This window comes from Manacus vitellinus, unplaced genomic scaffold, assembly GCF_001715985.3.
Source record: "Manacus vitellinus isolate BGI_N305 unplaced genomic scaffold, ASM171598v3 scaffold_26_pilon, whole genome shotgun sequence".
NCBI lineage: Eukaryota > Metazoa > Chordata > Aves > Passeriformes > Pipridae > Manacus > Manacus vitellinus.
Genome location: NW_021939960.1, coordinates 1,723,300 through 1,867,107, shown reverse-complemented (window position 1 = coordinate 1,867,107; position 143,808 = coordinate 1,723,300). Strand labels below are relative to the sequence as shown.

General features: G+C 43.3%; 3 protein-coding genes and 1 long non-coding RNA gene across 11 annotated transcripts in view; 1 reads left to right on the top strand and 3 right to left on the bottom strand.

Moving 5' to 3' along the window:
- Nucleotides 1-566, bottom strand: part of LOC108639948 — a 25,021-nt gene extending 24,455 nt beyond the window's left edge. For both annotated transcript variants that reach the window (XR_001920846.3, XR_001920847.3), the window contains exon 1: nt 447-566. This is a non-coding gene — a long non-coding RNA (uncharacterized LOC108639948). The remainder of the gene's footprint in view (nt 1-446) is intronic.
- Nucleotides 567-6,228: 5,662 nt separating this feature from the next.
- Nucleotides 6,229-22,213, bottom strand: PARD6B (par-6 family cell polarity regulator beta). The gene is made up of 3 exons (XM_029960441.1): nt 22,129-22,213; nt 17,339-17,561; nt 6,229-10,808 (listed from the first exon to the last, which is right to left on the bottom strand). The coding sequence occupies exons 1-3, from the start codon at nt 22,192-22,194 to the stop codon at nt 9,979-9,981; spliced, it is 1,119 nt and encodes a 372-aa protein (XP_029816301.1). The 5' UTR covers nt 22,195-22,213; the 3' UTR covers nt 6,229-9,978.
- A 7,884-nt stretch (nt 22,214-30,097) lies between these two features.
- RIPOR3 (RIPOR family member 3) lies at nt 30,098-76,122 on the top strand. Of its 6 annotated transcripts, none has more exons than XM_008921838.3 (22): nt 30,098-30,180; nt 50,403-50,531; nt 53,946-54,092; nt 57,198-57,276; nt 57,646-57,669; nt 57,790-57,843; nt 58,573-58,722; nt 59,175-59,238; nt 59,619-59,662; nt 60,336-60,461; nt 62,450-62,595; nt 67,950-68,079; nt 68,518-69,096; nt 69,579-69,718; nt 69,990-70,122; nt 70,595-70,703; nt 71,807-71,968; nt 72,132-72,290; nt 73,330-73,532; nt 73,701-73,784; nt 74,406-74,496; nt 75,120-76,122. In XM_008921838.3, exons 2-22 carry the CDS (start codon nt 50,431-50,433, stop codon nt 75,218-75,220), a joined length of 2,826 nt encoding a protein of 941 aa, XP_008920086.3. In that variant the 5' UTR covers nt 30,098-30,180; nt 50,403-50,430; the 3' UTR covers nt 75,221-76,122. The 6 variants fall into 6 exon arrangements, with proteins under 6 accessions (XP_008920086.3, XP_017929410.2, XP_017929408.2 ...); XM_018073919.2 differs by lacking the exon at nt 30,098-30,180 and adding an exon at nt 30,470-30,489; XM_018073918.2 differs by lacking the exon at nt 30,098-30,180 and adding an exon at nt 31,056-31,114.
- A 2,829-nt stretch (nt 76,123-78,951) lies between these two features.
- Nucleotides 78,952-114,009, bottom strand: PTPN1 (protein tyrosine phosphatase non-receptor type 1). 2 transcript variants are annotated; one of them, XM_018073980.2, is made up of 9 exons: nt 113,957-114,009; nt 87,844-87,934; nt 86,427-86,527; nt 84,964-85,062; nt 83,106-83,243; nt 82,429-82,638; nt 81,607-81,768; nt 80,744-80,979; nt 78,952-79,718 (listed from the first exon to the last, which is right to left on the bottom strand). In XM_018073980.2, exons 3-9 carry the CDS (start codon nt 86,460-86,462, stop codon nt 79,514-79,516), a joined length of 1,086 nt encoding a protein of 361 aa, XP_017929469.1. In that variant the 5' UTR covers nt 86,463-86,527; nt 87,844-87,934; nt 113,957-114,009; the 3' UTR covers nt 78,952-79,513. The 2 variants fall into 2 exon arrangements, with proteins under 2 accessions (XP_017929469.1, XP_008919966.2); XM_008921718.3 differs by lacking the exon at nt 113,957-114,009 and adding an exon at nt 105,429-105,561.
- Nucleotides 114,010-143,808: the final 29,799 nt, after the last annotated feature.

The following is a 143,808-nucleotide window of genomic DNA, read 5'->3' as shown; positions in this document are numbered from 1 at the left end:
CGTCACTGCCCCGCAGCGCTGCCCGCGCCAAGATGGCGCCCCGCGCCCGCCCCGAGGGCCCCGCAGGGCCCGTCCGGCCTCCGCGCTGGGGCCTGAAACAAATCCCGCTGAACACACCGCAGCTGTGGTGAAACTAGGGGGTGACAGGTGTTCCTTAGTCAAACTGTAATTGCACGGACACTAAAGCTGCATAAGCCGGCGCTGGTGATGGAAGCGTTCTGCTCATCCCATCACCGCCCGTGTCCCTCGGCCAGCCCTGCGCATGTGAGGGGACACACAGTGGGATCAACCAGGAAACTCTGATGGGTTGAAAACCGCCCATTAATTCCTTTGCCGCCTCACTTTAGCCCAGCTGAGCTCTTCAGTCCATGGCACAGCCATCTTCATGCCAGCACTGCCCAAGGGGAAGGGATGGGTTCAATCTTCCAGGAGCAGTGATAACTTACCATGAAACTTCAGCCAAAGGCTCAACAGCACCACTTCTACATGGCATTTAATGTTCCAGTGCTGATCCTCCTGTTTATTTAAGCAAAGAAAACAAAACAAAATTAAAACCATTACTTCATTTTGTAACTTGGAGGGGAACAGTCCGCAGCCTGGCTTTGAGGTCAGCTTTCCTTTCATGCTTTGGTTTGAGCACTATATACTGTGCCCATACTCTTTCTCACCACTTCTTCAGATGTCTTTATTTCTCCACAGCAAATCTCCTCCCTCTTTACTCCACACCTGGAATAAGAGAAGTTTTTTTTTACTCCCCACCATCACTCCTTTCATTTTGCCTCAGCATTGTGTTCCCATTCAACCTTATGACAATTTACCTGCTTTTCCCATGGATATTTTTAATATCAAGCTCTCTCCTTGATAAAAATATTTGGGTCAGGTATTTTATATCATCAACTGTTCAGGCCCACCAGACATGAATACGGTGTTCTAACATCACACTTTATGAAGGAACATGAAAAAAGAAAATCCAGCACTAAACCTCTTCTACGAAGTTTTCCAAAAAGCCTTTGTTGGGGTTCACAGTGCTCTCCTAGCAAGTCATTAAGGTGAGAAGGCAGAAAAGTTTAAAAATAGCCAAAGCAGACAAGCACAGAGCTCTGTATAACCCTGGAGACTCCAGCAGGAACACTGAGTATTGCTGCAAATGAGCAGGGCTTCAGTATCATCTGGTCCCATGGCAGCTCCAGAATCCTGAACAAACCCTCCTGAGGACCCATAATCTGGGTCTGAGAGGGAGCAAGGAGTGGAATGCCAGGTGTATTTCCACAGTGAACTAACATCTGTCCCACCTCTTTACAGGATACATTCAGATCAGGCAGAATAATGTCACCCAGGAGAGGCTTGAGAGGCCAAGTCTTCTACTAGACTACACAAATATCTTATTTTGTATTCAGCAGTATTGTAGTCTTTTTTTCTTGGTACAACCACTACACAAACTAAACCTCATAATGAAAATTAGAAGTCATATGCTTGAGGAAATAGTTATTGCTAATTGAAAATTAAAAACTGCAAAATTAAGGCAACTCTCAGTGCAAAGGAATCCAAAAGCTCCATTCTGATTTCCATGGTGCTGAATGACATGCCTGAGGTGAGCTGGCAAGGCCAGGCCCACCCGAAGAGACACTCAAGAAAACGTTGCCACAAAAGCTGTGATTAATTCCCAAGTAGGAAAACACCTCAATGACATGGCTGCTTTGAGCAGGCTACCAATGTAAGTGCAAGGTCCAAGAGAGATCAGTATTAACACACATATTTAATTTCAGCTGAAGAGGCCTGAAGGAAACAGAACGACTTGCAAGGAGCAAAGAACACAAGTTGTTTCTGTACTTCTTGTCAGAACTAACAGGCACCCAGTTACAAAAACACACACTCCTGTACAGCACTGTACAGGAAACTTGTTTATGTCTTCTTTATTTCTTATTTAACTCCAGTATGAGTGGCACTTGATGAATCAATAGACTCCAGCTGACATGAAGTAATACTTAAATGAAGCTTATTCCCTACTAACTAATTCAAACCCCATCTTAATCAAGCTTGAAAATTCATTTTTGTAAATGTTAACAGCATTAACAAGACTTGTGTGTGGCCCACTATGGATGTGTACATGACTAATAAAGTAGATCCTAACCCACAAGTAAGACAGAAGCTGTCAGTGGTTTAACCATATGAAAATGATGGGGTATCCTGGATTAAGTTGTGTCATCACCTTGGAAATGCTGAACACAAAACCAAAACACAGATCCTAAGCTTTGGATGTAAGCGGTCTGACTTCTTGCAAATCACTGACAACCACATATAAAGAAGGAACTGATGGAGAGATGGTTTTGGGGAAGGCACGGGGAAAAAATTTCTCTCAATGGTGAAACTGAACAAGTTTCCCTTTCTTTTTCTTGGCAACAAAAATAAATCACAACAACATTTTACTGTCAAAATGAAGGAAGGGGGCAAGGGAAACTGCTTGAAAAGCTGGTTTAGAAGTATCTTTTATCTTAACAAGGGAAAACTTTAATCTGCCCAAAGAGGTGGGATAAGAGCTTTCTACAAGTCAGAAAGGGGAACACTCCCTAGTGCTCCCCACTTCAGGTTTTGGAGCCTTCCTCTCTTCTTTTGGGGTGGGAGAGCATCTCAGCCTGAAAAGGGCAACTTCAAACCCTCCCTCTTGCCTTCAGGGATCTGAAGTGTCCCCTGTCCATTACCGGGACTGTGACAGTGCAAGACCCCGCTGTCCCAGCATGGACTCACTCGGGGAATTGGCCACTCCTCGGACCCTCAAACCCAGCATTGTTCCGCTCAGTCACAGCGGCGCTCAGAGCCCGCCCTCACTCACACACACCGGCAGGCTTGGCTTCCACAAACCAAATAACAAGCACCAGCCAGAGTAATTAAGAAAAAAAAAACACCAACCAAAACCACGAAAAAACCCTAAAAAACAAAAGCATGGAAATTCTTACTCTGCAGCTCAGCTTTACCGAGCACCGCATCCCAGACGCGGGGGTCCTGCAGACCTGTCCCTGCTCGTCCCGAGGGAACATCAGCACCCCGCGCTGCCCACGGACCCGCCGGGCACGGCGGACGGCTCCTGCGCGCCACCGCAGGGTTCGGGGAGGGGCTCGGGAGCCTCCGCGGCTTGCGGCGAGTCGGGGGGGTCGGTGCCCGGCGGGGCGCGCGGACCAGTGGGGACCAGGCCGGGCAGGGGACTGCAGGGACCCGTACAGCCCCGCCGGATCCCGGCCTTCCCCGGCCGCAGCTGCAGCCTCTTGGTGCCCGCTGACGGACCGGTCCGGGCACCCACCTCCTCCCCGGGGGCTCGGGCAGCTCCGCCGAGCTCCTCAGCCCCCGCCCGGGGCTCCGGGGGCTCCTCCGGCCGCAGCACCCCCTGGTCCCGGCTGGTCCCGGGCCCGGCTCACGGCAGAGCGGGGCGGGCTCTGCGTCCAGTCTCAGTCACCAGGACGTGAAAGGCTGCAGAGGAAAATGCAGCTTTAAGGTGCTCGGAATTTCTCCATCCCTGCTGGTGAGTATTGAAAGGACGTGAGGTCAGAGACGTTCAGCTCTAGATTATGCAGAGAAGAACTGACACACTGCTTGGGTCACAACAAGATCCTGCCCTTATCCCTTCCCTCCATCCTTTTCCCTTTCTCTTCCTTCTGCATTCCCTTCTTCCTTTCCTTCTGCCTTTCTACAGTCTAGAGATCCATTTACTAACCACCTGAAGCATATTTGAAAGATAGTTAATAGCATTTCAATGTTTAATAAAAACACCTAAATTGTCTTTTGCAAGTAGTTTTTTTGCTTTAAGTTTTAGCTCATTTGTTCATGAGTTCGCAAAAAAGTACCTACTTCTCCAGTTTTACAGCACAGGACAGAAAGAGTATGAGAGGCAGGCTCAGTAACAAGGTTATTAGTGGATTTAAGCTATTAGGATGTGATTACAAAAAAAGCCATTATCAGTAACTGGGCGTTGCGGGTGCTCACATGAAAGCATTCTGGAGAAGCCACTGCACCACAGAAGACAAGAATCTTGTGCACCCAAAGTGGAGGCAACAAATATGCTCTTCTAGACGTTCTTAAACATAGCATCACAGAGCCTGAAACCAGCCTTTCACACCGATGAAATGCGAAGTATTTCCTTATACTACCAGGTAATTAAACAGTAGTTCAAGTGGAAAGGAATGTTATCTGGAAGGACAGGATATGATATCTTATTAGCAACACTTCTGAACCCTAAAAACTGCTGGTTCAATAGCACAGCACTTCTTCAATTGCTTTGTGCTTCATAGCTCTAAAGCACTTTTAAAATCAAGCACACAACATGTAGTCCTCAGAGACAAAATTATCTCCTATTTGAGTGGCAAAGTACACAAGTGATCATCGTAGCTGCACGAGGAGTCTGAATTCTTATATCTTGGCTACAATCTTGCCTCTCCAAGAACCAGCCATACCATTTCTTGCATACTTCTACAGCATCCAAGAACAATATTCTAACTGCCCAATACGTTTTTCCTCATGTTAGCATTGGAAGCCATTTATGAAGCTACCTTAAAGCTGATTATTCTTCAACTACCACATGCAACTACAATCCCAGTATCTGAGCACTGATACTTGTGTTGCAAAAGATGTGTGTTTGTCAGAAGTAATTCTGGCAAGTCTGAAACTAGAATGTCACTGCTAGTTTTAAGATAAAAACCTTCAAAGGTGTATTTAGTACTAGTCTAAATCTTTCTCCTGGTGTACCAAGGAGAGGAGGATTTTCACTTTGTTACTCACGAAAATCCAGGGATGTCTTTTTATCTGTAACCATACATGAATTTTCAATTTCATAAAGTAACTCAAGTCCTAACACCTTGTTAAGAGCTTGTCACCTTGAGAGAAGTTAAATACTGCTGGTGTTTAAGGGTTGGATGTTATGGCAGTTAACAGCTGCATTCCTTCCTCCAGGAGGCAGCAGTAGGGAAAGTTAGTCTTCCTTTAAATTAGTTCCTTGGTTTAAGAAAACTACCTGTAGGTATTAGTGATTTCTAGAACTGGCATTGCTGCCCTGCCTGAGTGGGTACTTCAGTCTCAGCCCCTGGAAGTGTCCCAGCCCAGCTCCTGGACTGTGCCTCCTCTGCAGAGCCAGACCTGTCAAGCTCCCTCTATCCTCACAGATCCAGGCATTCCTGAGGACACAGCTCCTGCAATAACCCATCCCCTTGATTCCTAGTAGATTATACCTAGGACAAATTCTCCCCTACACAGAACCTCCAGGAAGACATCAAAACCTTAATGGATACTTATGTTCCAGCTAAGTGGCCTGTGCTCCTGCTGCAAAGAGCATGAGCTGCCTCAGTAGTGACCCCAGAGCCTGTGTCCTGAGCCAAGGAATGCTGGAGAGGGTGCATTTGCAGAGCCCACAGGGGCACACCACAGCACCCCAGGGGCACACCACAGCACCCCAGCATTCCTTCAAAGTGTCCATGCAGAGTCAAGAAAAGTCTTCCAGCTCCAAGACACCGAGGCCCAAGTGGCCAGAGGAGCAGCCTGGGTTCTTTCAGCAGCACACTGAGACACTGCAATGGTGTTCTCAGCCCTTCTGTCCCCTCCCAAAGGCTACATCAGCAAGGATGAAAAGCACTGGCCCACACAAGTGAAACAGGCCTGCAGACACAGAGGGAGGTGCAGAACAGGAGTCCTGTGCTTGGCCTCAGAGCAGCAAAAACAAAAGCCACACACAAAGGGCTGAACACAGCTCGAGTCTCTGGTCACTTGGTAAATGTTTACAGGGGCTGCAAAGGCAAAAGAGATGGGAGAAAACATCTGCAAGTAAAATGGGTGAGTTAAAACAGACAGTTTGTCCAATACTTACAGTGGCAGTGACAACTCCACATCCCCAGCAGCACCTGGCACAGGTGAGGGAGGGTGAGGAACCACCTCCCAGGCCTCAGGACCCAGACTCTGGAGGAGCAGTGCTCAGGCAGGCACTTGTTGCAGGAGTCACCATTTGCAGCTACTGCAGGAACAAGCACAGCACAGATTAGTCAAGAGGACCAAGGACAAGTGTCTGGAAGCCCTGTGACCTCCCACGTGCAGAGCTCTGCCCCAGGGAAGGCACAGGAAGCACGGGGTGAAGACTGGCAGGAGAACACAGCCCGCTGAGCTGCCCAGGAGGAAAACGTGGAACTTGAGAAAAAGAGGATACATTCTTCCCCATTTTTATTTATCTGACAAAGTAATTGAGAAAAAAAAACATTTTATTTCTATATCCGTTTATTTCAGTCTGTAAAAATATAAGACTAATATACAACTACATCTAGCTTGATTTTGTAAAATCAATCTTCATTCAGTGAGATACCAATGTACATTATACATTAAAGTTGTAAGAAAAATACTGATATTTGACATTTTAAACAAGTTCATTCATGTAAAAATCACATTGCAAGTAAAATTTAATTAGAAAATACATAATATTCACAAAAATACACATGTTAAAGACAGCTTGTGAGAACATTGTCCTAAATTTAACTCAGGTGTGGAAAAAAAAAAATATGATTCACAGTTAGGCTTGACTTCTCCAGTACCACAGCAGAACTTCAAAGTAAATGCATCTTAATTCTATTAAGAATTTGTTCTTCCTATTAAGGTGCACTTAGATCTCCCATTGCAAGGGAGGAATGACTTGTCCCCCCACTGTGTATGTACAACATATAACACTAGTCAAAGGAATTGTAGTTTTTCATTCCATTCTGAAATAATTGGGATACTTATAAATTAATTTATAAAATCTGGATTGAAAATACAATTTACATACACAGGATAGTCAATACACAAAGATTACATCAATAGCAGCGTAATATTGTCAATCATGCGCAGCATCCTCACCATCACCTCTAGATTTTCTCCTCTTTTTTTTTTTAGCTAAAGATAAAATCTACATAAAACAGTCAAGCCTTTAAGTATTGTCTTCCAGGGAGAAAACAGTAAAGATGTTAAAAATTTAGGAGGTAGTGAATGAAAGGCTAACAATATCAGCATATTTTAAAAAACCTTATAGTGAACCCCAGTATCATTTATATATAAAATTAAGTTTAGCCACTCATAATCAACTGTTGATCATCCTGAAGTAGCAATTTAAAAATCTTTTGTAATTAACAGTGTATGCATTAGTAAGATATGGAAGAACTTTAGGAACTTTGTGGTAACTGCAGCATTAAGCAATTACATGCTGTGCAGTCTGTCATTGTAGCTGTAAATACACACTTGAAAAAAAAAAGCATTTTTAGGTTTATTCTTTAATGTTTTTATCAAGTCCCAAATGCTTCATTTTACTACATGTTACCAAATGTCTGTAAAACAGAACATGATATATGTCAAAAAGAATATTACCTCACGTTTAGATGAATCAGTTTGCAGGAAAGGTCCTAAGGATGAACTCTCATGCAGTTTAGAGTAGGACCCCAGTTAAATTTCTACAAGTCCTTAATACTGGCATGTATATTCCAACTATTCACACCCCTGCTCCAAGCACAGCCTGGCTGACACACCAGACTCAGGCTGGGAGCTGAGCAGTTCCCTTGCCAGCTGGGCATTCCCAGACTCAGCCCAAGCCATGATCCAAGCTGCAAAACACTCCTGGACATCAGCTCCAGAAGGGATTTCCATGGAATGAAAGCATTACACCTGCATTAAGTGCACTACCAGTTCATTCTCTGTACCTGTGGACCTCATGTCTTCCCATCCAAGTGCCTTTATTCCTTTGATTATTCACAATACATTCAAGTAAACCAAAGGCACAGAAGTGCAAACTAGCAGAATAATGAGCCTCACCCTCCACTGGTGATTTCATACAGGAAGGAAAGTCTTTTGATAAAGGAAAAAAAAAAGATATTTTAAAGTAAACAATCTTCCTTAAAGAAAGGAAGTGTAAAGCAGCACTGAGAGAAAACACGTACAGGTAAAGTCTACTTGTTGCAGAATGAGTATTTCTTTTCCTCATTTCACACTAACTGGGTGTAGTTACTTCATTTTTAATAACTATTAGCAAAATAAGTGAAACACTTCAAAGTTCTTGCTCTTGTAAAAGGTTCCAGGGCCTCTCCTTATACACACTGAAGAAACCATAAATAAGTGTGAGGCCAGAGCACCCTCACCTGTATTTGCAGAGCACCAGTGCCTGCTGTGCCTACTCTCCATAAATCCTAAAGGCCATGGATACCTCTCTTGGCAAGGTTTGAGAACACCCCTGCTCACAAGATACCCATTTCAAATGTGCATTTTTAAACACCAAACAGCAGGGGCTCCTGCAGCAGTGTTTGCATCGTCACAAAAACCTTAAACAAATACAGCTTTAGCCTCTGATAGTCTATGAAGACCTTTACAGATGCCTTAACATTAAACTTACAGTTAGTCTCCTGTTAGTAAAGTTACCAGAGGTAGATGTTTCCTCAAGATAGACTGAGGGGAAAAAAGAAAGGGGTTAGTGTCCCTTCCCACTCATTCTGTCTTCCCAGAGGGTAGAACATGCTCCCAGGCACCTGACTCCTGGCTCTGGTGAGCACAGAACCACAGACAGAACTGGTACTTCCTACTTAGAGCCTATGGGATCCCTGGGGACAAGCTCCAGCCATCCTCCTGCCCAATCCTGTCACTTCCCATCTCACTTTCCTGACACAACTTATGTTCCCAGAGAAGAGTCAGGTTGGGAACTGAGTGCCAAAGCGGTAAAGCAGGAGGTACAAAAAGGGGAAAGGGAAAAACAAGGCTAGAATCCTCCCCTGCAAGAAAGCCAGTGAGTGCAGCTGGTTGCACACACACCTATGTGCTCACAGCATCAGGACTTGTCAGTGTTGCTGCACAGAGCAGCTCTGGAATATCCCAAACACCCAGCCAGGGGCACACAAAGATCTGCATTTACAGTTCAGTTCATTATAATGGGTAAGTTCATATCACATGGCTCAAACAAGTTGTAGTAAAGCCTCCTTCTGATTTAAGACTTTTTTTAATCCAGGGATTTAACTTAAGCTGTTCTAACTTGTTCAGGTTTGAAGAAAGTCACTTTTTACGTTATCCAGACTCACTACAACAAACCTTTGCCAGTAGAAACCCTTACAGCTTCCACTAGGACTGCAATTTTAACAGAGATTATGTTATGCTATTTCCATAGCATTAAGCTTACATTTGATTTCTTTGTAATTTATGGGGATTAGCAACTAAATCCAACGATGTCTGTAAAATATTGCAAACTACAATGAGAACACGTCTTTGATGCACTAGTGTTAAGACTTTTCACATTTGAATTTCAAAATCAGAGTCATTAAAAGTAAGCTTGCCTGGCCATTAGAACCAGGAAAGGTGCATGACTAACGAGCCTGTGGTTGCACATTCACCTACAAAGGAACAGTCACCCTCCAAGCCCCCAGCTCCAAACAACTGTGCTCCCTGTGTCAGCCAGGGAACAGCCCAGCCACCTCCAGCTCTTCCCACCCACCTCCACTTTATCTTCCAGCTTCCTCCTGCAGAGCGCCACAAGCAGCTCTGCAGCCCAGGGCAGGAGTGAGGTGGCTAAAGCAGCTCCATCACACGTAAGCAGCACTTCACATGAACGTGAAACCACAGGACATTAGATAGTCAGCCTCACACATAATTAAGTTTACTTCTATAGAACCAGTAGTATTCGACATTAATAATAAAAAAATCAAGTACCTTTAAAAGAAAGCTCACAGGCATCTCTTAGCTATCCTTCATTTTCAATTTAAATTTTCCTCATCCGATTTCAGCCATTTATCAATTATCTTCCAGCTTTGTGAATTATTTACACTGAAGTGCAGAATTAACGAAGTTAGTTAACTTACATCATTTTGAATTTCTTGTATTTACTTTTTTCCCTCCTCTTAATCTAACTGCAGTGCTTGGTAGATGGAGAGGTATCAAATGTATTACATATTAAGCCCAATTAAAACATGTATGGCATCCTTACTTAATACAAAGTACACCAATGGAATTTCATAGTGTTATTATAGTCCCATCTTCTTCCAACGACTTACGCCCAGGATCTGGTACGTCATATTCCATGCTACTGCTGCCTGCTGAGTGATTGGAGTTCATCTCACTGGAAGGCAGGAATCCATTTTGTGTGGACTCGTGAAGGAGTTCAATTTGTGACAATGATTCTATGCTTTCGCTGGTAGGAGCAGCTTTTGGGATCTGCTGTGGCTCCCCACTATCTTCGATAATAATGTCCTCTTCATCGCTCTCCTCTTCTCCTTGCAAGAGGTTTCCCAGAATATTTGGTGTGCTGCTTGGAAGGCTGGACTCAGTGGACTGGCTGGAGCTGCCCGAAGTCCGACTGTTCCTGACGACATTGTTCCTCTGGTTGGCGGGTCTGACCGTGATGATCAGGTTGCGGCTGTTTGCAATCATCATGTCTGTAACTTGATCGAGGCTTTTGCCCGACACCTCTATGCCATTCACCTCCAGCACCTCATCATTGACAGCCAGTAAGCCTGTGCTCTGAGCCAGCCCTCCAGGGACAAGCCTGGATATGAAAATCCCTGGCACTTTCTCTAAGCCGTGCGGGGTCACCCTGACGCTCGAGCCGTCTCGGATGTAGAAGCCCAGGGGTTTGTCGGTGCCGTACTTGTAGAGCCGCACCCTGCGGTGGGTTTCGGGGAGGATATCCACGTCTATGATGGAGGACACTGGCCTGAAGTCCTGGGGCATGCTAATGACAATGTGGGGCTTCTTCTTGTGGTTGTCCGGCCGGAGCACATTGGACAAGACGTTCTTCTTCCTGGTCATGGTGTCTGTCCCAAAGGCACTGTAGTCTGCATCTTCTGCAAGAGAGCACAGGGGGTTAGAGAGAGCACAAGGGCTTAGAGAGAGCACAAGGGGTTAGATCCTTCAGCTGGGGCTCAGAGCACACTGCTACCGTGGGAGAGGCTGGCTGAGTAAAACACCTCATCTAGAAGGTTTCTGCTTTACTGCAGTAGAAACATTTCTCTTTACTCGCAAAACAAAAGTTTTAATGTTATGAGATTCAAAGTTTGTAATACTTTTGGGTTTCTTCTACCAAAGGAAAGAGGGTACACAAAAAAATTACAGCAAGTTAGCAGCGGCAGACACAAAAAACCACAGCTGCTTGAGAGAAAGGGCAGAATGGAAAGAGTGAGCACATTCCTAGAAACATTTTAATTTTATTCAGAGTAATTCCACTTGCTAGTTTTCTCTGCTCAGGTTTCAGATCATTGGAAAAGGAAGAATGAAAAAGGGAAAGCAGCCAGTGTGCCTATTATTGCCTAGCTGCTGGGAGCCAGCCAAGTGACCTGGATTCAAACTCCAGAAAGCTTATTCCACTCTGCACTCTCCCCTGCCCCCACGCCATGTAGGTAAAATGGCTGTGGAGAGAAACAAAGAGACCTTGCACACAAACACTTGAGGCCAAACTGTTCATGCAGGCAATGCTGTAACTGCCACAATTGGATACAAAATATGCAAATGGCTTAGAACTTCCAAAAAGAAAACACGTTAATCATACAACTACTGAGGGAACAGAACACACGTTCTGATTTCTGAAATGCCTAGTTACCAAAGGTTCCATTTTTCCTTTTAATACACTATAGTTCTCCAAAAAGAATGAACCTAAATACAATCAAGATCTGAATTTCCTTGGACTTAAACTTGTACTTTTGCAAAATTGCATAGATTTTTTTTTTTTCTGAAGTGGATAAAAAAAATAGTCAAGCAGAGCTCTGGGACTCAGAGAAGTTGGGATTCTTTGTATTATCACATTAAGATGCCATTGGTAGAGCCAAGAAAGCAAAAGAATGGCTATACATTTCAATCTGTGAATTGGAATAACCATGGCAAGCTGCCCTGGTGTGGCATTTCAGAGGAGCTGTCAACTGCTGAGGAATCAGTGCAAAGGGAGAGCTGGGTAAGTCAAAGACACTTCTTTTGGAAGCTGAGATACACAGACATATATCAGTTATATTTGGACTCTTCAGATGCTTTAGGCAAAATAGAACAGAGAAAGTATTTCTGGAGCAACAGTTTACCACTACTCCAGCATGGAACACTAACTCCTCCCTGAAAACAAGAACAGCCCTTTGACTGCTCTGCTCAGGCAGCCTTGGACTTGGTATTCTAAAAGAAAAAGGGCAAGAGAAGAAGAAACAAATTTAAATTAGCCCACACAGAAAGTCCCAAAGGGACTTACTATAAACCTACCTTGTGTGTACACAACAGCTCACCAACATGGTTTAGAAAAATGTGTCCTGATGGCCTCATTTACTCTTTTTTTTTGTTTAAAAAAACTAATCACACAGTAAGGGAGGCAAAGTTGTTGTTTAGCTGTTTGCTAAAGACAGAGCATCTTTTGCATTGATGTTCACAGGTAAAGCTGTTAAACAATTTAACTGACAAACAGGAATTATTGCTGAAGGCACCTGATTCAATACAGCCCTACCATACTCTGGAGTGGCTTCTGTGACAATCTCAGTTACTTTGTAATTTAAGGTTAAAATAAAATAACATTAGATCTCAACATCAAACAGGGAGGCTTTAGAAATAGCCTAAAACCTGTTCTTCAGATTCCTAAGAGTGTTCAGTATAACTGACTTGTTGGTTCATTAAAAACCAATCCAACCTCCCAAACCAAAGCATAAAACAGGTGGACTATGTCTGAAGAGTAAAACACCTCCAAAAGTGCAAACTTACCATTTTCTCTGTAAAATGCCCCTTGGGATATCTGACTGACTGAAGATCAGCTGTTTAAACCCCATTATTCCATTGCTGAACTCCACTGTGCTGCCTTTTCAGGTAACACAGAGCAATTCCTTTGTTGTGGGCTTAAAATTTATGATTAAAGAAGAAAGTGTGAGAAGTTTTGCCCTTATCTCTCCTGACAACCCATCCAACCAGTTTCCAGTTAGACATCTGGTGTTTCACTGGAAGGATTTTTGCAATTCAATGAGTTGCAATAGTCTTTTGTTTGTTTGGTTTGGTTTTTTTTTTTTTAGAGTTACAATTGTTTACAAAACAACTTGGTAAGGACAATTGTGAAATCAGATCCCAGACTGGTCTGGCTTTAAATATCTTCTACTGCTAAATACAAAGTAACACAACAACAGCAAGAAAGTGATAATATAGATGGTTTTAGACAAACAGTAGACAGTGGTGACTTGAATATTAGATTTAAGAACAATAATGAGTGCTAAGGTTATTTTTTAGGTCATGGACTCCCCCATGTGCATTGCACAGATATTGAGTTTATGGGGGTTTCTCCTTAAAGGGCACAAACTCAAGAGAATCAGACAGGATCTGGTATTTTACCTGTTCTGTCCTATCAAATGTGTATCACATCAACATTCCCAGCTTGCCACAGTGGCTCTAAGGGCTTCCTCACCTTCATGGCAGGTCACTCCCACCCCAGTCTGGCATGGACTGGATATACAAACATACACACATTTATTACATCCAAACCGTGTCCTGCAAGTGATTAAAGACAGTCTGTGCTCTTTACCCAAGTTAGATCTAGAATGGTTCCCAACTTCCTTCACAAAAGCCACCACCCAGCCTGGCTTCCACAACACCTTGTAAGGCTTAAGATTCTGTCCAACTCAAGATTTTCCATAGTTAGAGGAACACAAAGATCAGTAGCAAAAGGACTGGCTTTGAAAGAAATATTAAGTAAACATGCAAAATAACAGATTTAAAAATGCTTTTAACCCAAAAATGAAGATCAGAAAAATATTTCTTAGAAGAGATAGGAAATTTAAGTCTCTTTCAAAAGACAAATATACAATCAGAAATCTTAACAGAGTTGGGGTTTTTTTTGTTTTTAGAAACTTTAAGTTACAGGACACATTGCTGAAATAAAAGCATCCTAAAATTGTAAGCCAGATGTCAAAACATTTAAGAAACTCTGAAGCACCAGAGGGTAAGTTTTTTGCATTATAACTGCTCTTAGCTGTCTAATAATTCAAAACTAGCATGAACCTTCAGATATACAGTTACAGAGTTTGTGGGGATAAAAGCAGCAAAAGGTTGATAAAAACCCATCTGTCCAAATCTCAGCCAAACAGCACACTCTGGTTAACCTCCCTTCCACTGCTAAACAAATTTTCTAAAGCAATACTCTCAAGTACAAAGGCATCTTTGTTCTGGCACCTCACTAATCAGTTTAAAGCTGTGGCAGAAAATATTTTGGCCTAAAGCCAAAGGACAAGGTGTAAACTCCAGATAGCGTTAAGAAGAACGGCCACACAGTGCAGGGATGATTTTCCCCAGCAGTTTCAAGCTCAAGGTGGCACCAATCTGTACAGACTCACTCAGTGAAGCTGAAAACAAAAGCCCACGAGTGCCAAATCTGTTTTCAATTTAACATTGCTGAAGACAGATTTTTAAAATATTTTCCTGATCTATTTGCAAAGCAATGTAGAGTTACCCCCCAAGAATTCAACTTTCAAAGCCCCCAAACAGTTAGCACATTTGAATATAGATGCAATTTTGCACTTTTTAAATAAGCCCCAACAAATCTTTTCCTAGTCACAAGATACACAAAACATGGTTTTAGGAAACTAACCTGTGTTTTTAGGAAGAGGTCTCAGAATAACTAGGATAGTCCATAAAGAGCTGTTTAAAAAAGCCAACTGCTCTTACTTCTCACCAAAATAAAGCTTCTTGGTGAAAAGAGGTACAAATGGATTAACCAAAGAATGTACTTTTCACTAAATACAGCCACATACATGCAGAACTTGCAGGAGTGGTATATTTAATTTAATATCCTGCAAGTTACTTTTAAGGATATTATAATGAAATACATCTTCTGTTATCTCTATTATACTTGTATTTACAATGCAAAGTTCCCCACATCAAACTGTCCTTCAGTCTGTGTTCCCCCCTTTGTCTCTTCAGTCGGGTTTTTCTCACAGACAGAGTGACTCCCATACATCTGGATTTAATCACAATACATCAGTTTAACCTTTAAATACCAGATGTCAACAGTACCTGTTAATCTGTTAAACTGCAGAACGAAATTCCAGCCAGGAACTGCCTTCCACAAGCTGACAGCCAATCTCCACTTGTGCCACATCAAGCCCCAGTTTGGATTTAGCACAGGAGGAGTTTGAAGTATTTTAAAGGAATTTAGTGAAGTACAGTTAGAGGAGTCTAGGGGGAATGGTGTAATTTTGTACAGGACCACATTAACCAAGGCACAACAATGCTTAGGACAAACTGACAGCTTTCAGAAATGAGGAGTCACAACTGAAGAGGAAAGAGTGATTACTGTGGCTTAACAACATTATCACAACTGTCACTTATGAATAAATGCACAAACATCTTGTTGCTTCCATTTCAGCCCCTTAAGGTGTTCCTTGAATGCAATGTACTAAGAAGTTAATACTATTTACATTAGATTTTATTGCAGTCTGCTCATACCTTATCTTAGCTTTGCACACATTAAATGTAGTTTCTAAACAGGTAAGACAGTGTAATAAAAACTCTGCATATTTTAAGACAGCAGAAACTTCCTCTCTTCCTCACAGTGGCTTTTTGTCTTAAATTCCCAACTACTATAGCTGAAAACACAAAAGAAGGTGAAGTTCCACTACAAAACCCACAGAAATTTTTCAACTGATTTAAGAGAATGCATGAAAGCCACAAGCAGCCTTGTAGGGAGCAAAGTAACTTGTGTCACTTATTATAGTTCCAAACCAGCACAGATCAAAGCAGCTCCACCAATAGCAGGTATTTGTTCACTTATTTTCCATTTCAGAGGTACAGCCAATAAACTTCCCTGCAATCCTATGAATTAACCACAGCTAAATCACACTGCCCAAAATACAACCCATCCCTAACTCCAGCAATTCAGCTTTGGTTACAGGCAAATCATCAGATATAAAACACAGAACCAAGTTACTTCTTTATTTTCCATCAAACAAATATCTGCTCTCTATGGCAAAGATGCCAATGAAGTCAAAGCCTCAATTTAATCAGACATGATCAGCGTGGTCACAATTAACTCACAACAAAGTACAGCACTGGAAGTGCTGGACTAACATTCCAGCCTGGGTTCCCTATTCCCTAAAACTCCATAGCCAGAAGGCTCTCATGTCCAAGGGAAGGCAATGACAACTGATACTTTCCACACAGCTTTTCCTGCCAGTCAGTTCTTGTTCTGATAAACTATAGTGGGTTAATCTTATTTCTACTTCTGTGCATTGTATCAGTTCTCTTACCAACTCTTTGTACCAGAGTAGTAACAACTAATCCACTAGGCTTTAAATGATGATATAAGGTGTTAAAAATGTAACAGGAACAGGCAACATTAGACAGGTAACACTAGTGACAATCTAAAAACATATGGTGTTAAAATATAAACTCAATAATCCCAGCCTGACAAAGTGGCTTATCCGTTCTCGTCATATGGCTACTGTAGGGGATTAAATGGAATCATAGACCTTGTCCACCTCCAGGTTCTATTAAAGCAAATGGTTCATGCCTTTGGCATTTCAGCCCTCACCAGATTATACTATCAACACAAACCAGCCAACCATTTTGCCAGGGCACAGCAGCTGCCAAGCAGCCACACTGGTTGTGAATATTGGGTTAGTGTCAGGCTGTGCTGGAGTTGTTCATTTTTTGGAGTGGGAATGTTGATAAAAGGTTCTGATGCCCAAGTATTTTCCAAGGGAAAGATGCCTGTCTTAGCAACAACCAGAGACAGTGAACATCACAAGAACAAATACAACTTCCCTTCCTGAACAAATGCAGGTATTAGGAACACACAACCAGAGCAGACATGCTACTTCTCAAGGCAGACCAACAACCCAGCAGCACTCACATCTGAGGTTTGCTAACTGAAATAAGCTTGTCAATTCAAAGCTTCAAAATGTTTTATTAGGAAAGTGTGATAAGAGTAGCATATTACTATGTGAGCCTTGAATTTATACTTGTGTATTAAATTTAATACTTCATGTAATAAGACTTCCAATATTCCTTTCCAGCCTCTTTTCTCATCTGATCAAGATTGGAATTTTAAGTGAAAAGTATCCTACATACAGAGCAGAAAGCCCTAGAGGTTTAAAGTTTATTTTCATTTGCCTGCATAAAACCAGAAGGAAGCATTTGCCAGAGATTTAATTTAACTGAACTAGCAAAAAAGCACAAAGTATAAATAGGTTGCCTGAGGAAGTTCTTTCAAGAGAGACAAGTTGTGAATACCTTTCATGATCCACAATTACTACGGAATTCAACATGATGAAATAGGGCTAAAGGGTTTTTTCCTCCATACATCACACTGTTTGCTGACATGTGGGACAACTGGATAAACAGATGATTCACATATTTCAACTGCACTTACCTTTTCTCTGAATGAAAATCCTGAGGAGAGGATTGGCTGTGGAAACTGCTTTATGATAATTGTCATCGTTATTGATAGGCAGCAGGTCCCCATGAATGTCCGTGTATCCCACCAGCACATCAACATTTGGTATCTTGTGCACATGCTGCAACAATCCATAGAATTCCTCAAACTTTCCAGGCTTGGACCTCTCCAGAGAAAACCGTCGAAATTCTGCTCCAAACTACAACAAAATATATCTTAACGTCATTAAGATGGAAATCAAACACCCTCAAGCAACAGAACTATTTGAATGTTAAACCTGAAAAGTTATGGAATTAAAAGTGCACTAGAAATACAACCACTATTTTGAAATGGCATTGAAAAGTCAGTTAAAACAACTGTTTGGGGTTTTTTTTCCCCGAAGTTGTAACTATTTTTGGACTTGATAAAACACAGACTTTTGAGCAGGCAAAGGTTGTCTCATTGTTCCATTTAATGGGAGCTCATTAGCATTAAGGTGACAAACTTAAGGATAATGCAGATTCTCACATGCTGCTGAAACAGCCGCTCTCACTGAGCGCCAGAATTCACAGTCAGCACCGAAGTGGTGACTCAAACAGGACGGTGATTAACCTCCTGTGCTATGTGAATACCTGGAATTTTTCTCAAAGAACTACGAGTGCACTTGAGAACAGAGTGTATGGATTGTGACACAGCCACGGTTCACCTCCACAAGAATGAACAGCCTTCAGACTCCCAATTGTTTGGCCAAGAAATGAAAATGCCTCTGACGTGAAGACTACCAAGAACAAACCACGTGCAGCAAAGCTTTAGTGAGCTGAGCTCAAGCCAATTCTGCTCTTGAGAGAGAGAACAGAGGCAACCAGCCACTACCCCTAAAAGCATTCAGAAGATTCACTTCCATTATCAAGACTCAAATTTTGATTGCACGATCTTTTAAATCATGGTTCTATCCATGGTATATGAAAATACTCAGAAAATATGAACGAAAGCTTAATCACTGACTTATTACTAATTACTTCCAGGGGTAGGATCTGCATTTAGTCAATATAATCATTCAACCCATACCCAGCTCACAAGTCCACTCAAGCTCAGTCTCCTAAGTCATCTGTAAAGCAAACACTCATTAAAACACGAGGCTGCAGTGGGGGCAGGTATAAAACTAAACTGGGTGCCAATAAAAGAATAAGCATTTGATGTAGACTAGACAAATTTAATTTCAGCACACATAACCAATAAAATCTTAGTGTTCTGCCCAGCAAGGGCAAAGCAAACAGAGTACTGGACAAAAATTACTCCAAACCCTCCGTATCAGGCACACACAACATACCAGAGATGCTGAAAGGAATTCAGAGATAGCAGCAGCCAGGTTACAAAAACCAGAACAGCTTGTATATGAGTTAAAAGGGTAATAAGCTAATAAATAAAAAAACTCGGTGGCTTTTTTTTTTCTGGTGAATTATACTGCTGCCCTACAGTGAAAATAAAAACTTTCAATAATTTTTTAGCAAGAGCAGAACACATGGAACAAAACGCCTCAGTATCACATACTCAGGTGTGTGTTACACACAGCAGATGTGAAGGTGCACTTACCACCCTCCAGCCCAACCTTCACCTCACATTTGATTACAATCTTTTGGAGAATACGAGCTTTGGAGTTCTCACATGCAAACAAAGGAATGAAATAAGGAGACAACGAGCCCGTTGTTAGCATGTTAACACCATGCTAACTCAAAACGAGCTACACCTTCACCACCCCCACCTTCCTCCAAAACTTTCAAATAAAGGAATTATCTGGGAACATTCCTCCTCTAGAAATACTCCAATTACAGTACCATTAACTAACAATAAGGCAGAAGGGATGATTCATACCTGCCTACTACAAAAAAAGCCAGGCCCAGCCCACAGGAGGAACTCTCATCACGTCAGGAGCGGCACAATCTTGATATCACTGAGAGACTTTATCCTGTCTCTCAAATCCTTTCTCAGCATGGACACCACAGGAACTGTCCACACATGGCAGCAATGTAAACGTTTGGCTTTCAAAGACTACAGTTTAAACATAATTCAGTAATAAAAGTTTAAAAAGCCAACAACTTCACCCTCAATTTGGAGTAAATTTAAATCTTATCGCGCCAAGTGAAGGGCCAGATTTTCAAACGTGACTTTTATTTTTTCCATGTTATTTTATACAAAGTCGGTGTAAATACCAAGAGACTCATAATAGGGCTCTTATTTCCACAGTTTGCCACGTGCTCAATACCACCATACAGCAGATGAAAGACTAAACTAAAACTGTGCAATTCCATGGTTTATTTTAACCCCTCGAAATGTTTTCATTTCATATCAGATGTTGAACTCCATCCCATTAAATAGGCCTGCACTTTACACTTTGGAGGAGATGAAAGACTGGAAAAGTAACTTAAGCAGAGAAGGCTCCTTGCCACCTGAGCTCTTAAACACGTGCTGTTCTCCTGCTGACTCCCCCGGGAAAAGGCAGGAGAGCCGTGTCAGCACACCAGGAAGTCACCCGAGATTCTCACTTAAGACTCACTTATGAGAGACACTTTTATTCAAGTCCTCTGTTACACAGCATAAAGCTGCTGGACTGCCAGTCTCCAGCACTGACAGAACATAAGCTCCAGTGACCATCTCTGATAAAAAAACCCCCCAATTATTCCAAGCCATAAGGAAGAGAGGAGGGCAAACCTGAATTTTACATCTAGAGAACCAGAAGTTTATTTTCAGGCTCCCATACCATCACCAGGAACTCCAGTTTGGGGGTATAAAATTTTATTTTCTGTGACAAGAAAATGGGCTGACTGGAATTCAAGTGCTAAGGGGAATCCCCAGAGCAAGTTCAGAGCAGTTACCCAAACTGAATAAACTAGACTAACAAAAGGATTGTGCTCATGTAACTGTGGCCACAGCCGGGCTGTGCTGGCCCAGCCCAGTCAGATGGGCACAAGTATTGATTTGGAATATCTAAATAAAGAGCTGTACATCACTGATCAGCCTTCGAAGCCCAGGCCACTCCACAGGAAGGGTTCCCTCCACCTCCCTCCCACACAGGCCTTTCTTCTTTCTCTGTAGAATTGCTCATTTTCATAGAAGGAAGCTGACTCCTCTGCGATATTAAATGGAGGTGCTGTTAAATAATGCATTAGCAACAAGTAGTTCTAGGAATGCCTTGAAACCTGCTCCAAAACATGCACTTAAGGGACAGTCCCTATTCATTAGAGCTACACTTCTCTGTACAAACACCAGGAACATCACATGGGTGATTCCCCAGATGTATTTTAAATCAAAGAAAACACACAGTGGGGAAGGAGAAATCCTAGAGTTTTGGGCTGAGGAAAAAGTGGTTTGGGTTTATAAGCATATCACACTGATTGTTTTCAACTTCATAAAGCATAAACAAAATGAAAGGCTTCACCAACCACAGTACCAGCTGTGCTTTATTAGTGTTTGAAATCAGAGCTACCAGATATTCCTGTGCTTTCTGGTTTTGTCCACATGAAAAGGTGACTTTTTTTTTTATAGTGTTAACATCATTCAAGCTGCAGAGACCAGCCACACATTTCCCTGAAGTTCCAGCACTCGCTGGAATGTTATCCTTACAAATCCACACAGCACAAGCCCTGACTGCTTCACCTCCCCTGCTGCTGTAACACCTGATTAGCAGGAAAGAAGGATACAAAATACAGACCACAGCCTGGTCGCCAGATAAAAAAACCCCAAGAGATCCATGTTCCCACCAGTGGAGAACACATTCCCACGTGGGTGCATTTACAATTTGCCTGGGAAAACGAAAAAGGAGGTTTTAACGTTTATTTAACTAACAGCTTGACACTCCACATCCAACAGTTCTACAATTGTTAACAGTAGAATGACACATCAAGAAATTATTTCGAATATAAAACAAACAAAAAAAAAAATTAACTATTTTCTTTTAGAACAAAGCTTTCTCAGCAAAACTTTGCACAACCAGCAAAGGAAAAACTAAAAATAGAATGGATGTGGATACACACATGGGAGAATTTACAGATTTGTGCAAAGCCCTGACCACAAGACACCGGTGATATATTCTGTGACACACAGGTATACACTCATAAAACACTCATAGGACTCTCTGATTGCCTCTAAAAGGCAACAAACTCCACTTTAGGACAAGTTCACCAGGGCTTACCTCTACCTCTCATGTAAGCTGGAAGAATATGCTCTACCCCACAGACACACACACAAAAAAAAAGGTCCAGAAACGCATAATCACTAAGCGAAAAAAGGGAACCACAGAAACAGTCACCAAGTTAAACAAATATTAAACAAACGCACTCATTGTAATTCGGACGGAGAGCGGCTTTTGGAGCTTATGAATTATGACTCCAAATACCTCTTTTGGCCCAGTTATCCCAAACTTTCCCCGAGCACCTATTTCTCTACACGTTTTTCAGCCTGTGCAGGAACTCAGGGCCAGCTCCCCCGACCTGCACCTTTTATGTTAAACCACTTCTATATTTTCTCCCCGCGGACAGCGCGCCCCATGAACGACACCGGCGCCTTCCCCGGCTCTGCAGCCCCGGGCCGAGGGCTCGGCCGGCGCAGGGACAGGCGGGGCGGGGGCCCGTGAGCGCCCCGGTCGTGCCCGGCGGCCTCGGGCAGGTGAGTCAGCAGCTGTCCTGCCCCTGCCCCTGCCCCTGTCCCTGCCCCTCGCAGCCGCACCGCGGCCCCACGGCCCCGCAGGGCCGGCCCATTCCCCGCGGCCCTCAGGCGGCGGCGGCTCCCACCTTGCTCTTCACCTCCATGGTGCCCAGGCCGCGGCTGCCCGCGGCGCCGCGCTGTGCCCGGTTCATGCCGCGCGCGGTCGGTTCCGCTCCTGTCGCTCGTGGCTTCGCCGCAGCGCTGCGGGGACGGGACAGGCCGGGCAGCGGCGCGGCCCAGCCGAGAGACCCCCCCCAGGAGCGGGAGCCGGAGCCGCGCCGCTCCGCCGCCTCCGCCCTCAGCGCGGCCGGCCGGGGCGGGCCGCGGCGGCGGCACCTGCCGGGGAGCGGGGCGGGGCCGCGCCTGCGCCGCCTCCGCGGGAGCGCGCGGGGCGGGGCCGCGCACCTGCCGCCGCGGCAAGATGGAGGCGGCGGAGGGGCGGCGGAGTGAGGAGAATGAGGAATTGTCGTCGTTGTCTCCCGGCAGCAGGTGCGGGATGTGCCCCGGCAACCTTTGCCCGCGGTGGCCGTGGCTGTGCGCGCACGGGCTGGAGCGCGGCTTGGCTCCGCGTCTTCTCTTCGGGGGCCTCTCGCCTCCTGCGCCCTCACTCACACAGCCCTGAGGAGCCGCCATCCCGCACGTCCCAGTCCTGGGGAGCCGCCATCCCGCACCCCTCACACAGCCCTGAGGAGCCGCCATCCCGCACCCCTCACACAGCCCTGAGGAGCCGCCATCCCGCACCCCTCACACAGCCCTGAGGAGCCGCCATCCCGCACCCCTCACACAGCCCTCAGGAGCCGCCGCCCCGCACCCGCCTTACCCAGAGGAGCCGCCATCCCGAACCTCCCAGTCCTCCCACAGCCCTGGGAAGCTCCACAGCCTCGGGGCCGGGAGACCCTGGGCTGGTGCCCCGAACACACCAAACCCCTCAGACATCTGAGGTTGGGGATGGACGGGATGATCTCCGGAGGTGCCTTCCAACCCTAGTGGTTCTGTGATCCTATGGGTTTAACACACAAACTGCACCAGTGTTAGTTACATAAAATAAGTCTTGATGGGGCTGAAGGTTTAAACTCTTCGTTTCCGGATGTGGCTGTACGCCTGTCCTGGCCATAAAGGTGTTCATGGAGTTTGTTTTCATTTTAGCCACAAATAAGATGGCAGGATCTGGTAACATGTCAGAGGGGTTGTCCTAGGCAACCTTCATTGGTTTAATTCTGAGATTGATAGTTATTTTCATACAGAGGTCGGTTTAGCCACCCTGAGAGAGCTACTGACAAAACCAGTGAGTGGGGGGACCATAAGCACTTTGCTGTCTGAATTAGAATGAGTTTCCACTTGTGTATTGGCAAGAAGAAAGCATGTAGATTAATCAAGGTATGTCAACTAACCTTTGAATTACAGTTCTCTCCCTAATCTGCAAACCTGAACAAAGAGAACTCCATGTGAGGTATCCTCATGTAGATGTTGTGTGGACGGCTGTGAAGGGAGTTCAAACAACTCCTTGCAGTTGAGGCAAGGCATGAGTGTCTAGTCAGTCCTCAAGTCTCAGCTGGTAATCAGTAATTAAATAAAAAACATCCAATGCTGAATCACTTTTAAGTCGGTGCTGGTTTTTATACAGCTCATCTTAATCCCATCATGCCAAAGGCAAAGGAATTGCAGCTATCACTCGAGCCAAGACAAGCTGTAATTAGCACAGAGGATATTGTTAATAGTTAAGTATAGTTTGCTGTCAGACAGTGTCTAGGCTGATTCAAGTCTTTATCCAGTATGTTTTGGTTTTACACTGCAAAAGGATACGTAGAGAATTCAGCCTGTAAATTTAGATAAAATTGGGATCCTGGTGCAACAGAAGACAGACTACAGCTATGTAAGCAGGGCTAGAGTAAAACCTCTTATTCTATCACTTTGTAATTATTAAATTGAAGAGTTTGGACTGCTTTCCCTGTCTGTCTTCTACAGCTCTGCTTAATGAGCTGTAGGAAGCAAGAAGAGTGGGAGTGACAAGGGAACAGCGACTTCTCTGGGTTTTTAAAGCCGCTGGTTTGCTTCTTTTCTCTTGGAGTGAGGGAGGAAGGACCTCCTGAAGATGCTTTCTGCTGGGAGCCGTTGTGCAGTTGACTTTATTGCTATAGATTTATGAGGTATCGCCCGAGATAATTTGTTTTCTATTGTGCATTCCTGGCGTGGCTGGAGTGCCATGCAGTGGGTGTGGGAGCGTGCCTAAGGAGGCAGGGCAAATTCACTTCAAGTCACTGGAACCAACCTAATAAAGTGTATTAATCACTGCCTGGCTTTCATCACAAGGAGCTGACGTATGAGGAAGGAATGTGATAAACAATTTGATTTCAGATAAAGGTAGGGAGAGAGGCAGGCTCTTCGTGCCAGCTCCAACACAAGTTTGTAGAGCTATTTTAGTCACAAGTTCTGTACAACCTGTGATTCAGACCTGATCAAGCTATTCATGGCACGTTCAGTTTCTGTGAGGTTGAAAGACAGGTTGGGTTTCCTAATCCCTGAGCAGTTGGGGAAGTTGATTGGGAGGCCATTTTTTTTCCTTTGTTTGTTTTGGTGTAGAAATTCCATCACTTAAGTCCACCATGAACTATAATGAGATTCTGTCATGGTGCTTCTTTCCCATCTCGACACTTCTGACAGTTTAAGTGGGATGGTATTCCAGACAACCCTCCTGGGGGTTCATAGAATACTTGCAAGAAGAAAGTATAGATAATTTCTGTCAGCATATGTTGACTGTACTGATGACCCACCTAAACTTTTATTGTATAGTTCAGGGCTTATGCTGATTTTATGTTTAACACAAACTATTCTTTGTTTATACTGTCATTGCCAGCTCAGAGGAGTGGTTGTTGGATTCCCTAGATTGTAATCAGATCTTTGATTTGCACTATTTCACACAAAATATTCCCATAAATTAAACATAGTGTGGGGAGGGATGATTGCCAGCAATATACCCAAGTAATTGGGGACACCAAGGTGAGAGAAACCACTGAGTTATTTCTGATTTTCTTACCTCTGCAGACATTTTTACCTTTTATTCTGGATGGGAACGGTGACTTTCATCTGGCTCCAACATCAGACCTTCAAAGGAGGATGTGCTGCAGGTACTTCACAAAATGGGCTGTTTGTCCCAGCTCTGGGGGGGGCTCTGGAACATTCCTGTGATTGTTCTTGGTTTGGGGCTTTAGCTGTGATAACCTTGTGAAGGTTTTTGAAAATACTTTCTTAGCAAGTCAAAAGCTGATACCGATACATTAATTTGTACTCTCTGAGGTTTCTAACTAAAATAATTAAAAGCTTTTAAAGCTTTTTCTTCCCCTTCATCTAGTGATCCATTTCTGTTCAATGACTGTGAATTACTTTGAAATTCCTCCTTATTTAAACAGGGCAGTACTGAGCACAGCTGACACCTCACACTTGCACTGGTGTGCAGAGTTTAATGATTTAACTCTTCTGGCTGAAGTGTTTGGAAGAAGCTACACTGGTGCTGAGCTGTACAGGTCAATAGGTAACACTTCAGTGTTTCTTTCCACAAAGCAATTTGTGAACATTTCTTGTTTGGTTTTCCACTGCTCACTGAGTATTCCTGGGCTAGAATCTGGAAAAAAAATATGGCAAACCAAAGGAATAATTGTTCCAAAATTTCTTTTAAACTTCTCTTGGTACAGATTGGAATTTGAATTTTGTCTTATTCTCAGAGAATTAGACAAAAAGATCTGCCTAATAAACCTTTTGGAGTAAAGACTTTGCTTTTGTGCTTGCCTGGAAGCCATTTTATGACTATTTGTGGGGAAAACTATGCCCTCTGCTAGTGGCTTAACCTGAAATAAGTAAGATATTAGGTGCCATCTGCTGAATAATGAGTACTTGTGCCTTTTGCTACAAAGGAATGTTTTTACACAGAATGGTGGTTGATAGATCTTAACATTATTTGTGACTACGTACAGTATGCTTGGAAAGCAAATTACTAGGCTTTGTTGTTCAAGGTAATTTCCTCTCAAAGAAGGATAACATTTGAGCTTTAAAGTGAACAAACCACTGTGGACTCTAACAGTTTAACCTTTCATAAACACACAGCTCCAGTTGCACAGTCCCTTGCTGCCCAGTGGGATTGGACAGTCTTGTCTGGTGTCCTCTTGTTCCCCAGGTGTGATGTTTGAACACTTAGTGTTATTTTGACATCACTCAATGAGTTTGTAGCTCACTCATAGGCAAATTCCTCCTGCCCCCTACTTTGGCAGGTACTGTTTCAGAAATCTAGCATTTGACTTCCTTTTCCTGAGCTTTTCTATGTGTGCCTTCTGTCAGAGTGCTACAAACAGGTTTGTGCTGTCAAACTGCTCTGACAGAAACACGTGAAGGAAGGTCATGGCAGGGCCTGTTCCCTGGTCTGACTGTGAGACAATGAATTAATTTTGCAAATGATTTAGCATCTAGTTGCAAAAATAACGATACCTTTTCATAGAACAACGAATTATTTCTTACTGAGATTGAGTTATCATTGGATGATCCCCGAGTCAGCCGGGGGTGCTCACACAGGCTCAGAGGCAGTGCTGGAAGCAGCGCGGTGCCTGCGGGGCAGCGCAGCCCGGGCTGCTTTAGATCTCTGCCGGAGGGGGATCCGGCACCCGGGAAGGGAATCCCGTGGGGATCATCCGTTTCCATCGCACATGGGAGGCTGTGTCGCGACTGTCGCGACTGTCGGTCCTTGGTGCTGCGGGAGTGGCTGCCGGCAGAGGGTGCTGTGCCCGCGCTGTCCGCGCCGCTGTGACCGGAGCGACGGCCATTAATGAGAGCCGTTAATTAAGGCAGCGGCCTTAATAACAGCGTTCATAACCTCACCTGGATTTGTAATGGACATATGAAATTAATCTTACTGGGGTTTAGTGTATCATTCACAGAATCACAGAATGGTCTGGGTTGGGAGGGATCCTAAAGATCACCCAGTGCCACCCCCTGCCATGGGCAGGGACACCTTCCACTAGCCCAGGTTGCTCCAAGCCCTGTCCAGCCTGGCCTTGAACAATTCCAGGGATGGGACACACTCATTTGATTTGTTTGATTTGTCATTGACTTCTTGCTGAAATGACTACAGAGTATGAACAGGCAGGCATATATATATATATATTAATGTAATACAGTGCCACTGTTTATTAACCAGATAGTACTGGTGCAGTGGTAATAAGTAAAACTAGAAAAGTACAAGCCAAGGGAACTAGAAAAGCAATTCGATTTTTCTATTTATGTCACATTTGGAAATATTGAATCCAGTGATTTCAGCCACTGTCCCAGTGTGTTCAGCTTTTAGAAGATATTCTTTGCTTCTGTTGGCTCTTCTCTTAGTATGTTTCTGAATTATAATACCATGAACTATAAACTCCAGCACAGATAGATGCACGAAGAAGGAAAAATAATCACGTGCTTGTAACTCTGGATGTGTTTATTTACAGTTTAGGCTCACTCCAACACACCCTCACAAAGTGGGAGCAAATGCTCTGTGCAGGGATGGGTTTGTAACGTGCTCTGAAGTCTGTCGTGTTACAGTAATGAAAATGCCTGGTCAATATATTGGTAGACTGAGAGATAATCCACTTCTATGCAGATTATTTCATATTATTAACATTTAACCAGCGTTCTAAAATTAAAAAATACAAAATAGAAAAGGGTGAGGCGGAGGCACAGGCAAATGTTTGCATACATATTACTTGCATTAGGAGCTGCAAGAAGAATTATGTCTCTCCAAGCCAGCCTGGTGCAAAGGATCACAGTAATAGGCCCAACTACTGAGTTATTAGCTATTGCTTTTATAAACAGAGTTATGGTTTATAGCAGCCTTTCTGAAAGTCAGTTTAGTCTGGATGTTCCTGAGAAGGCTGGTCTGGTCTGCTCACAGGGTTTGCTGCCTGTAAATCGGTCCATTTAGAAAACAAACAAAACCTACTTAATTCAGTACTTAAACAATAAAATAATGATTAATCTGATTATACCAGGACACTGGTGATGCTGAAACACTGAATGTGTAATGCTGTTGCAGCCATCCTGAGTGCTTTGTTGTGGAATGATCTTTGTATATCGTTGGCATATATTGATGGATGTTGAATGGCTGAATTTGTGAAAGGCTTTTGTGAAGTGCTTGGAGATTCTGGAGGAAATGTACTGGCATTTTTTTTTGTGTCCCTTGAGTTCTGAGAGACATCAGAGTGTGTTTTATTTTTTCATTGTAAATATTATAATGGTGCCAGCAATGCAGTATTTACTGCTTTTCATATGCGTGAGAATGCTAAACATATGCATTTCTAAAGGAAATTCCAGAAGAATGTGAAACTAGCTTGTAACAATAATTTGTAGGTTTGTGTCCATTGTTTTCAAGAATATGTAAATTGTTACATTATAGAACTCACTTTGAACCCTTCTACATAATTATCTGCACTGAACATCAGTATTCAATTTGGAAAATCTGTAGCCAAGTGTTTTATTAGAATTTCATGGAAAAGGAGAATGTGAACAAAACCATAGAGCAAATGATCTGAAATACAGTTAAAAATAATGAAAACCAAGCACCAGCCACATAAACACACCAGATGAAGACACAGCAAATGAAGATCATAAAAAATAAACTGGAATAAAACCACATAAAGCCAATCTTTAGCTGAAGTAAATGGGGACATCTGCACTGGGAGTGAGGAAGCCGTGGTCATTTGTGTCAGCTGAGGGTCTGGTCTGTGAATTTGTTACAAGTCTCATGTTCAGGAGGAAATGAGAGTAACAGTAAAGGCTTTTTGGTCAACTGGTTGCATGGGGCTCCTGCAGAGATTTGGTGTTCTGACAAATGTCCTCCTGCAAATCCAGTTAAGTTGATTTAAACTAGTCCCAGAGTGCCTCACCCTGCTGTGGGGCTGGCACATGGAGACAGGGAAGTGCTGCAGCTCCCAGCCTGTGTTCAGTGCAGTGCTGTGCTGCAGGAGCTGCTCTGACACTGCCCAGTTGGGGCTGAGCACACACCCATTGCTGACTATCTTATGGGGCTGGAAAACCTGAGCAGAGTGGCAGGACAGGTAGCTGCTGCAGTTATAATTGCCAGGGGATCTTCAAGCAGGGATTCTTCAAGCAGTCAGTGTGACTGATCCTAAAAACCCCAAATACTGGGAAAATCAAGATAAGAGTTAGTAGAGTTACAATTATTAGAGTATCTCATTTGTTTTCCTAGGTACACCAGCTCTCGTGTCCACGGTGGATCACCACTGCCATTTCCAGTGCTCCAGGCCCCAGCCAGTTTCAAGATGAGGTATGAAACCCACTGTTACTGCATCTCAGCACAGTTCTTTCTAATATATATAAAACCCAAAGCGTCTGAGTTGTTGACTCAGCCAACTCCATCAGCCCATCTGTTTTTGTCTCTTATTGCTCTCCCTTTCATCTGTGTTGGTTCCCTCATGCATCTCCTTAAAAACACGTTCAGCTGTGCAAAAGATCTCCCCTTGCCTCTTTCAAGACTTTCCTTTAAGCATGTGCACAGAAAAATATAAATCCTGATCAACTTCATAAAGTACCGCAAAACAAAGTGGGAGCTCTGCCCTAACAGGTTCTTGGATGGGTTCTCTGGTCAACTGGTGCTTTGAGAACTTCAGTTTTGTGTTTTATCCTCCTGAAACAGGATGGGAGAGTCTGCTGTGTGTCCTGGGTGTTGCAGAGCATGGTCAAAGGGGGAGCAAACACTATTAGTAATAAGTTGTCGTAAGGGCATGTCTGAATTCCACACAGTCAGCTCATTTTCCCCGTGGGGAGTGTCTGGCTTCCTGTGCTGTCAGTCAGTCAGCATGGGGAAGTGGTGCTAAAAGCCGGGGGAAGATGGAAATGGATGAGCCACAGTGTAACCCGGGGTGCTCTGCCCAGGGCAGGGACGTGTTTGTGTGAGGTGTTCTGACAAAGTACTGTTCAGGAGAGAGGTGTGAATGTGGGGGTGCCTGTGGGGAGGTGAGGAACGGGGAGATTCCAGCCTGCTTTCTATATCACAACTTTACCTCTTTTTGCCAGGACTGCCTGGAGGGTGTCTAGAAAGCCAGCAGAAGGCAGCCCATTCCCGAGGAACAGTACCTGCCTGCAGAAGCGAGAAGGAGGTCAGTAGTGGGTGCAGCAGGAAGGACTCAGAGCAGGCTTTGGTCAACAGAAAATAAGAGAGCAAATTACATCTCTTCAGTCCTAGAAAACCTCTGGGAGGGTAGGATGGTGAGAGGGAGGAGGCAGAAGGAAAACGAGAGATGATGATTAGGGTTGTATGACTGACGGCTGTAAGGGGAGGGAACCTTTAAAGGGATAGTGAAGAGGGAGCGTGGGGTAAGGGCAGAGGAGGAGTGAGCAATGGATGGGGAAGATGGGAAAGGCGGGAATCTGGGCACGGGAGAAAAGGCCTGAGAAGAAGTGAAGGCGTAAGAGTTGGGGGGCAGGGGAATGGAGGAATAAACGGCGGGGGGACAGGGACGGGTGTCCCCGCGTGTGATGCCGGTTTGTTGTTGCCCTGCGGCGCTGTGGGGCCCGGAGTGGAACAGCTGGAGCGAGCGGGAGGGCGCCTGGGATGCTCCTGATTAATAGCAGAGGGTCCGGGCCGTGACCGCCGGCTCGGCATGTGCTGGAGCCGCGCGGCGCGTTCCCAGCCCCCCTGCCAGGATGAGGGGGGTCGGAGGGAGGAGGGAGGGAGGGAGGGAAGGAGGAAGGAAGGAGGAAGGCAGAGGCAGCGAGCGGGACGGGGCCATCGGCACCAGCGGCAAACAAGCGCTCCGAAGCCGCGGCTTCCTGGAAGCGGAAGCCCAGCTGGGCGACAGGCGGCGGGGCGATAAGCGGCGGTATCGGGCCGTCCCGGCGGGCCCGGCCACTCCGCGACAGCCGCGGAGCCGAGCCGCGCTCCGCACCCCCCGGCAGCGCAGGTAGGACGCACCTGGCGAGGGGGGCACCGGGAACGGGGCAGGGCACGGGCGGGAGCGCCGTCCGGGCACCCGGCACCGGGACGCGGGTCCGGGACGTGCAGGGCAGCGCGGGGACACCGGCACGGTCTCGGTAGGTAAGAGCTGCGGGGCACCGAGAGGGGACAGGGCAGGCACCTCTGGGGGGGCATGGCGGTCAGCTGTGGGGAGGATACAGTCACCTATGGAGGGGCATGCCAGTCACCTATGGGGGGGATGCGCAGTCACCTATAGGAGGACATGTCTTCTGTCACCTGGGGGGGGATGCAACCACCTTTTGGGCAGGTGGTCTCCTGAGGAGTCTGCAGGCATCTGTAAGTGGACAAGCTGCAAAGGATGCCGATATTCCTACAGAGACTGCACCGGCACGAAGAAGTTTGGTAGCTTTTTATCCAGGGTAAAGCTGTTCACACCAGGAAACAACCGGGGAGCACCTGGCTGGAACAGGTGGAACAGTGAGAGCAGCAGGACAATGCCATCCTGTAGGGTTTGTGTTTTGGAGGTGTCATTGCATGGGCTGGTTGTATTTTAGTTAACTCTTTTTGTCTGTGCGGAGATTGCATTTTATTTGCTCATAAATACGAATTGAGGGTTTGGGTCACAGCCCAGTTACATTTTGATTCACACAGAGTTTAATTTCCCCTTTTAAAAAGTGTTTTAAATAAGTTGGGCCATATGGAAATAGAGTTGTTCGTCGACCAAAGAAACTTGAAGGAATTCGAAAAATAAGGTTACATATTTCTTGAGCCATTTCTTTAGTGTTGAACCAGCACCAGCACTCAGACTCCTGATTCAGTCATTTCCTTTGTTGGGATTAAGACCTAATCCATCTATACCTGTGTTTTCACAGCTGTAAAATGGGAGCTACACCTATTGATGAGGTGCAGTGCATATACTCGAGTGGAGAGGTACATCTGAGAGAGATGCAGTGGCTAAAGGAACGTGTATATGCGAAACTCCTTCTGTCTTGTGTTCCTTTGTAGTGCAGTTGACCCCTTCCATGCTTCTTCTCTGAATGCTGCAGAGTGAGTGACATAAGCACCACATGTATTAGTGCAGGAAGAGCTGCACAAAACCTGCCAAAATGGGCTGGAGCTGCCATTGAGTGGCAGGTCCAGCCTCTTTATGCCCCATGTCTGGAGAGAGACATGTGAGATCCAACACGTGTGATCTGGTAGTGAACAACTAGCTTGGTAAAATTTTCTTGCAGTTAGAGTCTGGATACTCTTCAGAGGAATGAAAGGGCTTCCTTGAGGTGGCAGCTCCTGCATCCCAATCTGGTGCTCCACTGGAGTCAGTCAGGAGCTGCAGGGGAGCAGTGGTGTGTCTGTTAAGAGCACAGAGCCAGAACCATGGAGATATGGGCCAAACAGTGAGTTATGTAATGGCATTCCCCAAAGGGCAGTGTAAAGATGAGATGATTTCCTTCTGTCAGGACAAAGAGCAGCTGTACAATCCCTCTACAATGTTCTCTCTAGCCCTAGGTTTCTTAGGAGCAATCCAGGCAGGGAGTTGGGACCCTGTAATATCACATCTACCAACAGCACTTTATTGCCTTCCACAGCTAATTCCTTCACAAATATTCCTTTGCAATATCCTCATAAAGAGCCTCAGAAGTGGAATAGAACCACTATGACCAGAAAGGGAAACCAGACTGTGGGGAGGGGAAAGTTATGATCTTACTGTGTGTCTTTCTCAGGGGTTTGGGGAGTGATAATGTGGAGTTACAGAGCACCAGGACAAAACAGAGGTTCTGGCTATAGCTATAGGAGGTTATACAAGACAAATCAAGGGAGGGAGAACTGTCTCAGAAGGCTTATTAATTTGTTTCATTTGGATGAAATAAATAGACTGGAAGTGAAGGAGATATTTTATGTATAATAGTAGGTTTAATATTAGTTAAATCTGCACTCTTGATCTTAGCCAAAAGGCTGAGAAAGAGGGAACAGACAGAGCTGAGTTATCCAGACTGTTATTGCCCAGAACTGGATTTTTGGAAGGTGATTGGCTGGTGACAATCCAAAATTATACAGACAGCAAGTCGTGCAAGGGCCATCAGCCAGCCTTTAATGGCTACAGGTGCTCAGGCCCTGGCTTCGATTCCCATCCTCAGATGCTGCCTCCGGAAGCACCAAAGGGACATACATATTTATGAAATACCAGGTTTTATCCACTTTTTTCAACTTTTCCATTTCTGTTGCCAGTTTATTCTCCCTGAGGACAGACTGCTTTAAACCAGTATGTCTTCAAAGACAGAGTGGCTGAAAACCATAATTTTTATTCAATTCAACTTTTTAGGGCAAAACTTGGTTTTCAGCCAATCAAGGCATTTAATCATTAGTAATTTAGAAGGTCAGAACACCAAGATGATGTTGTGTTCTTTGTCACTAATACAGAAATACTTTAAGTGCAGTTAGCAAACAGATTTATATGTAACTGCTCTAGATTTGAATTTAGCTGTTTCAAATTAAATAATAAAAATTGTTTTATGGAGACCTTAAAGTGCAATTATTATTGGAAAAGTAACTGTGTCAGTGATACTTTGTTATTCATCAGATATGTTCTTTCCATGAATTCATCTGCTTGATGAAGTAGCAAAAATCCACTTCCATTATTTTTTTAACTCTTGTTGCTACAGGCTGAGTTCAGGGAATGCTGCAGCCCTTGGAAATTGCCCTGGCCCTTGGATTATGAATTATGTCCATGACAGAGTTTATATTTTGAGATGTCAGTCTCAGTTGCATGGTAAAATAGCCATAATAACTTGCATTGGATTATAGTCATACAGTGTGATTTAAGAGTTGAGACTGACTTTTCAGAATTATTAGGGATTAAAAACCTGTTCATTTGTTGACTTAGCAAGCTGAATTGGGGCTGTAAGCTTTTATTCTTGTTTTTCTTTCCTGTCTCTGCAACTAAGTTGTTCAGATGACACATCCTGAGATTGCTGATGTGCTCAAGCTGGGATGTCCAAGACTTACATCAAGCATCCATAGGTTCCTATAATTTGAAGTAAGACCAGTAAAATCTGTTGGTCCTCAAGTGCTTTCAGAGCCCAGGGCTGCATATTTTGGGAAGAATTTCTCCATGGAAAAGGTGTCCAGGCATTGGAAGGGGCTGCCCAGGGAGGTGGTGGAGTCCCCATCCCTGGAGGTGTTCAAGGATGTGGCCCTCAGTGCTCTGGGCTGGGTGACAAGGTGGGGATCGGGCACAGCTTGGACTCCATGGTCTGGGAAGGCTTTTCCAGCCTCAGTGATTCCATGATTCTGGGAGGGGTGACTCCCCACAGGGGCAGCTGAGTTTACCAGACACTCCAGGTGTTCTGTGCTCCTGAAATACCGTCTGGAAAATGGTGATAATCCAACAGTGTTTACGTAGTGCTGGGGGATGATAAGAAATCAGCATCAATCTTTCTCCATTCCATAGGGAGAGTTATGTTTATGATTAGGGAATGAACCTTGGTCCTCTCAGCTGAATATTTCCCTCACTTATCTCACATGGTAGGAACAGCAGTAGCAGAGCACTCATCATTTTATTGAAAAAACCCCTGGCTTATAGACAGCGTGTTTGCCATGAGAGTTTTCTCTAACCCTTGTTGAAATGTTTTAGAACTTGTAATTTTAAGCTATGCATAAATGTCTGTAGCTGATATTCTGTGAGCCTGTGGAGGCAACAAGGGTGACCTGATTACGTGTGTTCACAGATCTCTCTCTGCTTCACGTTCCTGCAGACCAGAACAACAACATAACTTTCTTCTTTCAGGATAGTTAATGGTCTGGCCCAGAATTACAGCACCAGATGTGTTGCCACAGAAACAATTTAAAGGGAGAAGGAATTGTGAGCAAATTGTCTTTCTCGTGGAAAATGTTTAAGAGCCTCCCATTGGTTTCCATGTGTCTGTCTATGTGTGTGCACAGCAGAGAATAAGGGACAGTTTTGCTTCTTATTTCATACATCTGTTAGTGGTTTAAAATGCTGTATACAGGGCTGAAAATTGAAAAATATTCTATTATGGGCATGACTTACGTACCTCAGAGACATTTTTTATTAAATCCTGACTCATTTCTAGAAACTTTTTCCTTGAAAAATGTGCAGTGTGCTATCTGATTTACTTACCTCCACTTGCAACATGCTTTGGAAAATATTTCCAGTAATAGTTGTTTCTGTGAAAGTAAGGAAACATTTGACTTTATAAAGTTATCCCAGATTTTGATGCTGGGAATTAGTATCACATTTTACTTACTACAATTGACATGCTGATGAAAAGAGGGAATGTTTACAGGAAATATTTTGATTTAATCTTGCCTAGGAAGCCTTAAAGTAGCCAAAGCCCTGGATTTTAGCTGGCATTTCTTTTTCTCAAAATAGTGGATACTCTATTAAACATATTCCTTTCTCAACTATTGTGAAAATATTTGTCTGAACAAAATGCAACGTGAATTACCTTAATATGTCTTTTTGACTCTTTTGACCACATCTTTATCCTACAGTTTTGCATTTTGTTTGGGGACAATAATGAGAAAAACACCCAGGAAGGCCCCAGCCCTGGGAAAATTTAAAAAAGACCAACATTCACACGTAAGAGATTTGTTTCCACAGTTCCTTGCCATTCGTGCACTTGGGAGGTCTTTCTCCCTGCAGATTTTGAAATGCTGCTGGTTGTGGAGTTGAAGGAGACATAGTTGATTTATCTTATCAAAAGCCAGGGTGAAGTTTGTGTCTCTCTGGAGTGATGAAAAGATTTTGCCATAAGCATCTGTATGTACAAGATGCCCTGTGATTTGGGAGGGCAATGGACACAAAATGTTATGCTGAGAAAGCTTCTCTTCCTATTTGTTTGTTCAGTATTTCCCATTGTGGTATTTATGGTTATTAAATCTTTTCCCATATAGCCATCCTTTTAAATGCCCATCATTTTGGAAATACACAATTTATTGCCTTTGTTACTCATTTTTATCCAAATCTGGGATCTTCACTTTTCCATTGATGAAAGTTGTTTCTAACAGAAGTATCAGAGTATACCCAGGTATCCTGGAGTTAGGAGCAGTTACTTATGGAAATAGTTCTACTTTATTTCAAGTGTCCTAGAGAGTAGAGTAGTGGTTTGCAGTCTCTCAGCTCTGGAGCTCGGCTGGGTGCCATGTCCCACATTTGAGTTCTGGCAGGTTCACAGGCATGTACATCACCAAACAAGATCTGCCAGGCCGATAAGGAATTCATTTCTCTCTTGCATTCCTTATTCAGGCAGAACTCCAACCCTGGGCGTGGAAGGAATGCAGAGCTGGGCCTAAAGCTTGTGTCTGCACAGGTTAGAAATGAACTTCCAGTGTAAAATGGGGATTGGAATCTGCATCCATGTTTTGCTCCAAGACCGCAGACATTTGCATCCAGGTTTCTGCTTTGGGTGCTCTTTGGGGCGTCCTTATGTTTACAAGCTGATCCAAATGTCCCCTTAATTAGTTCCCATCTCTTCTGTTTGATCCCATGAGAAGGTAGGCTGGTCTTTCCTTGGGCGGTAGAGCTTTCCCAGACAGACATTGTAAACTGGAAATATAGGTACTTGTAATTGTCTTAAAAACCTCCTTTGGGCTGAAACGTCTTGGGCTTGGTTTCAATCCAGTATTGAATAAGACTGGAAAGTCTGAATAACGTCAGTTCAGCTGTATTGGAGTTATTCAAATGCATTTTGAAACTATGTACTTTCTACTTACGTTTTTCCATAATTCTCTGCGCTTATATAACCTGTGTTTTATTATTTAAATTACCAAAGACTTGAAGAGGGAAATATAATTTTCCAGTACTGGGCCCGAACAGATAAACAGAGAGGCAATTCAAAGGCCTCAGTGTGCTTTAAAATCTGAATGTTTACTGCTTTAGTGTTGGCATGAATAGGTTTGTATTTCTACTAGTGCAGAAAAAACCCGGTGTCAATAACCTTCAGTTCACCCAGGCACTGAATTTCTGCAATTCTTCCATTACATAATTGAGATTTTATGAAAAGGGTTTACATTTCTCCAGAATATGAGCAAGGATTTTGTTTGATGAGATCTGTAAAGTTAAAATAGTAGGCCAGGGGTTTTCCAAAAGAACTGACACCCAGAGATATTCCAAAAGCACGTGCAGCTGTTTGAGCAACATTACACTGCAGCGTGTGCATGTGGCTGAGACTTGATCTCTGCAGAAAGTTCCGAGGCTTTTCTAAAGTTCTGAAGGAAGCTGATTTGTAGGAAGTTGGTTACCTGGTTTTTACAGTGGAAGGCAAGAAAGAGCAGGTCAAATGGCTGGCTCATGTCTGAAAATGCCTGGTTTGATTCCCTGTGTAACACCACAGCCTTGGGTACATTTGTTGTATCGATACGTGTAACCACACCTTTGTGTGTGCCTTTACAGTGCTTTCAGTGCAGCAGCAGATCCCAGACTGTATGGAAATCTGTCACTAGGCCTTTGTTACTCATTGTCTGAACTGGAACCCACACAGTGATCCCGAAGGTAATGCCACCTTTGAAGAGTCCTGGCATGTAGAAAGCTGACGGGAACTACTCCTTCAATTAACCACAACTGCCATGAGACAATAGAGCTGGCCTTTGTGTAACTCTGCTGAACTCACTGGAGCTTGTTCCCAATTCCACTGAGGCCCAGTTGTGCCTCTCCCTTTTTCTGAAGGGTTCACATGCCAATGTGTTGTGCAACCAGTGTAATTTGTTAACAAATAGAGAATTTAAATAACCTTAGAAAATCACAGGCATCCCTGCTGCCTGCAAACAAACAGCAGAAGTGCAAAACATTTAGTTAGCAGTGCAAAGTATCTCAAAATTACCTGAGCTTGGGTTCTTGAAGAACAAACCAACAACTGTAAGGAGTTCATGCTCTGCAGGGAAAGGCTTAGGATGAGAACATATACTGTGTGTTCTGGTGAGACCTCCAGTCCAGACATAATTTCTGTGTCTGTTTTCTTCAGAGCTGTGGGAAACATGAAGAATCTTTCCTCATTTGTGTATGAGTTTGACTGCTTTTAGATTCATATAAAGCAATAAGTGAGTATACTTTGACCTGTAATTGTCAAATTATCTTTACACTACAGTAAAACTGTGTCTCACTGTAAATATCTCTCGAGTGAGCCAAGTCATATGGAGCAAAACACCATTTTTCTATTAGAACACTGAATGCACTGAGTGCCATTGCTGCTGTAATTGTGTCAGAATCTGGATTTAATTCTGGACCTGAATTAGTGTATTGTTGGAATCACTTGTCAACATGTTTTTGTATCTGAATGGCCATTTCTGAATTTTGAAGATCACCCAAGAGTGACTTTCTGCCAGAAGTTCTCTGGCCTGTGTATTCTCAATGGCAGTTCTGTGGAGGATCACAAATGTGAGTTCATGAGATCAATGGTCCATGTGCTGATGGTTGGAGGGTCAGATTGCAAATGTGGGAAAGCTGCCAGGGGACAGAGAACATCCCAGGGACATCCTGTTCTACCTCCTGCCTCTCCAGCCAGCCATGGTTCCTGGTTAATGGGCAGGCTGGCCACTGCTCACAGCAGCTTTCAGCATTTCAGACACTGCTGCCATTGGTTCAGCCCCATCTGGCAGGATGCTGAGGATTATCTCTTTCACAAATCAGGCCTCTCTGGTGCCAGAAAGGCAGATCAGTAACACATAATGCCTTTGATATCACTGGAGTCATCACAATACTGAGATTTAGCTGGTTTGCCTGTGTGTTGTCCTGAATTTAATGTTCTTCACTGGTGTTCTCATCCATTACCAGGACTCCTTAAATTATCAATCAAGGAGGAGTTGGACTTGATGATCCTTGAGGGTCCCTTCCAACTCAGGATATTCTCTGACTCTGTGATTAAGCAGTGTGAGTGTGGACAAGGCATTTGACCATCCATTTCTGTGTTCCATCTCTGCAGCTCCAAGAACTGTAACAATGCAAAGCTGTCACTTCCCTCCACACCACGTTCTGAAGGTGGCTGTTGTTTGTCCTCATTCTGTTGGGGCAGTAGGAGCTGCTACACTAAGGATCAGTATGTTCAGTGAACTGGTTGATCCTTTGAGTCTTGGGTGAGAGTCTTCACACCCTTGAGTCAGTGTGTGCATTAGGATTACAATTCACTCCTGCCATGCTGGAAGGAAACTAGGAGAACTTTCTTAAGGGTTTTGTCCAGAGGCACAACCCTACTCTGCAGGAGTGGCCTCTGATAACTGGCTCATGGGTAAGTAATAGGGTTCAGGTAATATAGACTAAGTCAATTTACATCACAGAAATAAGTCCTGTTTTATGAGGCAGGGAGGACTTACACACAGATTTTTCTTAAGAACTGGGAACTGTAGTTCTACACTTGCCATGCAGCCACACTAACCTTTGTTCTGCACTGCTTAAATGTAGTACTGCTGTAAGTTTGTCTCAGTTGAGGGTTTTTAATGATGTGGACAGATGGCATGGAAAGCTTCTGCAGCTACATTGGCATGGCAGTGTTGCAGGCTCATACAACATACCCTTCCCCTGATGCTTCACAGCAGCACATCTGCACCAGCCAAGTCCTTGTAGTGTCTGAGCCACCAGTAACAGGCCCCTCTCTCCAGCTGTCTCCATGACAGATTCCTGCCCTCAGCTGATTTGGGTAAGGATTGTGAAAAATGGATTCTTTTACTATTGAGCCTGCATTAGCAAATGGTACATGTGTAGAAATACATACAGTCACCTACAGTTATAGTGCACAGCAAACTTCTGCATGTGTTAGTCCTCCTTGGTTTAGGTCTGAGGGACAGTTCTAACTGTGCTGATAGAAAGCAGTCTTGCCAGGTTGCTACATTCATTCTAGGGGAAGTTTTGCAGTCAACACCAGCAATATTTGGATAGCAGTGAGGTGCTGGTAGTACAGAATGACAGTGTTCACAGTGCAGGATTTTTCATGATCTGCAGGCTGTTAATACCTTTCAGACTGTAGTAACTGTTTTAAACCAACAAAGCTTTCTTGTGTAATTGTGTAGATCTGTGTTTCAAAGTTTCTGGCATGGCTGTGAGCACTAAGAGGAATGTGAAATAATGAAACCCATACAGATACAGCTATGCTGGCTAAACACCCCTATAAGAATACTCCTTTTGCCAGGATTGCCTGTGTCTTTAGGGGAGAGAGGTAGAAACAAACTGGTAGGAGACCTCAGTTCTTTCTTCTGTTGGAGTTTTTTTTTGGTACTTACACATAGATGCTGAGTAAACCAGCCCAAGGTCTAAGAAAAACTCCTTGTGATGCTGAAAAGTAGGAAACACTAAGCAGATGTGTTAGTTGCAGTAAAAGCTTTGAATCCTCAGGGAACAAACAATTGGGTTCACAGTCTTTGAAGGAGTCTGAGACAGAGCTGATTGATTTTTTTGTGCACAGAGCTGAAATGCATTTTCATGAGTGACTCTTGCCATGTTTGTCAATGATATTCACAACATTTCAAGGGACCTTAAAACTACATTAACTTTTGGCCTAAATGTTGAAGTGGTTTGATCTTGACTGATCCTGCTGAGCAGCTCCTACTTAGCACTTCCAGTTGTCTGCATTTTTTTTCCAGTGAGTAGCTCTCCTGTGCTTGGGCTGGGTGTTGTAGGGGGCCTGGCACTTCTAGGAATCTGTTATCTCTGGCAGAAGTCTTGTTACTGTCAGTTATTGATAAGTGGGAAGGTAAACATGTAGCTGATTAGACAGTGCCCCTTCAATGGCTGAGCACCAGTCTGATTTCACTGCACACAGTGATCCTCCAGAGAAAAATTCTTCTACCGCTAATTAATATTTAAAATTATTTTTACCGTATGATTTTGATTATAACTTACCTACTTCTTGGTAGCTTCTGATGTAGAGGGGTTGTTTTTTCTTGTTTACAAATTTCAGTATATTAGAGATATCATTTCCTGGTCTTGCTAGAAATACTTCTGAAATAAGTATGGCAACTATTTAACCTTTAAAGAATATGAAGAGGGAGTTCTCACATGACCAAAGAGATTCCTTCTATTTGCTGACTGTGAAATATTCGAATTAAATAACAATAACAAAAACACAGGGCTGAAGAAAGGAGGTTTACAAAGGCCAAGGCAGATCTGCAGTTAGTTATTCTGATGGAAGGCACCACCACTCTCCTTGGGAGATGTGTTGTCAGAACTGGCTTTGTGAACTCTCCCTACTCAACTTGCAAGAAAATAACTGCTTTAGAAAAACCACTTGAAACAGTTGTCTTTGCTAAGATGCCTTCTTTAGGCTGGAATAGATTTAAGGGGCACTCCATGAAGTTATGAGCACTGTTGATTATGTAGTGTTTCCTGGGCAAATGATGTCCAGAAGTCAGTACACAAGTTTGGCTCTTCTGATTTTATAATTTTCAGAGACTCTTGCTGTAATTCTTTTTAGGCTTGAAACAATCCAAAGCTGTCTCCTAGGCAGGACCAGACTGACAAAACTTGACTATCTGGTTTAAAAGTAAATGTGGTCCAGTTTAAACTGCATTTTGCTTAACTGCTCACTTCACCATTTGTATCCCAGCACACATTAGTCTTTCAGCTGTTTCCAAAGCCATCTCCTTTTGAGTGTTTAATATCTAAGAACCAATTAGTTCCATTTTGTTTTCTTTGGATAGTTTGCAATTAAACATTCTTTCAAGTTGGCTTTATTTAGCTAATTCTGTCACAAAAATAAGCTCTGAGGGAATGAAGAGAAGTTCAAGCTAGCCAATGTTTATTTTTATTATTAATAATTTATATTATGGTAGTCCCCAGGGGAACTAGGGCCCCACTAAACCCAGTTTCCTCTGCATGTAATGACTGTGTCTCACAAGCCTCTTTTTTGCTGCTGTGGCTCAGTGCAAGGAACCCCCTCTATGCCACAAGGAACCTACTGATGAAGAGCACAGAAAGACAAATCAAGAATAATTTTTTTTTTAAAGAAGCTTAAGATAGGAACCAGAGGGAGACTTTGATGCATCTTTTCTCTAGAAAGCCACACTAATGCATTTTTCCAGTTGGAGTGCCAAATGATGACCTCAAAGGTCTTGTTCATCATGTCATGGCAATGCTCCCAGTGACTTTGCTGGGAGCAAGATTGGGCAGAGAAACGATGGTCCTAAAAACCTTTCTGAACTAGCAGCAGGAGACACTTTGTATTTTAAAAACACACTGAAGGGCAAAGTTAGTTTAAAAATGTTCATGTTCAGTCAGATTTCTATTAGAAGTTATGCTTTTCACAGCATCTGATCCTCAATAATTAGTCTACTTTATGTTTTGCAGAAGTCTTGAAAGAAGCAGAGTCCTTTCACGCCTGCCAAATGCAAAGGTGACACAGAGCCAAACCCTGGGCTTCTGTACATAGACTGGTTTGAACAGAGTTGCACAGTTCACGTCCCCTGAGGCTCTGCCTGCTCTCTGTGGGACTCTTGTGTGAGTTAAAGGGTAGAACTGACACTGGGATGAACAGGCCTTTGGGGTGGAAGTGCCTTCAAGCCAGTGCAGAAGTGCAAACTTTCCTCATCGGTGGAATCTCCGTCCTCCTCCCCTTCCTTTATGTGGAAGCATGGAGTCTTTACAGTACTCTTTCCACAATTCCAAAGTCAAAACCTAGACAGAAGTTTTCCTGACCAGATTCCTGTCCTCATTAGTTCAGTTGAAAGGGGATCAGACATCTGGTTCCAAGTACAGCTCTGTGGTGAGTATGTAGGGCTTTTTCTTTCCAGAGAAAAAATCCCTAAATCTGGCCATTTAAGACACAAATTTTATAGGAGCTAAAGTTGGGCTGTGCAAAGTTCACCTCATTAAAAACAAGCCCAAACCAAATAAAAGCAGGGAATAACAGCATAAAAAATGTGGGCCCTGAATGTCAGAGCATGTGTGTTAGGAACTGGTAAGAAGTGAAGGGGAAAGTACAGATATATCCACATGTATTCAAAGTCCTTGTTTTTTTCCACAAGTAAGTTTACATGCTTGTGGAGTGTCTAGAGAAAGGGAACATCAGTGCAGAACACAGTGTTAGGATTGCTATGACAGCTACCCTAATTTGTTAGAAAATATAATGACTTCAAGCCTGTGTTAGAAGATACTGAATAAATTCAGTCTAGATAAAATGTTCCAACACACCAAGTCATTTTTTGACTCTGCAGTTGTTAGCTGGCCAATGAGAGACATTCTAAATTGTCTTGAGTTTGATATCTCCTTCTAAAAAATACACCTTTTTTCATTATCTTAAGATAAGTACCAAGATTCACTAGCCAGATCTGGAAATACTGACTCTGAAAGGAACTAACTCTATGTCTACTCAGCACTTAAGAAATTATTTGGCTTTAAAGCATAATCCTTTTGTCTCATCTGTTTCCCTCTTTTATGACATTTGGTATACTCTTCCTCTTTTTCCAGTGTTCTTTGGGATACTAATCCTAGCTTAACAACTTCATTATTTCTGTGGCACAAGATTGTCTTGGTAACATTTATGGGAATAAACCAAGGTTACCATAGGGAGTGGACTTAATGGTTTAATTCTTAATAAAGGGACAGTTTTCCTGGTCAGACAGGTAAACTACAGAGTTTGTCCCACTTCAGAAGCACTGGGATATTGTGATTCACAGGGTTCAGTTTTTGAAGATAGCAAATTACATCCCACATACTGCTGAAGATCAGATTTCACTATTACTGGAAGTGAGTTGTCTGATTTGGTTAATATATTCTTCTCAGTGTAGTAATCAAAACATTTATCTCTCCATGGTGGTGCTTTCTGTTGAAGCTTAGCCTTGGGACTCTCCACAGCCCTAAGGCTGAGATAAAGGACCTTCCTTATTTCATAATTAACCCGGCAATGGGCTCCTGCATTAGAAGGATGGATGGATGGAGACATGATCACACCTGATAAGTCTGTTTGTAACACTCATTCAGGCACAGATTGGGGAAAACAAGGAGAATGAGGTGTGTATTACAGAAGAGTGATCCTTGGGGCTCATAATTAAGAAGAAGGAACCTCCCAAGGCCAACACTGGTGGGACTCAGTGCATAGACAAGTTTTCTTTTGTCAGAAATGGAAGAGCCTGTTCATCACTTGTAAACTGCTCTCCCTCAGTGCCATCTGCTTCTTCCCATCAGGAATTTGGATTTCAGGATTCATCACAGTGCAGCCAACTGCAGACTCAGATTCTGCCAACGCTGGGAAAGCTGCAAGTCAGGCCAGCCTGTGGAGCCTGCCACATTCCTGAGTCCCTGATTCAGGCTTGCAAGTTTGTCATCAAGTTGGAAATTGAAACCAGAGGAGTTAGCAGCAGGGCCTGTGCTCCTAAGTCAGCTGGTAATGGGTGGATTGTCCTATGCCTTCCCCAGGAGGAAAGCCAAACTCCCTACAGGAGCCTCCCAGCACCTGGAAGAGCTGTGACACAGGCATGGAAATGCAGTGTGGCCCTGGGGATATGCCTCGGGCTGGCAAAGGGGGGAAAACAGGATTTGCTTAGATACAATCACTGCTTCTTTTCTTATCACTGCACTGCCAAATGCCACGGTGGGATTTACAGCCAACTGTGGTTCCAAGTGACAGACTTCCATGAGGGAAAGGGCCAAGTCCCTGGGGATGCTCCGTGCCGAGGTCCCCTCTGTGCTTTGGGTGCTGCTGCTGGTGGGAGGCACAAAGTGAACCCCGACATCAGGCCTTGAAAAATAGTTTTCAGGTCATTAACTGAGTCAGGCCAGCTTCTACTGCTGGATTCTGCTGGGAATCTGGAATAAATGGCTGATGAATTTCCTCTGGATGTGCACACTGTCACTGAGAATAGAACTTGGAGCTGTGTGCTAAGGTGGAAAGAGATTATAAATACAGTAACATTTTGAATCACAGGCTTGAATAGTAGCTCATCCTGGGCTTGGAAGTTGAGTCCTGTGTTCAGAGCACCACCCTAGAAATGGGTCCATCAGAGACACAACCTCCAGCACAGGAGAACTGTCTGAGAGCAGCTGATGATATTTAAATGTATTGCTGCCTAGGAAACCTGGGCTCCAGGACTTCATTTCCAGAAGGGCCTAATGACTAAAGCAATAACTTGGATCAAAGCCGTTTATCTGATTTTCTTTTAATGGCTTGAGTTTGGCCAGGAGGAAAGTATGGCAGATATGCAGTATTTAAATATATATTCAAAAGTCAAATCTGCCTGGATAAAATCTACAGAAGTGCCAAGGTGAGTTACACACTGAAGACTCATCTTTCTAAAGAATGTGTGCTCTGAGTGTAATTCTTATTAAAAATCAATTAACCGGCTCCTAAGAGCCTAAAGTACCTCTGAGAATGGGATTATATTCCTGAATCATTTGAGATTTTCAAAATACGACCTGACAGATGTAAGTTTGGTGCAAAATAAAGGGCCTATCTAATAATCTGAGTTAAACAGGTTTGGGTCAAGATGTTCTGTGGAAGAAGAGCAATAAAATTTACCTCTTAGTACCTCAGAGATGGATGATAATAGTACTGAGGGAGAAATTTCCAAAAGCTCATCACAGGCAGCTCTTTGTCTCCCTTACCTCCAGTTTCACAAATCTGTTTTACCAGAGAAAAGCTAAATATCAAACATCCATTTTCTGTATCTGTATCTGCAGTGGCTCTTCCCCTGCCTGTGTGGTGCAGCTTATATGTGTTGGTGTGAGACAGCAGTTGTACAGAAATGATCCCTGCAGTCAGAATTCCTGTGTTCAAGTGAAGCACATAAAACCTTTCAGGCTGTGCTCTGAATCTTTGTGCTGTGACTTCTTTCCACAGACAGGGTTTGTTTGAAGAAAGGATCCCTATTTGCATGTAATGTTGTGTTAAAATGGCTATTTTGAGATGTATTTTGAGGGCAAGGGCACTGTCTCCCTAATTCGAATGATTTTTCTTCTCTAGAAAAATAACCAGTTCTGCCAATAAGTGTATAAATAGAATGTTTGCCCAACAGTTGTACAAAAATGCTTAACATTTAAGGGGTTTCAATGATAAATTTGGAATGTTTATCCAGCACAGTAGACATTGCTACTGAGGTCAGCGGGTTTTTGGAGGAATGCTCGAGAGCAAAGATTAAATACAGTGTGTATGTTCCCAGTGGATTCAACACTGCTGTGCCCAGAGGTCACTTCACTCCTCGTTCAGTCAGCTCACTACACCTACCTTTGGAGTGATGGGGCTGAGTCAGGATGTTATCACATCTCAGCAGTTTCATTCATTTAATGGTCTGGATTCTTTAGATGTCCAACTGCTGCAGAGGAAGTGCCAAGGTCCAGGCACTTCCAGCTTGTTCAACAGCACGTTGAAAGCACAAAAAGCTTCAGTGGTTCAAGCCCAGAGCAGCCCTGAGACTTTGCTCCAGATGTTTGGCAGTACTGAAGACACTGTGGCAATCTGATTTTTCTTTTATCAGTGGCAGGAAAGACAAATGCCATTGTCTGCTGCCTGTGTTTGGGTACCACCCATCAGCAGCATTCAGAAGTTAATTCCATCATTCCTAACCATTCAAATAAACAACAAGAAGAAAAATAATTTTGATTACATCAGTGTAATGGGAGACAAATGTAGCCTGGTTTGCAAAATCAGTCTTAAATTTGACTTATGGTAGAAATTTTCTGGTGTAATTACTGTTAGTGTTGTCTTTCCACCCATTAAATCTTTGCAGCATATATTTCTATCAGCTAAAACCCCGATGCCAATGCAATTGTAGCAGCAAAACAGTTATTCTGGTAGATTTTATCAGAACTTCAGGGAAGTGGGATGAAAAACTCCAGCACCTTTGACTGAAGTTTTTTTTGAAACAACAGATGATTAGTTGGAAACACAGCTCATTTCTAAGGCCCAGAGAATGTCTCTAAAGGCCCTAAATTTTCATCTGCTTAATCACTGCTGATTTTGGTCACATACAGAGAAAACTGAGTTTCAGTGGAGATGGTATAGACCCCGTACACATTATTGGTGAGTTTGTTTGGCTGTCATGAAGTGAATTTTATAAAACCACGCTATGAAAGATGTAGATTCTATGTGGCAACTCTGCAATAAACCCATGTCCTCTGCTGTGCAGAAACCCACTAAGAGGAGTTATTAACAACTGATAGCTTCTCTGTGGTTGTGTTTATTTTCTATAGTGACTAATAGTTTACTTGAGCAGTGAGCAGCAGGTACTGCCCCACTGGGGAGATCTGGCTGTCCAGGCTGTCAGCTCCCTGTGTGCCCACAATGAGCTGAGGGAAACAGAAATCTGCAAACACAACCAGGAGAAAGTGTGTGTCTCCAACCCAAGTGCTCATTCACAGTTGGAGCACTACAGACTTGAAGGAAACACAAATTCTTTACTGAAGCAGCAGTTCACCAAGTTCAAGTGAACCTCTTGGACATACTGACACAAAAACATGGCTACTAATTTAAAGCACAAAACACAAGAAGAAATATTTTGCAAGAAGCCAGTGAGTCATATTTTCCTCATAAAATTGTTGAAACCATTGTGCCCAGAAACAATTAAAGATGTGACTAGGGCTGGAAAAGTTTAGCCATAAACACAAACAGACCCCAGTTTTTTGTTTGTAAAGGATGAAGGTCATTTGGCTTGAGGAATATCCTAAAACTAACAGAGACAGAGCAGAACACGCAGTTTGTGTGTCCTCATTGCTCCACAGGAGCCCCAGTGTTTGGCCCTACATGCCTGAATACTTGGTGACACCAAAAGTTAAATGCCAATAGTCTGTTATGGCAAATCATCGTAACAGGGGCAAACAAACCTACTCCTTTAATTTGAAAAAAACCCCTGTTTTTATTTATATTAAAAATGCCCCTCTGAGACCTGAAGGCTCAGTCATACAAAACTGATACTAAAACATTTGAGTGGATGAGTCCCTGGCAGCTGAGATGTGTGGTCAAGACTCACCAGCTTTATAGGAATTTTTCAAGACTCCATGGTTTTTCTAGTATTTTGGTGTTTCATTGCCCCTGGCAATAGACTCCTTCATTTTGGCCTGATATTTTTGTACTCTGCATATGCCAGCCCCTGCCCAGCTACTGTCCTTGCATTCTGTGCTTTTGGGAGGAGTAAAAGGGAGGAAGTTCCTCTGCTCCCTAGGGCATAACCCCTGTATTAATGAGATTTGGAGACACTGGCCTGCACAGCAGAGCTTACAGGTTAGGAGGCAGATTTGAACTGAGCTTTGTTGGGGGTCCTTATCTGATTTATTTCTACCCTAAAGGCGGGTAGAACTTGAGATGTGTCCAGATGCTTTTTCTCAGGGGCACTTGTAACACAGCTCAGCACTTCATTCAGTCACTCCAGCTAGAAAACCCCTCTGTTTAAACAACTGCATTTATAAGTCTTTCTTATAAATACAATGTTGTCTTGACATCCAACTTATGGTCTTCTGCTCAGAAGTGTGAAGGGAGCTGTCAGATTTCTAGGTCACTACGAAAAATATATGTATTAGGTGAGTGCCAAGAGGTATTTGACTTTGTGGACATTATTTCAGAGCAAGAAAGATAACCTCTCTAATGGTGCTTTCCTAACATGATTGAAATTCCCTTCGCTCTTGGGGAACTGGGAAAATGTGCTTGGGGAGTAGCTGTGTTAGAGCAGAAGGTGACACAGTCAGTGGCCTCGGGGACTGAGCTCTGTGCAGTCTCAAAAACAAATGACCCTGAGGAGCTTAAATGCTTTTGGCCATGTCCAAGTGAGGCCCAAGTCATCTCTCACTCCTACTGATTTGCCACAGTACATCTTTTTAAGTCCAGAATTACATTTGATTTATAACCACACATGTGGCAGCAGAATCAAGTCTGGGCAATTTAAACAATTTATTTCTTTCCCCAGCTGAGTTTGGGGGTCTGTACATTTCCAACATAATCCTTCACATCTAAACTTCAGTGCACAGGATTTTCTTCAGGAGTCTTCTCATCATTTTCCACTTTCTTTTCCCTGCCAAGGGCCTGCCTGGTTTTGTTTGTTCCATATCTAGGTGCTCCAAAGGCTGTCAGTCCATGCAGGCATTAGGGCTCCTATAAAATTAGACAAGCTGCTCCTGCATTTTCTTACTCCCTTTTAGCCATGAACTAAGTTTCCCAGGTTAAGAGCTAACAAATAGATCCTGGGAATCTGGCTTAGCCTTGCTGAGGGATGTGGTCAATAACCATGAGGCTATTCCTTTTATTTCTTCCTTTAGCAGCTTGTTATGCAATTACATTTTTCAGTAAGTTGCATGTTTTTTCAGGCTAATGATCCTTTTGATGGGGTGACAGTTCACAGACTTACAAACATCTGAAAACTAGAGGAAAGAATGGAAAATATTTTGAAACTTCAGCTGTGATATGATGCAAGTACAAAGTGATTAAGGGTGTTAAGGAGGATCTTCTCACGGGCACTCTGGAAGAGCAGTGAGGAGGTTGCTTTCCAGGTTAGTGGCAGAGCCAGGGAAAAAGCCTTATGTTGACATTTCTGGCCTTCTGTGTGACTAATGGTAACCATGCTAGAGGGAGCATCCACTGGTGGATTCAGAGCTCACTGTTCTTCAGAGCACACTGTGATGTGGGACAAACATCTGCATGGCCATGGAGAGCACTTTCTTGGAGTTTGTACTTCTCCCAACAAATACATACTCCAGCTTTTTGTTTGACTCAGTTTTACTCAGTTGTGGTGTTTACATTACACCAGCTTGAGGGGGGAAGGAAGGGAATTTTTCTGTATATGAACTGTCCGGGTGATTTTCTACAGCTGCTTTGAAGGATATGTCTGTTACTTATATTGTGACTTGGATTCTATAGACACATGGCAGAGAACACAGTTCTCCAGAAAGCCAAAGAGTTTGACTGATGGAAAACAAGAGAGCAATCCAAGAGAAACCCTGCCAGAGGAGGAGCATGAACCTGAAATTTACTGTTGAAACCAGACTTCTGCCTTGGGCCTAAGCACCACACTCAGCCAGTCCTACCATTGACTGCAGTGTGGCTCTGCACACATGCAAGGAACTGCTTTTTGGACCTCACTAAGTCTGGAGCTTAAGTATTGTTCTGGCATCCATACTGATTTGGAAATACACTGGTTGGCCTGGACTCCTGAAGCAGTGGGACAATTACAGGGTTTTTAAAAAAATCACAAATGTGGAGAGCCTGTGAATTGAGGCTGTTCTGGCTTTTGCATAGTGAGTTTGTAAAATCAATCAGAAATTGAAGAGGGCATGAGAGATTTCATTTTAGACTGTTCAATCCCTCATTAATTGTATAGTGGATGGCAACAGAGGAAACAGGATTTGCAGACAAGTCCTTTTTTCAGGTTATTCTCCTGTCTGTTGTTTTGACTTTCCGCTTCCACGCAGCTCAACTCTTGCAGCAGCACAAGCCTGAACTGCCAAGAAGGTTTTGACTCATCTGTTTTTGTATTTTATTTCAGAAGCCAACAGACTCCCTGACTGGGAACCATGTCGGTCAAACTCACCTTTGTGTCCCCTGGTGATGGGGGTGGGATCAGCAGGAGCTGCTCCTTCACTGGGTTCAGCACTGTGCAAAGCAGAAAACTGGCGTAAGTAACATCCACCTGAGCCTTTGGGCAGCAGGCTGGGAGTGGAGTTCTTAACCTAAGGCAGCTATGAGGAGATGTCATTCCTTAATTTTCATCTTAAAACTGCTGAGTGTTGTCATGGTTCACTGATGAACAGCTGTACTTCACCCCAGACTGTCTTACTACTCTGCACACTGCACTGCAGGGATGGTTGGATTACAGAGGTGAGGGATCAGACTCTTAAGAGTGTCCATTTCTTCTGAAAAAATGGAGGGCTGCAACCCTTCCTGCTAGCAGCCAAATAGTGACTGATGTATTCTGACTAAAGCCTTCTCAGTAGTTATGGTAATCAAAAGTCTCCCAGACCTTTAAAAAGATGGGGATGCTAATGGTGAATCCTGGCAATATCTGTCACTGGAGCTGGCTCAGGTCCTGCTGAGTTACTGAAGCAGAGCAGCATTTCATGAGAGGAAGGGCTGTGTTCTGGCAGTGCCACAAGGGAGAGGAAGGGAGAATCAAACAGGCCAGGAGGCCACTGCAAACCCACTGCTCTCAGTAACAGTCCATAATCCAGCCAAGGCTGAGCCCAGCCTTCAGCTGGGCTCTGTAATTGCTAAACCATCCTGCACTGATCTTCTCATTTTGCTTTTCACAAGCTGTTGGGCAGCATTGCTCTGTGTAGGTAACTGCAGCTTTTCCACTAGAAGTGCTTTTTCTGAATTCAGCAATCCTGTAAAGCCTGTTGAGTGCTTTTAGCAGATATGATACATAAATGTAAAATTAATATGACTGCCAGTGCATGCTAAAATAATACCAAAGGGAATCATTTAGCAGTATCATACAGAAGTGTTGGGAAATATGCCCCTAGGAATATTGTGCTCAGAAAAATCCTGTTGTGTATCAGGAAAATACCTGACTCATGTAATGAAATATCTTACCAAAGAACCAAATGACTGAATCAAAGTTTTAGTTAAACACAGCATGGTAAAGTAGGAGCAAAAAATGGAATCCCAGCATGATTGTGATGCCATCAAGAATTCTTCAATTTGAATTAACTGATTTGTTGTGGAAACTGAAAATTAATATTACCTCAAGCAAAGATCAGACATCTAAAATCACACCAATCACTAAGATCTGGAGAAAAACTCTGTCAAATGATATAAACAGACTTGAGCTTAGAGTGGGAGTTCTACCAGGAGCAGTGTTGAACAGCTGTGTCTGCAGCAGGGGTATGAGTGCTCCAGACAGAAGAGTTCATCTGTCCCTTCAGGTTATCCTGTTACTTCTTGCTGCAAAGGTTTTCTAACCAAATGCCTCTCTTTATGCATTTTTAAGATGTTGCTTTTCATTATGTAAGTGTTTAGACAGACAGTTTTGCTCAGGAATCACTGCAATAAGGAAGATTTGTGTACTAGACACTCAGTCACAGCCCAGTGAACATGAGAGCTTTCCCCAGCATTTTTTAATCACCCTTTCCTAACTTATCTCTCCCTCAGGCACTGTTGCAAAACACAGCAGGAGCTTGCAGGGGCCCTGTGCAAGGTCTGTCCAAAGGATGACACACAAATCAGGTCCACATGGACATTCTTAAGCAGATGCTAAATATACTTTTGCTTTCCTTTAGCAACTTCCTTTTGAGCCTCTCAGTCAGACACACGACTTCGTGTTTCTCCACAATGGGTTCCACAGGAAGTAAATATTATTACTGTTATCCATAAAGTGGGAAATCTGATACTGAAATTATGAAGTTCACAAGGGAAAGCAGCAACACAGCATCCAGCTTTTAGCTACTGGGCCCTGCAGGCCCACATCAGCCACTGAGCTGTTGTATGAAATGTGTGAAAATGAGATTCTTACATCAGTGCTCCTATGGGCTACAGTAGTCAGTGGGAGATGCTGTGGAAAAGGGGGAGTTTGAAATCCCAACCTCTCTGGATGCAGTACTTAGATGCTGTACTTCCAACTGAAGGGAAATGATTTCCTGAATTTAGGATCCGCACTCCCAAAATCTGAAGGTAAATTTCAAAGTCCTTTACTTTCCAAAATGAAACAAAACCCAGGAGTAATTTGGTCTGTTTAATTTCAAATTACAGAAATTATCTGTTCTATATAGTATCTTGCTAATGAGAGTACTCTAACTCATGGAATGAGATGCTATTTCTTATTAGCATGAAAAGATTTTAAGTGATGAGCCTTCTAGAAGACTCTTTCAACTGCTGTTCTTGGCTAGACTGTCCCTTCCAGTGTTATTCCTGCTGGAACCCTCTCACTTTGCATGGAATACTCAAAGATTCATTATCTTAATAAAGAAAACTAATATTAATGTAAGTTTCTAATTTAAGAGTTGTGTTCCTTGTTATAGGTAACCTGAGCTCCAAATGGTTTGGTTAATTAACACTTTACATTAAGCCATCATAAAAAATTAAGATAGTCATTGTAGTGAAGAAATCAAATATCCAGTAAAGTTTGGCAACACCTAATTTATCAGATTTTTTGCAGAACATATGTTAAAAAATGGAGTCAAGTGGATGAGGATAATTAAAGTAGTTACTCAAGTGTTTCTATAATAGGAGCAGGGACAGCTCTCAGGTGTGTTGGGTTTGGGCTTTAATCACCAAGCTCAATAATCTCCCTAGGCCTCCAGTCACATGCCTGGAACTTAAACCAGCCAGTGGTTAAGTGTTAAGCCTTTTAAAGTTGGTAATTTCTCCAGGTGAGCTGAATTTAGGATAGAGATTGGAGAGAAGGAAGAAAGCTTCTCTGAGAGCCACCAGTTGGTTTGGTTTGCTTTGGTAGACTGGGGAAGTTTGACTTACAGGCATTATTAACAAAACTATATAAAAATAGCCAAGACTTAGAGGAGCATATAGATAGAGGTAAACCAGGCAGGAATCATCTGCAGAGAGCTCCTTTTCTGGTTTAAATGATGTAAATATATATATAAGTAATGGCTCAGAGTGTTCTCACTCTGTAGCTTGGCACAAAAAATCCTGTATGGGACTTCTCTTAGAAACAATATTTCATTTTGGTTTTGTAGTTCCTTTTCAAAGTAATTAAGTGAAGTGTTAGATGCTGAAAATACACCTTGATGAATCTATCTTGTATGCAATCTAGGCTGGGTAGTTTGCTTTTTAAAACCGTGGTGGGGCTCTGAGCCATGGTTTAAATGGATGGAGTGCAGGCAGAGGAATGGCTGTTGCTAAGGGTTTTTATGTGAGCTTGATCAGTCAGACCTTGAGCAGTTGCCAGCAGTGGGAAGTTTCTGATGTCACCTGTGAAAGTATTCCTTGTGTGCCCAAAGGCTTTGTTCTTTGAGTAAATGTCTATGGAGTTGCACATACAAGTTGCAGCCTGGAAGCTTTGTGGGTTAGGCATCTCCCTTCTCCCAGGTGATGGGGTTTGCATCTTCCCTATATTTCTTTTCTCTTTCTACAGCAAGTCTCTCAGCAGAAGCTCAGTGAGATCAAGGATGTCTCTGAAACCCCCCAAGGCTTATAATTCCCTGCAGAAGGGGGCACTGATCTGGGATCCAAAGCCACTGCAGGTGAAGAAAATTTTTGAAGCTTTGAAGAAAGGACTTAAGTAAGGACTTTTTAAATATTGCAATTTGCCTCACCTTGTCATGCTGCTTAAGTCTGTCTGTCACTGTGCTCTGTCTCCATCTGGCATCTCTAAACATGTGTGGTGGCTTCCCCAGACACTGACTGGGAACCTTGTAAAACAAGTTTTATTCACTCTCAGTCTACTTGCAAGCGAAGTGCTCTGATGTTTTTGTTTTCCCCAGGGGCAGGTAGAACTCAGTGGGGAGATTGTCCATCCCCTGGGGAGCAGCTGAGCTCCTGTGAGGAAGGGAGGCTTTCAGAGCATGCAGGGTGGTAGGGCAGGGATGGGACAGCCAGGCCTGGGTACTGCTTGGCAGAAAGTTTCTGGAGAGGGAAGTGTGTGGAGTTTGCTTTGACTCAGAAAGCTGGATTAAAATCGAGTGCAAGTGAGGGTGTGCCCTACAAGGACACAGTGGGGAGGCTGGTTCCTCAACCATTTCTATTGTCCCTATACTAATAAGGGAGCACTTGCACAATTAGCTATTCTAGGAGGGGTGGAGGTGTCAGGGTGGCTTTTTGTTTCTTTTTTTCACCCTCTTTAATGGAATTATAGTCTGAAGTTCAAAAGTCATCTCTGGGTGTCTTGGAAGGGAAGTCTAAGCAGGTACACCTGAAAATTTCAGCTGTGTCAAGGTGATGAAGCAGAGCTGTAGTACAGCTCCATCTCCTTATGGAAATGTAAATAACATTACTTTGCTGTAAATGTGGTATTATTTCAGAGCCTTTATTAGAGTGGACTGCACAGCCACTGCTGCATCAGGGCAGACTGGAGTGTAAAGGCAAGAGAGCAGTCATGCTCATTGGCTCTGGCTGGCTGGTGTGGGGTGTTTGCAGCAGACAATGGGGACCAAAGGGTGGGCTGGGAGCCTGAATTCAGGGTCCTGTGGCTTTGGGGAAGGTGGCAGTTACCTCAGAGAACACTGATATTATTCAGTGCTGAATGGGCAAACAGGCCATGGGTGAGCAGAGACAGCCCACAAGGGCTGTGCCCCCCTGGGTGACCAACACTGCTCTGCCTTCAGCGGAGTCCCCAGGTCTTGTAACACAAAAATGCACATCTTAAAGCATTACAGTTGATGTTGAAGGGTCCATCTGTTATCACAGAGCTTCAATTACACCCTGCAGCTCCTATCAGAAGATAAAATACCTTTTCTTGGATGTGTAAACCCTGTAGCTCTTTCTGCTGGCATCCTACTAACAGTTCCTTCACGTGTGTTGCTGCTGTCCCCAAAATTTTGCTACTGTATTAATTTTGGTCAGAGTTTGTTTTCTTAAGCTAAGAACGTAAAATGCACTGTAATAATACATTGTAAAGTCAGATGTGTCACATTTTTAGTCCAGTAAAAGACTATGAAGTCTTAGCCCTAAAAATATCCACCAACGTCTTATTAGAGGATTTAGATTTAAAAGAAACTATGAAACCAAATGTTTTTGCAGAGTTTGAATTTATCAGAGCTTAGGGAGGAGAAACCATAAAGTGGATCAGAATTTGTTCCCAGTTTTGCAGTGAATACCATAGGATCAGCCTCCTGCCAAAACTGAGTAGCAACTAATTGACTGAAGTAACCTACAGAAAACAACTGTATCAAATAGCAATGCAAAGTCCAAATTTTAAGTAGATGCAGACAAAGTCCACTTGATGCTGGAGTGACTTGGATTTTTAGTGCAGAACATGTTTTTACATGCCTGCTTCTTTATAGCTATAGAAAATAACTCTTTATTCTGTTAACCATCTGGGTGCCATTCCATCAGGCTGGTAATTCCAACATACTTAAATCTAAAAGTGATGAAGCTTTTCTGAAAGGTAAGTGAACACTTTTCTGTCACCAGCCCTGGTTACTTCTGCACTGAGCTGTCAGTGGGCAAGTGTTAAGGGCAGGCAGCTGAATGCTGGAGACATGGGGTGTCTTGGGGGAACTGGTTTTGAAACAGTAAGAAAATGAAATGCATCAAAGCAAATGTGAGTAAGTGCAGCTGTCTAAAATGGGGTTATTTTGACTGCTCAGAGCCTGTGTCTAATAATGTAGCCTTTACTGGGTGACTCTTGCTCCCTCTTAAACGTAAGAGGAAAAAGTTACCTAAGTCTGCTCTGTATTAAAAGCAAAGTTGGAAGACGATGGTCTCAGCAGAAAAAGTTTAAGGCCCTGTGGAAACTCCTAAGGCACAACCCATGTGTGCAAGCAACTCTGTAGAAGCCAACTGGCACCAAGTGCTTCACACCTTGCAAAATAGGTCTTGTTCTGGAAAAAGTAATGGTTGCATCAAGGAATTGTCTCAATGTGGTATTGAGCTGTGTTTGCTAAAACACTGATGGCATCTGCCTTTCCTTACCTGGGCAGCACTTCTGTGAGATTAGGTTTGTAGGGCAAGTGTTCCATATTGCAATTCTCTGTAAGATGGGGTTGGTTCTTTCTCCTCAGTAACTGCAGAAGAGACTTTCTCAACAAATGAACTGACAGGAAAGGTTCAGGTAGGAATAGTCAGAGAAATCTGAAAAGATCTGTGAGTTGGTTTATGTGTTAGAACTTGCTATTCTCCTAATCCCTCCTTTCTTCTTGCCTTTAGTAGTACTACCAGCTCTACTGTCTGTTTTGTTTTGCCTCAAGTTCTAGAATAAAGCCCATCTTTCATTTGAATGATTTATTTTAAATGAAGGGAAACAAGAACCTGTGAAGGTTTAAGTGCAGTGTGTGTGTGTATATGCCATGTACACTCATGCAGCAACGCTGGCCTTGCATTGCACTGCAGCATTCCACAGCTTGTCAGAGGAAAAAGGAGTCAGGAGGATTCCTAATGTAAAACATCTTTAAATTTTGGGTGACAGTAACCATCTTCTGGTACCTGTGGGGTACAAATGTTCCTCTAGGGTCAGCTTGGCATTCAGAACAAGTATTTGTCTATGGAAACCAGCCTTTGTCATCTCTTGACCCATGTCCCTGTAGCCATTCACATCTCAAGAGAGTAAAACAAGGGAAGTCTTCTGGAGAAGGAAGTTGCTTCATAACATTCTGCTGAAAACACTTACCCAAAGAATTTCTAATGAATGTACCAGAGGAATCTAACAGCGGGTTTTCTTTCTCTCCAGTGAATACCTGGAAGCACATCAGGCTGAATTAGATTATCTCTCTGGTCGACACAAAGATACAAAAAGGAACTCCAGATTGGTAAGATTTTTTTTAATGTCAAATACTTAAATAAAGTCACAAAAGTAGATTCTCCCACCTGGGACTCCCAGGAGTTTTCCAGTTAAAATGCTGAGGTGGGATCCAGTGAGGCATCACAATCAGCAATTTCCCAAGGAAGGTAGCCCTAGATGTGAGAATTTAACTGGAGATTTCTCACTTTCGACATCCAGCAGTGTTTTTCAGATCCTGTTTCTTTACTGGGATGTTATCTCGTTGTTGTGTCTGCTCAGTGGTCAATGTTTGTAATCTCAATTTAGTGCAATTTAAGATAGTGAGTCTTGCAGTACATATGAAATTATCATTAATAGGTACAGATACACTCTTCAGCCTCTGCCATTTCTCTTTCAGGCTTTCTACTATGACTTGGACAAGGTGAGCCTGTGGGGGATGAAATGCTGCAAATAGAGAAAAATGTCTGCTGTGTGACTTGCAGATATGTTTAGGAAATAATTTCTCAAGTCCCCTTCTCTCTCTGTCTCCCCTCTTCAAAAGCAAATCCGCTCTGTGGAGAGATACATCAGAAAGCTGGAATTTCACATAAGCAAGGTAAGGGGGCTCATATCTTGTACCTGTCAGGCTCACACTGCTTTGTAAGTGACTTAGCTAAATGGAAACCACTTTAATTATAAGTCATCTGAAGGGGAATGATGCTGGGGACTCTCTGAAAGCTGTAGCCACTCTTTGTACCGAAGGAGGGGATTTTTATTTATTTATTTTCCTGAATGGTTCTATTCAGGCTGAATGTTGGGCGCGACCCAACCTGAGTTTTCCTGTGAAACCAGTTTGGACACTCTGCCAGTTTATTCAGAAAATGTTGCTCTGGGAACACTGACATGTTCTTCCCTCCCCTTCTCACAAGGGGCCAAAGGGGCAGTTCTGTGGAGTTTGTGTCTGCTGTCTGCCAGCTGCTTCCAAAGGACTGGAACCTCCCCTCTGGCATAGCTAATGGTGGAGGGGGCTTAGTCTGTATTGAAGGAATTGGTTTCCTGCTCTGCAAGTAAACTTTTCATGAGAAAAGTGTTACTCCACTCCTTGTCTTCTACTTTGGTAATAGCAGAGCTAATTGGATTCCTGAAAAAAGCATGGGATATTGAAAAGCAAACTGTAGCACTCTGTAAAATGCAGGAGTTGCAGCACCCTGCAATGCTCTGACAGAGGGATTTGGTTGGGGTTTTTTTTTTGCCAGGAAAGATACTGATGTTCCTTTCCAAAACTTCTTAAAATTATGCCAAGGTAATTTTGGTTCCTTCTTTCCCCATCTTCCAAATCCTAAAGGTAGAAGAACTCTATGAAGCTTATTGTATCCAGTGCAGGCTGCGAGATGGGGCCACGAACATGAAACATGCCTTTTCCCTGTCCCCTTCCACCAAAGCCTCCAGAGAGAGTCTAGTGGAGCTTTACAAGAACTTCCAAGAGTGCACAGAGGTAGGAAATACCACATACTTGTAATGAAGACCTGACTTCTTAGCAAAAAATGTACTAGGACTTGCTAGTGGCTTTTTTTTGTTAATGGTGTGGGTTAAAAACCGTGTATAAAATACATAACATAAAAAATCTGTAATACTGAGGTCCATTATGACTTCCACTGGAAGCATGGGATGAGAATTGAAGGAGGAATAAGCTTTGCTATTTTCACAAAACAAGGAATGGAACATAACTGAGAGTGGTCAGCTGATGCAGTTCCACTCTTCTGTGGAAGATTAGTCTGTCTTAAAAGTAGTATGAATGGACTCTGTATCTGCCTCCACTAGTGAAAATGTTGGTGTGTCCTTTAAAATAATAAAAGGGCCAAAGTCCTCTAAAGAAAATGGCCCATGTGGGAAGGTGCTACTCTGCACTGCTTTGCAGCTGTGATGACTGTGCAGCCTTTCTTGTAGGACATGTGCTTCATAGAGGGGGCCTTGGAGGTCCACTTGGGAGAGTTCCACGTGAAGATGAAAGGTAAGTTCCTTTCCTCTTTCCTTCAAGACTCATCAGTTGATTTTGTGGTCTAGGTAGCAATCTGATCCACTGAGAGTCCAGCTATTCAGTGCCAGTTGCTTCCACTGGCTTGCTGGATGATACCCTGAACAGAGTTCTGGCAAACTCCTGTTTGCTTCAGTGCTGTAAAACAGTTCTGCAGTGGTACTGTCTATCTGAATACAAAAGCTGACAAGCTTTCTTTCCTCAGCTCAATTAAATTTTGTCCTTTCAAGAGTGTCTGTGCTTGTGGTATAGCTTCTGCACAGAGCTGAGGAAAGGGAGGGTGTTGGCCAGAGAGCCACTTGATTTATTGCAATCTGAAACTCTACAGGTATTAAGAGTTTTCCTTCTCTTTTCAGGGCTGGTGGGCTTTGCACGTCTCTGCCCGGGGGACCAGTATGAGGTGCAGTATAAAGCAATTAATTGTCCTTTACTTTCCTGGTGTGAGTTTGCAATAGAGGAACAGGAGAGCAAGGGTGGAACATGTAGGATGAGAGCAGTGGGTGATTAAAAACACCTACTGCTGTGATGGGAACAGTGCTTCAGCACATTCAGGAGTTACTGTGCCCTCTGGGCTGGGGAGGGAAAGGTGTGATTTGGGTGTTATGGGAGGGTTTAAAAGATGGCAATGATTGTCTGTGAAACCCAACCTGTCAGGGCTTTGTCTTCAGAGTTACCCTGGAATCATGTAGCAGTGGCTGCCTGTTTCTTGGAAGGCTGCCCTTGGCGTCATTTGAATGCACCTTAGTGTCTTACTGGGTGCTCTCCTACCTGTGACAGTTCCCAATGAATTCCAGTGTTGCCTTGTATTCCAGTACCCCCACACTTGGAATGCAGTGTAGTTCTGCAGCTCTTCTAGAATGGGTGGGACGTGGCATTTGGCACTGCTTCAGGTGTTAAAACCTGCATCCTGAATTCCTGTCTCCAATCTTCCAGCTTTATCCAAGTTCCCAAGTGCATGGTGATCAAGGGGATGGCTTCACTCCTGCCAGACTGGAACAGTGAGAGGCCTAGGGACTGAAGGGAATGTTCTGGGATACGTTGACCCGACATCCTTTGCTCTTTGTGGTTTCCAGGTGTTCGTGCGACTGGGGCGCCAGAAATGGAGGTTGAAAGGCAAGATCGAGACCGATGACAGCCAGACATGGGATGAGGAGGAGAAGATTTTTATACCCAATCTCCACGAGAAGTTTGAAATTAAGGTGTGGTGTATAATGGTTGGATTGGAATCAGTGGGTTAACACGTCTTCTGCCACTTACCTCTTAAGTTACCAAGTGTTTCTGAAAGTTCTTAAATAGTTTTCTTTTTCTAGCCATGTAAAAATGGCAGTTAATCCGTGTTCTGTCTAGTGAAGGGACATGTACTTCTGGTTTTCCTTTGCTTCTGGCACTTTTAACTGTATTAGTGCATCTGCTTTCCCCTATTCTGGAGTCTGGTAGACGTGGCTGTGGTTTGGGCTTTTTGTTTGGTTGGGTTTTTTTAAAAAAATGTCCAAGATCAATATCTGGGATTTTCTAGGGTGAAGTCTAGATATGGAGACCCAGATGTATATGTAGTACCAATAGTTCTGTTCTCTACTGAAAGAGAGAAATTAATGTATAGAAAACATACCATTGCACCTGTGTGTGTTTGGAGTGTGGGGTTCAAACCTCCCTTTATCCGGGTGCAGTGCAGCTACTTTTGTTGTGTTTTACTGCAGAGATGCTCCATATCTGTGAAGAACCAGTGGCATTTATGTGCTGCTGCAAACTGTACTTTAAATCTTTGTTTAGAGTTCTGACACTCTTTTAGAAGTGCCTTGGAACAGGTCACATCTTTGGCAGTAAGGGACCAGTGCAGTGGCCTGTGAGCCGTAGGTGACACTGAGGGGAGTGTTCAGAGCCCCACGTGCAGCTGCCCCTGCACTGGTTCTGACACCTCCCTTGCAGGGGGAATTAATCCTTAAGCAGCATTTGCACTGTAACCTGGCATCTCTAGTGGGCTGGACCCTGCAGTGTGACTCCTGTCAGCCTGAAGGGAGCTGAGATTGAAGGCTGTGCTGGATTCTGTCCTACTGGGAAACTGTGCCAGTGCAGGGTTTGGGGTTTTGGCAGTTGTGTTAAAGCAGCTATTGCAGTGTTCTCCTCCTATCTGGCAGCAAGAACTGGGTTACACAGGAGACATTCTTTGGCATCTTGCCAGCACTGCCTTTGGAAATGTGCTTATAACATGCTTTTTTACTGTCACTGCACAATGAAGATCAGGTGAGAAGCTAATTCAGATCCCTGTTTTCCCATAATAGTTGTTAAAACCTGTATTACTTTGTGTGACAATGACAGTTTTACTCTTTTTGTCAGCTTATGAAAGTCTACTGATGAATGTCCTCCACAGCCTCCTGCTCTTTCCACTTTGTGCTTAATGATCTCTACCCAGTGCAAATATATAGCAGGTTTAAAAAAACAGAGAGGAAAATTGATGAGTGCCAAAGAGTGTTCCAAGAGGAGCCCAGCAGCACGACTTCAGCTCTTAAAAGAGATGTAGGCATGGAACTAATTCCAAAGTGGACTTCAGGCACTTGTGCTAAAATTCTGTGCTGAGTCTGATGCTTCATGCACTTCTAGAACAATGTGATCTTCAGTTGGAAGTATGTTTTTGTAGCAAATACTCAAGTTAGGTTGTTTTTTTTTTTTTTTTAAAGTAGATGAATAAGACAAGTGCCAGCCTGGGAAAAACACAGTCCTGTGACTGCATTGGTAACAAACCTGGAGCCACCTGCAGAGCTGGAGGAAAGAATGACCCAAGTTCTGATTTTGATCCTGCTGAGCTCAGGACAGTTAGAGAGGTCACAGAGGATGCAGAGAGTTGTGTCTCCAGATCCTTTAGGCAACTGAGAGCTAAAATAGTCTGGTACTGAAATAGTTCCAGTACTAGAGCAAGAATTACAGACTAATTTTTCTTGAAATCATAGTCCCCCAAGTTCCCTTGTCTGAAGTGCTGTGCAGCTCTGGGTGTCCCCTTTGCCAGCCCCCTGGGAGCTGTTCCCTGGGGGGATATCAGCTCACAGCTGTTTAGGAGCCTAGAACTGAGTATCAGTATTTTGTTTGTTATAGGCCTCAGAGCAGAGCTGAGCCTGGGGTGTTCTCCTTTCTGTGCAGGTGACTGAGGATTGTCTGGTAGGATGAAGCTGGATGTGTTTGTCTGTCTCTGCAGGTGACAGAGCTGCGAGGACTGGCCACTATTCTGGTTGGTGTCGTGACATGTGACAGCATCAACTTCTTTACAACCAAGCCTCAGGCCATCATTGTGGACATCACTGAACTGGGCACCATCAAGCTGCAGCTGGAGGTCCTCTGGAAGTAAGTAGAGCTTCCAATGGGAAAAGCTAGAAAACACTGGAAATGATCAAAGGCTCCTAAGTATGTCAGTGAGCAGCATTCACCCCCACAGTCCTCTCTCCATTCAAGGTGCAGGACAGATGACAGCCTTGTGCTTCCTCACAGCCATCCCGGCTGCTGGGCCTGATCTCTGTTGGACCAGTCCTCAGGAGGGCAGGGGAAAGGACACAAGCTCTTTCTATGACCTATCAGATCTTCCTTTGCTCTTACCAAAGCCATGGATAGCCATGGGAGCTGACTTAGCCTGACTTAGTGAGCCTTACTTAGCTCACCCCTCTTCACAGTGAGCATTCAGTCCAGCTCCAAGCAATTTATGTCCATCTATAAAATATGAAAAATAACTGAAGATGATGAAATGAAACTGGAAGTAGCAGCTTGTAGGCACAATGAAAAAAATACATAGCTGAAATTTTAGAACAATCACTCTGACCAGATCACAGTTTGTTATAAATGAAGCTTTCCCAAAAACTTGACACCTTCATATTTGCACTGTGAGTAGTTATGGATACGAGGCCTGTTTGTGCACTACAGGGAAGCTTGGTTACAGATGTGCTTTTAAAATAGCTGAGCATTGTCATGGTGCCTGTGATTTATTAAATTGTTTTATAATTTAAATCTGTAAGTTGATTATTGTAGTGGATTACTGATGTTATTAAAAGCAAATTCTCACTGTTGTGGATGCTGCAGTGGAACTTATTCCTCACTCCAGACTCACCAAGGTTTTTGAGGTAGTACTGTTGTTTCTGCTTTATGGGACTGTTGTTCCACACTGAAAGGCCCATCTACAACAAATCAAGACTTTTTAACCTGTTTCCATTTACTATTGTCCAGGGATTAAATGCAGCCCCTTAGTGAAGTGCCCAGTTAAACAGTGGGCACTGTTCTCTTGTACCTCTGTGTGTGGCTCACTGCAGTCCTTGATTCTTCCCAGCCCTCCATGGCCAAGAGGCCTTTGAACACACCTCTGTTATAAGGACTCTCTTGAAAGGCCACTTTGACCTGGGATCCAGGCTCTCTCCAGGAAAAGCAGAAACAGCTTTCAGGTTCCATTTCTGGGGCCGGGGAAAGAAAAGCTTTATTGATCAACACAGTTTTCTGAATGTCTCTTGTGCATGCTGTGGTTCTTGACATTTACTGCTGACTTGTACCTGCAACTGGGCTGAAAAATGTGTCTTGCCCACAGCACCTGAAAATGATTTTCCAACACACAGATTGCTCAGTCAGTGAGAAATAAACTCACCCAGCAGAGTTTGGCTGCACCCATTTATGGTGCTTCTTCCTCTCGAGATCTGACAGTGGGCATCAGGATGTGGTGTGTTTTGGTGAGGTGCTCAGAAGAAATCACTTCTACTCTCTTGTTATTAACCCACACCAATGGCATCTGACAGTCCCTTCCCTTACTGCTGCTGGATCTGCTCACTTCCTTTCCTCTCTGTCAGTAGCTTCCATAATGAATTATGCACATAAGCTGTTCTTACAAAAGGACTGTATGAGGAAAGCCCTTCCCCATTCTGGGATATTGCATAGTTCCTCATAATAGCCTGAATCTCCACAGCCAATTACATTTGTGGCAGAACTTTCTGGAAAAGTCCAGTCCCGACGCTGTTGACCCTCGATGGCTGTGGTGTCTGATAGCTCCGAGTGCAGCTCTGGGCTGGCAATAGCAGCAGGTCTGTGGTATTTGGGACAACCATCACAGCCTTTGGAGCTGGCAACAGTTGAGCTGGGAGCAGGGTTTGTCGTGACTCATTTTCTTTGGAGTTAATCCCCTCTTGGAATTTTTCAGCGTGTGAGAAAACCCCGGCTGTGTCTCTGCTGGGTTTAAGTTTTGCGAAATGCGTTGGTGTCCCACCAAGTGGATTCTCCAGAGCACTTCTGTGCAGAGCTGGCCTCTCCCCTGGCAGCCTGCTTGCTGGAGTTCTTTACAGAAAAGAGAAGTTTTGTGGTGATAACTCAGGGTGTTTCTGTTTGCAAAGATAGAGCACTCAAAACAACAGCTGCTTTTCTCTTTGATTTGAGAATAACTAAACAAATCCATCTGATTTGCCCAAACTTCTCTGAGGCACAAGCTTTCAGTCTAGACCTGCTTTGTGAGGAATCCAAATGCAGATCTCTCTCTTCCGCTTCTCAATGTATATTTTCTTTTAAATAGGTCTCCAGTCTTCTGGGCTCAAACAAAAGTGCCTTCAGCTCCTTTATAGATCATGCCATGAGGAGTGTGAATGAACTTGGGGCCGTTGCAGAACAGCTTTGTTGGCCAGTTTGGCAAAAGGCTTTGGGTTTTTTGCCAACCTAAACAGCAGTCTGAATTCTGTGTCTCACATGCAGGACAAAGAGAAAGCTGTATTCTCCTTTCAGAACTTCAGCAGCACCCTGTGCTGGGATCCAAGGGCACCATCCAGCCAGAACTGCTCTGGTGACTCTGCCTGCTTTGGGCTGTGCTGGCCTGGCTTACAGGGCTTCCTGGAGTGAGAGAAAACCTGAAGGGAGAATAAAAAAGGAAAGTCTGGTTTCTATTTTTGGATGCTGCCAGTCCTGATCTTATAGGTGAAAACTTAGGTGAACATGTAGGTACTCCTGCAGTATCTTCAGGCAGTATCCATCAGTGCATCCCTGTGCACTCATAGCCTGGGGCTGTGACAAGCTGTACTAACCTGGAAAATGTGCTTGCTGTGCTTTAAGGGGTAGGTGAAACACCTACTAACAACCTTCTCACTGTTAAATTGCATGGGCATGTTCACCTGGGTTTGATGGTGGCAAGAGAAATCTCATGATTAATAGTGAGTCCAGTCAGTTGACTAGAATTGGCTTTTTTTTTTTGTATTAATGTAAGTCTGGATTCACAGGCTGAACACTGGGATTCAGGCAGGTCTATCCACCAAGAGCATTTCTGGTCTGGTGGTATTTAATCCATGGACAGAAAGGGAGTGCTTAGGGCACAGTGGGAGAAAGCAAGGCAGATCCTCTTGGGCTGAAGGCTGGACTGAGTTCTGCTCTTAAGCTCTCTCTCATCACTTCTGCTCCTCTGAGAGCATAAGCCAGGCAGTGTCCTCCTTACTCACCCAACAGAAAGTGCAGCAGGGGGAGGTAAATTATAGAAATCTCAAGTATTCCATCACTCCACAGGTTTGGTGGGTGTGACAAAGTAACATCTCCCTGGGAATTCAGGGCTGGCAGAGCTCAGGTGGGCCACTTTGATTTTTTTTTTTCTAATAGAATTTTTAAGCCTTGAGAAGGTGCCTATGGATAATCCTGTGCAGGCACATCAGTGTGGACAGGATATGATTAGCCACAGACACCCCTCACCCCCTACAGCAAGTACTTGCTCCACAATTTAAAGTTAAATAATGACATTTCTGCACACTTTTTACCTACACAGAGGTTTTGTGTCAATGATTTCAGGAAAGCCACTAGACAAACTAAGGAAAAACCAGTGACAATTAAAGGCAATAATCTGTTTGCAAAGTCTGGTGCATGACAGATCTCAGCCATGGATTGCCTCAAACCTGGGCATGTGTCTGGGGAAAGCCCACTCTATTTGACTCATTTCCTGTGTTTTCCCCTGGAATATCCCCTACTGGATTCTGTCAGTGTCAAAATGCTGGGAGAGATGGATTCATAGATCTGTCCCAGTCTGATGGTTTGTTTGCTGTAGAAATGTGGAAGGAGATGATGGATCATGCCCAAAGAGCTTAGAGCCAAGAGATAATAGAAGCTTTAGAGCAGAGTCCATTCTTTCTTTCCCCTCTGCTCTCAGCTGTTCCTTGGAGGGACTGGGAGTGTGTCCTTGTCTGGAGGCAGCTGAAGAGCTGCATTTTGCTGGAGGGTTCCAGGAATTGTCAAAGGGGCAAAACAGATTCAGTTTGTTGTTGTTGATCCTTTCCCAGAAGTGTCATTTTGCATTACTGCAGTGCTGTATTAAAAACTAAAAGTGAAAAATGTGAGGAATGGATCCCTGTGACTTTTTCTAAGAAATACCATGGGTAGGAGTAATTTGCTTTCATCAACAAACACAGCAGGCTTTGGGGAAAAGGCTCTGGCTGTCAGAAACCCGATTTATTTCTGTCCAGTGAGTCAATGCAGGTGGTGGTGGTTGGGACTCCGTGGAACTGGGCTGTGTGATGGACCCCAGCTGGGTGACATTGGTTAATTCAGCCAATTAACCTGTGCTAGGGGAGCTCAGAGTGTCACCTCTGTGCTGAGGAGCTGCACTGCAGGGTGCTAGGGAGAACTGTCCCTGTGCAACACGAGCAGCTGGAGAGACTTGGAGCTCTGCTTTTCAACTTCTGCCAGAGAGCAGAAGTTCTTTTCCCTGCAGTTTATTAGTCCTCGTTCCCTTTTGGATCTCCTGCAAGGTACAGCTGAATGCAGCTGACTTTATCCTGCTGTTTGGTCCTCATGTTCCTATCACTGAGGTTACAGATTCGTGGTGAACAGTTCACTTTTTTCCAAATGCCAGTCCTTAAGTGGAAAAACAAACTTTCTTTTGGTGCCACAAGGCATATCAGTGGGGAACAAAAGTAACACATAGGAAAAACAAACTCGCTTTGCTGAACTTGAAATATGTTTTCCCTCTCCTGGGTGGCTGAGTTGCATTTGGGGAGACAGTTTGTCCGAGTTTCCTTAAACTGGTTTGCAAAGGAGTTGGGAAATTAATGGCTGGGATGCAGAAGGTAATTGGGAACTCTTCAGAGCAGGATTTGTCAAGGTCTTGCAACCCACAGCCAGCACCCTCTGGGGCTGTAAGTGGCTTCATCCGTGCCTGTGTGACCCACAGAACTGCCCTGTAGCCCTGCACAGCTTCCTCTGCCAGCCAGTCATTTATTAGTAAGTGAAGGATAATGAGGGGGTTTTATTGGCTTTTCCAGGTGCTGTGTGCTCTGCAGGAGGGAAATTGGCAGTTTTCCTTTATTACATGTGCTCTGTTTCCTTCCTGCCTGGAGTGGTGCCTGTCCCACTGTGCCCAGTGCCTGTCACACACAGGCTGTGCTGGATGGGCAGCACCAGGGCCTGTGCAGGCTCTGCAGGAGGACAGGGAGCACTTCAGCCTCTTGGAACACTGGACTCTTCCAAAAACTCTGGCACAGGTCTCTGCCTAAAGGGTGTTGAGAATTCTGGGTAAAATACCTTCTTGCCTACCTCTTTCTCTGCTGGAGCAGTCAAAGATACTGGTCAGAGGGGCAGTTTCTGTTTCCTTTTATTCCCTGTGGCGTTGACTGAATGTCACAGTTCAAATCCTCCTAGCTGTTCCTGCAGCTGAACACCTCTGTGCTCTCTGCTCTCACTGACACTTTGGCCTTTGTTTTCTGCTGCAGCCCCTTTGACACAGAGAACCTGTTTTTGTCACCTGGAAGCACTGCCAAGTTTTCTGTGGGTAGCAGGAAGAGCTCGTTATACAACTGGACCCCCCCAAACACCCCCAGCTTCAGAGAGAAATACTACCTGGTGAGTACCTGAGGAAAGCAAGATGCAAAGCACAGACCAAGGGCTTGATTTTGGGTTAGATTAGACTGTTCAGGAGCACACTCAGAAGTGTGAAAGCATAGCACTCTGGGCCTTTGCAGTTTGGGGCTTTGTTATGTTTTCTTTTAACCCCCATTCATTTAACCCAGAAACAGGTTTTCAACTGCCTTAGTAACTCTCACCAGAACGATCAACCACGCAGTTACTGCTGCTCCTCTGTTCATCCAGGGGCTCTTAGAAATTGGTTTCAGTAGTTTTTTGTCCAATCCATGCTGGCCTGGCCCCACGTGCAGAAGAGCCCTGTGCTTTGATGGATTTGGGTGCATGTTTCCAACAACAGGAATCAGAGTTGTATCTCTTGGGTGGGATCTCAGGCTTCCCAGTTGTGTCCGTGCTCATTTATGGATCTCTTTGCTGCAGTCTCTTTTGCAGCTGAGGCAGAACCAGGGGGATGTAAGTGATGAAGCCCAGCCCCCCAGCATTCTGAGCTACTTGGCTGCCTGTGATTTTGATGACCATGGGAGGAGCAAAGCTCACAATCCTGCTGAGACCAGCGAGGGAGACTCATTCAGCTCTGAGGACCAGAAAGGGGCAGAATCCCGAAGTACAACTCCAGCTCTGGACCACAGGCCATTGGTGATTATTCAAGAAACTGGTGCAGAAGAGCACCAGCACCCTCTCCCAGATCACACAACTCTGGATATCCTGAAGAAGACTCCATGTGGGGATGGATTTCCAAGTAACCCCTCCAGTCTTCCGAATGGCCACAAGGGCAGGAGGGATTCTGTGAGCCAGCCCAGGACTCGGCGCCTGGCAGAGCAGGAGGAGAGCAGCCAGAGAAGCTGGAATGCTGCAAGTGACCCGAGACTGGATGGACATACAAAGTCTGTTGACAAGACTCTTCAAGAAGTGTTGAATTTGCTGAAATCACACGATGTGGGGCAAGCCCAGCTGGAGAAATTGGAATACCAGGTTTCGTCTCTGAGGGATAAATTAAAGGTAAGGGAATGTTTTACCCTTGGGATATGATGCAGCTTCCTCTGTTACCCCTAAATCTGAAGACATTCTGTGACCCTGAGGCTGATTTCATTTAATGATGCAGCAATGGCACGTTCCCAAAAGGAGTTTGGCCACCAGAGGTCAGGCAGGACTCGGGAAAGGCAGCTCCCAGTGCTGGGCACAGAGCAACGGCTGGGAAAGGAATAACCAATGCAGTCCAAGTGGAAACTAGTCTGGGCTAAGCTGAGCCTGAACTATGTCAGAGCCTCAGCATTTAGGTTTGCTTCTAATCTTTCTTGACATTTTTAAAATTTGGTATAGCTCGAGGTGACTGCCTCAGTTCATCAAGCCAATATGCTAAGAATGAAATCAGAAAAGCAAATTAATTTATTATTAAGAATGATTTCAAAACCAGCAAAGACCTCCTGCAAAATGGCTTGATACTACAAATAACAGCATTTTTCCTTCCACCCCATCAACAGCAAAAGACACTTCATCACAAACACTCATCTATGGAGAGTTTAATGGTGGAGACAGTCCTGGAAAGCTTTGACTTCCTAAATGCTGACTGCAGTGCTGATGAGCTCTCACTGTTTGGGAGCATCAGGACAGCCAGTGTCAGGTATGTGCTGTGGGGACAGGGACAGGGCTGAGGGGGAACACCTGGCTGAGTAACAGCTGTGCAGAGCTGCTGCTGCTGTGAACACCCAGCACAGAAACGTGTCCTCATGTTTTTAAGAAGGTTATAAATGCAATTTAAAAAACTGGTGTTGTGTTTGGTGCCACCTGGTTTGTAGTTTGGCGACTTTCTTGAAGGCTCCTGTTGAGACTGCACATCTTCAGTTTTATTTAGTGATGAGAGTTCTAACTCCTTTTTCCCCTCATCTCAACAGCACATACAATGACAACACACTGAAGTCCCTGAGCTGTGACACGAGACCAGAAACTCAAGATGTCACTACTGGTGATGACAACTTAGACACGCTGTTGATAACTCACCTGAAGCTGTGCAAAGGTCTTCTGCAGGTACAGAACAGCCTGGGGGTTCCCAGGGCACTGGATGGCATTGTTGATTCTGATTATGGACAGAAGAGATTATGTAGCTGTTTTATAAAAGCAGAAAGACTCAAAATGGAAATGAAGTCCAAAAATTGCAGCATCTTTGTGTATCTACACAGAACATGTCATATAAAACTCTGCTGCCTTTCTTCAGCCTCTGGGGTTTGCTGGAGCTCTAATTAGTACTTTGTGCCCTAAGCAGGCTGTAAATGCAATCAGACAGGTTTGGCTCTAAGTGTGCAAGGGGTGATCAATTTTTGAATGAATGAAAAACTGATACTACCAGTAGTATATGCTGTGATGGCAGAGGGACCTTCTCAGAGCAGCTGATGTTTTCTCACTGCTCTTAGAAGTTTGATTCCAAGAAACAAATCCTGGTTTACCTTGAGCTTTATACTGCCCTTGTTTCAGCTGCTGAGATACATATGTTGCATTTCAGAAACTGAGGTCACCAGACTTAGCCCAGGTTGTCCAGGAGAGCATTTTGGAAGAAGTATCTGAGCAGACTCGAGTGCTGGGGGATGTCCTGGATATGTCTGTTGAAGAAAGTGAGTAGCTGCATTATTTCCAAGGCATGCCAGAGATGGGAGAGGTGCACCCCTGATGTGCCTGCTCCAGCTTCCCCAGACACATCAGTGTTTCTTTCTAAATTCCTTGCAAACAGTCACATAATTAAACCAGCTCTTATATCTGGATTCTTAGAGAAAACAGGGCTCATGGTTTGCTTTGGATTTTTCTGCAAGGAAGGAAAAGATTTGGAGAAATTTGTCTCGAAGAGTAGCTGAACTGGTATGTTTTAAACAGGGATGTTGTAGATGATGGAGTTTGCAGTCAAAGAACAGCAGAGCAGCCATAGTAAAATCCTCTTTTACCTGTCCTTTTACTTGGTAAGCAAACAGCCCAAATTCTGTGCCCATCTGCAAGAAGAGTTGGGCAATTCTTCCCACCTCAGGCCTTCCCAATACTAAACTCCTCTATACACTGTTGACAAAATGATGAAGCACTATGGGAGGCTTGGAAGGCTTTTGTTCTCATCTTGGTAAATACAGCATCAAGAATGCAAATTTTAGTTGGAAGCATTTGCTGACAGATTTTATCCTGGAGGATGTGAGAATAACCTGTTCCCCAGAGCAGAGCTCCAAAGGGCCTTTGGTACAGTGTGACAGGGAAGTGTGGGAGTGTGAAATGCAGGAGTTCAATCCCTCTGTAGGGAAGAGCAAGGCATGAAGGGTCCAGAGGGTAGTGAGAAACCACAGGTTCACTTCAAGTGAAGTGTTTGATAAGAGAGAGCCCTGAGGAAGGAACATGGGGCAGGATCTCTAAAACCTGGCAGTGGCACATCTTTGGCTGATAGAAGGGCAGCCAGTTAAACTCACAGAAAGTTCTTCTGGAGCTGGACTCACATGCCAGGACAAAATGAACAATAAGGGGCAGAAGAGCTGCTGATGACAGTTTAGGAGCTCAGCCTAAGCTTGGTGAGATCAGTGCTTGCAGGTTTTAGCATTTTGGCAGGAAATGCCCCATTTTGAACAAAACCATCTCCAACACAAATACAAGTTAACGCTGACCCATGTCTAGATAATCCATCCATTCTCATGTAAAATCCAAAATCTGCTGGAGCTCACGGACTTCTTCAAATGTGGGGTTTCAGTTATTCAGAAGACTAAGAAGAAGAAGCACTATCTGAAGATGTGGAGTGACCTTGCAGAGCCTGGCAGCATCTTGTTGGCTTCAGCAGAAAGGTTCCGTCATGCCCTGAAATACACGATGATGCTCAGAGTGAAGGAGAAGTACCCCAGGCAGCTGGAAGCAGGTACCACTGGAGCACAAGGCCACTCAGACTGCCTTTGGCTGCAGTGCTAAAGATGGTCCCTGTGCATTTAAAAAACCCCTAAACCTCTTGCTTGTTCTCAGCAGCTTCCCACAAACTAACCTGCTGTTTTCTCGTTTGTCCTTGTCCGTGTTCCTTCTTCCAGTGCTGCAGAGGCTGCTGGAGCAGATCCTCACCTGTGATGGGTTGCTCCCCACTCCGAACCTCCAAACAGAACCAGTTACTTTATTCCAGTTTTACAGCTACTTGGACAAGCACCACATTGCCAGCCTGGAGAAACACTTGGGAAAACTTGCCAAGGAAGGTAATGGCAGTGCTTGGCTCCTCCTTTAGGGCTACCCTCCAGGTTCCCACTCAAGATACAATTCCAGAGCAGGAAACACCCCAACCAGTGCACTGACAACTTGCTTCCATTTTAATTGCCCTTATGACCATGTAATTTTAATCAGAACAGGAAAGATGTGCTTGACTCCCATATCTGGCCATGTACAAACAAACCAGGTGTGAAGGATGGGTTTATCTTAAGTGCCCTGAAAAGCAGGTTCTGGGATATTCTGAAGTTAAAGCAGAAGCAAAGTCAAGAGGAATCTACAGTTGGATCCAAGGACTGAGTAAAGTCTGGGGCTTTGGGTGTCTATTGCAGCTGGAATCAGACACAGAAAATAGCAATAAAATTGCAGAGGTTACTAACGTGCATTTTCTAGCCTGAGGTAGCCAGAGCCTCACTGGAGTCTTGTCCAACATGTGAAAGTACTTGAAAACCTACTCTGTGTTAGAAAAGAATTATTTTAAAAATAGTCTTTATATTGGCTGCATCTTTAGGCTTATGTTGATGCAGATGACTCATCTGGAGGGGGGCTAAAACTTGAGCATTCCTAGTCAGTGAAAAAGACCTGGAATATTCTTCAAATTGAAAGGGTAAATCCAGTGCCTGATTTCTTAGTTTTTAAAAGAGAGAGGGGTTTTTTTGTCCTGTACAGTGAGATCTTCTAGGGCTGTTTACTGGTATTTTGCTTGATCCTGTTCCTTGTTGTGGGCTGGGCTCTTGTCCCGATGCCCAGGGCTGTGGGACCTGCTCTGGGTGTTGTCCTGGATGCACCCGGGGCTGGCACAGATCGGCTGCTCTGCCGTCCCAGCCTGGGCACGGGAGGAAGTGGAACAATGGCAGGGAGAGAAGACAGGATGGGCAAAGGGGCAGCTGTCCCGGTTTGCTTCCTGCCACGCTTGGCTTCCTCGCCGGCCCTGGGAATAACTGCTTGTGGCTAAAGGGGACCGGGCCAGGGAGGAGCTCCTTGCAAATATCTTGGTTTGCGGGTGAGTGAAGCCGAGCACTTCCCTGGCAGTGATGCTGATCGAGGAGCTGCAGTGCCCCGGGAGGCTGAAGACGCTGAAGAAGCTGAAGGGGAAGCGGCTGAACAAGCTGCAGCCGCTCCCGCAGACGCTGCGGCTGCTCGGGGAGCTGCAGCTGGACGAGAACCACCGAGTGAGCAAAGCGGCCACGTCCTGCCTGTGCCGCGCCGCCGCCAGCAGGAGCCTCAGGGCCAAGGTAAGCGCTGCAGCTCCCCGGGCCTTGCCCCTAAACCACACCAGTGCTCGGGTGATTTGTCTCTGTCCTGTTTTTGACTTTCAGATGGGCAGAGCTGCTCCTGTCAGTCTGCTTTGGTTGGTTGATTAACACTCAAGGTGTTCCTTTTACTTTCCTTTTTCCATTCAGGCTGTGTTGTTTTACACTGAAGCTTTATCTGACTGTGATGCAAGACTTCAGCAAGCTGCATGTTTGGCTCTTAAGAACCTCAGGGTAAGTGTTCACAGCTCTGCTGGGCACATCTGGCCACAGTCATGGATGCAGAAGTGTGTCTGGCCGGGATTTTAAAGCTGGTAGGGTCACTTTAGCAGCTTTCTGCTGTTTGGAATTCCCAAATTCCTTGGCTGCCAAAGTTCCAAACCATTAATGCCGTTGTTCCAAAGGCAGCAGGAGAGGGAGCTGTGGGCATCTTGTTTGATGTGCCAGGCACAGCACAAGGACACAGGGGATGTGTTTGAACTCCTGTGATATCCAGTCACACAACAAGAAATCAGAGTCTTATTCTTAAATTCAATTTGCAAAGCAACAACTGGGATTAACCCTTTCAGGGACGTCCTGGTGGGTGATGCTGATTTAATGGTCCTGCAGCAGGGACCTGTACCCTGGGACTTTTACACTTTCTAAGGCCCTAAGACAGGAGAGAAGGAGGTGACAGAGGTGAGAATATGTCAGGAAATGTAACTGCAAGATGATGTGCTGGGGGAGAAGAGAAAGGTCCTGGTAGAATTCAGGTTCAAGAAGAGATGGGAGTTTGTGTGTCTGTGTTTGCCTTGTGAAAAACATCCACCAAACTACTGAGGAGCTGCTGAGGCCAATGTTTCCTTTCTCCCACAGGCTGTGGAGAGCATTGAGCAGGTTGCCCACCTGTGCCAGTCTGAGACAGAGGAAGTCAGGAATGCAGCCAGGGAAACCACGCTGTCCTTTGGTAAGGCTTTCAAACAGTCTGAAAAAGTGATGTGAAATAGTGCAGGACCAGGAGAGGCCTCAGGTGCAGCCTGAACACATCCAAGACAGTGGTAATCCCTCATGAACAGCTGTTTCATACCATGGAGACAAACTATATCACAGGTACCAACCAAGGGCCCTCCTGTTGAGGTTTATAGAACCAGACCAAGGAAATTCTCCAGGATAAAGTGCTTTAGGAACCACTGAACCTTTTGAAAAGGTGGCAGATAAGAACCAAAGATGCTGGAAGTGATGCTGGAGAACTGTTTCCCTATTCTATTCTTCCAAAACCCCCTTTGATCCATGTTTAGTCCTGGGGATCTCCAGACTTGCTTCCCAGAAACACTCAGGCTCACGTGCATGGCAAGTTTTCCAGCTGTGATGCTCCAAACTGTTACTCACATGGAAGCATTGCCAGGAGGCCTGATTTTCCATGGTGGCTTCCAGGAGGTTTTGGAAAACTGTTCCCTTAGGGACGTGTTTGCCACTCTTGGGAGTCCTTGTTAGTTCCAAACAAGGTCACAATGGAAGTGTTTCCAGAGGATCCCATTTCTCAGACATTTGTGTCTCTCCCTCAGCACAGGCTGTTTCCTTTCTCCACAGGGGAAAAGGGCCGCCAAGCCTTCGAGAAAATGGACAGGATCTGCTGTGAGCTGAGGGAAACTGCCCAGCACGAGGCCGAGATTGAAATCACAGTGTTTTAGGGGTGCAACGGGAGGAGCTGCATCCCACTGTCCTCACAGCCACATGGGACCTGAGGGATGGCTTTGGTTGTCCCTGCTCTGTCCGTGCTGCATCCTGCCCCAGGACAGCCTCATTTCCAAAGGGCAGAGTTTGCAGTCTCCACAATTCGGGCTGGAACACATTTTCTCACCATCTCTCAGCAGGTGATCAAATACCAAGTGCCTGGATGAATGAAAGCTGGGATCTCTTGGAATGTGGCACCAGGTTGTCACTGGAGTTAAAATCTCCATCTTGCTGGAATTTGCTGCCCCTGCTCAAACTGTAAATCCAATATGATTTATTTTCCAATATGATTTATTTTATCAATTTGGCATTTCCCAAGGGAGAAATGATCACTCTCCAACAGTCCCTCTGGAAGGCAGCAGACAACAGCCTTTTACACCAACAGATCCAGCAGCGTTGCTCAGTGGGTTCTTTTGCCTGGATAATTTAGTTGCAGAAGGAAAACTTGTTACTTCCAAAGTCTTCAGCCTGGTTGCAGCTTAGGCCACGTTCCAGCAGGGACAGACAGCGTGTGGGAGGAGTGTGTGTGCTCAGCAGGAGGGTCTGTGTTGGGTTTGCCAGGTGCAGGTCTGACTGAGGGAGGGGACAGGTTTGGGTTGGTTTTAAATTTTGAGTTTAGTCATAGATCAAGACTTCTCATAATCATCCACCTGGTGTCAGGCCCTTCCTCAGCCCCTGGCTGGCAGGGCAGGGTGGCCGTGGAGAGAAGCCTGGCCTCAGGTACAATACTTGAAAGGGTTGGGCTTGTGTGTACATATTTTTATATATATATATATATGTGTATAAAACGTTTCTATTCAGTATTTATTTGTTGGATTTCATACTGTTTTCTGAAGTTCTAATAAACCATTGAGACAAATTCCTGTGAGTGTTTTGTGGTGCTGTGCTGGCAGGCCTGGGGACAGGTACAGGGCACTGGGCTTGATCCCTGTCCTGCCTGGGACAGGTCAGGCTGGGATCCCTGGGGTTCAAATTGACCTGATTCATGTGCAAGACTAGAGCAGGGAGCTGGAGGGGTCAGGGAGAGATGCAGGCACCTCATCTCTTTTACTCTGCCTACAGGAAGTTCTTACAATAACATTTAAATCACTTTACAACCCCCCAACGTTCCCCTCCTGCCCCCCTGTGCATGTGGGTCAACCAGGAGCCTGTGGCTCCAGCCCCAAAGCAATAAGAGACCCATTGAAGTTCTTTAAAAAAAGAATTTTATTGTTACAACTAAAATGAGAACTGAAAACTTGTATGGGAGATTGAAAAACTGTACAGTTGTACTCTAACCTGGGAGGCCCAGCAGCGGCTTACACAAAAGACAAGATACCTGAAACTGTATTATACCAAAACATTCAGCTTTTTTGTTGAGTTTTTAAAGTTTTTTTTTATAAAAGTTTATTCTATGGCAATCTGTAAAAAAAGAAAGACCTGATGAGTAAATATTTGCTTAAGGCAGATAGCAGAGCAGCTCACTAACGTCCTACCGAGTCTAACATGGATGTTTGTCCATTTCCAAGAACAGGTTACCCAACACCCCCACGGTATTTACACCCCCCAACTACCACAGACAGTACAGGACAGCAAAACAAAATGGGAACAGTTCAGTATTCCAAGCCTTATCCACACCTCAGGGGCCTGGGGAGCAGTCACTTTGTGTCCTGGGACAGGGGAAGAGCTGGACCTGGAACAGAGGGAAGGAACAGGTGGAAAGGGGGATGCTCAGAGCTTCTCTATGACCTGCAGGAACTCTCTCTTGGTAGAATCATTTGCAATTGAATTAATCTGGAATCAAAGGAAGGAGGCTTTGTTTTCCTGCCATACCAAAAACTTAAAATATTCTCTCTTGGGAACATGTGCAGAGGGGGGGGGTTTGGTTCCTGTCTTTCTAAAGGTGCCCCTGCTGCCCCCAGGCCAGGGGAGGTGTGGATAGGGCTGACTAAACTCTGGAATGTCTGTACTACACTCACTCAGCTGAAAGGAACATGCTACCACCGGGCACACGGGATCCCACGGGAAGTCATGCCAAGGATTAGGCGAGTACATATTATCTGATAAACACCCAACAGGCCATCGCTGAACGAGGAGACTTTCAGCAACACCCTCTGAACCACAGCCACTAAGGATCAGGTCATGCAAATATCATTTGGGCACATCAGGAAGCAGAAATATAAGTTCTTTCACCTTTCAAGCACGTGGTGTTTCATCGGGACACCGCAGACTTCACATGCAGTTTAATACAAAGGGGTACAAATGGGGCCTCAGGGCAGGACCTGCCCGTGCTGGAGAGAACAGTGGGGACAAAGCAATCACATAATGTATCTTAAATACACAGATGAGCCATTATATATTACCATTTTTCTATACTCATTTTTCCTGTTTCCAATAATATAACTAAATATTGACTGATTACAACATTCCTCCTTTCAAGTACTGGTCTGACCAACAGTCTCACAGGTAAAAGGATTGATTCCCAGTACTACCTGAGGATTTATTATTGTACTCTTGAGAAGCCCTTGATGCAAGCTTAACAAAACACAAAATAGAAATAACTCCAACCCCCCCTGACCCCCTTCACCTACTCACCCACTGAAGGAAGAGCTACACCCACAGCCAGCTTGGCAAAAATAAATACTGAGTGGAGAGAGCTCCCCTGGGCTCCTCCACAGCGAGGCCTGCACTGAGGGGGTGCTTAAGTGCTCTAAATCTACAGAGACTTGAGAAATGAAAAGAGCAGATCAGTAACAGTGCTGCAGACCAGCTGTCCTGGGGCAGTTCAGTCTCGACAGCTCTCAGCAGTGAGTTTGCTCCTGGCCTCTGCTCCACGACACAAGCAAAGAAATCTTTGCTATTATTGTTTAAACTATTAATCATTTGGTACTACCGAGAGGAACAGCATTGGCTGCCTAGTGCAATGCTGCCTTCCAGTCCCAGTCCTACCCACACCCCCAAATCCTTATTTACAAGCACTTTACACCCTGGAGCCCTGGGCCAGGCCCACAGCAGGGCCAGTGCTGGGCCCAGCCTGGCTGCAGGACCCCCACCTAGAGCCAGGACTTTAATCTTGGCTTTACACAAAGCAGAACACACGAACACTTGCATCATAAACCGACATGTTCACAGACCAACCCGGCTCCTGGTGAACTGTCTGTGTCTCAAGGAAGCTGCCACAGCCTGGATTGCTCTGGATTTACCAAATGCTCTCCTGCCCAGTGCCTGCAGCACCCCCAGGGCCTCTCCCCTGGCTGGAAGCAACAGCTGGTCCTGACGGAGCACACGGAGAGTGAAACTGCATTTTACATTCCAAATGATGAGGTTTAAGAACTGGTCCTTCCATGGCAGAGTGCTGGTGGACGTGGTTTGGTTGAATTTCCCTTCCTGTTTCTCTCTCTCCCCCTCAATCTCTCCTAACCCAGAATATAAAACTAAAAACAGCTTTAGAAAGGATGGTGCAATGTAAAGAGCCGTATGTGCAAGTAGAGTGCAACAAAAGTCAATGAGGAGATACACTTAGTAAAGGAAAAAAAAAAAGGAAAAAATCCAAGAGCTGGACGTGTTGGGATACCCTGAGCAAATGCAGAAGCCTGGTTCTATCAACACAAGTAAAACAATCAGCTCTTTAAGAACAGTTATGCCAAGATTAAATATATCAATACCACAGGCACTGCCCACAACTCAGTCTTTAATGATGAAGCAAGTTTTTAAAAAAAAAAAAAAAAAAGAAAAAAACCAACCACAAACACCCCTCCCCTTCCAAAGGTTTACATTCTTCAGGTATGTGGGTTTCTTTTTCTTTTTTGGGAACTCGTCAATGTAAGTCATGTATTTGGTTACAACACTTGGAGAGTACAAGCAAGTTTCACTTGTGCCTACTTTTTCTGAAACAAAAGAAAATGAACTGGCTTTTTAAAAAAGGCTAAAAACAACAATGTGTTGTAATTCTATTATTTAGTTTAAAAAAAAAATCAAAACAAAAAAAAAAACAACCAAAAAAGGAAACCAACTATTTGGCATTTTCTCTGCTTACTCCTGAATATTTTAAGGCCCTGAGATTAGAATATTATGTTCTTGGGACCACAGGGCTGGATAAAACCCTAGTGCATCAATTCTCTCTTTAAGCCCTACCCAAAGTTCTGGCCTTTCACACTAAATCTACCTGCTCTGAGACAAGGCTCCCCTGCCTGGACTGCTCCCTCTCACAGGAGCTCCCACAAACCCCGACCGGGCGTGTTCCCCGCGGGTCCATCCTGCTGGAACAGCCATCAGTGGAAACACACCCTGTAGCAGAGATAAGCTCCTGCTGTGAGGAAAGTGAACATGCAGATGTTCACTAGAAATGGCTTCCACGTTGTCACCATGTTCTCATCCTCCTCGTCCGAGTTCTCCGACTTGGACTCCTCTTTGTGGGGTGAGAGACGCGGATTTTCACCAACAGTTCTCCTCCGAATTTCAGTGTCTTGACTAGTGCTTAAGGACAAAGAAATCAATATTCAGTACTGGATGGACACAGATATTCCTCACTGGATTGGCCATGGAGCCCTCCTGAACCCTGGCACAGTGTAGGACTGGACTCCAGCAAGGGGAAAGTCAGATGTCCAGTCCAAGCACCTCCAACCAACGAAGACAGGCAGTTCCAGAGGAGGATTCAGCTCCATCCTCAGACAAGGGACTACACTAAATAAAATCAATCTGACCTCTGAGCTCTCTGGAGCTGGACATGTCTGATGTTCATTTACACTAAACTGCCTAAATAATAATTTCTAAGAAATTATTTATTCACTGAGAAATTCAGATTTATCTCACTAATGAGAAGACACGAGACACCAGTTTTAAATCCATACCTTCAGTGGGTGTGGAAATCATCACCAGGCATCTCACACTGCAGGCAAATGTTCTGCTAACAGAACTATACTGTCACCAAAGAAAGAAAGAGGGAGATGCTACCAGTGCAACACTTCCTTCTTTCACTGCTTAGCCTCCACTTGTGTGTGTTCTTGTTTCCAAGACTTGCTTTCTTTTTAGCAAATATTGTTCGGAATTTGAGTATTTTTCCTTTCAGAATCTCCCCAATGAATTAAGAAAAATCCAGATCAAAACATTGTTTCTTTTGGGCAGGGAAACACTTCCATTTTATCTCCTTGCCTGCAGCAGAACTTGGAGGGAGACACCATGTTCAGCTCCTGGCTGCAGCCTCCCAGCTCTGTGAATTTAAGACTATGGGAACCTCTCACTGATCTCCAGCTCCCAGAGCCACACACCCATCACCTGCCACTTCTTAACAGGGTGCCAGAAGAGGCCCCAGCCCACGGGGAAGTTAAATGAACACGAGTGTGAGACCTCGACTGAGAGACTTTTGGCTTGGAACTACTATTCCTACTCTTACACTGCCTCCATCTGCTCAGGCCCTTCTGTAGGAAATGCTGTTTTATGTGCCAATGTCCTCCACACAAACACCCCGTGGACAGAGATCCCGGGACACAGCCCTGAATTACCTGTCTGTGCTCAGCGGTGCGGGTGAGCGAGCTCTGCCGTCTGGGACCGTCTCCTCCCCGCTGCTCACCGAGCGGGTGATCTCCTCCTCTGCTCCTGGGGCTTTGGGAAAGGACTCCGTGTGTTCGTGCATCCTCCCGTTGTGCATCTCCGAGGTTCGCTTGGGTGGCCGGGGAGGTGGGGGGGTGTGCTCAGGTGGGGGGTCCAGGTCCTCGTTGGACAGCTCTTTCCACTGCTCCTTCAGGGAAGGACAAGCCCTGGTAAGCTCTTCTCTCCTCTCTGTAAGCTACTCTGAACTTTACCATGGCAGAATCTTTATACTCTCCCTTTTAATGAATTCTTAAAGTGGCTCTTCATTTGCATCGAGGGAAAAAAAAGAGAAACCAGACACAAGAACTCCAAACCCAAGCTACATCCACTACACACAGAACACATCAGATACAAATGCAAGAGATTCCAGTCTACTTCTCGAAAACTTAAATAGCACAAAATAGGATCTGTTTCGCTGGAGTTTTGCTTATCACAAAAAACCTGATGAATTTAATCATAATACTTTAGACTTCTGCTATATTAGAAAACTTTTATTATCTAAAATGCCAGCAGCTACACCCTGGTCACTGTGCTGGAAAGCACACAAGGCACCTGTTAACTCACAGGTACTCTCTGGAAGGTTCTTAAATACAACACTTCAGGTTGTGACAGATTGTAAAGCACTGTGTTGAAGAACCCCATAATATAAAAATGTATTGGAGCTGAAACAAGCACCAAGCTTGAAGCTTCTTTTTCTCCTCCCCATCCCACACACTTGCTACAGTTCCCATGGAGCTGCAGCTCCTCCTTTGGCTGAGCTGCCCACAGCACTCACTTGCACTGAAGCATCTCCCATGATGAATTTTGCCCCTTCAATAACAGCCAAGTAGGAGAAGCGGAGCTGGTCTGCGGTCTGGATGAGTCCCATCCTGTACTTCCTCATTTCCAGGAGAACCTGCTTGACATCCACAGAGGAAGGATCTTTCCGTTTGTCCATCTGAAAAATATGACACGTGCTTTAATGTTCTGGTGATGTTCACTACAAGGACTCATCTTGTGGCAGGGCCTTCACACTGCCCTTCCCATTACACAGTTAATGAACTCACATCAAACTGGTATGAGCAGCTTTTTACTGGGCTTCCAAAAAGACTGAGGGGAAACCAACGGGACTCCAAAATGTTGTCCCTTTCCCCCTTTTTTCTTTTTAGTGACATTTTAGCCTAGGCCTGACTTGGCTTTCTGTAGGTCTCACGCAGTGAGAGAATAAAGCCAAGAGAATTCCAGTCTTATGTTGAAGTCAGGACAATTTCCTCCTGCCCACAACAGGTGCAGGTGACTCTGTAAAAGCAAACTCATCAGATGGGCTTTGCATTGTTTCAGGACAGACATCTAAGTCTGGTTAGTGTGGTTTTCTCTTAACCATGAAGGCAAAGCCTGTCTTTGTGAATCACTCTGAAAACTAGAGAGTTGTCTTCCCCAGACCCCAAATGGCCACTCAGCAATGAGACCTGCCTTGGAAAACACTCCCAAAACAGCACGAGTGAAATAACGGAAATCACGGCAACGACACTTCCCAGGCCCTGCCACAGCTCTTGTAAGGCTCAAACCACTCCCAAAAATACCTCTGCAGAACCAGCCCACGAGAAGGAAGCCTCACCAGGAGCAGACAGGTGTCCACCAGGCAGAAGGTGCCGGACCTGCCGATGCCGGCGCTGCAGTGAACCACGACGGGGCCGTGCTCGGGGCTCAGCGAGCCCGACTCCCGCACCTTGAAGAGGAAATTGAGGAACGAGGCCGGGGACTCGGGGACACCAAAGTCAGGCCACGTGGTATAGTGAAAGTGCAGAATCTCCCGAGTTTCCTGGGTCTGGAAAAACAGCATTTGGGAAGCTTTTTAGAGCAGATACACGAGTCAGGAGTGTTGGGAACTGCTGACTGAAAGTCCCACCAGGCTGAGGGAGCTTTTGAAGCTGCACAGCCAAGAAACTACAAATAATTAGCTCTTGTTGTGAAGGTCTCTTATTTGGGGCACAGGAAATTGGAAAAGTAAATGCACTTCTTTACAAGATGGTTTTCAGTACAGCTCAAAAGCTTCTATTGCTCAGTGTACAGCTGAGACACAGAAAAGCCTCGAGTTTCCTCATGTATGTTAAATAAATATCTGAGAGTTTCCTGTCCACAGCACACAGACTGAGACTGAGGAATAATCTCATGCAGAATCACCAAATTCAGTGCAATTCCTGACCATCTTTTCCAAGTCCCTGCTGCTCTCAGGAGGTCAGTCTCCCCCTGGGAGAGGGCCAGGGATGGGACTGGATGAGATCCTGTACTTACGGTCGGGTTTTCCAACTCCAGCTGTCGTACTGTGTAATAGGATTTTATATCTTCAGATATCAACGTGAGTTTCAAGTTTGTGTCTTCAAAAAACATTTCTTTCTCCTCCTTCCGTGGCCAGTACTGTGCACACTTTATCTAAAAACAAACACACAAATGTCATTTATGTCTGAGTAAAAGGTAAGGAAGAAACATCCTTAAATACAACCTTTTCTTACGAGACAATTTCTTCATCTGCTTCTATTATAAGGACCAGAAATTACAGTGTGAAGACTATCAGTCTTCCTTTATGTTGCAGAACCACATCTCCACTTTTGTATGAGTCAAATTATTTTGACCTTGACTAAACTCATGAAAACACCTAAGGACTGAGGGTAGGTACCTGAAAGCTGAAAGAGTGTGAAGCTGTGAAATCTGATAAAAATCTCCAAAGTCGTTATTTATTTTATATTGTGTCAAACAAACAAACAAAAATCTAATAACTAAGTACAAAAGCTCTCATAACAGCCTGCCAAAATCTGAATTTTAAGCCTACTCTGCATTTTATTACTGTCACATCAAAGACTTAAGCTTCAAAAGAAGAGACAGATATTAACAAGAGCAGAATACACTGTGAAAAGTATTATGAATTCTATGAATAAGCTACATATAGGAAATGATCACATTGCTAATTTCAAGGGTAACATCAGATGAAATTTTGGGTTACTCCATCTACACACCACAGAAATAAAAATAGCAGTGAGATCATTTTGATTTTACATGGCACAGTTTAAAGGTGAAGTGCCAAACAAAAAACCCCTGTGTTCAGCAAACATTCCCATTACCTACTTCTGACTGAATTTCAATTTTCTTATCAAAAGTCTTCCAGAAAGATTAGTTTTGCAAAGACTGCTGCATGCCAGGGCCTTAAGTGAGCCAAGCAAAAAGAAGGGTAGCACTGTGTTTATTGGGGTGTAGAATGCACTTATAATTCTCTGCACTTTTGTTTGGTTTTGCAATAAAGACACACCAATTGGCTTTGGGTCTGATTTCTCCACAAATGTGTCTGCAAACAGTATTTTGTTGTCCACTGTGAGGCTCCCAGTGCTGTTTGCTGAGCAGTGCAAGCAGCCTAAGGGATCACAGGCACTCATTTTGTTCAAAACTGAGAATGTGCTGAGAAAGAACAGGAATGCTTGGAAAGGAAGAAAATATTGAAAAATACGGTTACTGCATCTCTTCTGAGGATTAAATGTCACCTGCACTACAAAAACCAGCAAAACACTTAAAAATTAAGACAGCAGTTTATTGAAACACAACACAAGAATTTTCCTGATTATTAGGAGTTTTTTCCCAATGATGCAAAAGCATGTACCACCCAGTTATCACTGGTGGATACCCAACATCCTCACTACCCCTCCTCCAAAGGTCTTTATACTGACTACACTGCAGCATTCAACTTTTAACTGGGCATTTCTATCACTCTTTAAAGCTGCTTTTGTCCCAGATTTGCAGAGCTGACAGGCCTCTTTAGGGATGACAGCTGTGGAACCAGCACTGAGGCAGAGCTCTGAGCCAGGGAGGAAATCCAAGCCTGATGGTTCCATCTTCTCCACCATCACAAAGGCCAAGGCATTTCCTCTCAAGGCAGCAGCTTCTCCACGTGCCAGAGGAACCCAAACTTTCTACTTATCTGGTGGTAAATTATTTAAAATAACCCCAATTCGCCCAAGTATTCAATTCTAGGCATAATTTCTTAGATAAAATTACTGAACAGTCACCTGGCCCTGTTCTCTGGGTTGGTTTTAGTTGGGTTTTTCATTAAACAAAAACCTTAAAGATGTGCTGAGCACAGAGCTAGACCTGGGTAAGTACTTACGGATCCCTTTTCCATCACTCTGTTCAACATGACAACACCACGGCTTTTCTGTTCCCAAACCATCTCCCAAAAGTGACCACAAGTATTTGGCAAAGGTCCCTGCAGAGACAGAATCCCCAGAAATAAGCATTATTTTCTTTGATTGTCAGTGCACTGTTCCCCAGTTACAGTTACTGTGCTGGGCAATAGATTTAGACAAGTAACAAGCAACTTCTCATTTAAAACTGTAAAAAAATGCAGTGAGACAGCTCTAAGTTCCATGTTATGAATTTTCCCATGAAAGCATGGTTCATCTTTTCCCCCCCACACATAAGAGGAAGAGAGATTGAGTCTCATTTGCGAGAACAGAACTGGGAGTGAAAAATACCCCATTTTCTTAGGAAAGGTATACAAAGGTCATGGGGAAATAAAACCCCTCTGTCTAACTAAGAGCAGAATTAACTACTCTGCAATACATCAGCCTTATTCAGGATACTTGAAAATTACCTGACTAAATGGATAAACACTCAAAACACTGAAATGATGCCAGATCAGCAACAAATTACAGGGTTTTCCAGAATCTTCATGGATCTGCTCTGGGACTGAATGAAGTGATAACTCCTTTTAAAGACTACTATCTATTTCACAAAGCAGATTTCCCTCTAACTTCCTGTTTGTCTTGTGCTTCTTCGCTATTTTCCACTCCAAAGCTCCTGTTCTGAATTTTGGGCAGCACAAACCAGCGTTATTGTGCCCTGTATTTGCTGTCCATCCCTCTACTCAAACAGAACAGCAAGGCAGGGTCCTCAGAAGGAATGGCCAGATTTAAATAAAGCCATTCAAAGCCAACAAATTCTGGATCAGAATAGAGAACCTGTACCAGTCAGCTGCACATTCAACTATCCCACATCCCAGTTCAACCCTGTGATCAGCCTCCCCTGTCCTGATCAGGGCAATAAGAGCTGTGTGCAAAGAACCATTTCCACACTGGATCTGTACTGTCCATTTCTTCTTTAGGAGATTTATCTTTACTCTCTACAAACAGGAAGGAAGAGCTGTCACTTGAAAAATATTAATCCCAGTCTACCTTAATCTAAAGTGTGGGAGGAAGGGATAAAAAAAAAAAAGTCAAGATCAGAGATCAGAACAGTCTCCATGGAATATTTAGGACAAACAAGAATCCTGGCACAGTTGCTGGCTCTCAGAATAAAACAACAGGGTATCCGGGTATTTTTAATTTTTTTGTATAGATAGGGGTGGAATTCACAGATTCAGGGAAAAGCAGTCACTGCCCTCCTGCCCCCCACATTCCCATCACTAAAGTCTGTATTTCATGGCTTTCCTCTCTCACATTCTCTGCATATGTTTATGCACACACAGATGTGTATATGCACTTAACTGGCTTTACAATAAAGAAAATAAACAAAACCCATGAAAAAACTCCAACCACCACATGATTTTTATTAACCACTGCCAGCAATTACCTGTGTGAGAATGTAGCTCCTTTGGGCCTCTTCCATTTTTATCAAACTAGCATTGATATAGTCATTGTCACCTTGGTTTAGCTTAATTCGACTGTGATCAACTGCAGCATAATTAGAAAACACTGGTTAAATATGTATATGCAACACAGCAGAATCCATGCACAAGCCCATAAGGTGTCAGGGTCAAAAAAGCTGAAAAGGGCTTAATAACCCCAGGTAGTTCAGGTGTTCCCTGGGCTTGTAACTCTGGAAATACAATGTAGGTACTGCAAGAACAGCACCACAGCAGAGGAGTGAACACAGGCTGCTCCTCACCTTCCAAGAACACACTACAAGAATGAAGCATTTGCATCTGAAATAATCCCCACAGTAATCTGCAAACCAGACCACACTGACCTATTTGTACAGTTACCGAGTTACTGGTTTTAAATAAATAGAATTACACAACTGCTTATCTCTTGCAGCTTAAACATTCAAACCCAGCTTGCTCAAGGATTCCCACATTTTGCAAGAAAGCCAGGCTGGAAGCAGTTTTATCTAAAGGCAAAAAGGGAACCATTTCTTACTCACAACCCCAGATATTAGAATTGCTTAGTAAAACAAACAGTGTGAACATTACTGTTCTGGTCAACTGCCCCAAAGGCTTCAGGAACTTTTAAGCACCAAGTACAGAAGTTCTCTGCCACACAGGAACACTGTGGCCAAGGACAGAGGATGGAGATTTGCCCCATGACAAGGCCAGTCTAACACTGCTGCTGCAGCAGCCCAAGCTCCCAGGATGCCAGGCCTGGGCAAGGCTGGGTGGTACTGCCTCTGTTCCTGGGGCCATGGAAGGAAAAACAGGCTGCAACCCCCAACTGAGCCGTGCCTTGTCCAGGCCACACTTGCTCAAAGATGCACTTCCCACTGGAACATGAGACCATAATCATTTCAAAAATACAGGTCTCATCCTTGTAGCATCTCCTTTGCCAATGTCCCCTCCTCTGTTCCAATTAGCTCAGATTTCTCTCTAGCAGTCATGTTTTATGCTGCCCACCTCCCACAAGGGGCACTGCTGCCACCTGTGCTGACCAGCAGGATGCCCTGGGGAGTGAACACACTGCAGCACAAACCACCCCTGCAACTGCAGCAGTGCTGCTTCAGCCACCCTTCCTCTCTAGCAGAATTCAAAAGCAAGTTTCTTTTGTCAGCTTTCTGCCCATAAATACAGACTCTACAGTATGTTGCTCTAGTATAATCCTATGGATATAATGGCATCCTGTGACATCTATCTCACAAATAAATACATTAACACAGAGAATTGTCTTGGATGCTTATCCACCTAACAGAATCTTGTCCTTAAAAAGAACATTTAAGTGTTAGAAGTCATTAGAGGTCAACAGTCTGTTACAAACAATGGAAATGAAAGTGTACTTACAGGGGCTGACATCTCTGTACCTATTTCTATTTTTGTTTCTGGGATGTTTGGCCACTTTACATGGAAAATCACTGGCTTCATGCCTGATGTCCTGAAACAAAAAAATAAAGTGTTAGATCTGAATCCATCAAATTTCATACCACCAGCTATTTTAAGACAAATACCCGTGTGACTTCACATCTTCATGTGTGGGAGTTCTGGCCAGAAAACACTTCGGGCTTCAAATTAAGAATCGAGTTTAAATGTATCAGAATACAACAGTAACATTATTTCTGTATTAAAATACTATTAGTTTGCATAATAATGAAGGAGAACATTTAACAGACATTATGCCTTTACGCTCCTGATGGAGCAGGGTCCGTGTCCCAAAGCACTTTCACATAAACTGCTTTAAGCACTTGTTTGCAGCCTCAGTCAAAATATCAACTGTGCTTCTGACTCAGCAGCAACGAAAACATTCACTGTGATTAAAAAAAAAAATCTTGTCTGCCCCCCTTGGCATCAAACACAGGATGGTGATTTGTCTAAGATCACTTACATCTTTACCTGGGGGTTTTTAGTAAGATGTCACAAAGCTGCAAATGGCCAAAGTTATTTGTATCCAACTCACATGGTCAGCTAAAACACACCTATCATCTCAACCACAGAACTGGGATTCTTTCAGTTGGGGTTTTTCAGATGCATATGATAGCTCAGCTATCTGAGACAATTTCAGAAGTTAAAAAGAATTCTGCCATCCTTGGACGTTAATCCCAATTTGTTGAAACAGAACTTCACATTGTAAATAAACACTGTGTACATGCAGTTCTGCCTAAAGAATCATGTACAATGCCAAAGATTATTTTAAAATGGGTTATCTGCTGGAGCACATTACCTGCTTATCTATTCTGCTGCATTACTCAGGTTATGTATCAATTTACACTGAATGCTCCATGTTGAGAGGAGTTCTAATTTACATAAACCTACCCAAAATTAGTACAGTATTCCAAAACAGCTCCTCACTGAAATAAGCCCTGACATCAGCTGCCAGCTTTTTATAACTTAACACATGGCTGCCAGTATTTCTGCTTGTGAGGAATGCAGTCTGGAGAATATGATCTGCACTGCCACAGTCTAATATCTCAAACATGAGGCAGCTAAAATAGGTGTTTTCATAAATGTGTCTCTGACACCAGGTTGGTGACTTTGTATTTTACAGGGGCTTATTCTTCTGTAATGACTGTACAGGATTAACAAGAGACAAGACCAGGGAAATAGGAAAAATGGTTTTCTAGATCTCTGACCACATTTCCCACAGAGCCTACACGCGTTATTTTTTTAAGTGTTAAAAAAAAAACAACCCAACACCAAACCAACACAACTACCCCACCACTTAGGATTCATATTATAAAATCAGCAAAATGCAAACCAAACCAAAATCCCTTAGGCATTTTTCTGTAAATACTGGGCTAAATTAGCAGCAGCCCTGATGTACACTGTTTCCTTTCACAGCATTAACAAATTTAAAAAGAACTGTCCCCTCTTTTAAAAAACAGAAAAGGAACAAATGTTTCCTTACCGAAATGGAATTATAAAAAGACATTCTAATATAAAAACATTTTATTTAGGCATACACATGTATGTGCACATAGAATCCCCTGCCAGTCTCTGAGAGTTCCACAGATTCAAACATCTACATCAAAGTATTTAAGGAATTGATGCTGTAATTTATTGTCCAGGGAATAGAGAGCTGGCTGTTACCTCACCAGTAAATATTAGATCTTTTTCAAGATGCAACAATGCCTAAAGGTCTTGAAAGAATAAGGGAGTTCTAGGAGATGCATAACTCCCACAGGCACGGAGAAAATGAAAAGAAAGAAGTTACTCGTGCTTTCAAGAGACAATTTAAAAAGGGCAATATATTTCTGGAGCATGCTTCAACAAACAGGAAAAAACACGAGGTGGGGGTGGGATGGGAATAAAATGAGAGACCCAGATATGGCAACAGGCAAGCTGCTGCCTTCTGTGAAAATCCAACCAGCACAGAGCACTTCATTTCTGAGTGTAATGAACACGGTAAAACAGAATATCCTGGAGGGCATGTATTCCTGGAGCTCAGTGCTCAAATCCATGCTGAAAGCATGGGGCATACTCTGCTCAGCAACATGGGATAAAAGTGGTTGGGGGTTTTGGTTGTTGGTTTTTTTTCCTTTTTTTTTTTTGGCTACAGCAGTTGCTAGAACATCTGAAGCGATCAAAAGAATTTATCATCCCAGATCACTTCCAGGATCCAGAGCTGACTTCAGTGAAAATCAGATGGCCTTCAACAGAGAAAATTACTGGGGAGAAACAACCTCGTGCAAGTTACTACAATGTCCTGTGGCCATGTTAAAGGCTTTCTTGCCAAAAACTTCTGGTCCTGGGTACTGCTGGAGTCACATAACTACTGCTACTCACTGGGGTTGAGGCAGGCTCAGAATATGTCCCTAACAGCACCCCAGGATTTCTGTGCTGGAGGAAGCAGAGTCATACACAGCATGGAATTATTATGGTATGAGGAATTACTATGCTATGAGGAACTATTATGCTATGAGAAATTATTATACTATGAGGAATTATTATACTCTGAGGAACTTGGAGCCAGCGATGCCATAAGAACTGAAGGCAGTGGATGAAGGCAGGAATTGATAAAGTTACGAATCCTGAATCACACCAAGTCACACTGCAGAGATCCTGTCTGTTAAAAAGGAAGCTCGACATTTCATTTAAAAGGTCATGAAACATAAAACTTTAAAGAGGAAGGGCTAGAACTGAAGTCACAGTTTTCCCAAGTCAAATGCTTCGGGTTTGGAGCGTGAGTCACTCCACACCACTCATCTCCTGGCTTTAGGTCCTGTACCCCGTGCAAGTGCCCCAAACACTTCAGGGGTGAAAGAGGAAGTCTGCTGCAGCCTGGTTCTTCAAATGGGAAGTTCCTGTAGCTGTTAATTTGCAACAGTGACTGGAATAAGAAGTCCTTCAGCGATATCCAGAAGGTTGCTCCCAGTTGCACCAATGGGTTCCACTTGGCCCATCACATCACAAGTCCTGCAGCACAGAAAGGACCCGGAATGCAAGGGCAGCCACTCACACACTGCAAGGTTGTGTGGATCTGCATATCAGTATTTCCAGAAGAGGAACTAAAGGTGCAGTCTCAAGGCCTTCAGCTTCATCAGTAAGACTCCCTGGGAGCCTTGCAGCAGGGCTCAATTTGATCACACTATTTAATTGCACCATAAACTCTGGAGCAGCTCAGACTAAGAGATAACAATATATTGTCATTTTAACAGTTCTGTTCCTTCAGGAAGCAGCAATTGCCAAGATCTTATCAGAGGCCACAGAAGTGCACCCAATCCATCTACTTGAGGCAGTCACACTAAGGAAAGCAATTCACAAGTACAAAAAGACTTAAATAAAAAAGTAATTTTAGCTTAAAAGCTTAAAAAAAAAAAGGTTTCCTCTTAAAGTTGGCGCTGAAAAAAAATGATGAGGCTTCTGTAAAAAAAATGATGAGGCTTCTGTAAAAGGTGGAGGAGTAAAAACAAGTTACAATAAAATCAAGTGAAAGGTGCTCTTTGCTGAGGTGTCACTACTGACTGATTTCAGAATGGAAATACCTCAACGATTCAATGAGGTGGCAAAGACCTGCCGAGAAGACCACAAGAAAAAACAAGTAGTACCAAGGGATCCACCATAAACACCTGCAGATGGGAACAGGTCTTCAGATTCAGCATGTAAAGGAGCAAACTGAGTCCCTGAAAAGCAGTGAACTGAGTCCCCAACAAGGGAGCCTTGCTAAGATATAAAGCACACAAAGATCAACTGCTCATGTAACCTGCTTTGACAAGGAAGATTTGATTTCTTATCCTACATTAAGCTTTACATCAGGATATTTGGGCAAGAACAAGAAATGAGGATGTAACCTGTAGGTAAGAAGAAGATAATCTGAAGATCAGATAAATGAACAGACAGCTGCATCACCCAACATTAATCTTAAGCAGCTGCAGAATTTTAGCCACGTAAGTGAAATAAATGTGGATTTTAATACTCCTTGGAAGCATTTTATTTAGTCTCCTAGTTTTGCTCTCAAGTAAAATACATTTTTTTGTTTATTAATCTCCCTGAAAAATAAGAAACCAGTTGCCTGGCATGCCAAGCTTCTTCCTGAAGTCAAACAGCACAGAGAGAGGAAGGGACAGGCTTGTTTAAAGTTCAACAGCACCATTACACCAGGTTCGAGTAAATAATTAAATAAACAAACAAGCCACACTTGCACCATCGTTTTCCTAGAAAGCCCCTTGCTAATTCAGCACTCCAGGGGCAACCTGAACAGGCTGCAGCAATGTGGCTATGCAGAGTTTGTGACACCAGTCAGCTGGTTGGAAGCACGGAAATAACCCCCCAGGAGAATGTAAACTGGGCATGACTGCGATACTAAATCATATCCACACGTGGCACAGTGGATTCATTTCTCCTAGGCCCACATCTATCCCAGCTAGCAGACTGTCTCTCACCACTGACTAGTTTCAACATGCCCAACTGGAGAGACTTTTGAAAGTAAACCCTGCAGTACTTTATTGTACCCACTTTATGGTGGGAGATAACTGAACGCTGCAAATGCTCAATTAAACACCTGCACCTGAACCTACTTACACCCTGGGCATGTACTTCCAGAAGGGGGAGAGACACAGACTTGTGTCATTTCCAAATTTTAACAGCACATTTATTTTGCATGTTACCAGAAGGAAGACAATGCTGAATAAAGCTCTGCAGTCCTGCACAGCTCAGCTGCTCAGATTCTTGTATTGCTCCAACGTCACCTGCAACGAGTGAAAACTGATTTCTCAATTCTGATTTTTCTGAGGGTTGCAGCAGAGCCAGGGAAACTCTAGTATCAGGTTAAAGAATTACATGAGACTTCTCAAATATCAGTAAGTTCAAAATACAGTTTGTCCTTGAAATTTATGACCCATAACAGAAGAAGTTCAGAGCTGCTGGCAGGAACACTCAACTTCTGCTGTTTTGTAGCCATGTACTTACTGCCAAAACAGGAAACAACTGAATGGAGCATCAGCATAAGAAAACAACCCAAGTTCCCTTCTTCTTCACATCCATCCCTATTCTTCCTCCCAGATACTCAGTCTGCTCCAGGAGTGCATCTTGGACATTACTGGAAGGATGGACTTTTGAGAAGACAAAATAGCTTTTTTCTTGACAGCTGTTGTGCAAAAGAAAAGCTTTGCTATCTGTATCATCAAACAAAGTCAGTGCCAGGAAATAAACCACACTCTCATTAAAGTGTCAAGAGGTTCTAACTCAGTTACTCTTCTTCTCTAAGAAGAAAAATAACCACGGAGATGAGATCCAGATCTTGATTTGCCCAAACATTACAGGTTTCTACATAAAGAGTTTTGGTTTAACCTCATCTCAAACAGACTGGTGTATCTGACAGCCCAGATATCCACATAACTCCTAGAGGAATTCAGTCTGCTTAGCAAATTCAGACCTTAATTTGTTTGCAGCATAGGTTTTGTGTGAGTTTAAAAATGTGTCATTCTTGGCCTGTAGGGTATTCCAGGCTTCCCAGACTGACAACTGTGGTTATAAACAGAGTCCTGCTTTCCTAGCTACCTAATATTTTCATTCTGACATCTCACAAGCCATCTAAAGGGATTATAGCTTTTACAGAGCTACCACCACCAAAAAAAACCCCAACAAACCACAAGGCTTTGCAGGCTTCAGGGAGGACAAAAAGACACAAAAACTGTAAATAGCAGAAGGTAAGGGAGGAATGAGAAAAGCTTCTTCTCACACCTTTCCATAGCAAAATCAGATCACTGTGCTGCATAACCAAGGTATTTTCTAGAGTTTAGACAAGCTGCAAATGACATGTTTCAAACTGGAAAGGACAAGGGATGCACTTGAAAACACTGCAGATGAAATGGAACCATGGAATAATTTTATTTATACTCAGTCTCCTCTACTCTCTTTCAGAGATACAGTGTTAATAACCTCAGTTAATGCTAAGAAAGCAAGACTACTAATGCCATAAATTCTTGCATAATCCATTACCACAGTTTAATCTTAAGATAAATGAAATATTTTGACTAATAAATAAGATAATCAAATATAAGACTTGTTTCCTCACCAGGCAGCAGACTCAAGGTCTTACCAGTTAAAAGATGGATGGACCTTTACAGATGCTTTTTCCTTTTCTCCCATTTTTTACCCCAATGCATGTGTCTGCTCTAAGGCTTTTGGTTCTGAACACATCCTGCTCTTCCACTTGCCTGGGCATGCAACTCAAAGAATACAAATTTTCAGAATATCTGGTGTTATTATTCCTGCAGTTAACAAGAAATTTGAAAAGCTACTAAAGAACTAGGTATTGTACAGACAGAGAAGGACATTATCATCTTCTGCCTACAGAGATTCCAGGCAGCTGTTTGGTGTTGGATCTACTGTCACAGTTTAAGGCCCTTTAAATCAGTTGGGAAGACTATTAACAGGCTCATGTAATGAACTGTACAGAACTACTGCAATTGCCAAGAGCATTCAAGCACAGAGCAAGTCCTGTGGGTTTGAGGAATAACCTCAGAAATGAATTTGAAAGCAACCAGCCCTGTGCATTTGAGGAGCTGAAGTTTGACTTTTCCTACTAAGCCTCCAGGAAGTTTTTTAAAAAGACACTTCACTTCAGATTAAGACACACACACTTCACATGCACTGAGCTGCAACCGAAACTTCTCTGTGGTGTTTGTGTCCTTTCACCTTTTCCTGGAAAGTATGTTGACTAAAAACCAGACAAACAGCACAGCACTTTAGCAGCTTAGCAGACAAACACCGCAGTCATTTCGCTCAGGACAAACATTTTAGAGAAACAAAATAAAATTACAAATGTTAGATTTATTTTTTAAAAAAGAGAGGCCAACGTTTCAGCAGCTGTTTTACCAGCAGTTTAAACTCAAACAATTGCAGAGCTACCATAGCATTATTTTTAATCCTTTTGCAGATGACATGAGTTAAACACATCTAGATTACTAACTGTATTTTAGCAATCTTGGTCACATTAACAAGACCAGTATTCCCTATGTACAGTGACACCTGCTCATCAATAACAGGCAGGACTTGTTAAAACACCAGAATTGTCAAAGAGACAAGGGTAGGCTGCAATTCCCCAGTGATCTTCATTTTGTCAAGGTCATTTTCAAATTAAGGTACCATATGTGAGATAGAGATCAAGTTGCCTAGCACATACCAAAACCAGCAGGTACCAGAGAAAACCAAATTCAGCAGGAGAACACCGTTCCAGCAAGGCCCTGCTCTAAGGGGACACATGCAGCTCCACACAACATGGCCCATCCAAGCTCCCACAGCCACTTTCCTGTTGTGTTATGAAATTATCCCTGAAAGCCTATCACAAACCAGAGCTTCCAAACAAAGGGTGATTCCCCAGACACTCCAACTGCTATGATACACAGATCATGTTCCTTCCCCAGGGTAAGCCACAGTGCAGGGGTTGCCAGCACAGAGCACCAGCCCACTGCTAAACCAGAGGCTTGTCCTGGGAAAGGAGCTGAAGGTGGTTTAAAGTACTCCCAAAACACCAACCACAAATACACACACAACCTCACCAACTAATTAGCTTTCCCTTCTGTCCCTAATTGAAACTAATTAGGGAGCATCCATGGAGCATCAGGGATTTTAGTCAGGAGTAAGGCCAGGATGCAGCCCCAGGGACAGGTACAGTACCTACAAAATACACAAGACCTGAGCAATACCTGTGATGTGGGATAAACTGCCAGCTACTACAGAGTCATCATCTCTCTGAAATCCATCATTTTGCTTATCCAACAAGATAAAAAAAAATTATTTGTCAAGCTCTGAGGAGCTTTCTAGTTCTAATCCTCGAGGCAATCCTAACAGGTCAGAGAAAGAAAAGATTTCTTAAACAGTCTCCTAATGGTGAGGTTGGATTTGTTTTTCAGAGTTTGATTTTATACCCATACATTTAGCAGCAGGACAATTCCCTGAATAAGATCACAAGGATTTTTAACCCTGGCTTTAGCAAACAGGACAATGCTTCTTACACTTTCCAGCCTGTTCTGCAGCATTACTTTCTGTCACAGAGAGATGAGGTTCCAACAGAAGAAACCAGACACCTCTCCTGAATGGTGCCATTGTGCACATTAAAGTGGTTACCACTAATGAAGACCAAGGAAGTTTACATTCCTACTTGAAAATAGGAAATTGTACGACCTCAGAAATTTTGGTGGGTGCTGAAAATGAATGTTACAGAGTAGGTGGAATGACAGGTGGCTACATAGAGACAATCTGACCAAAGTAAAAACTTCACCCATGTCAGAGGCCTTACAGCACTAAATGTGCCTGAAAACACAAAATCTGTCGTGAGAGCTCCAGACTTCTTGTATTTACTTATCAAGCTCTTTACAAATTCAACAACTTGACTTGGCACCTCTTAACACCTCCTAAAACCACAGTCAATGCAATGAGTAATAGGGAAAGCAGGAGACACTCTGAGATTTATCATCAATTCATTTTTGTTATGCTATTAACACATCAGCATTTGCATGCAAAGGGAAAAGATGGGCTGAATGTGAGAATGTGCACACACATAACCCCTGGCTCATTAGAGACTCAGAGCTGCAAAAATATACTTTTAGGGCTTACAAAGGAGAATACCGCACATTTTTCACATCACTGTTATTGTCCTCTGAATACACGAATGTCAAGCTGGTTGTTGTTGTTGGCATTATATTCCAAAATAAACATTCACATCTGCTTGAACTGCTAAAACATTCAAGGGTTTCAATGAGAAGGAGACAGACCAGCGACTTCGATCTGCTCTCTTTCTGAACAGCCACTGGTGTCCTCCCTCAGGAGTGGTGCAAACTGCCCCAGCTAAGAAGTCCCCCCTGGAGACAGGCAGAAGACACCTCTTGGTTGCTGTACTGATGCTACTTGTGCTCTCCAAGCAGATTAGTTTTCATCTGGGATGCTCCAACTCATTAGGTTTCTAACTTAGGAGCCAATGTTCCTCACTCCCATTTCAGGAATCCAACCCCCTCACTGCAACCCCGGCAGCTGTGTTGGAACAACTATGGATTTCTCCTTGTGGAAGGGAGGTCATTTCTCTGAGCCATTTTTTTAGGCTCTGGTAGGAATGCTTTTGTCTCCCCCGGTCCCTCAAGGCAAGGGAAGAAAGCTTTAGACAGCTCCCCTACCCCATCATTAGCACTACAGAAAAAAGAACTGTCACTGGAAGGGGACAGGGAGCCAGGCCTGGGAATCCTGCATTCCCCTGGTGGTTTTGGTGAGAAACCTCCTACATACAAAGGCACTTCTACATAATTGTCAATGGCCTATTTTCCATGATGACATAAAACCAGAAACAAAAGGATTCTTACTTAGGAATTAGAACTTCTGGAGTTTGCCTCATTTTTATTTTCTTGATTTGAGTTGGTCTGAAAGTCTCTCACCATTGTGAAAACAGGATTTTATGAATACAGAGCAAATCTGCAAGCCTCATTTTCTACCTCCACCACTGACTAAAACTAAACTCAAATCTTATCTAATGTTAGATGATAGAATAATCAGGTGTTCACAGAAGAAAACAGGAATTAAAATAGTTTTTCTAAGACTTAATTCTTATCTGGAGTTAAAGAAGTTATATATGCCTTTAGAAAGTAGTCAGTTCAAGCAGTTTTAGACACCAGCTTGCCATATGCTATGGTAAAATAAAACTGATTTTTTTTTTAAAAGCAACAAATTTATGCATGAAATAGGTCTATTCAGTACACACAGATTTTGAGGAATGGTTTTGTTCATCCAATAATCTTTATTACTAATTATAATTTAATCTCCAATAATCTAAAAGCTAAATCAAATTTGTCTCTGTATTTGACAAGGTCACCTCATGACTTCAATGGGGCACATGTTCAGACCACATCAGTATTATTTTGTATTTAGAATACTATGGGGGAGGCAACAGCCATATTTCCAACTTTTTACTAATTCCACCAAAATTCTGCAAGTTATGAGCTTGTATGTAAAGGAAGTACTAAAACACACAAGAAAGGAAGTGGCAGGAATTGTTTAATAGGAAGTTGTGAACTCCACATTACCTATTAAAAAAAAAAGGTATCTACATCTTATTCAGTGGTGAACTTCATTTCCTTGAAGACATTTGTACTGTACTTTGCTTTACTGGCTTTCTTGAGATCCAGTTTTCAAGTCAGGAGTGTGAGAGGGAAAACTGTATTTATTTAGTATCAAGAACCCCTGTTCATTCAAAATGATGAACTGTATGTTACAACAGGTACCAGCTCCCTCCCAGGGAAATGAGGCTCCTTCCTGCATTCTGTTCCCTACAAATTAGGGTAAAATATGAAATTCCAGCAAGTTCTAATCTGTGGCAAAAGGATATTTCCCCATGTTGGCCACTAGTAAGTACACAAGCAAGTAAGTACTACAGCTTCATTCTGCCAAAGCGTGCCCATTACACTGTTACCAAAAGCTTTTTATCATTTCTAACCTAACGAGATGCCAAGAGTTTAAAGAGAATGTACAATTAACAGGATTGCACAATCCTTGTTCATGCCTCTACATGCAGGGAAAGGTCAAACTCAAGCTCTGCTCCTACAGCAGAACCAGGGAACAGTCATGCTTTTAGCAGCTTTGTTTTTCAGCAGACTGCCCAAATCCCTATTTGGGAACTTTAAGTAGCTCTAACTGCTTAACTACCATTCTCAGAAAGAAGTTATAAGTATCTTTTCTTAAGAAAGACGTTTGGACTGAAATTTGAAGAAACTCTCTGGATTACAGATTTGCATAAGCAGCTTGTTTCAGTTGGGATCTGTTTAACATGGCAGTTGCTGTTATAATCACAGATGCCCAATTCCTTGTACTTAGAATATTCAAATTTGGAAAGGAAAATTGTAGTGATGATTAAAAGCACACTGAATTCATTGAATGGTGCAACCTACAGGTTGCCAAGCTACTGCAATGCACACAAAAACCTGCTTAGAACAAACAGTACTGCTGAAAACAGATGTTAGATAAAGCAGAATTGGGATACTCCTGGTTTTTCCACATGACTGTCTAATATGTGTTTAGGAAAGCAAGCTAGGTTAATATTAAATCTTACAGTGTTCTGAACCTGAGATGTTCAGCTCACAATCTGTGGCCCAAATCCAGTTTGGGGGGAAAGTCAAACACTGATGCCATTTCCTCCCCCACAAACACAAGCCTACACATGTGTTACCTGACTTATGTGACTGTCACGTCATGTAAGGGCTGCAGAGGCCACGCTGGCTGATGAGAGGGGCAGAACAGACTGTCCAGCCCCACATGCTCCAGGACAGAATGGTTGGACACCTCTGTTCTACACCAAGCTTTAAAAGAAGAAGTTGCTCTTAAGAGCAGAATGTTTACGCAACTACTTCCAGAGTAGTAAACTGTTCTAAGGATAAGAGAGAAAAGTCAATATTTTTTTGGAAAGAGAAACTTAACCCTTAAATATTTACAGCAGAGATGTACTGTTTACTGACATCCAGACGAATTAAGCTACTCAGTTCTGAGGTCAGTTCCTGAGCACTTCACTTTATTGACAGCCCTCCACACAGTAAAATAAAAATGCACATTAAGTCTTCAGTTGCAGTGGATACTGATACTGCATTTTACTTATCATAAGCACAGTTTCTCACACAGGAAAGGTGAACAGAAATATGTCTTCAGAAAAGACAATGTGTGAGAAAATCCACCTCATGCCAACAAGCCTGAGAGCTTCCAGCAGACAGACACAATCCCTCCCTTAACCCAAACCAGCCAGACCTTCCGTGCTAAAATGTATTCACTATTTTACTGGTTCTCCAAGTTGCAAAGTACTACTGTAAGACAGTGACAGAACCAATCCTGTGTTACTAGAGGCTGTTTAAACTGTCATTGCAGTGAGAGAGAGCTTTCACCTCCAGCTGTGCAGGACATCTTCTCGTCTGAAAGCAACTGAGAGTTTAAAAAGCAACTGTCAGTGTTAACAGGCACATCACATAATCGAGATAAGCGTTCACAGACATCCTGATGCAGGACAGATTAGCACCGTGCACCCCAGCACATGAAAAAGACTGCAAAACTCGATGAGCCAGGCCTTCAAAGGGCTGGTTAATCCTCCCCATGCTAATGAACCAGACTGCTGAGTGAAAGTCAGTTCCATGGATCAGATGAGATAAACAGTTTTGCCACTTAATGCATCTACTCATCCTGCTAGTTTAAAATAATTAAATCTGAGAACACCAACTGATTTAGCAAAGCCAAGCAACCATAATAACTTCTACCTCTGACAGTGACAGCAGCCTCTGTGGAAAGGCACAGCTCCCACTGCTTCCTCCATTCCCCCTTCCCAGCCCAGACAGAGCTGCACGAACCCACCACACCCCACGGCTCCACCAGGCTCTTGCTCATCGTGTTCCACTTCCTGCCAGCCGGAGCCACTTATCAGTCTCGACTAAACATGCTTTGTAACTTGGTGTCTACCTCAAACCCTCATTTGCAGTCTTAGCACAGACCTGGAACATTTACAGAAAAAAAAAACCAGTATAAAATGCAATAAAATTCCAAACATCTTCAAGAAAAACCTTCATACTTACCACATCTCTTTCCATTCCCCACCCCTCAAAGACAGCTAACACTAAAGGCTTACGAGCTTTGGTCCACAAATAATGTTATCAACTATCAGAATCACACACAAGTGCTTCCTTTTACATCAACAGTGCTGAGGACAAAGCATTTTTACCAGAAGATTGGATTATTTTTCTCTAAGTATTCCAAGACAAGATTTTGTGTGTAGAGAGATTTATATGCAGAACACATTGTTAGCAAAGATTTTTGTACAAGAAAACCCTAAAAATGTAGATATTATTACATGAAAACAATAAATGAGTACCTGCTCATAACTGGATAGCAATATTACCTTATTTATCTACTCTCAAAAGATAATAAGCACAGAGCAGTTTTACCACCCCACATCCTTATTTCATGTGGTAGAGAACTCAGCAGAACAATGGCAAACAAGGAATTTCCTGCTGCCAGTCAGTGACAGAGAAGTCTCCTGTACACTGGACTATGGGGCACCAAGCAAAGCCTTGCCTGACGGGCTTGGCTCCAACAGAGGCTCCTGATGGTCAGCTTCACACAAATTATAAACATGAAATCAATGACAAATAAGACATAAGTCAGTCGTTTTCACGAAGCCTTTCTGCTCTGTCTGCTTCCTGACAACCTTTAAAAAGACTGGTAAGATTAGACCTCTCCACTAATGCTCTCATGTCGGCTAATGAATCCAGGAACTTAGCAGCTGTAAAGATTTCACATATTTTCAACCTCCTGTTCCAATCTTTCACTTCGAGTGAAAACAAGATGAGTCTGGTGGACACAGAAGAAAGCAGCTCCAGAACCTGGGGGTGCCCATTCCTGAGCTCTTCTCCAGAGGACGACAGAGCACCACAGGGTTTGTCCCTTGGGCTGCTCACACCTTCTCTTTCCCCAAGCCAACACTACCCAAGCTCATCACCTGTCTGTGCCTCTGCTCTCTGCTCCCAAGCCTGGCCACACTGCCACACGCTCTCTCCTGGTTTATCTCTGTGTGTTTAGGTGTGTCAGTAATCAGGGAGATACAGAAAGAACTCCTATCTGAAGGGAAATCATTAATGAGCCAGCAAGGTAACAGTGCTCACTGCCAGCTGCTGCCAAACACCACTGCCAACCCCAACACTGCGTGTTTGGGGCACCACCAACCCAAGCCCAGGTCGTGCTGTGATGTGCCAGGATCAAAGGGATGGGTCTGCTGGTTCCCAACACACACTGTCCTTCACACATTTCCTACCCAGCTTTGAAACAGCACCAGGGCAGATCTGCTCTGGTCCTGAAACACTTCAGGCCAGTTCTGAGAAGGTTTCAATACTGGGAATGAAAACATATACAGGCTGAAACACGATTCTTGGTCATGACAACCTACAGTTCCAGGAGAAACTACAATTTACTGTGAAAATTCTCCACTGTCCTAAGTTTAAGAAATAAGTGACAATGTTGCTTTCCAATTTAATTAAACTCTTATGGAAATAAACAATATTTTCTAGAGCTTGGTGACTGTCCACTCCTCCTCTCTTTACTGTTTAAAACTCCCCACTATTCTTCCATTTCTGGAATATTCAGAAATTTTGTCAGATGTGTCAATATGTATTTTAGCTGTTTAATAAGCTACGTAGTTTTTTTCCTGTTCTTGCTCCAATGACCCACCCTTTCCTTCTTTCCAAAAGAAGTTCCTCTTACTAAACCCTCTTGCTCATGTCAGTTGTGTTTTTCCTGTAGCCCCCACTTTTAGTCATTGATGGCTGTACAAATGCCAAGCAAGGACAGACAATTCCACACAAGGATGGCAGAGGTTTAGTCCTACTTCAAGCAGCTGCAATGACAGTGGAAAAAACAGACCCCACACAGTAGAACGGAGTCGAGATCTTCTGAACTAGTATGGGTTATTTTTCCTGTCAGAAAAAGGAAGTATACTCTTCCTTAGTCAAAGATGCATTTTTAAAATAGATTTCATATTTTACTTCCTGCCATCACATTAAAAGGTCACACTGTTTATGCTACTGTAACCTGTTACTGTGGGATCAGAAATGATATAAACAAGCAATTCTCATTCAAATGTGCACAAGGGAAGAAGGTTATGAGAACATTCCTCTCTCTATGTGTAGAATACTTGTTCTAAATAAAAATAAAGAATCTGAGAAACAGAGTGTCTTTTGTAGGACGGCTCATAGCATCAAGTACTCCATGAAACAAGTACTTCACAGAAGCAGCATAAAATTCTGGGAACTTCAGATACAAGAAAAAGCACCTGAAAGACCATAAATAGAACAGCTACTTTAAGTTCAAAATAGTACTATGTAGTAGCATTTTTAACAAGTGATTATTTTAGTACATTAAGTACAGTGAGCTTTCAGCCCAGAGGGGAGAAACTCCTCTGCCTGCAGCGAGATCTGCCCAGCTCCACACTTGCCCCTGGTACAGCACCAAAGTTTTCTTATTTTCTGTAGAAACTTCTTCAACCTTCTTCTAAGGAGAAGAAAAAGATGGCACCAAACGATGCCAATCTGATTCAACCATCTCTTCCCAGTCAGTGAAACAGGTAAATGATCTTCATTGCTCATCTCTTCACCCTCAGTGCTCAAGGTGACTTTTGATCCCTTTAACCACATGTTCCCAAAGCATCCACAACAACCAAGAGCTGAGACAACTACGGAACTCCTAACAGAAGGAAAGGAGACATCCTACATACAAAGTAGGAATCAAATTTCAGTTCCTAACAATGGAAACGGGCCTTTAACATAGGTATCAGTGTGTTATTTAAGTGAATTCAATGTGAGATTAATGCTGGATGCAGCAGAAAGGTGGTTTTATTTCTTCCATGAAAGATACACTCAACTAGGAGGTGGGACTGTCCAAGTATTTTTTTCATTCCAGAGACTAACAAATCAGCAACTAAATAAGGTGCATGTTCAGTATCAGTGACACCAAAAGAATTCTGCTTAAAAGGACAGTGTAATTTATCATGCCAACAAGGACTGGTAGGAGACAGGAGCAGAGTATATGCTAAAAACAAAAGTCACTGGAGAAAAATATACAACAATTTGGAAGCAATCACATCTGACTTGGTGTTGATGATAAATACTTTGAGTTTAAAAACATACAGTCTAGCTACAAGTTAAACCACAGACCTCTCAAGCAAGCTGGCTGGATTTATGTTGCTTCCATAAGTAGCTGCCCTTTACTAACTCATTACTCCACTATTTACTAATGCAAAACTTATGGAAACATAAGTTACTGGGTTATCAGCCCATATTCTAGGAAAAAGTATTGTCCAACATGAAAGCACATGGAAAGAGAACCTACAGAATTAAAAATGAGAACAAGAATTCATTAAAAACATTTCCAAAGGTTCCATATTATGCTAGCTGATTTTCCTTCCCAACAAGGACATCAGATTTTTCACTGCTGTTCTGTGAACCCTTTTTTCTTAAAAGCAGAAAGCACAAACTCGATTTGAAAGCAGATCAGCTATCACTACTAGCAGAATCACATGAATTTCCAAGAATCACTTTTATCACTTTTCCTCAGCACAATATGACAGGCAAGCTGTTGAATCTTCAGCGTGGGTGAGAGAAAAAGCACAGCTAAATGCACAGGGGTTGGGGGTGAGAGAAAAAGCACAGCTAAATGCACAGGGGTTGGGGGAAAAGGAGTTGGCTTTTGTACGACATCAGCTACAAAGGGAACACACAAAGGCACTTGGATGCTCTATCAAAGTGCCTCTCCCAGTCAAACCAGCAAGGGCATGTCTGCTGGCACTAGACTGAAAAAAAATACTTCTTGTGCAAATCAACATGAAACAAGTTGACCAATGACTAAAACAACCCCCCAAACCCCTCAGTGGTAAGTGGTGCACGCAGCCAAGCTCAGAGAGCAGATCGAGTCTCTATTAATTATGAACGTTGCAGAGAAGTGGTTTCTGCATTTTCATAAACTCACTTCTTTCAGAAAAACTCTCACTGGAGCTGCTTTCCTCTGACACTGATGCTGTGCACACTTTCACAGAGGTGCAGACACAAACGTTCCAGTCTAATAGTTTCAGTCTAGTCTAATATTTTAAAAATAATGAAGTTTTAAATGTATGCAATTCTGTAAAATGTCTGAACACTGACAGTGCTTCGCCTCAGCACTGCAGACGACACCGAGCCCTGGGCAAGGCTCTGATGTTTTGTGTCTTAGTTTGTGCTGTCCTTTTTCCAAATCAGTATTACAGAAATAAGCAGAATTAAGTAAACTTTAATATGAAATCGCTGGGAACATTCTAACCACTCCAGGTAAGGGGCTGGAGTTTGTTTTGTTTATTTTGCTAATTTGGCAGGTTTATGGTACAATATTAAATTTTCAAACATTTATCCATTTGTTGTTAATAAGCCTCCTACTCAAGTCACATTTTGAGAAACTTTCCCTCTATGTAGGGAACTTATCCCTTCCATGCTGGATAAGAGGCCTTTGATTTAACAGAGAATAACAGAATAAACCCCCTATGATGCTGAATTGTCTGAAGCATTACAGGAGCTGACCTTTCTGTCACACTCATTTGCAGGTACCTAAAAAAACCCCAAACACACAAACCCCCAAATCCTAGTAGAACACTCCTTAGTATATTTAGTGACAGAATACTGATACTAAATGCAAGTATTCTGTTCCTTCACCTCTGTGTTACAAAAGGGCATGAAAGCTAAAAAAAAAAAAAGCTATCACTCCACTGAATATAAATATCATTTTGCATATGTGGAGACTGAAGGAAAAACTAGTTTATTTAACTATGGGAAAACAAATTCACTGGCATTATGTGGTGGCTGAAACAAGCCCCCCAGTCTCACATTCACTGGAGCACAAGCAAAGACATGACTTCAAGCTTGTACCTTTTCTTACAGGTTTTGTATTTTGTAAACTCTTACCTCCTTAATTTTCTTTTATATCAAAGATGTCCACTTTGAAGCACACGTGAATTCTCAATTTTAAGGAATCACTTAGTATCCTCAGGTATATAACGAGGCTAAACTCACAATCCAAACAGATAAGTAGTGACACTGATCTAAAACCTGATAATTCTCATGTTTACAAGAAAGTAGCAGTGATATTTCAGCATAAACCACAGCTTACAAAGTCTCAGCTAAAGAGAACCCTTGGAGAAAGTCCATCTGCAAAGTATTACAAGAAAAGATTTCATTTTAATGTTTAGCTAACCATAGGATGAACTGTTATTTCAAACCTACCCAGAATATTTAGAGAGTTATTTTAGTTTCAAAAATACTTGGGTCTACCACTACCACATTTTATTCTCTACTTACAAGGGCTATTTCTATTTGAATTTAACAACATTTGGCACGTGGCCAACACTGCTTTCTCCTTAAGTTTTCTTCTATACATCTATCCTTTGAGCACCCAGAGAAGGAGGAACAAGTACCATGTGGAAGAACCTACTAACACCACAAAACCCTTCTGAATGTGCTCAGAAGTAGGTGGAGCACTGTGTGCACACTGTACCATTTCTAGGTTTTTAGCTAATGATAACCATAACAGGCTTCATTTTTCTCTGTTCTACTTTCAGCATGCTATCAACAGAAGATCTGGGTTCAAATACTTAGATTTTAGACTCTGAAAACCAAGCAAAACTAAGCATCTCAGCAGCCCCACGTATCAGGACTTGCCCAAACTCACATTTGCCAGCAGTAGACACAATTGGTCTTGACCTGAAAAAGTCTAGGAAAAACATAGCAGTGCTCTGATCCAGCCTTAACAGCACAAAATGTGCCATCACCAGCAATTCAACAGGAACTCTGGTTTTCAGGGGAGGGTGCTGGCTCTGGGAACCACAGAGACTCTGCTACTCCATCCCTGTTTGCCCCTCCACAACAGGTATCAAAATTCAGTGGCTGCACAACCTGGAAAACACGGAATATGTCTGGCTTATTGAAGGAAAAGAGACTCCCTGCAACTCTCAGTTCTAAACCAGCTTTCCATAACCAGAGCCAATTATATTAAAGCCTCGGATGAATCAACAGAGCACGAATTAAGCAGTGGCAAGGCATTGCATGCAGAGACCTGCACTCTGCAGCAGCAAGAACTGGCAGAATAAAGCCCAAAGATGCATCCATAATAAGTCATGCTCATGCCTCAATTTATCTGCTGCTCAGCACCAGGGCAAAGCAGTAACCCAAATGCAGCAGGACAACATCTGAACCCTCCTGCAGCTCGTAAACCAAAAACACTTGTAGGACTTCCTGCTCACTGACTTTAAATACACAACACAACCACACTAGTACAAGCCTACAGGGTCAACCATTTCACAGTTTACTTTCAGCATCAAAACCTATCTACATATTCTACAAATATTTCCCAGAGACAGTGAATATGTAAAAAACTTCCCATGCCTTTTCTCTCTTCACAGAGAGATATCCAAACGTCCACAAAACCTTTCTGTCTTCCTCCCATCGTCTGAGTAAAGCTTATTAATTTTCATAATGTGGAGTATTTTAGTTTAGCTTGGAGAGGGGATTGGAAAAACTGACATTCACATTCATATTTGTTTAGAATACCCTCAAAAATTAATAAAGAAACTTAGAACAATTCTGTGCCTCTTACAGGCCTCAAACCCAACTCTTAACTGCACTTCAGCTTTCCAGAGTTCCCAGCAGCATAGTTAGTTCAGGATACCCACTTCCAAATATATTTGAAAATGCAGACTATGCCCAGTTCTTTCTTACTTTATATTCTGCTAACTATAAAAATTAGAAAAGAGTGCACATTTTAGTTTCATTTTGTTACCTTCACATGGAAAACTCTGCATGAGCTGTGCCCAAATGTCAGCTCTGCCTCTCTCCATAGTGCATGGAATCCCAGTTGAATGGCAAATAATTCAGAGGTATTTTTGCTGTTCCTGATAAGCACATCAACATTAATATCATTGGCCAACATACTAAAGTCAACATACTCAGTTTATATAAACACAAGAAGCAACCCTACCTGTATTTGAGGGTTGTGTTTTTAAGATAATATCTCATTCTATCACACCGTGTGAGAAGTTAGAAACTGAAATACCTCCTAAAATTCCGAAAGACTTCTGCAGATAAAATTACTGTGAAAATGCAGGTTGCACTCACTGTGAGTAAATGAAAATCAAATGTTGCTTTGATATTCTGAACAAATATCTACCTTTTTCTCACCTGCTCTAACAGCAAGCCTAAACTGTGTTTTTCTTAGCTTTGGGCTATGGGTTTTTTGTTGTGACATCTGCAGAGCGAATGCTTTTCATTCCAATAGATAGTTCTGATGATATTTATGCAGGGTGCTGTACCATTCACTTACCCTTGAGCACTTGTTTTCTGTTGCACACCTTTAGCACGTGGCAAAGCTCACCTTTAATCACGTTCCTTTAACTTACTGTTTTATGGAAGAGGATTTGAATTTGAATGGGCCTTTCTAATGCTTAGATCAGGTCTTATTTTATTTATTATCTTCTAAGTACGTTTCTCTAAAATACAAGCAACAGCCAGAGCCTGAGCAGTTCTTTTTATCACTTAGGTCCCTGAACAACCTTCACAGGATCTCATGGCTCATAGTTCTTGTAGCAAGTAAATCTAGAAGAAAATAAAGGGATAAGAATGGGTATTAAAAAACAAAAAAAAACCCTCACCCCAAAACTAAAATCAAAACCAACAAAAAAAAAAATCACCAAACCAACAAAACACGAAGAAGTTCATCACTGTTCACCCTGCTCTGACCAGCTGCCCTGGAGAATGTTCCACTACACATGTGGTGCCCAAGTCATGTCGTCACAAAATCACCTACATGAGGTCTTAATTTTGAAATGTTTGTGTCCCCATCCTGTGATTATTTCTGCTGAAAAAAAAAAAAAAGTAATCTAAATTCTGTTCTGTCACAACTGTACTATCACAGCTGAACACGGCTTCCGCTCGTCCAAAAAACAACAAAAAAAAAGAAGCTGGGACAATTTTAACCCTTCTAAGTCACGTGGCACCCAGACAAGCCTCCTTGTAGCCATACCTTCAATTAGCTTCACCTCCCTGTAGTATTCCTGACTCCTCCTCCAGATGCTGTGCAGCTCTGTATCTCTAGATAACAGATTTAGCCAAGAGCAAGAAGAAGAGCCTGTTGGCAAATTGCATTATGTTCACTTGGATTACTGGTGAACATTTCTGGATTTCAGCAGTTACAGTCGTTAACACCAGCTACCAGAAGCCTGTGGTACAATGAACTTGGGGGAAGGCTTTTTTTCTGCACCAATAACATAGATTATTCTACTTACTGCATTCTTCAGGCAAAGCCTGGTATTTGTAGGAAAACTGCTTTGTTAATGTCACAGCCCAGACATCAAAAGCACGGATTATAGAGAAGCACATTGTTCTTCCAGATGTACATGACCTGCCAAGATGTCATTTTCAACAGCTGATTTAAAAGCAGGATACAGTTGAGAAACTGAATTTCATGACACAGATGCACATATTTACTAATCAATCTCAGGGAAAAAAAAAAACCAAGTAAAAACCCCACCCACTGTGCGTATCAATAGTTGGATGCAAATCAAAGAATCACTTTAGTCCTTTTATTTTTTTTAATTGAATTTCAATCCTGAATCAAAGCTCATGCTGTGCCACACTTGAGGCAAGCTACTGAGTCACATCATTCAAAGAGAGAAGGACAAAAATATCACTGAATGCTGATCCTTCACTGAAAATGGCCCATTCCCTCATTCTCCTTAGATACTTCATTTCTGTAATTAAATTGTACCTGTAGAATTAGACCTCTTCCATTACAAAGCTCTATTACTCAAAATAATTTCCTGAGTACTAAGCCTGCAACACACCAAATCGTCCAGAACAGTTCAGCAAAAACATAACGTCATATATCCACATGACTTTCAACTGATACAGTCAGCAAAGCACAGACACTCTGCAGGGAAGGAAATATAAAAAAGGGACCTTCTGAAAAGCATGCTCAACGTTTCATGCTTATTCTCTAAATGTCAAACAACTGAAGACGTTCATCCTGCAAACTATTACTTTTAAAACTTGCCTGCTGTGATTCTGAAATTCGAGTCCATTTATTTCACTTTTACACAACTTCACTCCTTCTTTTAGAGGTCTATCGCCAGAGAAATTCATACCAAAAGGAAGCAAAGCTCAACTTCTTTGTTGCAAATGTGAACTTCAGCTCATTTATGCAATATACCAGCCTAAACATTCAAATGGATGTTTAAGTAATGTTGCCTGATCTGACTGAACACATCCACCCAGCCATTCATGTACTTCATCTTCTCTTAAACTTCACTTTAGATACACGTGTGAAGAACTTTTAAAGAAAAAAGCACTAATTTCTGTGGCTCGTATGTGAAACTGGATCCAGCAGCCAAATACCCCTGCAAGCACTCACGTTTGCTACACAGGTGTTTTAAAATGTCACAAAAAATCTACATGCAGTAAACGACATAACAAAAAACGAGTACCAGCCAATTGCACAAGTATTACTAACATGCTGTTTTAGGCTCTGTTCTACGATTAAGGTGACTGCAAAGCTCGGTGCGTGAGACGCTGCCCATCACTGCTTTTCTGTTCCAAAACAAAAGGCAAATCCGACAGATTCCCTCCCCCGCGGCTCGGAAAGCGCAGTTCTAACAGGCTGCTGAGGACTGATGTCCGAGCTGGGCTCCAAGCGGCGCCTGGACGAGCCCGGAGCGCGGCTGAGGATCCGGCCGGGGCAGCTCCTCCCGCTCCGGGCCCGCGGCCGTCCGCCCCGCGCTGCCCGCCCGGGGTCCCGGGGCTGTGCCGGGGTCCGGGGGCTGTGCCCGGGGGGCAGGGGCGTCTCCCGAGGGCACGCGGGGCCTCCGTGCCGCCCGGCGGGGCTGAGCGGCAGGCACCGAGGGCTCGGGGGCGCGGGGCAGGGCCCCCGGCGGGCAGGGCAGGGCAAGGGCAGGGCAGGGCAGGGCGAGCCCCCGGGGCCGGGGCAGCACCGGCGGCGGCACAGGGAGAGCGTGCGGGAGCGCTCCCGCTCGCGCGGGCAGAGCCGGCCGGGCGCTGCCCTCACCTGGTAGAATGGCGGCCCAGCTGGCCGGCCTGGTCGAGCCGCTGGAACTACTTTACGATCTCCATGGCGGGGGCTGGCCCCCCGCGCTGCTCGGCAGCTGCCGGCTGCAGCTGCCTGCCAGAGGCCGGCGGCGGCTCTGCTCCGGCCCCCGCCCTCCCTAGCCCAGGCGACCCGCCGCCGGAACTCGCGCACACTCCCAGCCCCAGCGACGCGACGTCGGGGCGTGGGCCCCGGGGCAGCGCCGCCCCGCGGGCCGGGGGGCTCCGGGGGCCGCGTCGCCTTCCCCTCGGGCCCGAGCGCCCGCCGCCAAGCCGGGCAGAGCGGCCCCGGCCCGGCTGAGGGGCCGCGGGTTGGAGCGGCAGCGAGGAGCCGCAGATCGGAGCCCATTCCGGCCCCAGGCCGGCCCCTCTGGTGTCTGAGCCGTGGGGAAGGGCTCGAGTCGAGTGTTCAAGCGGCGGCAGGAGGGTCGGAGTTCTTTTCAAGTTCTCCTGCGGCCCTTTGGTTGCAGAGGAAGGGCCGTCAGGAAACGGGCGGGGTGGTGGCAGTGCCTGATCTGGCAGTGCAGAGCGCTCGGATGGGAGTCCATGTGCTCACTTAGAGATGGGAAGACATTCTCTCTCGCTGCAGTCAGATGGAGAGATTTTTCGCTCTTACACAATCTGCAAAATGAAATGTATTTTTGTCAATTGGCCCATACCCTGTAATTTAAAGGAATGCCACAAGCTCTGTTGGTGTTTGATTGCCTGTCCTCAGCTCTTGGATTCCTAATCCGAAATGACCATTACTATCCAGGTGCTATAGTTCTATCACGGGAGGCAAATGTGTCGTTCTACCCCATCTTTTTCCTAAGACCATTTATTTCCAAATGAATGTAGCCTACACATCTCAGAGAGCCAATGTCCTTAATCCTGAATTTCAAGTCCAGATGATCCAAGCATATGGACATAGTTATCCCAAGTACAATGGTAGAGCATAATTTGTTTCCCAAGCAAGGAGTTTTACTCCTTATGTCAGACAGCTTCTGTTTGTTCCATGGCTGTTTGGAACTGCCTTTTGGAGCACACAGTTACTGAGGGCTGGTGCCACACTTGGTACCTCTGCAGCAGGAATGCTGACCCAGAATAAGGTGGTGAAAGTGGATTTGTAGGATCGACACTTTTCATGAGAGAATTCAATTATAAATGCCCTAAGCACAGCATGGTGGTGTTTCCAACATGTCAGGTGTGTCAGTGTTGCTGACACGGATTTAAACCACTTTGCTGTTTTTTTCTTTCCCTGTCATTTCAGGGTCACAAATTATGAACGTATGTGGGGAGTCTTGCTGTGTTTCAATGATTCCATACTGAGAGATGGCTCTTTCTCATGTCACCAAAGAGGAGTTCCTGTGAATGGCCATTTTCTGAGCAAGCATAAACCTGATCCTACATAGAAGAGGTCAAAGTTGTGATGCTACAGTTAAATAGAACTGAATTACTGCATCATATAAAGGAAACGAGTGCACGATCTTTTATTCTTTTGTCACCTGAGTGGACTTGATACATAAAATCAGTACAAGTTTTTCAGTCAATCATTCATCAGCAATACATTCTGCTCAGTGTGTACTGTTGTCACAGAAATAATTGCCTTGAATGACAAAAACTGATATTGCCCTGAAAAAATTCATATTCAGCTGAATATCACAGATTTCACAGAGTAACCCAGAAAATCAGTGTACCTTACATTTCTTCGTAAATTTCTGTCCATCGCAGGGGCAATACATGTGACTGGTAACACTTTAAATGTCTGTTTCAATGAATGATTTTGTTGAACAACTGGAAATTTTGGAGGGGATAGACTACATTACAAATATTTGCTTTTACCTATATATGCTTGTATAAAAGAAGTAAGAAAGCATTTGCAGCAGTGACACACATTGCAACTCCCATGTCAGAAAAACACAGCTAATTGGTGCATATGCTCTGGAATTCTGGCTTTGCTTTTGCATGCAATGACATCCAGGGCTAAAAAACTGAGACCCTCACAACATGCAGTTAGATACCAATATATGGTATTCCAACTGAGGTTGGAAAAGACCTCCGAGATCACTGAGTCCAAGCTGTGCCCGATCCCCACCTTGTCCCCCAGCCCAGAGCACTGAGTGCCACGTCCAGTCGTTCCTTGGACACCTCCAGGGATGGTCACTCCACCACCTCCCTGGACAGCCCTTTCCAATGCCTGACCACCCTTTCTATGGAGAAATTCCTCCTGATGTCCAACCTGAACGTCCCCTGGCACAGCTTAAGGCTGTTTCCTCATCCTATCCCTTGTTCCCTTGGAGCAGAGCCTGACCCCCACCTGGCTCCCCCCTCCTTTCAGGGATTTGGGGAGGATGAGAAGGTTCCCCCTGATCCTCCTTTTCTCCAGGGTGAGCCCCCCCAGCCCGCTCAGCTGCTCCTCATAGGACTTAGCATCTAGAGCCTTTCCCAGCCTCGTGGACACACTCCAGTGTAATCATGTGCCCACAATCTTCAGAGATCCTAGAGAGGGAATTGGGGTATTCACGGATGGCTGAGGAAGGGCCAGCATGAGGGGGGCCTGGTTTGCTGGCCCTGCTTTCGTTGCCTGATCAGCAGGGGAGCAGGGGCATCCTTGAGGGGCTGGTTTCACTTCAGCGGCCTCGTGGGGAGCACAGCTGGGACATTCTGGCAATGGAATTCAGCGGGATCAGGCCTGAGGTGGGAGGTGAGGGTATATAACAGCGATGAAAAGGAGATGCAACTCCTTGGAGATTGGACCTGGCTGAACACCAGGCTGGGGTTCAGTGGATTGGATGGGGACATCATGCATGTGGTACCTTCAGGGAGTGTGAGGGCTGAGGGGGTCCCTCACCGTGAGGGCTGAGGGGCTCTGTCAGGGTGTGTGAGGGCAGAGGGGGTCCCTCATGGTATATGAGATCTGAGGGGCTCTGTCAGGGTGTGTGAGGGCGGAGGGGGTCCCTCAGTATGAGGGCTGGGGGGGTTCCCTCAGTGTGAGGGCTGAGAGGTCTGTCAGGGTGTGTGAGGGCTGAGGGGGTCCCTCCCTGTGAGGGCTGAGGGATCTGTCAGGGTGTGAGGGCTGAGGGGGTCCCTCAGTGTGAGGGCTGAGGGGGTTCCCTCAGTGTGAGGGCTGAGAGGGTCCCTCCCTGTGAGGGCTGAGGGATCTGTCAGAGGGCTGAGGGGGTCCCTCAGTGTGAGGGCTGAGGGGGTCCCTCAGTGTGAGGGCTGAGGGGGTCCATCAGGGTGTGTGAGGGCTGGAGGGGTCCCTGGTGGTTTGTGAGGGCTGAGCGGGTCCCTCTCCCCACACCGGAGCCGTTTTACCTGCCCGTAGAGGAGCTCTGGCGAAGATGCCCCTGACAGAACATCACCTGTAGCAACACGGAATGTCCGCACCATCGAGAGGAGCCGCTTGGTGTCACTCCTCCATCGTCAGAGCTGTGTGGAGCGGAGGAAACACCGGCGCCGTGTTCGCGGTCGGTGTCTCCTGTGGCTGCATTGCTGGAGGCAGGTGGGTGAGTGCAGAGCTGCTCATGCAATCAAACAAATGTCTTCCTCTTCGACACGACCTGTTTTCTGTAGTGATAATTATGTCCATATCCTGCCTTATTCCTTGCAGTGCCTCTGATTCTCCAGGGACGAGGCTGAAATTCAGGATCTGAGTAGCTGTGGCATCTAACCTGTGGGCAGATGTACTTGCAGGAGGCTGCGAGGTCACTCCTGCAGGTCGTAAGGGCTCATTTGTCGACTCCCAAGCAGGTCCTGATGTCTCCTGTGTGGAAGCTATGGACACCATTTTTCATTTTATGAAAAATATTTAGCATAAAATTATCGTTGCAGCAGTGCTGTAGGATCATGCATGGATATTGTCAGGCACAGGCTGTTCCTTGTCCAAATTAGGCTCTGCATGAAAGCAGGATGAAAAGACCGTCCTTGATCCATTTAATCCAGTAATAATTAAAGTTCTATTTTATTTTCCTTCAGTATAGGGTCTTAAAACTGCTATAACTGTTAGTGGAGAATTATGAAGAGTTGAGCCATTTAAGTTTTTACACCATTTCTTTCCATCCCACATTGTGAAGATGTATTTTCCCACTGGCAAAATATTTCAGTTTAAAATGCTTCTGGAGGGAAAATTGACCCTGGCACAGTATGACTTGTTTTGAAAGGGACTTCTGAACTGTTTCTTTCTTATTATAAACCAGTATAAATGAAAAAAAAAAATCTTACAATACAATCTAGTGATGATTGGGATAGAATAGCATAGGTAATTGGAATGTCTGGGTTGGAATTGATATGAGAAGGTCTGTTTTCATTATATTTCCAATAGTTTACCCTAATGCTGAGTGGGACTTGAAAGGCTCTACACTTTTGGATGCCTGTCCCAGTAGAACTGAAGGTCTTAAATATATTCCTCTCAAGAATATGGGCTGAAAAGGGCCGGTTGGATCAGACACCTGTGCCCTACAAACGTGTTCAACCCTTTAACAGCTATTTAGTCCTCAAATGGTGCCTCCACACAGGTGCAGAGCAGCAAAATATTTCCTAACAGCCTCTGTGAAATTTATGATCTACCTTTCAAAATGCTAAAAGTTGCAAAATCTACACAGTATTGCGTGAAAAAAAAGCACAGAAGAGATTAAAAATATGGCTGGTGACTTAGATCCTTACAATAATGGAGGATTAGGTAAATGAAAACATTCTGTGGTCTCAGGACACAACCCTTCTTGCACTTTGCTGAGGCAGGCAGTCCCTCCCCAAAATGATTCCAACCTGGGTAACTTGAGGCACATTGCTTTTTCATCCCAGTATAATGTGATTGAGAGTTTTTTGTTGTTGTATTATCTGTTACAACCTGGCACTGGAAAAGAAAATGAGAATCCAAAGAAAAGGGTCAGATCTTGTTACTTATTTCCACTTCATAAAAAAGGCAGGTGTTTGTCACAACTCAATCATACATTTCATATCCTCTCTTCATCCTCTGAAGTTCAAAGCAACTCGATGATGAAAAAAATTGCAAATAGACAAACCACAATCTGTGGAGTGGCAGGATATGTGACTCCTCAGGACACACTGCTCTGTCAGCTGTCAGGCTTGTCCTGTAGCTATTAGGAAGCAGAAGCCCTGGGATGGGATGGGATGGGATGGGATGGGATGGGATGGGATAACCTGAATGTTGTTAGCAGGACCAGGATACCCAAACCCTGCTGCCTCTGTTAACAGAGAAGAAGAATAACTTTTGGATTTTTTTTTTTGCAAAGGATATTAGTTGACACTAAACTAACATTGAGAAATCACCTATTGGAACTGTGTGTGCAAAGGAAGGGAGGGATATACCTGTCACCTGTGCATGGACATTTCAGCCCTGGGTGATGGTGTGCCTCAGGGGGTGTGCAATGCATGTGTGTGCCTCTGCACTGTCTGCTGGTGAACCTTTTTCAGCCTTCATGGCTTTGCAGGAGGTGTTTAATGTCATGCTGTGGCAGGAGCAGGTATAGGGAGAAATCTTTAAGTCAAAGCTGCTAAAGGCTGTCTCACCATTGGATGGCACTCCAGTCCTTCCTGCTCGTGGCAATCACAGCCTGAATTTTACTCTTCAAATAATTTTAGGTCAAGCAGCAACTAATAGAAGGACTTTCTTTTTTTTATGGCTAATGTGATAATAAAGTAAAATTACACTTGCAGAGCTGGCTTTTGTTTTGCAGCATTAGCTTTTAGGAAGTCTGTGTTGAAATCTTGCCAGATTGCTTAGTTTTCTAAATAAAGATTTCCAAATGCAGTTGATTCTGTCACATGGGACTCAGGTGTTGTGTACTCTCTACTGCCAGAAATTATGTATGTTTGTGATTATAGGGTATTTTACCCCAAGGTTTTCACTCACTAGTTTATGCTTTAGGTAGTGTTTTAGATTAATGAGAGAGTGTTTTCAGCAACCCTTTCCTTAAATGATCCTTTTTCCTTTCAGCAGCTACTGCACACCTGAGTTTGGAATCGCCTTCACCTCTGCTTCCTGTGGCTGCAGGATGGTGAGTTCTTAAGTCTGCAGACCTGTAGTCTGGCAAGCATAAATGTTTTTGCCCTCAAGTTGAAGATACAAGTGTTCAAGGAAATGTCTGTAGTTCATTCCAAGTTGTGACCGATATTTTTACACATGCAAGGAAGCACTAGCTTAAATTAGAGTTATTGATACACTGTTAGTTCTGTCCTTGGTGTCCCTGTGTCCTGAATTCCTTGCTGCCAGTACACTTAGCTTGGAGCAAAGTGAATTATATATATGAACTGCTGACCAGATTTGAGGCTGTGTATCCCAAGGCAAAGTGTGTGGCAGCAATATTGACCTCCCTTGCCACCTGCTGCTGGTTTCTGTGGTATCCCACCCCTGCAGTTGTGCCAGCCTGACTATTTATGCAGCTGCACGTGGAAACGGAGTTGTTGTTTTTGACAACAAGAAAACACTCCCCACAAGAAACTGGGTTTTCTTCTGGATTAGTTTTAAGCAAGATCAGGTCTCCAGTATAGTGGACCACGTGGCACAGAAACAATTTTTCTAGAACAATAGAACACGGTAATGCTGGGGCAGGAAGAGAACAGAAGACAAATATCAGTCCCATAAGCCAGTATTGCCCCTAAAGACTTCATCCTGTGACACCACAGCTAAATCTACAGTTTCAGTGATCAACAGTAAACTGTGTTCTATATTATTATTATTATTATTATTATTATTATTATTATTATTATTATTATTATTATACTACTACTACTACTACTACTACTACTACTACTACTACTATTACTGCTATACTTGGAGCTGCTTCCATATGCCATCTCCTGGTGACACACAGGTTTGGTAATGGCCCTGACAAGCACAGATAAACTGTACTGAGCACAACTCAGTGTGGAGCTTAATGTTTGTGGCAAAATCCATGCCATAAGTAAGATCACTGTAGTGACAGCAAATGTCTGCTGTGGAAAGAATGGCCTGAATTTCTTTTTATCTAGGAGTAGAACAGAAGCCTTCTAGTTTCAGGTAAGCCTCTAAGTGGAAAGTATAGTGATAGGAAAATAAGAGTTCATCCATTTTTACCAGTGTTTCCTTGAAACAAGTATGACTATTATCATATTGTCCTCTAAAGAAGAGTTATTTCCAGAGGAACATCTTAGTACTTTTACAGTGTGAGAGTTTTATCACTCTTTATTTATTTCCCATTAAGGAAGAGGAGCTCAGCTCAAGTCCTTTTTCTTTGGTCAAAGAAGGGCTCAATAAAACTGCTTGAGAAACTACCACCACATTTGGGATGACAGCACGGAGATTTACACATTGTATTTACCCAGCACTGTATATAAACAACTATGGTTCACTGAAACATTTTTTCCAAGTCAGATACAGTAAAAATTCAAATCTGGCCCAGTTTGAGAAGGAGATGAGTCAGAAAATTCCTGCTGCAGGGGGAAGAAACCTCAATGCATGGCTGGCCTTGGTGACAACCTGCCAGGAGAAGAGGGACCTATGAAACTTTCTTCTAACGTTTTATCTGAATCTTATCTGCTCAAACACTTCAGGGTTCAGGAAGAGCAGCCAAAGTCAATTTTTGCTGAGAGTGTTTAAAACCAAAAATAAACAGAAGGGAGAATTTGTACGTGTGCAGGAGGAGGCGTTGGGGTGGAGAATGGACAGGGTGGTGGGATTGGGGAGGGAATGATTTAACCTACATTGACTCTTCTGAAATCCTCTTGGAAGTATCCAGTGTTTTCTCAAATGACAATGAAATTGCACAATCCATAACTGTGGTGGTGGAGAGCTGCTGGTGTGTGTCCAGGGGCCAGCGTTCTCTCTGCCCTGCCAGGTAGGTGAAACAATAGTCAGTATGAATTACAGAACAGCTGTGTCATTACTCCATGCCACTTATCTGATTCTACAAAGCCTGAAAAAATACCTTCTGACATGTATAAAACAGAAACTGAATTTTAAGGTCTTTGTCTGTTAGTATTTTAAAATACTAAAAAAACCCCCTAAAAAATAAAACCAAACCAAAACCCTCACAGTGTGCTCTGTTATGCTGGTCCAGACACAACAAAATCCTTGGGGTTTCAGGAGCATTTTGTGAACTTTCCCCCTGTCTTGTCATCTGAGAAAAGGTACACTGATGTTGTTGTCATCCAGTTTTGTCTGATGGTTGAGAGATTAGTTATCTGCTCTGTGCCTCCAATTTATTCTGGTTCCTATGAAAAATATTGTCTGTGAAAACATGAAACACTTACAAAATGTCAACATTTCGGTCCTATCTGCCTGTAGATCAATATGAATGGGTCACAGTGACCTCTCAGGGAGCAGGTCTGTGTGACAACCTAAACTAATATGTATCCAAGGTCCTTTAAAAATAAACACAAACCATCTTTATCCAGGGAGGATCTGTTCCCAGCAGGATAATTTCTATCAGATAGGTCTGAATGATCCTGTATAAGATGGCTTCTTTTAAATGTGCACAGTAGCAGAAGCAAAACTTGCATTGGTACAGACACAGTTAATCTGGAAGTACACATTCTGCATTGCTCTTTGTTTCACTTTCCATCTTCACCAAGTGAAAGTATCTCGTGATACTTTAAACCATTTTTAACAGGCACAGATGTAGGAGAAGCTCTCAAATTGCACATGCAACTACAGCACAGTGTGGAGGAAGCTGGGCACATCTCTACCTTGGGATAGCATTTTCAAAAGCTGTTAACTAAGAGGTTTAAAAGATGTGTGTCCCAGGTGCTGATGTGGCCAGGCTGGCACAGGGACGTGGTGCAGCACATTTGTGTTATCAGGCAGCTCTAATTAATACCCCTCAGGTGCAGCAGAACTCCAGTGGGCCCTTCCTTCCTGCCCAGCTTCCCATCACTCCACGCCTCTGCCAGGACCCAACATCATTCCTGCTTGGGTGCCAGGGCTCTCTCACAAGTGCACGGTCTCACAAGTGGGTGAGCACAAGAAATTGGTTTGGAATGTAAAGATTCAGGGGCCTAAGTGTTAAAGCTTTTAAAAATCACAGTGTAACTACAGGGAATGCCTTTGCAGACCCTGGGCTGTGTACTGAAGTTCTGAGTACAGCTGTGAACTAAGGGGTAAAACATTTCAACAGACTTTAAAATATTGTCTATTCCTGGTCTCTTGGAAACAATTGTTGTTACCTAGACACATAGTCCAGCAATATTGGTCAGATTCCATGTTCCCTGTGATTTCTGTTTAGCACCCTTGTAGTTTAATCAGGAACCAGGAAAAGCTTGATGCACTGAAGATAGCTTTAATCTTAAATCCTGAAACTAAATAGCAAAACCAGAAGAAATATGAATACTTGGGATTTAAATTTAGCTCCTACCCTTTGGCGTGTTAATTGAAAAATCACACAAAATAAATATGAAGAAGCCAAATAGGAACATATGTACATTGCAAAGGCTTGGGTGTTCTGGTTTCAAGTTGTTTCCTTCTGAAAGCTTTGTATAAGCACGAGGTAAGTCACAGGTCAGGTGGAGCCACCTCACCCCGAGCAGTCAGGAGTCCCCATGTCCCATAAACTGTGGCTGTACTGGGCTGCAGTCACCGACCAGAGAGGCATTTTCAGGCTGTGCCTGTTCTGTAGTGAAATGTGTGAGATGAAATCCCTGCAGAGTTTAAGGGTAGGGCATAGCATTACACTGTGGAGGTCTACTGTCTAGCTCTTTTCAGTTACCAGCATTCTATTTTCCCAAAGGAAGAGATTGAAAGAGTGAGGAAGGAAACAATGCTTCATTAGCTCCACTGAGTGTGTACTTTGGGCTCATGTCCATTGAATTAAGCAAACAAGCTGCCCACAGGAGGAACCAAATGCCACAGCTGAGAGTTAGCTGGACACTTGGTGACCAAAACCAAAACTGAAAATGTCCTTTGTCACTTGTAGATCACGAGGGTTTGATTGACATAGCACCTATGGCCAGGTGTGCAAAGAATTAGTTTATTGGCAAGTTGAAAACCAGTGCAGAAATTGTTGTCTAAGAACTATGTTTGGATCAATTTACAGAACTTCAGTGAAGCAGGTTAAATTTGGCGAAGATTTGGCTGTCAGTTTTGTTGTATATGTGGGTGTGTGTATAAAAATCTTATAAATTCTCTTGGGGATGGTGCTGTGCAGGGCTAAGAGTTGGACTCAATCATCCTTGTAGGTCCCTTCAAAATCAGCATATTCTATGATTCTGTCATTCTGTGAAATATATTTATTTCTTCCAGAATAAAAGAAAATTGATGAATATCAAGAACAACTCTTGAAGCAGAAGCTCTGGTAATTTCTCAATACAATGAGGAGTTGCTTCTAAGATAAAGGCATTTAGTATGAACTCTATGAAGACCTTTGCTCACATTATTGTTTATAAATATATTATAAACACTCTTGGGGTTTTTTTACTATGGAGTGTTTTTTTAGCCCATCAGGCAAGTAGTTCCTTTTTATTTCTATCAGTCTGTGCTGTTACATGATAGAATTGAAGAGCATTCAGTTTTCCTAATTGCAGGCACATCTCACATTCCAAATACATGCTCAGCTTTAACTGCCTGTACATAAAATAGGAAAAGGTGGAGATTTGGAGCTGAGTGCCTTGAGCTGTATTCCAAGGATGCTGCCCCTTGTGCTGCCAGGGGATTAAGGAAGGACAGCTGCCTGCCCACTTTGCTCTCATGTTGATTGTGCACCAAGAATATGAATTTCCACCTCTCTTCTTGATAATAAATTCAGAATTTCTGATTCTCTGCCCCCATAATGTCCTCCCATTTGTGGCAGTTGGCTGGTGATTTTGATGGAAATGAAACTGAGATTGGGAGTCTGACAATTATTTTCTAACAGCAGTAATTAATTTGCTCCAGTAGGACTGTCAAGAACTCCAGAAGTGGGGCAAACAAACAAAGTTCCTTTTGAAATGTCTTTGTATGACTGTGCCTGGCTTTCAGAACATCAAAATCAGACCACATATTCACTTTTTAAAGAAAATTTTGGGGTAACTATTTTACAGTTGGTTTCAGGGTAATTTTAGCTTTTTTTTTTTGGTTTTGGTTTTTTTTCTTACAAGGAACTTTAAGATGGAACAAAGGACTTCATTTTTGCTACAGCAAAGCATTTTCAAATATTGGAACATCTTGTTTTATGAGGTGAAAAATCTCTGCTGCCAGAGCATAGTTTGAAGTGCTGCAAAAGGCAGTGTCTTCACAGAAAATCCCACTGGTTCTCAGTGAAGCAGGGTGAAGATCTGTGAGGTACATTCCACCCTGCAACATTTCAGTGAATCACAAAAGTCTGTGGTTCAAGGTTTAATTTCCTCATCTGAAATAGGAATATATAGCTAAGCTTGGAAGAGCAGTTGTTGTGTACTGGTTGAGAATATTTTAGCAAAACATTCTTTGTCCAAAAACGCTGTTTTCTGTCTGAGAGTGCTGTTGTATTAGAAGGGAAAACACTTGTGGACATGTACTTTTTACAGAAAAACTTCTGAGCTCCAGATGGAATTTCTAGTCAAAGCAAGAAAATGTGAGAGACTCTCCCATTTTGGAAAATTGAGAAGTCTCAGAGAAGTGTCCTAAAGAAATGGCTGTTTGAAATTTGTCTGCCTGTACGAGGGTTATGTGCTCCTGTTCTCTGGGAAAAGGTTTGGAAGGTCTGCACTTTGTTCCAGTCTGGAACACAGTAAATGTTGATACTTCAGGATTTTTCTCAGATATTTATTCCTGTCTGGCCATAAGTAGTTTAAATAGTAATTCAATACAATGACTTTTAGCCTTTTTGTAATCTTACTGTGCATTGGTTTCACTCTTCCTCTTTGGGATATGTGCATATCCTGCTTGTCTTACATGTGTTACCCAGATGAACAATGCCATGGGGTGCGTGATCCACCTAATGGCTTGGAATTCTGGCACTGTGTCCTTGCTTAGAATAGGTGGGGCTGTGTACACCCAAAACCAGAAAATGTGTGTTTGGACAATAAGATGGTTGGGGTTTGTTTGTGTTTTGGTTTGCACATTCTGCACATAAGCCATTGATCCTGAGTAAATAATGAACAAGAGAAAATCCATTAAATAAGTTATTCAAAATATCATGGAACTTGTCAAATTAATGATTTCACAAGCAACACCCAACTAATTGTTTTTGCAATAGAGCAGTTTTTTAGGGATTAGAGAAAATCCAAACTGCTGGCAGGCAAAATCCAGCTGAGGTGAGATCAAAATTTTGCATTAGAGCTTGAAAGTCCAGAGAATTGTGGGAAATGTTGAACTGTCTAAGTTTAGTGAACTATTAATTCCTTTTTTTTTTGCTTTTGTGAAGCAGTTTATGTCAATGCACAACCTGGTAGGGGAGAAGGATGGATATGTCAGTGTGAGGGCAGTTGCTGTTGACCACACTGTGGTAAATGCTCAGTAATGAAGTTTTGGTCAAATAGAATTGGCTCAACGAGATGTGAAGCTAGCAGAGTATCTATTACAAATTAAGAGATAAATCTGTGGCTACTTTGAAAACATTCTTTATTGCTCAAACTAAGAGCAGTCAATGAGAACAACTTACAAAGGGGATGGAAAAATAATGTTACAATTATGGTTTAAATGTTATGAGATCAGGAAATCGTATTTCCCAACTACCTTCAATTTTGTCATTATAAGATAATGTAAAATTGATAGGAAGTGTTTTTTTCCCTGTCAGGAGACGTGATCAGCCCTGTGGTATCCAGGGAGAACACCAAAGGAGCGAGGCACTGAACAGCTGAGCACTGGAAGAGCTCACCTGCTGGGTGCTCCACGGGGTGTATTTTCTGTTGGCCTGTGCTCAGAGAAGGTGCAAATGTACAACACCAGAGTGCCTTTAGCGTGGTCTGACACTTACAGAAACTTAGGTGCAGCAAGAGTGCCCAGCTGGGCTTGTGGGGTTTGGACTCAAACTGACATTGCTGGAGCCATAATGCATTGCTCAGTGATAATGGGACTGGCCAAAAATTCCCTTCACTGAATCCATGTGTAGGTGTGGGGAGGTGTAGCTCATAGCTCACTACAGACACTGTCCCAAGACAGGATGGTATTTTAGCAGTACTCAGTTGTATCAGTTGGCATGATTAAATATGCTTATATTGCTACTGCTAATTTTAGCAGGTTACAGGGATAATAAGAGAGCTAAGATATGAGAGATTGATTAGACACTGGCAACCCAGTTGAAACTCTCCATGGAAGAGATATCTGGACTTTGGGCAGGGCATTTTTTCCATGCAGAGTGGGTATGCTATTGTCCAGATTTGTCTCATTTCAGCCTAAGTAGTTCCAGATTTCAATGAAACACAATGTTTGTGAACTTTTTCCACTTCATATATCCCTAAGGACTGGGTATACTGAGCTGAACAGGGATTTGGACACTCCTGTTACTAATGCTGTGAGTTTGATGGTCATGACCTAGGCCAAAAGAAATTGATGAAGTTGGTTTCTGGAATGAACTTTCCACGTATGGTCCCTGATTGTGTTCAGCTTCAAACCACGAGAGGAAGTGCACAGTTCATTTCCCAGGATGTCCTTCCTGTTGGAAGTGAACAGGAACAGTCCTCGAAGAGGCACTGAAATCCAGTCTGGTAGTGTTTGCTGAGCAGCCTTAAATTCCAGTGTAATTGAAACTCAGCCTTTCCTGGGAAGAGCCCAAGAACTCCAATGAACAGGAAGGAGATGGACATCTTCAGAAGATTTGCCTGAGGATTAAATTTTAAATAACTGGCATATAATTTTTTTTTTTCCAAAATTAATTCCGTGTTGGACTATCATAAGATTTATAGACAGTTCAGGAAATTTCTCCTATAAACCTCTACAAGTCAATGGCTGGAATGGTACAACTGTGGGTACCAGTGACTGAAACTCTCTAAAGAATCTTGCAGTTAAGGCTTTGGGGCTACTGAAATTCTCCTGAAGGGCCCAGTTCCACTTTACCAGCTCAGCAGTCTTTGGGACTGCTCAGCTAATTATCCATCCTGTGCAATTGTGTGGAAGATTCTGAGAGCTCTCACAGACCCTCAGGATCCAGGTGTGCCATGCTGGGGAACCTTTACAGTTTGGTGGTTGTCACTCTGGCATTCTAAATTCATATCAGCAACACCCATTTCAGTTGTTGCTATTCAAATATTTCCTAGTCTTTTCTATACTTTTTTTATTATTATTTATGTGCTTAGTAGTATTTTGGAAACTTGTTGGTCCTTATTTTTCAGCCAGCACCTTAATTGTGGTTTATGAAGAGACTTGCAAGATAGTTTTTCTGTCCTTAAACCACTTTCTGGGTTTTGTGTATTAAAACTGCAAACTTTTTCAGTCTCTGCTTAAAGACCTGTTTAATATTTAACTCAAATAAACAGAATGGGGATTTTTTTCATACAAAACTATCCATTACAGACGGATATATCTTTGGATTATCTTGCTTCAAATGATTTTAAGAAAAAAGCAAGAAAGAATGGACCTTTTGTAGTACTTCAGCAAAAAGCAGAATGGGAGGTGCTAAGTATTTAAGGACATCTTTTTGCTGTGTGCTGTAAGAGTTAGTAAGTACTTTGGAGCAGTAACTCAAGAAGGTGCTGTGCAGAAAAGCAAAACCAAAATATTAGGCCTGACGTAGTTCGTTTAATTTTCTGCTGCTTTGCCCTCAGCCTCTTTCTCTTAACTCTTCCCAGCTCCTGTGATAAGTTTCTACTTGTTGCTGGTTTTTTCCATAGTAAAACTTTTGTCCCAGTGCCAGCACATTATGTTCCTGGTTAGAGCCGTGACGTCAAATGGTATCTGGCTCCAGGCCAAGGAATGCTGCTGGGAAGGAGGGAATGAATGAATGGAGTTTTCAATTCACATTGTAGCTGCCTCTTTCAGAGCCAGGAATCTGCATGGAATATTCAGTCAGCTGGCTAAGGTACATTATCAGGATTTCTTAATGGAGCTACAAGGAGCTTCAGAGAGGATTCACAATAGGTACAGCAACTCAGGAAAAATGTTATGGTAAACTTCAAGTTCAGAACTGCTTATGATGAGGAGAACCATGAAGGAAGAAAGATGTGATTCAATGCATAGTGGCTGCTAAATTTTAAATATAGTAAGTGGAAGAACCCTGAACCTGGAATAATTACTATCTAGTGTTCAGGAACTGAAACAGACCACAAATTCCAAATTATAAATGTTCCAATGAGCTCCTGCAGTATGCATTTCTTTTAAAAATAATAGTCTTTACTATGGATGACAATCTACTTCTGTTACCTGTACATTTGCAAAACTGAGGGATCAAAATTACAATTCAAATCAGAATTCACCAGCATCTATTGTATGAAGTTTTAGTTACTGCAGTCGGTTTCCATGTCCTTTCTAAAGCCAAACTTGACATGGAAGGAATAACCTTCCTGTGATGATGCTGTACCTGCTTACCCTCAGTTCCATTACCCAGAATTCTCCAACAGCTGCTTGTACAGAAAGAGTAAATGGGATGTTTAGAGCACCCACAAAAATCAACTACTGCATAGGTTTGGCAGGAGAACAGAGCTTGCTCTTAAATTTATAAGGAATGAGGGAATCCACATATGGAAGATACATGGATGAATGATGTGGCATAACATCCCAGCTGGGCCCTTCTGATGTGTGACACCAGGAACTGTTGAATTAAGGGCTGTCTGGTAGTGCTCAGGGTTCTTTTACAGGATACAGAGAAGAACAGTACAAAGCTAACAAATCTGTGCACTCAAATGTTTTTAACGTTGTACTGTTTCACAGTTAAATTTTACTGTGATCCAGATTAAAATCCACTTCGAAATGAATTTTGCTTATTGTTTGCTAATGACTTCCCCTTGTAGGAAGTTATTACAGCAGTTATAACTATTTTGGCAGCCAAAAGATGTACAATATCCTGCTGCAGAAAGATACCTGGATTCTTGGACGTGTTTGCATTTTCTTTCAAAGGATTAATGCATCTCAGTGAAAGCGTGACTTCCTGAGTATTGTGTGAAGTGACAAATATGTTTTTCATGCCACAGAAATCCAAAGATACATAAAAATCATTGTTCCACATAAGTGACTAAATTCACTAATTAAGGCCCAGTGCATATTTACATACATCTTGCCTGTCACTCGGGCCATGCTTTTGGAGTCAGGGGGATTATTTGTATTACAGTTAAGGACATACATAAGCTTTTGCAGCAGCGAGCTGAAAAGGTCTGAGTTTAAATACAAGCCTCTAAAAATCATGGCTGTGCCCTGCAGCATCCATCTGATTAGTCATGTTTGGACAGTGGAGGAAGAAGATATTTTGTCATCCTTTTTTTTCTAATTTGGATGATAAAAACACAATAATGAAGATAACGATAGCGACACCCAGTCCCTCAAGGAGTTGGTGATACCATTTTCTTCTGCATATTATTTTGGACATTATTAAGTGAGACTGATATGAATGTTTTTACTTTCTCGCCCCAGCATGATTATTGGATGTGAGTCTTGCATATCCCTTTGCCATCACAGTTCACCTCCAGCTCTCGTGGATGTAACTGTGTCCTCTGAGTGGTGCTGAGTGTGAGTGGACAGGGATGTGATGAACTTGTATCATGACTGGGAAACAGCTGTCAGAGCTGGGTGCAGAGCAGGGGAGAGCGTTCCACTGACTGTAGCTCACGGACATACTTGGCTTCAGAGCAATGAGGTGGCTCTTGCTTATGCCTCCAGTAAGAGGCCTTTCCTGGGAAAGAAATACTGCTCAGCCATGGAGCCAAAGCATTTGAGTGTAACTGTGCCAGCGCTGGGACCTCGTGCTGCAGCAGTGCAGTGAAATGGAGTATAACACAACTGTCCTTCCAGAGAAAAACAGCTCTCAGCAGCCAAGTGCTGGTTTACTGCTTTGTTCCTACCTTATGGGTTTCTCCAAGCACTTCTCATGCACCCCTTCACACCTCTCACCTCCACAGAGGCCCTGGTGCAGACCCAGCCTAAGGCTTTAATGCTCCAGGGCTCCCCTCCTTAGAAATTGCAACAGCTCCTATTTTTCCCACAGAAGTAAAGGTCACAGTAGTGGGTGTGAGAATTTTGTGATGGGTGGACCTCAAAACTTCATGTTTTATTTGGGTTAGTTCCCCCAAATTTCCGTGCTGTTAGCCCAACCAATTCAGACTGGTTTGATCAGCAGAATTAAACATAATATAATAGGACTGGCTTATAGGGTGGCACTTCTGAATCCAGACAGTGTGACAGCACATGGGTACAAAGAGGTGAATAATGACAATTAACTGGTCTTCCTTGAACCTTCCCAGAAATACTCTGTTTTATTCTCAGCAAAGGTTCAGAACTGCTCATGTTTTAATTGAACCACTTCACTCATCCTTAAATGAAAACAGTTGCAAACAGTGTCCAATGTACATAGCCCTGGGCACTGCACAACAATCAAATGAAAAGACTTCTCTTTGTCTTATTTATTTACTTGAAGCTAAAGAAAAATGCCAAAATTCTACCCTTGAATAAATCACCGCTTTTTACATGCTTTACCCCAGGCAAAAGTTCCAGTTTTTTCCTAACTTATGAGTTGTTTTTGTTTGTATTTGTGTTTGTATATTTTTTGTATCTTATTTGTTTACTTTTCCCGCTTCTTAAAATTGTCTCTTCTCTTTAGAAGTGGGGGAGAAGGAAAGAAATTGAGGTGAAACCACAACATGTTTTCATTTTCGTGTAACAAACAGATCCTTTTTCACAAGCTTCTTCAGGCACTAAATACCAAATACGGCTTGAGACAATAAATTATAATCTCCTTCAGAGAATGCAGAGCTGGGAAAAGAAGAAATACAAGTGTTTGCAACATGTTTCAAGAGAGATAGCTAATTGAGATTTCATTAACTCTACATTGTCTTATCATTTATGTTTGTAAAAGATAATCATGGCATTACTTATTGTTTTGCTACTCACTTTCAGTTCAACAAAGTCTTTACAAGTGTGAGTACATCCCATTATTTCTGTTTTTCCAATGCATGTCCTATAAAATTTGCAAAGCCCCCGTGGAAGTTAAGGCTGGCATGTTCAAAAGATGAAGTGTCTTATGTTAGTCTCATTGGTGGCTGCTTGGTGGGTACTCTGTGCTGTGACTTGTAAGCAAGTTGAGTCTTAAGTAGAGCAACAGGTAAGGTAATCAGCACTAGAGAAAACTCTTGGAGAGAGAGATGTAAAAGATCAGTTAGCACCATTTCCAAGAGGGCTGAATTACCTACAACAGCATCATCCAGGAGGATTCCCTTTCATGTGTCAGCACAGTGTGAAGAGGAGCAATTCATTTATACTCCAGAAATGAAGTGATGTAAGGGGGCCTAAGTGTAAAGAGACAGAGCTTTGGATTTGTTCTGATTGATAAACTTTTCTATATGTGCCTTTTGTCAGAAACTTGTCTTTAGTCACCTTTAGTCAGGATTAGCCATCATTTCATCCAGTCTCCCTGGAATTCTACAGCAGTACAGTCAAGTGAGCTGGATCCCAGTGTCCCCCTGTCCTGCAAGGACCCAGGTAGAGCCCAAGCAGACACATCAGAAGCAATTTAGTTTCTCCACCCTGGATTCTGTCACTGTGTCCTGGTTTCACCTCCTCTCACCCAAACTAGAATTCTTTCCTTCCTTGAGCATTCAGTGTAACATTCATTTCTTATCACCACATGAACCTCACATAGTTATGTGCTCAAACAAACTGTACAAAAATGAACTGGGCAGGTCCTATAAGCAGCCAAAGCACTTAATTATCTGTGTCCTGCTTTAACAGCCTCTACTGAAAAATGTAAATGTCATTGATAATGAGATGATAACTGAGATATGGAGCAATTCCTGTCTTTGAGCCTGTAGGTCTTATAACTCCTGCTGCTTCAGGAGTCAAAGGTAAACTGTGCATAGTGAGGTCTGTCCTTAGAAAACTGAACATTGAAAAAGAAATGCTTTGTTTATTAGATGAATTGGCTTTATCAAGGACTGCACTGATTATTTTAATTATGAATGGAAAAAAACCAGTCTGCTGTCTTTGCAGCTCTGTGTGTGTAGATTAAGTACAAGGAATGTTGAGGACATCAGCTCAGTTAATAGGTGAGCCCCTGTAAGCTTTGTGCTGTGAGCAGGTGTGTGTTTGTAACTTTGGGGATGTAATAAAACATTTATTGGTTTACAAAATCATGTTGGGAAAACATCCCTCTTGGGTAAAGACTGAGCCCATTTGAAGAGACCCCGAGGATGGACACAGACAATGCAAAAAGTGATCTTATTGCAAAAATGTGTCCCAACAAAGATGTGTCTCTGGAAGAGCTGGGTTGGGTTGAAGGGATAAGTACCTGTAATCTGGAAAAACCAAGCTTGATTGAAGGAATAGGTACCTGAAACCCTACAATCTACACTAACAGAAATCTCTTACTGTCATGACATCATGACTCTACTTGTAGTGAAAAAACCTATGTATTTACTTAATGTTTGTGGTTTCCAAATCTTCTTATTACTTAATTGCTGTAAAATCAGCAGAAGTGGCTTGGTTAGGAGTTTGGGATTTTTTTTTTTAAGAAAGAATCCCAGAATCACAGAGTATTTTTGGCTAGAAGGGACATCTGGAGGTCATCTAGTCCAACTCCCCAGCTCAGAGCAGGACTAAGGTAGAGCAGTTTGCTCAGGATTGTGTCCAGTTGACTATTTCTGTGGCTGGAGACTCCCCAGGCACCTCCCAGGGCAAGCTGCTCCCATGCCAGAGCACCCTCACCCTTGGTCAGTCATTATGGAGTCTTTATTTGTATAAGAATCCATTGTAAAAATGCAACAGATTTCGACCCCTTGCAGGTAATGGAAAAGGTGCTGGAAATGAAAACATACCCACTCTTGGATGCAGAAAGGGCCTCTAAATTCTCAGAGTCTTTATCTTAGTACAGCAGGTCCCTCCCATCTCAGTACCATGCTTTGAATAACAGAGAATGTAAATGGGACACACAAATTTACATGGTAATCTGGCCCTTTGATCAAAGCTGAGGTTTATATTACCAGATACTTCTCATTCCTTAGCGATTATACACAGGAGGGTTCGAATAATAACAATATCATCATGAATTTAAAAATCTTCAAAGACTGGAATTTCAGAATTCAGATTAATATTTAGAATTTTATCTTCAGTGCTTGTTGCATTTGCGACACCAACTTGTGATGTGAAAAATGTCCAGGTTATTCCTGACTGCCACTGAGTTCATGAATGATCTTGGATAAACTATTTCTGCCTTGTGTTTCTCTTAACAGTCTTTGGCATATCCTTTCACCATTTATGTTCCTTATTTCTAGAGTCTGGATTGGATACACAGGAAGATCAAAGAGAAAAATTTTGTAGACCTCATGTCTTTGCCACCCAATGAGATACTTCATCATTACCCACTGCCTTCTCTGTTTCTTAGGAGTTGTTCCATCATTTTATTTTATTTTTTGTACTACAGACTTATCTCCAGTGATACAAATTTCACATTAGTGTAGTAATATGTCCACAGACAGGAATTGTAATGGAAGAAGGGGTTTTTTTCCATGTAGGTTTTTCATTCCTGTGTTGTTGAATACCATTTTCATCTCACTTTTGGAAGTTTCTGATCACTCTGGGCTCAAAGTTCCTTTGATGTGAAGGCCTAAGGAGATATAGAGGACATAAAAGAAGGGATTGCCATTCCAGCTCCTACCTTTTAATAGCAATTATGTCATGGAAACACAAAATGTGGTTAGAAATGTGAACTGATTTTATATATACAGGAGACCTTTACAGATTAAACCACATGCCTGAAATGTGTCACAACCTCCCAACACCTTCTGATGGCAGGTGCTGCTTCAAGATGAAAAGCTTAACTCTGTGTTAAGCCAGAAAGGTATCCAAGCAGAGCATTCCTGTGCTCTGGATGGGATAACTACACGCTTCTCTGGAATATGTACTTCAAGAAGTTGAGGGGTGGGGTGTCAGGGTTATTGCCAGACCCGTCATTCTGCTCAGGTGTTTATTAATGGGACGTGGAGTTGTTGAGGGAATGCACAAACTCATTCCTCCTTATCAGCAAAAGTGTCCAAAATAAGTGCTGTCAGCTGTCATCTCTGGGAGTGCTGCACATGCTGTACCCTGGGAGCGCAGTCACAGTGCAGTGAGGTTGTTTGCTTTGCTTTTCTATCTTAGGAGTCCTCCAGGTGTGTTCCACGTGGGAAGATAACGAAGGGCGGGGGCTTGGAGGGAGGGAATGTTTAAGAAGTAGGATGATAATGAGCAAGGTGCTGTGTTGGGAAGATTTAGCTGAGCCCTGAGTACAGGGTGATTTTAAAAACCACGGCAAAGGCTTTCAGTGCCGCGGTGTTCAGTGTCTGCAAGCAGAAGTAATGCTACCATAAAAATAAAAAGATGAAAAAATAGTGCTAGAAGGCTGCGTTTATGCAAAATTGAAGTCTAGTTCTAGACTAAATTCAAGAAAACTGCCTTAGCTCTCTACCAACTGCACGGAATACATCAGGCACCCCAGCATGGTGGGGAGCAGGTTGTGAGGCAACCGAGCACATCCCAAGTGATGAAACTTCCACTTCCACTCTATACTGTGGATATTTGCATTTATGAGATCATTTTGGCTGGCATGGATGAAACAGCAATGAAAATGCTATTGTACAATCCTGGGATGGAGGTTTCTGCCAGTTCATAAAGGCATGCAATGGAAACAATGTTTCTGAATGAAATCAAAATGCTAAATGAACTGTTCAGTCATCTCAATGTTTCCATTTGGAATGCTGAATAAAGAGTCCTATTTCTAATCCAAGACGGTTTTTATTAGCTCTCAGTGCGTTTAACACAAGCACAGACCAGTTCTGGAATCAGCCAGGGTACAACTTGAATAATAGGGAAGTTATTTTCTGCATAAACACTAGATTTATTAAGGCCTGTTTTTCTCTCATGAAAGACTAGTTGCAACTAGCTTGAGAAAGCCATCAGAACAATTTATACATTCTCAGAATCTTGAAGAAAAGAAGGTGGGTTGGCATCACTGCACAAACACTGCTGCATTTAGTCCTGTTACATCTTCCATGGAATGCCATGAGATGTTGGTGCAGTGGTTACCTGCTCCATAACTTCCTTCTTCAGAATTTATCTAAAATTGGGGTCATACATATGCAAAGTCCAGCTGGCTAATTGAAACTAAAGATGGACAAGTGGCCACCTTTCGAAAATGAAGATTGCTTTTAATTTATTTTCTATCTCATCGCTCCACTGGCTCACATTACCATCTGTTCCAGTTATGCTGTTTATCTTCCAACTATTACCTCGCTGCTACTCCAGGGTTCTCCATCCCAGCCACTCCTGAGAAATGGTCCCTCTCACTGACAGGGTTCTGTTACACCACATGACTCACCAGCACAGAGAGATGGAGACGTGAATGATGTATCCAACTCCCATTAATCTTCATGCTCTTCAATAAAAGCTCATTTTTCAGTTGATCTCTCTCTGAGGGCCTGTTTAATGTTTCACACATTGCAGGAACACTGCAACATAAGGTCTTACTGCAGTGCCAACATACACTGTGACCTTGTGCTTACGATAGAGCTCCGAGAGGGTAAATTTTGCTTTCTCCAGGAGGTTCAGCAGCTTCCTGCAGTTGGCTTTCTTCACTGAGTTTATGTTTCTTAAAGGTACATTAAATTCTACACAATTTTCTGCTGTTCTGTGAGAAAAAGTTGTTTAAAAAAAATAATTCATATATCAACAAGTTCTTCCTGACTTTTTATTAGCTGAACCAAAACTGTGAAATATTTGCATATATTTTTCCCAACACTTGGTTTGGTCATTAAATGTCTTTCAGCTGGTTGGTTTGTGCTTATTTAATGAGGGTTCCTGAGAAGACTTTCTATGGAAGTTTATTATTAGTCTGGGTGCATTTCGAAATTGAATTTGAAGCTTATTCTCTCAGGACTGAGAGAGTTTGTGTTTAACTTTGTACGGCTAATCCCACTGACTGCCTCTTTTTATGGTGTATCAGATCTACTTAACTCTGGCCAGCTGCTGGATTTTGGAACAAGAATTCATTTTTATTGAGTTTCAAATACCTAATCAGTTTAGAAACCTTTGAATGTGTAGGCACATCTATGTGCCTCTGTATGTGGTCACCAGAGGGGCTTACATAAAGCCAAAATGCAGGAGAAATTACTGTGCTGTAAATCTACCATTAGCTAAATTTGAGTCTTTTTGAACTGTTCAGCTGAACTGGTGCCAGAGCGAATTGTGTTGCTGGAACTAAGTAAATGCATATTGCAAAGTAAATGAAAAGTGTAAGGAATGTTGCCTGTTTGTAACTGCATTAATTTAATGCAACTGTAGGCAGTGCTCAATGTCATGATTGAATGCAAAGAAAAACAAAATCGTGCCTGATGAAAACATCTGGGTTCAAGTTTTGATGCCAGTAAATTCTTCCCCCACTGGTAAAAAAGATTGTAAAACCACATACTTTTGGGGTTATGTGAGTCATAGGAATGTTCTACAGAATGCTCCAGCTCTTCTTCTGAATCCATAGCTCAGGGTCATTGGCTGGCAATGGCCGTGTTCTGGGACTGCACCAGAGAGGGGTCAAGGGGTTGTAGCCTCAGTTGTGCTGAGTTTGCAACTGGCAGGTGGGGGAGAATTAACCTCCATTTCAGTTCCCTGGAACTCAGAATCCAGAACAGTCCCGGACGTAACTCGGAGTAGCTGGAGATCTTTGCATAAGGATTGTATATTAATCAGTGTTTCTTTCCAGGAAGCTGGTTTATGCTTCATTTTACCTCTGCCTTCTTCTCTCTCTTCTGAGCCCTGGCAGTTGTGCCAGGAGAGAGGGGAGCACAAAGATAGAAATAAGCAGCTGGGACTGGGTGAAGAATTCTTAAGGAGTGTTACTGCCAAAGGTCCAACCACGGGCTGAGCTGGGGCAATTGGCACAGAACATGGATGTACCTGATATTTTCTGACCCTAAACACGGTGAGGATGTGGTTTCATGAGACAAGCCTTTGGTAGCAGCTTTGGGTAGTTGTCAGTCCCAATGTCCCTGCACGGTGCAGTCACTTTATCACTCGTACCATCACACATGCTGATTTTTCAACCAGATCAGAGAAAGTGATCCAGCTGAAAACCTCCCTTCTTGTAGCTGGATCTGTTGGTGACTCCTGTTCACTGCACCATCAAAAGGATGTACTTGCATTCCCAGATGTGGTGTGGGGGAGAATGAGTGGCCAAGGGCTGTTTGTGCACAGAGTGCAGCTTCACATTTACTGTGCTCAGCACTGCAGAGTGAATGAAGATATGGCTAAAATGTGTACAAGTGTGAGGTTCCACTGAAGACTCATATCTGAGATCAGTTTACATTGTTAGTGAAATGATGAATCCATTCCTTTTCTGTAGGCTCTGGTTTATACTGACATATATACCAAAGATAACCAAGAGAGACAAAACCACTGTAGCTCTATCTGGGGTAGCCTTATCTGAGCTATGAGTACCCAAGTTTGGTAGAGGTTCAATCCCTGATTACTTCAGAGGGATGGTGGTACATAAGCTCATAAGATGAGGAAAGGAGTTTCATTTGATAATAGGAATGTGAAGGGATATCCAGAGTATCCCACTAAGAAGATACAGAGTTACTGTCCTAAGTGAGCAGTGGTGGGACCGGGACTGGGAGGACTGGAATACTCCAGGTGGGTTCAGCTTGCATGTGTGACTCAGGTGTGGAAAGCCCAGAATTCAGAGGACAACTGTAGCAATATGTGAATATGAATGTGAAATGAAACCTATGGCAGGGGGGAAAGGTGAACTCCATCTTAGCCCAGGCACTTGTGATGGCATCGTAAATGGCAAAGTTAATGAGCTGTACATGGCAGGACTAGTGAAGGTTCTTTCATTGAATTATGAGAAAAGGAAGGATGGGGTGGGGATGTACTTCTGAAATTTTATTCTGAAAATGAGAAAATGCAGGGTAGTCATCCTTGCCCAATATATTGCTTACATTTTTTTCCAGCAAAAACACCCAGTTTGTGAGCCCAGGGACAGTGGGGGTTATTCAAAATAAACTCCCACTGTAACCACTTATGTTTAGCTGGCTTAGCCTTAGTCTCTGCTCAGGCCACAGTGCACAGTCTTCAGCAGTCCCTCAGTCCAGTTTGCTCTGTCACTGGATCCAGTTTTTACAAGCAGGTGGAGTTGTGTCAGGATAACTGCAGCAATTTGGGCCAGCACAGCACGATTTTAGGTCATGTCTGTGTGAGGTGCTTGGACTTTACTCAGCATAATCAGGGCTGAGATCCTAATTCAAACAACCCTGAGGGTATGTCTACACTAACTCAGAGGCACGACTGTGACATGTACGGGCTTGGGTAAGCTACTTTTAAACAATAGCAATGATGGAACAGCAGCATAAACTTTGCAAAAGATTGTCTAAGCATACTGGGAACTTGGTGCATGTGTGCAAGTGATGAGTTGTATTGAATTTCAGGCCTCTGCTGTCCCATTGCTGTCACTAACTATGATTGTAACGGTGCCTCTGCCTGCAGCACAGAAGTTCTATAAAGCTGTTTAGTTGCCCTGTTACAGAAAATAGGCCATTGACCGGAAAAAACCCCCAAATAATGTAAAGGCAACACGTCTTTGCTCTCTTGCTGATAGTGTGATCTGAGACTCAAAACCACAAGAAGCATTCACACAGTTTCCTGCTCACTAGAGAGTACATGTGTGACATCCTTTCAAGTCAGAAACTAGGTACAGGCTCTCATAATGACCTCAGTGGAGGAGCTACATATCAGGTGGGGTTTTTTTTAGTGCTGCTCTGGTTTGAAATTAGATCAAAGGAAGGAAGCACTTTGCTCTTTCTAGTGAAATGTTTATCTGTCATAAGAAGCATGTGGCTTTAAAACTGTTTCTCTTGCCTGTCTCAGATGCAAAGAGTACGCCCTGGATTTAGTTCAATCAATTTCTTAATTAAAGACAGTTTTATGGTCATCTTGCAGTCTTGTCTATTCCAATTTCAGTTGTTTCAGTTCATAAATAAGAATTTTCTGGGGAGAGTTTTAGGAAGGAAAAGAGTTTCACAAAGTAAATGTAAAATGTCTGCTGGAGAACAACTGGCTCAGTAGTTCTGATAATGGACTGGACAGCTTTTTTATGTAGTTTATCAGTTCTAATCCAACAGGCAGTTATTGCCTAAATTATAATCCTAATTGAACATCTCTTTTGGAGCCTACAGGAATGAGACAGTTTGTCTCATTTCTCTTTCTGGAGGCCAAAGATGTCTGTATTATAAAATCAGCTTTCTTATTATTCCTGCTCTAGACTGAAAAAAATCTGAGAATTCAGAACAAGCTAAGAAAAGAACTAAAGTGTCCTAGAGGAGGAGTTCAAAGCAATGTATTCATTTCACATATCCCAAACCAGACCAGATCTGATTTTAGGGCCCCTCACTGTAAATATGAATCAATATTGGGATCTGAAGTCAGACATTCAGTGAACAATGAGAAACATATATAACAATGCAATTGAACAAATATAACATTGAAAAAAATTACCAGGCATTTTATTAGATTTTTTTACTTACAAAGTTCTAGAAAGATTTCTCAAAAGTAGATATATTCAATTAACTCAAAGAAATCCAATAACTTTTTTTCTGTAGTAGGTCAGGTTGTGCAGTATGTCCTTTTGACCTGCTGATATGCTTAGAAACATCCAGAAGAGGTTCCTCTAACTGCATCTAACTGTGATGTGATGTATTACATCTTGTCCTGTGCCAGGAGTGAGTAGAAGGTTCTGACGCACCTTTCTCAAGTGCCACAGGGAGATGGGAAAATAGAGGCAGTTACAGCTGACAAGGAAGTCAGACTGTGGTTTTGTGTTTGTGTGTGTTAATCTGTATCAACTGCACAATGAATCAAGCTTTACTCACTCCTTAGTTGGCAGCTACATTGGATTGATGGTTTATTTCTGCATCCTGCAGTGTGTGACCTTCCAGATTTGAGGGACACTCCACTTCTGCAGTCTGAGAGGGCAGCAATACCACATCTACAGTGTATGGCACATTCACAGTTATCACAGGAAACAAGGCTTCCAAGAATTAGTCTGTTTTCAAGGTTACTCTCCATCCTGTTAGAAGTAAAAATCAGAGACATCAGAAATGGCTTGGTGAATGTGGGCCTTGCTTTTAGGAAGTGATGAGCTCCAGGGAATGTTGTGTGCAGTTACCCTGCAAGCAAAGGGCAGCTCCTGCTCAAAGCCAGGATACCTGGGGTATGACTAGGAAGGGGGTTTCATTTGATAATAGAAATGTGAAGGGATATCCAGAGTATCCCACCGAGGAGATACAGAGTTACTGTCCTAAGTGAGCAGTGGTGGGACCAGGACCGGGAGCACTGGAATACTCCAGGTGGGTTCAGCTTCCATGTGTGACTCAGGTGTGGAAAGCCCAGAAATACCAGGATACCAGGTCTAGGAAAATACAGGTGCTTCAGAGGTTGTAAATTAATAACATATAAATTAATTTGATAATGCTCAGAGAGGATTATCCTTGGGTTTGGAAACTCAATAGCAAAAGCTCATTTGCAAGTATTTGAGAACCAGCTAGAAGCTCCCAGTGCCTTTTCACTTTAATATATTTGACATATAAGACATGTTTTTAAGGCCAACAGTCTAGAAACACTGTGGGGATGGAACCTAAAATGTGAAAGCAAGGTGAAACAAAGTAAAAGTGGTCCCACAAGGAAAGGCAAGAACTTAAATAGATTGCTATTCCTGTCAAATTAAACCTTTAACTGCCTTTTGCCCTCTCTATGTGGTTTTTTTTTGGTAGGTTGTTGGTAGGTTGGCTAACTGACCTTTTGTAAATTGTTTATTTCATTATCCAAGAGGGACTGATATATGAGATATGCAGATGATCTTAGCTGACTATTCAAGGCTGCTTACATGTGTTTACAAATATTTCTGTTTACTCAATTTGTGGCAGCTAATACTGACTTCCAGCTGTTTATCTGGCTGCATTTTCATATACTTGTGTTAAGGACTCATTATGAAAACCTGAAGAGAATAGAACAAAGCAGTGAAATCATGTAAAACTAATAGAGAAACCTTTCCAATTTATATTGTTTTGATATAAAATTGTAAATCTTGAGGCCACATCTGTTCAGAAACCAAACGTTTTTGTGGGATATAATCTGAGATCATCAGTGTCAGCACAGGAACCTTGTACTAGAGAGGGGCAGTGTTGGCTTGTGATACCAGGAGTGAGCTTCCACAAAGATAACCACAAAGACGTAGGTTCACCATGATCTGGCTGTGTGTGTGCACAACATGTGCTGATGATACTCTCTGGAGGCCACCTCTTAGGTAAAGGACATTTGCTGGCTTGTGTGTGTTGTGTGCTGACAGGAGTCCATAGTACCAAAGGATTCATTAGACCTGTTTTGCCTGAACCTTACAGCAGATTCAGATTTAAAAAAAAAAAAACAAACAACAAAACAACTCAAATTGATTATAACTTTATGAAGCCATCCAATAAATGTCTTACCTTGGAAGACTGGAATGAAAGTAGGAAGTGTGGAGCGTGGTTTCAGTCTATATCTTGCTGATAGAGAGCATTAGTAAAGATAGAAGATTTAAATTTCACTACCTGAGTGCAGTGAAACACCCTTGAAGCCTGTGAGTATCTTGATCCCAGGCTCAGATTCCAATTCCCCTCGAGCTCAGCCTCAGGCCAATTGCAAAGGTCCTTGACATTACTTTAATCACAGTGATCAGAGTAAGAGCTCAGTGAAATTCATTGCAAAGCCGTGACACCTGTGATAATGATTTGAAAATGAAACATTTGTTTTTATTTGGTTTGGGAAATGAGATTTAGTAATCGGTTGACTGCAACAAAATGAAGTGCACTCCCTTGGCCACTCCTTAAACTGGGCAAGGGCTACTCAGGTGAGCAGTGTGCCAAATGTCAAGACTTGCAGCTTGTTCCAGCAGACCGTGTGTCACACACCATTGCTGAGGTCTGACAGTCAGATGTGACTTCTCTCCAAGGTCACTGTTGGTGGCAAAAGCCCAGAAGACTCAAGCAGATCTCTCATTCTCCAAATCGTGCAACGATGTGACATGTGCGTGGCACTTTTTAGCTCTTTTGATAAGATTTTTCAGTGACATGCTCTTGTTTGTTTAATGTGAATCATTAACTCCTGGAAACCTGTGATACTGTATTCTTTGTGAAAAAAGAGGAAATTTTTGGAGGTGGGAGGAGGTGGGGACAAAGCAAAGTAGAACATCTGCCAGAGAATACTGTGGTATGGTAATGGTAAATGATCAGGCTCAATGTCAAGCACCTGCAATAAGCTTGGCTCTGCAGCCTCTCTCAGTGTGATGGGAAATGGGAAAACAGTCTCACCTTAACACTTTGCTAGATGATTTTTTGAACTTTCTTCTAAGCCTGGCTCCCAGTGATTTGGGAGCTGGAGCTTCCCGTCAGTGGTTGAGGTTACCCATGCAGTTTGCAAGGCAGCAGTGACTGGCTCTGCCTTTCCAAAACAGCAACACTACAGTGTTTTCTGAGTCCTTCCTCACTTGGGAGCAACTGGAATTCTCCAGTGCAACCAGGGGTTTACAAGGGGTTGTATAAACTCCTTTCTTCCATGTAGTCTCGTTCCTGGTCTATTTTGTCAGCCTTGAAACCGATAATCAAAACCGGAACAAGTCTGTTATCCTGAAGTGTTTGCTGCCTTACTTCACCCCTGTTGGATGAATACATTTTTGCATGTTCAGTGGAAGAGATGATTTGGAACAGAGAAAGGACCAAGATGGAAAGTACTGGATGCCTGAAAGTGTCTGTGTCAGAGGTGCCTGGTTGTGAAATATTTGGCTGCAGGCAGGACTGCAGTTCCTGAGCTGTTCTTTCACTTAACATAAGGAAATACTGCCATAGAATCAGAATGGTTTGTGTTGGAAGGGACCTTAAATGTCATCTAGTTCTGTGTTCATCTAGTTCATCTCCCTGCTGTGAGGGAGGGTTTCCCTTTTCTTTTTCACCAAAACCTACTGAAACAGTCCTCTAGATGATGTGATACTGTCTGTGCCATGTAAATGTGCCATGTGACAGCACAGAATGACTGTGACAGGATAAATCATGTCCCTGCCTTTGGATTATCACGTTGCTGCTGCTTGCCATGGTTTGGGGTATGACTGGGAGACAGATCACCATGAGGCTGCTTCTCCTCCGTGGGAACCCTGACACGGAGCGTTCTATGGCAGGCCCTGGACTCGTGTCTCTGACCTGCTCATGAGACCAGTGCAGAGAAAAGCTGAATGAATCTTTTCCTGCTCTTTTGAAAGCCTCAGCGACGTTTTCCTAGCAGAGGAAAGCACAGAATGCAATGCTGCATCTTGCAGACACCAGCTTTGCTGAATCATCCCTTCTGGTCCCCGGGGGCAGGAAAGTGTTGGACCATTTGCTGACCACACTTGGAGGATCAACATCCGTGACAGTTTTGGGAGGGGAATAACATTGTAGCCAGCATTCACAGGACTTGTGGTGATTAAAAGCAGGACTACCATGCAGTGGATAATTGTCCACTGCCCTGCTGACGAGTAGCTGTGGTGTTTGAACTCTTGTTTGTTCAGACTCTTCTTTTCTTTTGTTTTTGAGGGGTGGTGGTGGTGTTATGTAAGGTCATGAGCAGAAATACCCAATTCTATACACTTTTACTCATGTAATGATGGCCTTGGCTTGTCCTCACTGTTTATTTACAGTGTGGCCTTGTGGCTTAAAACAGAAACAGAACTTTCTGAAACAAACACTTGCTCTCTCTTTCTCTCAGGTCTCACGCACGCTTCTAAAAGTTGAGCTCTCTGGGGCAAGCTTTACACTGCAGGCCAGCAGGCCAGGTGGGTGCTCAGCAGGACACACCTGGGTGCTCAGCAGCTCTGCAGGGGTCTGTGCTCCTGCTGGAAGTGAGCAGGGACTCCGGGCCAGGCTCCCAAGAAATCCACTCTCGCAGCAGCACTACCTGGCACCGAACGTGCTGTACTCTCTCCAGTTCTTCTCATTGGGGTTTTTCAACTTAATTTCCATTTCACAATAATGTGCTTCTGCCAACAACACCAAAGGCATGTCAGCAGTAGCTCAAAATGTAATTTTCTTGTCATGTACTGTTGCCTAATTATTTATATTGCTTATTAGAAATATGGATAATTTATCATAATCTGCTGTGGATCGAGGCAGAGACAACCGTACTCTACATGTATTTTAAAGAGAAAAAACAGATGAAGAATATGAAAATCAGCAGTCAGCATTTGACATCTCTGATAGAGCTTTATTTCTTCTGCCAGGCAGGTCTCTTGTTTGTTTTCTTACTTTCACATGTCTAGAAAAAAGGATTGGGAGAAACAGTTAGATCCAGCCTTTGTATTTAGCATAGTAAATCATGTGGCTCAGCTGCTTTGCCATCATTATTGCACTGAGCCAAATTTATCCCAGTGCACATCTACTGATTTAAACCAGAAATTAATTTAGCACATAACTTTATTTTTTAGAAAAAAATACTCAAGTAGGGTGGAACTACAACTATAATTGGAATCAGAGTCTGAAACAAAAAACTTTAAAGGCCAAATTCTCCTGAGAGGACCTGATCTTAGACATCTCCAGTCCACATTCAAAAAAGAAGGGAAAAAAGTTGTGGTCTATTGTCTCTACAACTGGAATATATGATGTCATACTAAAACTCCAAAGTAACTCCCAGTGAATAAACATTATCACCAAAGAACTGTATCTGTATGGTTAAGAATCATTTAGTCACTGGAAATTACTGTAGTTTAGGAGGTATAGAAGACCTTACAGGACTATGCAGCAGTTACAAAGTAAGTTTGAAATGTTTCAGTCTATATGTTCTCTGAGGGCTCTGTTTTAAAGAAAATAACTCCATTGGCATATCAAATGTCTTCGAATTTATGGGGTAAAATAGCTGATCTCTGTGTGTCCTTCAGATATTCCTGCACACACCTTCAGCATGTCCCATTTTTTACTTGGTCACACCAGTGAGGAGTCTGTTCCCACTGCTTCCTGAACATGTTGAAGTAGGGCAGATTTTCATACCTGAGCTGTAACTGCACATGGTGATGGCACGTGGGTTATCCTCGTGCTCCCTGCTACCTGGGATATTGAGCACAAAGGCTCATGTCCCAAGGCTGGCTGGCTACCTCCTACCTCTGATGCTTTGTACTATATTCTTCCTCTAGTTTCCAAACGTGGTACAAAAGAAATTTGGAGGGGAAAAAAGAGTAAGCAGAATATTTAAGATGCAAAGTTAAGTTAAACAAGAATTGAGTAAAAGATGAAGGCAGGCACCCAGATACCAGAGAGAAAGTTTCAGCAGTGATGGTTGAAACGTTGGCACTGTCAAACACAGAGGAAGATTCTCCATGACTTGTCTTCTGTGGAATACTGGATACCCTTCTGAAAGGCCTGTTGTAGCCAAACAATATTACCAGTCCCATTAAAATGTCACTGAGGTAATACTGAAGGACTAATATTTATAAGGGTCAGACCAGAACAGGGATAGCCCTTTCTGTCTTTGAGTCATGTCAATGTAAACTAATAAAGCTTCAGGTTGGAATTTATAGCAAAACAATTTAAAGGTGCAAATAATGTATGATGCAAAAGGTTTCATTAGGGAGATGATGAATTAGATCTGTGGAAATTACAGCTAAAAGAATTACAGTGAGAGAAAACCTAAGGAGGTGAAAGAGAAAACCCTATTTACTGAGCATCTGGCTTAAGTGGCTAAATCAGCCATGTCTGGATAAAGATCTAGCAGTAATTCTCACAAGCCACCTCTGAATTCCAGTAGACACAGTATTGGCATTTCTGGGCTGGAGTGACTCTCAGGTACATTCTGCTGAGGATAAAGGGAGTCAGTTCCAACAGCGAGGAGGAAGAGGAACAGGGAAAATCCCAAGCACCTTCCCATAAGCCACCTGAAGAACTTGTCTCACGAGCCTCAACTGTTTGTTTCCATCAATACCACCCTTTGTACACAAAGAAACAACCCATGCCTGGACCTGCTGGTAGCAGGGAGAGCAAAACAGCCGGGGGAGCTGAGACGTGTGTCAAGACTTGCTCTTGCCCCACAAGTGCTACAGCCAAGGGCAGGGATGAAATATGGCCAGCCAGCCCCTTCTCATATTTTCATTGGGTTCAAAGCCTTAAGATATTT

Coding starts and splice junctions, on each gene's coding strand:
- PARD6B (XM_029960441.1), bottom strand. CDS start 22,194: ATGAACCGGGCACAGCGCGGCGCCGCGGGCAGCCGCGGCCTGGGCACC. Junction 17,562..22,128: donor CCATGGAGGTGAAGAGCAAG/GTGGGAGCCGCC, acceptor ATTTTGTTGTAG/TTTGGAGCAGAATTTCGACG. Junction 10,809..17,338: donor GATTTTCATTCAGAGAAAAG/GTAAGTGCAGTT, acceptor GCTCTCTTGCAG/AAGATGCAGACTACAGTGCC.
- RIPOR3 (XM_008921838.3), top strand. CDS start 50,431: ATGTCGGTCAAACTCACCTTTGTGTCCCCTGGTGATGGGGGTGGGATC. Junction 60,462..62,449: donor ACGAGAAGTTTGAAATTAAG/GTGTGGTGTATA, acceptor CTGTCTCTGCAG/GTGACAGAGCTGCGAGGACT. Junction 71,969..72,131: donor CCCCAGGCAGCTGGAAGCAG/GTACCACTGGAG, acceptor TCCTTCTTCCAG/TGCTGCAGAGGCTGCTGGAG.
- PTPN1 (XM_018073980.2), bottom strand. CDS start 86,462: ATGGAAGAGGCCCAAAGGAGCTACATTCTCACACAG. Junction 82,639..83,105: donor TGGAGTTGGAAAACCCGACC/GTAAGTACAGGA, acceptor CTGTTTTTCCAG/ACCCAGGAAACTCGGGAGAT. Junction 80,980..81,606: donor TGGGAGATGCTTCAGTGCAA/GTGAGTGCTGTG, acceptor CCTTCCCTGAAG/GAGCAGTGGAAAGAGCTGTC.